Source organism: Heptranchias perlo, chromosome 33 (assembly GCF_035084215.1).
Source record: "Heptranchias perlo isolate sHepPer1 chromosome 33, sHepPer1.hap1, whole genome shotgun sequence".
Classification (NCBI taxonomy): Eukaryota; Metazoa; Chordata; class Chondrichthyes; order Hexanchiformes; family Hexanchidae; genus Heptranchias; species Heptranchias perlo.
Genome location: NC_090357.1, coordinates 12,825,836 through 12,970,014, shown reverse-complemented (window position 1 = coordinate 12,970,014; position 144,179 = coordinate 12,825,836).

Below are 144,179 nucleotides of genomic sequence, written 5' to 3'. Positions count from 1 at the left end.
ATTCTCATGCACCATGGTTGTATTATCCCAGGGGTATATACTTGTTTTGTAATCCATGAATTACTTTCTTGATTAGATTCCACTGTTGGTCTCGCTAATAATTACTACCATTTGGGAAGGTTGCACTGCCCTCCCTACTGTCTAGTTATGGCCTTTCCTCACCCTTCCTTTTGTATGTGCGTATCCTCCTCACATTAGCCCCTCAACCTACTGCAGTCTGCTGTGCAACAGTTCAAGATTTAGACCATAAAACATGGATGTGTGTGCTCAGTAGTTTGCCCTGGAGTTTAATGCAAGATCCATTGTCTGTCAAGCTTTAAGAAGAATGCAGTTTGGAATACACTTTCTTAAACTACAACTGTTTCAAGTGTCCTTTATTTGAAGAAAACCACTAAACATGAGAATGTTAATTCCCTTATTTTATACATCAATAAACATTATAAACAAATTTAAATCTGGGTATTTTCTGATGAAAGATTATCCAGAATGGAAATAGAATAGAAAATACAATTCCTGCAGTGTGGCCTATTACCACAGTTCCATCTGTGATGTATTCACTATCATCAGAAAATATTTTATATAGAAGGTTAGGATTAGGAAATCTGTCACGCATCCTTTGTGATGTCTGATTTGGCTGTTAACTTCAAAGAGTTTATTGACAAATAAAAAGTGAAAGCAGCTCACCCTATTTGAACTTCTTGTTGCGTTGAACTGCACATTCTGGCATATCTCCAGAAGCCTGCAACACCCTTGATTTTTTTTTTAAAGGCAACCTTCCCGGACTACCTCCCACTGCCCTTCCCAAGAAAGCCAATACACGCCACACCCCTCCACAATGCATACAATCCACATCAAGCAGCATAAAAAATCAGATCATTTTTAAATGCCTCTGCGTCCAATCGCCATGGTATTTGAAATGTTTGTGTTCCTTTTTAATGAACCTCAAAATGCAGCATGAGAAATTGTTTTTTGTCTAGACTCGAATCTCTTTTGTTTGCTCATGCATCTGTTGCTGTTCACTGGAAGGTGACGGACAGAGGATATCCTACTGCTGTTGATGTACCCAAGCAAATTTCTTTTCATGAATCTGAAAGATGTATGACAGTTTAACACGAGTAAAAGGAATGCCGGAACCATCCCTCAGTGTATGATCTTATGAGAATTCGATGGGCCAGTAACTCTGGGCAGGTTGTTAAGTGTGGCTTTAAATGAGTCTGGAACGCCATGGCTGCTGTTGACCATCAGAATAAACAGCTGGTTGGGATGAATTACAGATGTGTTTGCGGTTGGGAGTTGGTTTCAGGCCAGCAGCACTTGTACACGTTCCAAAACCTCAAACTAGCAAGAGAACTGATCAAGATCTGTAACTTATCCCTGGCCATCTGTTAATCTATACAATATATACAGGACACTTTGTCCCTTACTTCTGTACAGCAGAACATCAGGTGACACACCAGTAGATTGCTCAAGTCCAGAGTCCCTTCCTCATGCAGAGTATTGAGCAGGAGATGTCAATGGTGCCACATCTGATATCAGAAATGCAAAATTACAGGAAAATAATCTACAAATTTTACTATAAACCTTGCACAACTACAGCAAAATTTCTCCACATCTGTATCATAACCTTTTGCCTATACTGTGCTCATAATTGTGTTGTGTTCAGCAGTTTTTCCAATTGCTTCTGAAAAGGGTATGGACTAACAAATATGCTTATTCTCAGAGAGTAAAATTTACTTTTGATCCACAAAAGAAAATGAGGTTCTACTTGACTTCTTATCTTGCTGTAATTTGAAAGCCCACATAATTAGCAGTGTGCAGGCTCAGTTCAGTATTCACTATAAAGGAACTACAAAATCCAATACAAAAGCCAGCTTTGAAGAATCTAAATATTGATTAAACAAACTGTATTGTACTCATTCTGAACATACTCACAAGTGGCTCAGTTTTGCACACTGATATCAAGCTGAAAGTAGTCCTGAAGTAGTGAGGAGCTGATTTTGATAAAGAGCAAGTTGAGTGCGGTAAAAGGTGCCTGCCCAGAAACAACCAAATATAGAATGCCTTGTCCATAATCATGCTGAATGACTGCTAGTTAAGTTCAATTTGGGTCCAATGTGGGTTTGGCTGTTTGTTTCTTAATGTGTGTGATTACAGCAGTTTTTTTTTATTAATATAAGTACATAAATATAATATAACACAGTGAATGCTATCACTTCTCAGTAAACTTCTAGTGCACACAATCCTATCCAGGTCACGTAAGGCCATCTTATCAGATATTTTACCTTTCATTCTAGTAAATATTCTCTTTCCCCTGGAGGAGAGCATTATTTAAAATATTTAATTGTAGCAGCATTTTATAATGTAGTACTTATGATATGTATCCACGTGAGATCATCTTTTAATATAAGCGAATCTGTCCACAATGAACTTAGCAGAGTGAAGGAAAAATTGTTCCATCCACGTGGTGAAAAATTATATTATGAGCTTCACCTCTGCATAGCACTGCTGGATGCAGTTCAAATCACTGTTTTTATCTACTTTTAAAAAACTTAACAAAAAATACAGAAATAAATCGATCTGTCCATAATCTAATGCCTACCTTTGTCAGATGGTGCTGCCATCCTAGTCTCAGATATGGAGTCAGTTCCCCGGTTAATATCCATTCGACTGTCCCAGATTCAGTGACAGAGCTTGAACCAACTGTTAGTAGAAGATTAAGCCTTTCCCCTCATTGAAATTGGCACTCTGCACGGATGTGATCCTGGTCAACTGGCCAATCTTGTTCTGTGCCCAAAACGAATGAAACTGTCCATCGGTGTTCTTTTGCGCCAGTGAAAAGTTTTAGTGATTTTCCAGTTCTCAGCTATTTAGTGTATTGTCCCAAACTGGTCCTGATACTTTTGGTATTGGAGTCAGTCAAAACGTGGATTTATTCAATCCAGTTGAAAGCTTGGCAATTCAGGTGGAGCCCAGATGCCAGGGAAACGCTCATCCCTAGATATGGGCTGTTTGTAAAATTTGTCAGATTAAGTGAAGCACATGGGCTTTGTCACACCATGATCTGTTTCAGACCTCTAGGTTGGAGGGAGTCCAATTCAAAAGTTTGTTGCTTTGGGTCTTTGATACTAATTTTGAGTAGGATTGATATCTCCCTATTCTATTCCATGTAAGTGGAATAGGGTACATGGCAGCAAATAGTGCCTGAAGCTGGCTACAAGATTGATTATACTGCTGTGAGATCAAACTTCAATCTCCAAAGTGAAAGTCTAAGTTTCAGTTTCTGAGTAGTACAATCACCCACTCCATTTGCTGTCACAACAGATAGAGAGAAATGATCAAGCATTTGAATCATTTAAAATCACTTTTAAAATAACTCTAATTTATTTGTTGGCCAGTTTGTAAACTATGGAAACAGGGCTTTCATCTCCTGACATTTTGATTGACAGTCTCAACCTATTTCAATTGCTATCAGGGACAGGACACTTTATACTATTGCTTTTTTTTTTATTCGTTCATGGGATGTGGGCATCGCTGGCAAGGCCAGCATTTATTACCCATCTCTAATTGCCCCTGAGAAGATGGTGGTGAGCCACCTTCTCAAAACGCTGCAGTCCATGTGGTGAAGGTTTTCCCACAGTGCTGTTAGGAAGGAAGTTCCAGGATTTTAACCCAGCATAAAGACAACTTCACCATATAGCATTTTGAAATGGGCCTTGTCAATTCACGATGTGCATCCAGATGCTTTAAGTTTACAATGAATTGTAAGCTTGCGAAAGAATGTTTTTTCCTCAAAATAAATCATTAAAATGCCAGTCGTGCGATGGTAGCTTGGCAGCACCAGGAGAGTAAACATTATTATTGTAATTTTGTTTTGAATTAGCACAATGGCCCCAGGTCTTGGCTCCCAGTCTTGTTGGAGACTGGTGTACAGTCCAGGTGCAGCGTTGCTTAGTGCCCTGTTTTGTACTTCTTCAGACTAAAAATTCCTCAGTGGAATGGAAGATATTAAAGTGTAATTTCAACAGTGCTGCAGCTGGTGAATTTTCATATTGAATACATTTAAAGGAAAACTCCAAGCACCATTAACAGAGTTTTTATCCTAATGACAAGGAGGAATGTAATAAATCCAGACTTACCTTAGAATGGTAGTTTTAAATCCCACAGAGAAATTTAGTATTCTCCAAAACTAATATGCAAGAGGCAGATGTTTTAATACATTTACAAATCCTTATGGCATTCTGGCCCAGGCATGAACAATATCTAAGGGTGTCAGAATTCACTCCCACCAATATAGAGACACCTAGAACTTATACTCGGAAATCTCCTAGTACCCTGTGGTGAATAGTGGGTTACTAGTTTTCCATTTTAATTTTGTAGTTTTTTTTCATTCTTTTCATTAAATTAAAAATAACCTTACTTTGTCTTCTGTTCACCACCCGAAATTATCTTAACAATGTGAATACTGAAACTGTATTTTATGTAAATAGAAGAAATTATGATATATGTAAACATATAACCCATTAAATCTGTAGGAACTAGCCAGGCTCCTTCTGGTTCCTATGGATTACCCATGAGATCTATCGATAAATCTAACTGGAGTTAGGTCTGAAGTCTATAAACTAGGAGAAGATGTAGGAATTCCATTTCAGGTCAAATGAGGTGGTGAGAATGTAGATAGATGAAGAAGAAATAAACCTCTAATAGCAATAATGGGACGGACTTCTCCATATTGGAAAATGATATTCATAGTTGGAAATAAATCTGATTACTCTCCTGCAAGGAATGTACAGTTAAACATACATAAATGTGCACCAGATTCAAACCCAAAATTCCAATGTACCAAATCACTTCCTATTCACACCCATTATATAGAATTCCCAATCCAGGCATAAAACTTAAATACGTAATCCTGTTCCAAGCAAAAAAAATCCCTCCATCATTCATCATTCATTCAATGTTTCGAACAGTGAATATTTTCCATCCATCAGCTAATTGCACCTAAAGGCATTAGGTCAGGTTCAGAATTGGATGCTTTATACATTAATGCTATTTTTTTAGCAAAGTAGTTTTCATTGGTCTTTGTTCCATTACGGAATGACCTGGTAAATGGGCAAGGGTACAAATATTGATCATTTTTATATGCAGCCCATAAAATCACTCATCCAAGCAGAACATTTCTTGGCAAACTAGTTCCGTATTCACATGGCTGAAAGGGTTGGAGTCCAGTCTGGCTTTTGTATGTTTCTTGCGTATTTCATATCTTGAAGCTAAGCACAATACACTTGAAGAGAAATTTCCTAAGTATCCTGAGTCCTCATTCAGCCTATTCCGAACTCTATTCCCCTCCCCCCTTTTGTAAAATTTCTGAATTGCAAGTGCAGCATTTTGTCCTTTCAAAACAACAGATTAAAATAAAGATCACGGTGACTTCAAAAGACCTACTTATCCCCTGGAAAACTCCCAGAACAAACTATGTTTATTTGCTGACCTGTACAGACTGTACCATTTATTTTTAATGTTGTATGTTAATTGGATAACTGAACAAGAAGTAGAGTTAACCTGACAATGAACTGGGCGCAAAGTAAATCATATTAGTAGATAATTTTCCTATTGCCAATAAGCATTCTTTGAAAACAAAATGCTATTCTGCGAGCTGCAACCTATATGGTCGTGTACTAATCACTCTGTTTAGGAATCACTTCACTGTTGAGGGATTCATTAAGTGATATAGCATCAATTCTGGCAAATCTGTATCTACAGCAGAATACCTGTTCCCCCAAAGAATTTAAGAAAATGCTGAGACGATTATAGAATTTAAAGGTTTATTTGGTAATTGAGGGCATTTTGTTGAGTGTTTTGAAGGCTGGTTTTGTACACATAGAACTGCAGACTCATATCCTCCACAAGCTAGAGTAAATTTTTATATAGATTGTTTTAATATGCAGTTGTTCTTAGTATTCCTGGTTAGGGAAGGAATCAACCAGGGTTCCCATTCATAATTACTAACTGATGTGCTGTAAAGTGCACATGTGCGTGTCAGGTAAGGACACAATAACTTGGCTGTGATTTCCCCCACAACCAGCATAGCCTGTTGACACTCGGGGTGAAATTAGTCTCTGCCAGTAGCGTGAAACGGGCTCATAATTATTCTGCAGCCCATTTTACATCGTTCCCAATCGACTTCAGTGGAAAACAAAATCGGGTACGGTGTACAACGGGCTGCAGATTCACTATGAGCCCATTTTGTACTACTGGCATAGACTAATTTCACCCCCTCACTGTCTATACTCACACGTGACAAATGGCCATCGAAGTATCAGAGAATTGCTAGTTTCTGTGGAATTGTACCATAGCCCGAGTCACCACCTTCAAGAGGGAAGGGGAAAAAACTGGAAAAAAATACGATTTATCTCGGGAAAGAAGTGGCGATTTCAGAATGCAAATGATGCCATAACATCAACAATGTGTAAACTAGTAACTGATATCCAAGGAAAACTGAAATCTTCAAATCAAGTTCAAAACCAATTCACAAATGATTTCAAAATCATTGCAGTCGTGCTTTCTATTAATGGTTTTATCTAATGTTTCTTGATTATACTTTAGAAACATAGAAACATAGAAAATAGGAGCAGGAGTAGGCCATTCGGCCCTTCGAGCTTGCTCTGCCAATAAATATGATCATGGCTGATCCTCTATCTCAATACCATATTCCCGCTCTCTCCCCATGCCCCTTGATGCCTTTTGTATCTAGAAATCTATCTAGCTCCTTCTTAAATATATTCAGTGACAGCCTCCACAGCCTTCAGTGGTAGAGAATTCCACAGGTTCACCACCCTCTGAGTGAAGAAATTTCTTCTCATCTCAGTCCTAAATGTCCTACCCCGTATCCTGAGACTGTGACCCCTTGTTCTGGACCCCCAAGGGGTCTTTGGGGTGATGTACCAGAAATAAAAGCTGTGAAGTATCTTGATTCTACCTTGAATGTAAAGGAAATGTAGAGGAACTAAGTAGGGTAATTTGAGGTTGAGGTATTCCACCCCCTCCCAACCCCCCACCTCTCCCCGGGTCACCTCACCACGAAGATTTGACCACCTGGCCGGCTCAGTTTAGGCGCTGGCTGATTTCCTGCCCTCCCACAATTGGTGTGGTGCAATGGAACTCCCTTTTGGCACCCGCAGCTCGCCGGCAGCATTTAAATGAGGCCTGAATCCGAATTCGGGTTTTGGCTTTACGCCGGTACGAACAAGTGGGTGAAGCTGCCTCCTGTGCCAACTTCACGCCCATTTCCAGCGGAAGTCGAATTTCTCGCTCACTATCTTCCAAATCAATTTATTTCCAGTACACTTGCCCTGCATTATACCATGGAATACAAGAAGGTGTAGCTCCTTTCCCTTCCAGCTTATCACTAATATGACTGTTTGCAATAGCAACATATTTTCCTGATATTTTAACAGGGGTGTGAACCCATTCAAAATAAATAAGTTGTTGCCAGCCATTGAAATAGCAGACAAGGGAAGGTCATATAATCGTTTGTCATTTGTCATTCGTAAATATTTTGAGGCTATGGTTACATTTCCTTACCTCCGCTATCAGAAGAATCAAAACTGTGAGACCAGTTTTTTTTAAACAGGTCAGGAGTGGGGAGATTAATGAGCACTGTATAATCCTTTTATACGGTATGCTTTTGGGGAGTGAGTGGAAGCAAAATAAAACACGACTTTTTAAACTCTTGTGAAGCGACTGAAAATTACTTAAAGCCCATCAACACCTTCTTGAAGCCGCTGGGAACACAGCAACAGTAGGGTTGATCACCACTATATAACAAATCCTAACAATTTAAAAATATGTGTTGTTTGTATCCAGCTAATAAGCACAACGCAATTAGGAAAGCAAGGTTTTTTCCAAATATTTGGCAACAGTTAAACAATTAGGAATATGAACAGTTAAGTCGTTGTTCTGAATGGGGCGTACACATCTGGAGATGTGTTGGGTGTTGCTGCTTTTAATAATAAAGGATGTAAAATTACAGGGGTCTACCTTTAATTTGTTTACCCCTAAGTGAGAACAAGTAATTAATTTTTAACAACCTGAAAAAGCGGATGTTGGCAAAATTAGCAACAGCAGCAGACACATTATTTCCTAACTAGCTAATTCTTTCACTTGTCATTTAGTCCAGTTCCACCATACCCAAGTATTATTTTTAAAAATTAAACAGTTAAAATCTGAATTTAGCATATAGTTCATGATTTCTTTAAATACTCGCTGATCTTTCTCTTCCCCTGTTGCAGTTCCCTGACTGACCAGCAATGTCACTGCTGAGCACAAGTGACAAACCGCATTTTTAAAATTGTAAATGTTGAAAATTGTATACAAAAGACTTAAAAATAAAATAATTGAAATTTTTGAATTAATAAATACAAATCTTTGTTTCTTATAGATTGATTGCCTCTTTAATCTCCACCGGTCCAGCTCCACACTCTTACGTAATCATAGTCAGACTGAAAAGTATCAACATCTGGGTAGTTTCTGCATAGTTTCTCAAAAATTCAAAAGCATTTGTAGAATCATAGAATGATACAGCATAGTAGGAGGCCATTCAGCCCATCATGCCTGTGCTGGCTCATTGAAAGAGCTATCCAATTAGTCCCAACCCCCTGCCCTTTCCTCATAGCCTTGCAATTTTTTCCTCTTCAAGTATTTATCCAATTCCCTTTTTAAACTTATTATTGATTCTGTTTCCGCCACCCATTCAGGCAGTGCATTCCAGATCATAACAACTCACTGCGTAAAAAAAAGTTCTTTCCATCTCGCCTCTGGTTCTTTTGCCAATTACCTTAAATCTGTGTCCTCTGGTTACTGAATTCTGCCACTGGAAACAGTTTCTCCTTATTTACTCTATCAAAACCCTTCATTTGAAATAAAAATGGAAGTGCTAAAGTCATAAAGAGTGGAATGCTAGTGTTACAAAGGTAAGTACAGATAGGAGAGGCCTTTCAGCCTATCTAGCCCATCCCTCCATGAAAACAGTAATGTTTAACAGAACATAAAAGACAGAAGGTTTATATTTACTGATATGAATACTTCAACAATTCAATGGAATAGAAAAAATGTAAAACATATAAAGATTGACAAAGGATTCAGGATATACCTTAAGGAGTAAAGAAAAAATTGCCCTCGTATAATATCTTATCACGGGATGTCTTAAAGTGCTTCTCAACCAATGGATGACTTTTGAAATGGACAGTTGTTATGCAGACTAAAGCAGCAGCCAAATTGCACACAGCAAGGTCCACAAACAGCAAATGAGGTGAATGATCAGTTAATCTTTTTTATTTGGTGCTGTTGATTGGCCAGGATACTGGGAGAATTGCCTGCTCATGTTTGAATAGTGCCATGGGATCTTTTACTGTCATCTGAACAACATATGGGACTTAATGTCTTATCCAAATTCATTTTTAAATACATGCATTGACATCTCCACTGTAGTAGGAGCTTCAGAACTTCAGGCAAACAAGTTAAGCTTTTATACGTTGGTAAGATTTTTGTCCATTAATATCCCATGATGTAATTTCAGGACTGTAAGTGAGATACAAAGGGAATATATAAGAAACTGAAGGAGATTAGATGGTATTATAACCGTTGATGTCTCGGATTCCTCTCAATTACCAAGAGATCTGAAGATTCATACTCCTTCCAAAGTCATCCTCAGAACCTTATCCCAGAAGGAAGATTACATATTGCCTGGAAGTGAAACCTCTGTCCTCACTAAACGCTTGAAGAAATTTAAACAAGCTGAATCAGGGAGGGAAATGAAAATGTCTCCCGATGCTGTTCAAAGTGATCCTGAAGTTGAGATATGTAGTTCTCAGAGAGAGGCAGCAGGCACAAGTGATGCTGAAATTTGTAGTCAACCTCCTCTCCCCCATTGGAATACATCAGAAATCATTTGTACACTTGGGGAAATCCACGTTAGACAGATTTCTTTGCTACCTTGCTAAATGTCTTAAAATATGTTATAGTTACAGTTAGATCTGGAGCGAGTTTCCTGATGAGGATTGAAAGGAGGTCTGATGCCACTAGGGCTGATTGCCAACCACTCCAGTTCCTTAGTTCCAAAGGGAAGGGAAGCCCACAAGGCCAGGGGATGCATCTGGTATGCCACTTAATATAAAAGTAAAATGGTAGAACTCCTGCCAATCTGCTTTCCATTAAATCCTGCCAAGTTATATTCAGGCGTTCTTTATCATCACTGACACCGGGAAAGCATATGCATAATATTAGGAAAAATAAGTGACAGAGATAATCATGGAGCTTATCTAGGGGATTGAGAGAGAGGGCCATTTCAGAAGATTAGTTATTGTTTACAGAAGGAGAGACAAGGCTCCCCTACTCCTCCTCCATGTTCTAGGGATTGGTAATATCCAGATATATCATTCCATTACTTGGCACTATCTGAAAATTGTTGCTATACAACTAAATTGCAAGTCCTGGAAATGGGATGGATGCTCTCTATTCAGTATGTTATAAAAAGCAGGATTCACATAAAAAGAATTATGTGATGCCCATTATTATCCTTTTGACATCCAGATTGCCCGGACAGGGACAGTGAGCTGGTCCAGACTAAACAAAAAGAAAAGGGAGTGTTCCTGGTACTTTCTTCTGTATCTCTCAAAGAATGCCAAGGGGCTAGCTATGGTGGATATGACTTCCCGCAGGGAGAAATTTGGAAAGGTTTTAACCAAAATCCCTAAAATATGAAAAACAAAAATGGTCACACACCATGTGAAAGATCATATCCATGTGAGATAAATGGGTTAGGGTTAGGGTTATTCAACAGATGAATAATCAGACTCCCTACATACCTTTAACAGATCTACCATATGAACCCAAAATGGTCCTAATGGATCGAGAACAGAACGATATCTCCAGCTTCAGTGACAGAACCTTATTATAGATCATGTAACTGCTATTAATGAAGGAGATAGAGCAGTAGCTGTTGAATTCCAATGGGACATTGCCCTTCTTTATGGGTCACTGTAACACAAACTGTAGATAACTTTCTGAAAAGCAGTGGTGCAAGTGTTCTTCTTTAAAATCTTTTTTAAATAATAATGTATCTAGGGAAAGATAACAGTTTCTGCACAGTTACCCGGCCACCCAATGTGAACTTTTGGTCAGTTAGCATTCTTGGAAACACAGTAATTGTAATAGCACCTGGATGTCCTGAGATGATGGATTGCACAGAGGGAGAAAATAATATTCTGAAACAGCCAGTTAATCTTTGGTCGATTCGTTGCTGTTGAAGGAAAGGAAAATAGAGCCTGATCAGCCCAGCCGCCTCTTAGAGGGGGATGGAGAAGGAAAGTGAATTTTCAAATCCCTTGGGATCATTCCAACGTGTAACAGAGCCCATAACACATGTAGAAGAATATACTGGGGTAGAAATTGCTCGGACGGTGAACCAATACTGCTCGCCACTCCATAGAATTATACTAATCCACTAACGTCCTTCAGGCATTTCATCGAATAGGAAGCGGAGAAGAGCCCAGCGTCAGTTCAAGTGAAGCGAGGACCCTAAGAGAAGTGAGAGGATCGATCCCCCCCACCCCGACCGATCAGATCGCAGTGTTTTTGACAAGCTGCGTTCACTGTATCTGTAGGCTTGATATGTTAAACCAGGAAATGAAAGATACAACACTAAAATCAATGTAAAAACAGTTATAGACAGCAAAAAAAGAGAGGGTAAGAAATAATTGAATTAAATAAAAGAGACAGAAGGGAAAAGTAAAACAAAAGTTTAATTTTTTAATTTAAAATTTTTTTAATGACTAAAAACTATTAAAATAACGAGTAATGAAACTCCACATTTTTGAAAATTAATTTTTAGTTGTTTGGCAGTCATTAAGACTTACTGCACTGTTAAAACTTAGTTTGGACCTGGTATTTTTAAGCGTACCTGTTTTGTGGAGAAATTAGTTACTTTCCAGCTGGGGAGATGAGCAAGTCTGCACGTTTTCAATGATTTCTCTGATTGCAGCCGGCGATATACCCTTAATTCGAAGCTGTCACATCGCTGGCGAACCAACAGGAGCAAGTTCCAGATTTCCGCGTTCACTGTGCGTGTGCGAATGTCGGAACTTGCTCCTCGATTTCGCCACTAACAACAGCGAACGCTGTTGAGCTCACCATTATTTTGCGAGCGATTTCTGCCTTATGTACTTTATATATACTAAGGTAAAGCCTCCATTAGAAAGGTTTCCTTTGTCTCACAATGACCAAGATGGCCTAATTTGTACACAAAATTACAGAACTCTTTTGTCAAACAAAAAAGATTAACTGAAAACTCCAAAACGTCGTAAAGTAGCAAAAAGACCTGAATTTCTGATGATGAAATAGGAAATAAAAGCTAAAAAAAACTTTAGAAATGGTGCAGAAATATCTCTACCTTTGATGGTTCTATTAACAAATAAATGTGTAGGTACCTTGGACCACTGAATCTTCATTAGTACCTAAGCAGATCAGAGACGCCCTCCCCAAGAGTAGAGGAGAAATTGGAATTTGAGGAGGGTATGTAGGCATATAGCAGGAAGGAAATTCTCTCAAGATGAATTTACAGTATCATAAACAGTATACATTAAAACAGTATAGGTAGTACACGTATCATTAAATAAACACAAAAAAACCAATTAACTTGTATAAATAATTGGTAATAGGCTGCAGGTTAAGCATTTGGTTAGAGTCCCTTCAATGACTAAATTTCAGTATAAAAATAATCTACACAAACATTGCAATTTGGTACAATTAAAATTAAGGATACCATTAGTATGTTGCTAGTATGAAAACTAACTGACAACTTTATGCTGAGAAAGAACTATTCACAGGTTAAGCATTGAAGTAAAACATTCTCACCAAACTATATCTAACTATATAATGTATTAAAAATCTTATACCTGTCAGTGTTGGAGCCAGTGGGGGTGTCAGGGGATCATGGCCTAACCCCCTCCCGCCCAATCATTTTGAGGTTGGCCAAGTTTCTATGTCAAGACTTGGCCAAAATTGACTGCAAATAATTCACTCACTTAACTTTTAAATTACCGATCGCAATTGCGTTGCTGTTTTGAGCCTGATATCAACAGCAACACGGCAATGGACGATGTCATCGTGGTTGTGCTGTGTCAAGTCGGCCAAATCTTGACCGCCCTCCCACCCCACCCACCCCCCCATCCTTCAACTTTAGCTCCACTTCTCCTTTCTGTTGACCTTTTCCATTATAAATTTCTATGCCCATATTTAAAATGGAAACAATCTATGTAAACTTGTCAGCTGTAATTGCATCCTTTTCCCAGTGGAAGTGCTGCAGTGCTACCACTGGCAAAAGAGTATAATGGCAGCATGACACATTTGCATTGGTAGTTTCCATTTTAAATGTGGACATAGGAATTTATAATGAAGATCTAATAAGAAGGACTAGAATGTATGACTTTAAAATGTTGCAAATAATTCTGCTTCACCTGCAGTCTATACTAGGACTTGACTCTGTGTGTGTGATGCTGTGGTCGATGAAATGGTAGAGGAAAAATGTCTGTAACTTTTAACAGGTTCCAAGATTTGATTATAGTTAGCGGAAGTGACCCAGCACAAGAAGATGAGAAGACTAGCAAGCGCAGTCTAAACCATACCATCAACTGTCATCCATGACCAAAACTTCTGATTATGTAAAGATGAAAGAGCATCTACCTGAAGTGATTTTCAGTAGCTTCTTTCCTTTCTTTCTGTTTTAAGATGGAGCAGGATTATGGTCACCACCCAGTCCACCAATAATATTTTGTACTTTTTTTGGTGCAGTAAAGAATTGAGGTCCATTAGGGCCTGAACTTTGGATTTCTTTCTGTACAGCATAGCACAGCCGCTACCCAGCTGTTGCAGATGTTTCTATATAAACTGATTTTTAGTGCCAAGTCTTCATTGACAAATCTTATAGCAACATTATCTTTTCGTGACTGATGACCCATGGGACCATTTCTTCATCTTGAAAGTAAAAGAATCACATGATTGTAATGTGGGATCATTGGTCAGGCTAGGGTATGGGTTAGTGATCAGTGAATGTGATCAGTTTCATGGTATAGCATCTTCTGTTTCAGTTCAGCCAATTTAATGCAACAGGACTGTTTAATGTGCTGTTTTCTGCTGCATATTTTCCACGTTGCCATATTTCATACTGTGGGCCATTATCAGCTGGTACGAGAAGGTTCTGTTGCATGGGCCAATTTCTCAGATTTGCCTTAATGGACCATCTCATCCTATCTCTTTGATGTTAATGCAATGCCATAATTTCTCCGTGTTTTACTATAAGCCTGCTGTACCATTACTAATGTTCTTCTGTTGGTGTGAGCTGTTGATATGGTGTAATATAAAATAAGAACATAAGAACATAAGAAATAGAAGCAGGAGTCGGCCAATCGGCCCCTCAAGCCTGCTCCGCCATTCAATAAGATCATGGCTGATCTGATCCTAACCTCAAATCTAAATTCATGTCCAATTTCCTGCCCGCTCCCCGTAACCCCTAATTCCCTTTACTTCTAGGAAACTGTCTATTTCTGTTTTAAATTTATTTTTATTTATTTTTGGTGACTTTGGTGACTTTCATCATTTCACTTTCCTGTTTTTAATTTTCTGTGGGTCTGTTGGCAGTATTCAATGCTGCCAAATGACTTCACATTCTCTGCAACCTCAGTGCTTTCGCACATCACTTCTGATCACAATGGTAGCAGATTTGAGTCAAGGGTACAACTGAATTGCAAAAGTTTACAGCCACAAAATTTCTGGCACATGTCTTCTGCAATAACAGGAGGTTACACAACCTCGAGGTATCCATCATGGTATCCATTATTTGTTTATGAAAATTATATAATGAGCACTCAGTACAAAAGGTCACAGTACGTGGTTAATTACGTACAAATAAAATCTAACTGTTACCCTTGTTTAAAGTACTCACATCTGCTAATCCAGTAATGGATCGGTTGCAGCATCCTTGAAGAATCAGGCCTGTTTAGCAGCAATGCAGCAGAATGTATGGAAAGTGAATCAGTGTGTGAGCAAACGTTCCCTTTAATAGTGCATTAACTGGCTCATACTTTATTCTCTAAATGAGATGTTAAAATAGCAAAGAAGAAACAAGCATACTAAAAAAAGAATTGTAAAAGGGTTTCACTTTTTTTTTGTTCAGATAGTTTATTTTCCATTTCTGGGAGCCAAATGTTATACTTACTTAGTGTTTTAAGTAGAAAACAGTAAGAGACCTGGTAAGTGCCAACTCATTCATATACCATCCACAAACTGCTTTGATGTTCATAGCACAGTCATTAGATTTTATGCTACATGTATTTGAAACTGAAGCAATAGATTTTATTTTCTAGAATCATTACAAATAACCACAAATCCCCTAAAAAGTATTCCCTCCTCCTAACTACTGAAATTTTGTCTTTGGATTTCTTTTTTTTTATAAAGGATCATAGTCTTTGGATAAAGTTTTAATTTAGTATTTTGATTAATCATCTTAGACTGTTTACTATGAATAACAAACAGATGTGGACTTTAATCTAGAATCATTAACCCTGTTGTAAAGTAATCCAAAAACTTTCATCCTAATTTCCAGTGCCCGCACAACTCTTAAGAATGTACTGGAGACTATGTACAGGATATTTAGAGATATTTAATGTTTATCTCCTATTCCAATGGATCAGAAGGATTTCACCTAATACACTGTTACTTGTGGAGAGTAGGTTAAATGTAGTTAGTTTCCCAATTAAAGACATGATAAAATTGATAGACTATATTATTATATATTTGCTATGTCATAATTACATAATACTATTATGTTATATTGTGTCTATGATATATGTCATGCAATGCTGATGTTATTATGCAATGTAAATATTATGTCCTAGTGTGTTATGCTTGGATATATTAGGTTATATTAAAATTACATTATACTTTGGTATGTTTATATTAAGTCATGTTATGTAATTCTATACTACATTCTGGTATTCCTAATGTGGTCAATTTTCTTCAGAGAATTAGAAGACACTTACTTGGCTAAATAGGACATATATGATATAATTAATTGATGTGTTTTATAACAGATGTAAAAAATGTGAAAACTATTTCATGATCACATGAGATAACTCTCATAGATACATTGGCTTCTCTGTGGACAACAGTAGGTCGAAATTCTCATCATCTTCAGATGTACTTGTTGTTTTTCTGAACGCCTCAATTACTGTTTTGCTTGATTTGCTCCAAGCCCGGGAATATTTATGTAGAAAACCATTTCTGTTTGCAATTATGTCACATGTGAAGAAGAAAAAGCCAAAGTTATACAACCTAATCTTCAAGCACACTCAGCTTGCACGCAGTTTCTGGCATCAACCACATGACAACAGCAGAACTCCTACAAAACCTTCTATTGTGGCACCAGCCTGTCAACTAATCCATAATTTTAATTATGGTCGAGCTTGCTTTTTATAGTTATTGCAACGGCTGTCATAACTTTGAGATCAACAGCAGTTTCTAATTAATTCCTAAATTGATGGAGCTTCTACTTAATTGTATTTGTTGTAGGACACTGTAACATAGCCCAGGAGGAACTGTTTATAACTGTTTATAATGTTAGCCATGCTGTATTGTGGCTGTCAAAAAATGCCTGTTTGTTACAAAATACATGTGTACCTTGGGCCAATTATTCTGCAACTGAATCTGGTTGAAGTCGATGCAAACATTTTAAGTCAATAAAATTAATGTAACTTCTGTTTTGAAGGACAACTTAATTCAGATGACTCATCATTTGTTGCTGTGTAAATAGTCAACAGATTTCAGGTTGGTGTCAAATAAAAACAAAAATGATTGGGAAATGTTATATTCAGATCAAGATTATGTATTGAAGTGATCCACACCTAGTTTAGAAATGCAGCACTTTTGTCAGTTAACTGGTGTAGATCTCTTATGTTATTGTCTGCAGTACACAGGTGAACATGTTAATCAAGGGTTTGCATGACTCATAGGAAATGACCAATGAAGTATTTCAAATTCAACAAGTTAAAGTCATAATGCTGCAAGTTGCAAATAATAGGGAAGAATGGACCAGATATCATTTTGACCAGTGCATTGTTCCCCAATTTTCTAAGGAAATCAAGTAAGCGCCAGGAGATCGTGGTTACCCACAACTCATCACTGGACATATTTAACTAGCCCCCCTCCCGTCCCTCCATATGTCCCAATGTCCATAGGAACATAACTATATACGACAGGAAATGACCATCACTGTCCATCAGACAGGCCCCAAAGGTACAGACTTCTTCCACCAGTTTACCTGTTGTACTCTGTATCACCATCTTAAAATTCATAACCTTTTCTACTTTTATTGCCTCACTGGGGAGACCATTCCACATATTTGCCTCCTTTTCTGTCTATTCACCTGTATTCATCTGTTTGATTCCATGAGTCCTTGGCTTAGAGCTTCTGCTCATACTGAACTTTAACCTAGGGTCCAGTTTATCTATTCCCTTAAAAGTCTTAAATATCTCAATAAGGTCACCTCCAACTTGACATTTTCTGATATAATAGTGCTCAAGGTGGGAGTAGATCAATGCTTTGTGCAAACTAACTTTCACTTCCTGGGATTTGTGCTCAAGCTATACATCCTATGGACCTACACGTCACATTATGCTGATGGTTTTTAGACTGTTTTGCATTATGGCCCTCAGATCCCTCTTCAGTGTTGATGCCTATTGACGATTTCCATTTATTTTGCATTGTCACTGTTTGTTTCCCTTCTTCAGCTTCATTTTTTTTTTACATTAGGCAATATCTTCCACATTTTGTCTCAATCTGCCAATCTGCCCAAACCGCTCCACAACTGGCACACTGGTTTCCGACTATTTATGACCCCTCTCAATTTTCTATCATCTGCAAACTGATAGAGCTTTGTTATCATCTCTTCTTCCAAATCATTAATGTGCAACCAGAATTAATCCCCACTATTCCTTCTTTTCCATGCCACTTCCATAACGACTATTCTTTACTTCTTATAATTCAAATTTACTCCGACTCAATCAATTAGTTATCCATCCTAACCGTTGCCTTTCTACTTTGTAATTTCCCATGTGCTATTGTATCAGGAACTTTGCTAAAGTCTAGGTATATTAAAACTACTGATTTCCCTTGCCAACTAACTGTTGCATTCCCAAAGAGCTGAAGACCTACCACCTGTAAAACCATGTTGGTTTATCACTATGTGTTTCTCTTGATACTTCACTATATCCTTTGTCGGATGACTTCCTATTATTTTCCCAACTACCAATACCAAGCTCAGAGGTTTCCTTGAGTTATCCTTGCATCCCTTTTTACAAATTGGCACCACAATTTGCCTTTCTCCAGTCTGTCGGTATAACTCACGTATTTAGCAATTATGTTGTCCATCAAGATGAAACAGATTTTATTTGCCATTTAATTTTAATACTTTATCTGACAGGGCTGGGTCCCTTGTTCTCTTTTAATGTAACATAATAATAGTGAAACATAATAAAGTCATAAAAATAAAAATTGCTCAGGAAAATCAAACTTACCTATACAATAGCATTTGCTGTGTTTGAAGTATCTATTTTTTTTCCATTGAAGGTCAGGGTTTACTTGAAAAGCTCAGCCTGCAGTTCATGGGGTTCCTAAACTTGCTACACTTTGCCGGAGATGCAAGCTACAACTCTCAGCCTATATTTGGGCCTACAACGCAGAGATTTTTAAAAGATTGACAATGTGATTGCTTATGCACAAAGTGTGCCAACAATATGTTTTCCTGTATAAGACAACACACTCTAATGTGTTTATCTTAGGGTTTTACCAGCAATTGTGCTGGAACTCAAGCTATGCTCCATGCCAAAACAATACCTTGCACAGTAAACGCTCCAATATCATGTTATTCATTTGTGTTGAAAATTTGCCCCTAAAATTGACTTTTACTTAATTTCTTTTATTGATTCTCTATTACAAATTGTAATGCAGGCAGACTGTAGTGGCCCTGAGTTCAATGGACATTGACGAGTTTGAAAATTGAACGGAAGCAAATCTTCAAACCACAGCTGCTTTGCTAATTTCTAATAGACAGTAACTGTTTCCATTTGTGGAGTCAGAAAACAGACTGAGTGCTGGGAGATTGGGTTCCAACTGTTTATTCACAATTTACATGATAAATACAGAGCAAATACAAATAGTGCCTGCTGACTTTCTGATTAGTATCACACAGCAGAAAAAGGAAAACAGCTCATGAATGCCTCCATTTCCCAGCGTGTCAAAAGTTACAACTGCAGTGCACCACAAAAGCAAACTGCAAAAAAAAATCCTCACCAAATTCAAATGCAATCTTCGAGCCTAACAATTCTAATTACTAAGTTGCTTTTTTTATTTTTCTAGATGCTATTTTCATTTGGATGTCTGGCAGATTACCAGTCTGCCACTTGTTTCTGCGAGAGAAAAAAATCCAAAGAATAACACAGAGATGGAAGGAATAAAAAAATATAAGAAAATGGAAGAATAGATGCATTGAAAGAAGAAAAACAAAATTAGAATTAAAATAAAATAGAAGGAAAATGAATAGAGGAACAATGCCTTGCCTTTGAATTCAGATCATTGTATAAAACCTGATTTGATTTGTTCATACAGTCACAGTGATCCCTGACTCCAGCTGAGGCCCTGTTTCTGTTTAAGTAAATAAGGCATTTTTCAGAACCTTAATTAAATGCAGATGCAAATAAGGAAAATAATATTGAAAATATTTTGTAAAACATACATTGTCTACAAGAAAAAAGGAGCATTTAAGACAGAGGGAAGGACCTCTGGGATGTTGACTGGAAACAGATTAAAACCAGCTGACCAGGAATATATATATATTTTTAAATCTACCATTGCGTAGATCTTGTCTCACTTCAGGTGGGGTTTCAATGCATCAGTCTTGTTCAAGGTTTGACATGCTTGATGTTTTTAAGCTCCATGTATAAATAATTTGTGGCCCATATGACCCTGTTGCAGCCTTTTTCCTTTAAAGGAATGAACAGGCCTTTCAGTGCAACTTTCTTCATCCAACCATCTGTGCAGATTTTCCCTTTAAGTAGAAGCTGAAATTGAAGCAATTAACCCTTTATGCACCATTGTGACATCTTACCACTGTATGAAATTACAAGGTTAGAAACAGCTGGACTAATGCCAATCCTTAATGAAATCTGTCTGGAGGCCCCATTTACACATAAACCCAATAGTTTTATCTAACTCTCTCTATCTGTCTCTTTTTATCTCACACTCTCTCTGTTTCTGTCTCTTTGTCTTTTACCCTATTTCAACACGGCTATTCTTCCCCACTTGTCCATCCTTGTATGGAACTTCATTTGAGCTCCTTTGCCGTCATTCTGCTATACACCGAAAAAAAGAAACATCTTAGGTACAACTAGGTTACTAATATAGGTAGGTAATTATTAACTTAGACTCTGTTGGAATTAGGACATTACCACAGTTGTTGCTGCTCTCATTGTTGTGCAGTATTTTTTTACTTAACATTAAAGCCTTGCTTAGCAGCAGTGCATTAGAAATGAGGCGGGTGCCTGTACCAGCCCAGCAGCTCTGCACTTACGTTGCTTGGCTCCAATTGCCATCGTCACCCTCACCAGAGAGCTGTATACATTGCTCACATACCTGTGAAGAGCTCTGTCCCCATGGTCTAAACTGAGATGTTTTGAAAGCATGAACTCGCTGTACACATTTAAATTAACTCTAGATACATTTAAAAAGTGTTGGGAAGGTCCAAAGAACCTCACAGCACTTTTTTAAAAGCCAAATTTGGAGTTATATGGGCCTCAACTCTCAAGTAATACTGTAACTTTGGCATCACAACAAAGTGGAAATGAATGTTGGAGTATAAAGGCACCCTAACAGCCCCCAAAGTAAATACCAAACTTTGATTTAGGATTATCTTTGATATAAGCTTGTATTAATATAGGAACAAGAAAAGCACATTCATAACACATTTTGTTGATAGATGGATTTGATCAGTCTATTTTCATCTCCTTTTTCCCATCACCAACTGTCAACTGAGAAATCTGTCACTTTTTTGAATATTTCAACCAAGTCTAAATTCACTATTGCAGATGGTAGCCTGTTCTAAAAGTTAATACTTCCAAGTATAAAGTAGTTATTTCCTAAATTAAATCCAACTCAAAGTTTTTTTACCTTAACTCGTGACCCCTAATTTTTTCTCATTAATTTTCCATGCTAATTTTTTCCTCTTCTCCTTTCTTGAAAGTGTTCTCTCCTGATATTTGGTATCCTCCAGGACCTTGTCTAAGTGGTGATTACTCATGAAGGAATCCTGACAGTGAGTGTTTGCAGGCTATTTGACTGTGAGGGGTTCACAGCCAACCCTAATCCTGTCTTCAGCTGATATCCACATGCGTACACTTCTAGCAGGCATCCCTGTACAGCATCAGGAATGCGAACCCTGACTTTCCTTCCCTCCTCTATCGCAATTGTAGTGTCGCTACCACCACTCCAGCTGAGATCAGCTAACTCAGTATCACTGAAAATACAACCTAAGGTCTTGGGCTATAGAGCTCAGCTGATCACCTCCTTGATGAGCTAAACCATCAGGGTGCGCTTTTAGGACACATTTTCATTTAATTTGAGTATTTAACTACTGCAGAAATGATTATAGATCAACGAGAATCACATTGTATTTGTAAGCTTTCTGGTACAGTGAATCCCAAACATTGAAAACTCCTCCACTGGTTTGAGGCCTCCATTTAATTTATTTTGTGCCCAGTTCCTTTTTTGAAAGCCTAGTCTCCCATTAGAATTCACTTTATCCTTTGTTGGTTGGATGGGCTCATCCTACACCTGGCACAATTTCAGCAGCAGTTCAGCTCAGTGCCTAGACATTTATTGCAGGGTGAGACATACATTTACTATTTGAGTTTAATTCAAGGTGAGGCTTCGGCATGCAGGATTTCAAAAGAGAGGTGTGGGAAGCATGCTATACTAATGTGCTATTGCCTGGAATAATGGGGAGCTTGGTTGTGGCAAATTTAACAATGGAATGTGTATTCTCCAAAAATATAGAGTGGCAGTTCCAATTATTTTTATATTTGTTCCAGGGATGTGGGTGTCTGGGCAGAGGTGAGAGGTTCTCTTCCCTGAAGGACACTAGTGAACCAGCTGGGTTCTTATAACAATTTGGTAGTTTTCAAGCTCATTTTTGCTGGTGTCTGCCCACAAGTTAGCAGAGTTATTGAATTAAATTTTGCAACTTCCCACAGTGGGTTTGAACTCACAACATCTGGGTTGCTGGTAATGTGCATAACCACTACCGTACCCTAGCATTTTTGACATGTGCCCTGATGAACAGTTTGGTAGCCCTGTCTTGATTTGTGCCATTAGTTGAGAAACAACAGAACTCACAGTACATGTGGATTATTGATCCAGCTGCCAGTCAGTGAGAAGAAAGCGTTACAAGTGTTACATTACCATGCCATGAACTTCATGTTCCCCCATGAATTAGCCATTAACAACCTCATGTCAACCTGACCACAAACACTGGGACAACCAGACCCCTGTCAGCCTTCAATCAGGGGATTATGAGCTACCTGACACATCTGCACCAAGTTAAAGAGGGAAACTTTTGTTTAGCTCACATAAAGAACACAAACATATTTCTAGGTCAATAAATGACAGGTTCTGCTGTATAACATTCAATGCAGGAAATTCACAACTATCCATTTTCTGGATGCATCAAACTCCATAATTTCATAAGCAAAACAGTTGCTTAGTAATTATAATGGTACCACCTCTTTTTATATCTTTGTACAAATTCACAACTGGTCAAATTATTAAGCAAATACTCTATTTAAGTTAATTATCTAAATACCTGACTTTTCCGATTCATTTCTGTGGATGCCAATTCTGTTGAGCGTATACTGTGATAACATGGCTTCTTTTTATAATTATACATTATTTTGCAGCCCATGTGCCAAGGGCATTCAGAAACTGCTGAGCTGTTATACTTTGACCTTTCTAAATACTAATCTGTTCATTTTCAATCTAAATTGACCATTTTGTTATCTCAATAACTACCAGAATGTAACCAGTGCAAGTATCATGCTTCATGCAGAGTCTGTTTTCTTTCAGTAGAAAGCAGCATCTTCCTAAGTAAATGTATTCTTTACATCACAGCATGCTGTGCACATGCTCCTCTTAAATAAGGAGCCTCACTTCTTTAGAAAACCGTACTGTTAAAAAGAACTATGATTTTTTAACTGAGTTCAATTCTGGGCAACGCACCACAGGAAGGATATTTTGGCCTTGGAGATGGTGCGGCGCAGATTCACCAGAATGATACCTGGGCTAAAAGGGTTAAATTATGAGGACAGGTTGCGTAGACTAGGCTTGTATTCCCTTGAGTGTAGAAGATTAAGGGGTGACCTAATTGAGATGTTTAAGATGATTAAAGGAGTTGATAGGGTAGATAGAGATAAACTATTTCCTCTGGTGAGGGACTTCAGAACAAGGGGGCATAAGCTTCATATTAGAGCTAGGCCATTCAGGGGTGAAATCAGGAACCACTTCTTCACACAAAGGATAGTGAAAATCTGGAACTCTCACCCAAAAAGTTATTGAGGCTAGATCAATTGGAAACTTCAAAACTGAAATTGATAGAATTTTGTTGGGCAAGGGTATTAAGGGTTACAGAACCAATGTGGGTAGATGGAATTAGGTCACAGATCAACCATGATTTAATCCAATGGCGGAACAGGCTCGAGGGGCTGAATGGCCTATTCCTGTTCCTATGCTCTGATGATTTATTTTAAAGAAGCATCAATGGTTCTGAAATGTAATTGGCAAAACTTTCTTTGTGTCCTGTAAAGGCATGGTGATATCATTTGGATTGTGAAATGTTTTTGAAAATGCCATGTTACTTATGGATGAGATCATAGGATATCATATTTCTTGTGGTTGTTGTGTTTATTGTTCCTTTGTTAAACAGCGACAGTACCTCCTTCAGAACCTTTGGTTTATCTTTTGCTGCTTGGACCTGCAAAGTTTTAAAATATAATTTAAGTGCTGGTGATGTAATTGGGAGAACTGACTTGGATAATAGTGTAAAGAAGTAGATTACTTTAAAACGCCAAGATTCACTGGTGCACCCAGAGTTCATGATGATATCTATTGATGATAAATCAGAATCTTCTTACTGTCAGGCTCAGTAACTCCTCCAACTTGGTTCCCCTTGAGCTGTCTTCAGCATGTACGATTCAAACAGAAATATTGGCAAAAAAATTAAAGAAGACATGATGTGAAGGTAATTGTCATTCTTAACTTTGATATGATTTGTAAAGAGACTGCTGTTACCAAAACTCTTTTGTCAAGTGAATAACCCAAGTGAATAAAAATTCTGGAAATCTAATCATATATACTTAAGCTCACTTCATTCGGTGCCCTACAAAGAAACAAACCTTTTGGGTCAATGTCACCTGGTATCCATATTAGCTGCCTATTTATTTAGTCCAGCTCTATTTGTGAGCATGTGCAAACTCACACACACTAGTACATGAGTATGTGCACTGAGATCAGTACCCTCCCACCAAAATATAGATCCACACAGCAAGAACATTGACCTCCGCCATATTACATGCTGCACTCTGCTATATGTACACTGACCACAGTGTTTAATCATAGTCCCTCTCAGAAGGACTTGTTTGTTAACTGTTGAGAAACTGAGGTGAACAGAACAACCTGCAAAAAGCCTCACTAGAACAGTTCCATAGAAGATAAAACAAAGCAAAGTTGGGAGATTTTTTTTCTAAATCCCAAATAATGTGTATTTCCTGAGCTTACAATAAGTGTGAATTTTAAAAACTGCAGGGGGAAAAAAGCAATGAGCCTGTTCTAGGTGTGTAGCAATTACAAAGTTAGCCTGCATTTATTCTATTGTTTTGAACTAAATGCATCCACTTAATCTACAAAAACTTGAGCCAGAGAGAAAATACGTTATTCTAATGTCTGCTCTTCATCCAGCTGTTTATTCAACCAGCTGCAGTGTGATCACTGCAGGCACACAAGAAATCACCTAATGCCATCGGAAGACCATGTGCTGGATGCGTTATGCAGCATCTGTTTCAAATTTATGTGCCAGAAACTCCTTCTAAAAATCTACATATGACACACTCAAACGGCACAAGGCAGTAATATCAGCTAAATCTTGGCCTAGAAATCGGTTCATGCCTGCCTGCCCAAGTAGCTCGTCAACAAATCGGCATTTGATTTTGGGTAGCTGTGTTGCCAGCAGCGGCCCTTGGATAGGCCCTGGGGTGGGGGAGGGAGGAGGCCATCGAGAATTCTGCTCCTCCCGCCACCACATTCAGGTAAGTGCTTTTTAAAAAAATTACCTTTTCGGTGGTGGCCTCCAGTGGTTCTTTTAAGGCCACATGTAGATCACGTTTTCCTTGATGCAACCGGCCCAGCGCTGGCTGCATTCAGGGAAAACCAATTTTGCGAAGGGGGTCTTAAACAGGCATTGGGTCCCTTATTTGCATATGTGAAGGGCCTAATGCTTATTTCAATCATGGGCCCATGACACCTCTTCTTCTGCCTTTACCTATATGATGAGCGATGCACTTCCGGCGCGGAATGCACACCGCCCACCATATTGGATGCTTTGGCACCCATTTAATGCCTGTAGAATGGGCACGGCATCAAGCAATTTGCAGGCCATTGGTTTTGAACAGCATCATTGATAATTTAATGGGCCACTGAATGGCTACAATTAGAACTTGCTTTGTTCTAATTACAGCCCTAATTACAGGTTCTTTGCAGTTTTCATCTGCCTTTCCCCAAAGGTAAATCAAGTGAAATCCAGGATATTTTCCTAACTCTACACATCTTTGACTTGATGCCTTCCTTGACATTGACAGGAGCCATCATGTTGTATAAAGAGTAATATATCTTGCCCTACTGAAATTGCTCTGTACAATATTGGTAACAAATGCATTCATGCATTCAAATTAAATCCTTCTGTCCACTATTGAAAAATAACCTTTGCTAAAATAGTGGACAAAGGAATATCATATGAACACATGCATTCATACCTTGCCCTGCTTAGTATTTTCCCTTGGTAGCATAGTGAGGATTGGGAACTTACTATTATGGTGAAAATGAGCTCAAGTCCTAGCACTCCTAATGCACCTGGTGACTATCTAGGATAGGCTGCCATTTTGTTCTGACATCACAGGTCGGTGGAGAGTCAAAGTATGTATTACCCAATAAAATGGTGATGGGTTTGATTTTCAGGACACTAGTTATCTTGTTCTATTTTTGGGGGAGTTTTGGACCTGGTCATTTGGTGATACACCACATGACATCAGTACACTTCATCTCCTAAGGAAGGGAAAAGTGGCATAATGCACTAACACAAAAGAACTTTCAATTGGAGTGGCCATGTAATTCTCGATAACCTAGAACTCCCCCATGCTCCAAGCTGAAGATTGCTGCAAGAGGTAAAAATAAAATTTGAAGTAAGTACTATAATAATCACTGTAACAAAAACATTGCCCAGAGCAAAACATCCCATCAGATAGTCTCTTCACTAATCTTATAAGATTTTTACATTAGACATGAAGAACAAAATAAAAGATAAAATGGAAAAAATGCACTTGTCCATTAAATCCAGACATCTGGATTAATGATGTAGAAAATAGCCATTATGCTTTCTTTCCATTCTCAGCCCAAAGATCTCTGTTGCTGCAGAACAAAAGTTTTTTTCAAACCCAAATGTACATCTGGCTGTCCTTATTTTCCCTCAGTCTATATGTCTATTCCTTCATGTGTGAAAAATATTTGAACCATTTTTTCCCAGTGATTCTATCCCTTTAGCTCTCACTGCGCTAGTTGCCAATTTATTCCAAATTTTAACTGTCCTTCGTATGAAGCAATACCAACAATTTCAACAAACTGCTGTCTGTTCAGGCAACTTGAAAGATTCAGTGCAGTGAGAAGTGCATTATATCAGCTAGGAAATCACAAACAATGTGTGTTATATCTGAGTGTTGTGGTGAAGGAATATTATGCCCCTCCACAGACTTCTGTTGTCAAAAGAGGTCCGTTGTGTTAGTGGAAAGGACTGGGACTAAGGATCCATCTGGTTGCTCTTCTCAGTATTTCTATGAATTTTGAAGCACCAGTGACCTATTGAAAGTAAGAGCAAAATCAGATGAAATGGTCAGTCACATTGCAACATGTAATGGGGTTCTCCTTGTTAGTGATGGAAAGCAATGTTAGAAGCTAGATTTCTACATAGCAAGTAATACAGAATCTGGCCGGGCGCTCTGTCAGTAAGCTCTTGAACTGCACAATAATATTTTTTTTAAATAACATAAAGTTGAGTCTGCAGTCCTGTTACAATATCCAATAAATTACCGTCTGGCAACTCCCAAGGCTTGAAAACAAATTTATAGGATTCTATAAAACTGGGAAACCCAGAAGATTGCTATTCAGTCATTTTGGCTCCAACAGGAATCTATAGACAACACTGAAATCCCGCAGGCCTTTTGCTGTGGTAGGATTTACTGTGTATGCATTTCAAGGTTTCTGAATGTGTACACATTTAACACTGTCATGTCTGTATTTCACAGATATTAGAAAATCCTTGTCATTTTGTTCCCTTAGGAGCTGCGACTTGTACTTGGGTGCAATTTATACAGAAGCATCTGCAAATAGCAATTCCATCCCCAACAAATTGTACTATTCATCAGTGCAATTTCTGTCATATCCATCATTTGTTTCCCATTATAGTCTCACTGCTTATGGACAATTGCACAAAATAGAACTCTTCACTCCATCCTTTCAGTTGTCTGGATTCACTATAACTTCAGGGAAATCTATTTAAAATCAATGATGGTCCAATCAGATCTCTCTTAAAGACCATTATAAAAAAAAATTTAAAGCCTTCTAATGTTAAATCAGATTTTGATGCTGAATTCAAACTTAAATATCTTATAAACTTATTTTCCAATCATGTCAAATTATATTTACATATTCTCTTAAAATCTTCCATGTTGGACAATGTCATGTTTTAAAAGCTTTTATTGTGAACTTTAGTGGAAGGTCAGAGTCTACCTTAAAATCTCCACTTGTCTTCCTCCTCCTCTTCCACGTAGCAGGAGGGTAGCAGGCCAGAGCTGCTGTGATAATGATGTATATAAAATGCCTCCACTCTCAGTCACTGACACCATTGTTATAAGTGACTGTCCTCTTGGGCATCCTTCAAAGCTTTTTCTGTTGATTCTTCCACCAAAGGCTGTTTAATGGCTGTTGCAGCTTTCCACTCATTCGCATATATTTTAGACTTTATGAGAAAACCAGAAACAATCTCCTTTAATTTTTAAATGTTACTGCTCATATCCGATACTTTCGTAATAAATCACCGTTCCTCGTGCGGTTTGGGAGATCGAAGGGAACGTTGGTAAATGTAATATTTTAATAAGACCCTGTAGGAAACCCCAGCTAGCTGCATAAAAAATTGTTGTAACAGTAAAGATGAAAGAAGGCTTATCATTCCACTGAACGCACCCGTCTAGTTTTATATACATTCTCTTCCTAGAGCGGTCAGGTTGAGGTCCTGTCAACCGTAAACATATCTCTTTAATCCACCTATTTAAAGAAAGTAAATATATATAATACCAGAGCTAGAAATGGCAAGTGACAAATAAGCACAAACATTATTTATTTTAATTGGAAATATTGGGGGCTATTTTGACTTTTGGGCAGCTGCCCATTCCAGCAGTGACATGCTCCCTCCCCCGATCCCTACGCCTGTCCCCTGTGATTTTGAGAGCGGAGGAACCCAAGGAAATTAAACTAAGTCTTTCATTTACTATACACGTTCAATCTTTAACTATAAACTATAAATAAATAGTTAAATAAATCCATATTCAGAATAATTAACTACTAATTAATTCAAAATGAAGCTAAAATCCATCTACTAAATATAATCTAGATCTTAAGTGTTTCTATTAGTTCTAGAATGAAATTAATACTAACAAATAAATAAATAAATAAAACTAGAAATGACCGGGCAGGCTGTGTGTCGAGTCTGTGGACAGCCAGACTGTCCCGGATTGCCTATTATTGGAAGGGAAGTGGAGGACGAAATATGTAGACAGATCTATGAAATGAGTAAAAAACATCAAATAATAATCTTGGGAGATTGGAACTGCCCCCAAATAAACTAGCAAGAAAAGGTAGGAAAAGGAGAAAAGGAATGGAGTTTTTACTGTGTGTACATTACTCCTTTCTTACCCAGTATATGAGAAGCCCATCAAGAGAGGAATCACTGCTGGATCTAGCAAGGAGAAATGAAACAGAACAAATAAGAGAAGTAAGCATAGGGGAACATCTAGGCAACAGCGATCATAACATAATGTTTAAAATAATGATTGAGAAAGACTGTAAACATATCTCTTTAATCCACATATTTAAAGAAAGCAAACATATACAATACCAGAGCTAGAAATGGCAAGTAACAAATAAGCACAAACATTATTTATTTTAATTGGAAATATTGAGGGCTATTTTGACTTTTGGTCAGCCGCCCATTCCAGCGGTGAAATGCCCCCTCCCCCCCCACCACGCCCACCCCCTGACAAAGGGGGCCGGCATGGAGGGGGGTAAGACAATGACCAAAGTAATAGATTGGAAAAAATCTAATTTTGAGGGGATGAGAGTGGAACTAGGGCAGGTAAACTAGAAAAATCATAAACGAAGAAATAGAACAGCAGTGGATAATAGTCAAAACGGTGATCAATAGAGTTCAGGATAAATATTTTCCTCTAAAACGCAAGAACAAACTAGCCAATAATGAAACATCATGGATGAATAAAGAGATGAGGGTAAAATTGAAACTAAAGAAAAAGGCATACTCTAAGTACATAGACAATAAAGGAAAGGATGACAAAAGGGAATATGAAGAGTTTAGGAAAGAAGTCAAAAAAATAATTAGGAAAGCAAAGAGATTAAATTATCAAGGAATATAAAAATAAATAGTAAAGTATTCTACAGAAACATAAATAACATAAGAAAAATCAGAATAGGGATAAGGCCACTAAGGGATGCGCAAGATATAATCACAGGTAACAACAGCGAAATGACAGAAATAGTTAATAGTTACTTTGCCTCCGTACACCAGGGAGGCTAACAAGGTGGGCAGGATGTTAGAAGAAGAGGTTGAAAAAAATATGAAACATTTAAGATAGAAAGGGGGGAGATCATTGATAAGCTAATCCAACTAAGGGAGGTCCAGATGGATTGCATTCGTAACTATTAAAAGAAGTTAGGGAGGAGATAGCAGAGGCACAATTACATATATATAATAATTCACTAGAAAAGGGAAAAGTGCCAGAGGACTGGTGGACAGCTAATGTTATTCCTATATTTAAAAAGGGAGATAGAACAAGTTCAGGGAACTATAGACCAGTTAGCTTAATGTCAGTGATAGGAAAGATAATGGAATCTTTCCTCAAAGATGTAATAGAAAGACATCTAGGGAACACAAATATAATAAAGAATAGTCAGCACAGATTTCAGAAGAGAAAGTCATGCTTGACCAACCTTATTGAATTCTTTGAAGAAGTAACAGAAAAAAGAGACAAGGGTAATGTAGTAGATGTAATATATTTGGATTTTCAAAAGGCCTTCAACAACATCCCACATTGTAGCCTCATGGTTAAGGTAGCAGAATGGATAGCAAGTTAGCTACAAAACAGAAAACAGAGAGTAGGGGGTTAAGGGTAATTACTCAGACTGGCGAAAGGTGGGAAGTGGTGCACTACAATGATCGCTGAGACCATTGTTCTTCACAATTTACATTAACAATTTGGATTCGGGAATCGGAAGTACAATTTCAAAATTTGAGGATGGCACCAAATTGTGGGTGTAGTTAATACAAAGGAAGAATGTGTCAAAATGCAAGAGGACATTAACAAACTTGCAGAATGGGCACGTAATTGGCAAATGAATTTCGATATAGATAAGTGTGAGGTGTTGCATTTTGGTAGGAAGAATATACTGTTTGGATAATAAGAGTCTAAATGGGATAGAGGAACCAAGGGATCTAGGAGTACAGATACATAAATCACTAAAAGTAGCGACATAGGTTAATAAGGCCATAAAAAAGGCAAATCAAGCTCTAGGGTTCATTTCTAAAAGGATAGAATTGAAAAGCAAAGAAGTTATGTTAAACTTGTAGAGAACTTTGGTTAGACCACACTTGGAGTGTTGTGCACAGTTCTGCTCTCCATATTAAAGAAAGGATATAGAAGCATTGGAAAGGTTGCAAAAAAGATTCACAAGGATGATACTGGAACTGAGAGGATATCCTTATCAGGAAAGGCTGAACAGGCTGGGACTCTTTTCTCTGGAAAAGAGAAGGCTGAGGGGCGACCTCATAGAGGTCTTTGAGATAATGATGGGGTAGACATAGAGAAATTGTTTCTACTTGTGGGGGGAGTCCAAAACAAGAGGTCATGAATATAAAACAGTCACTAATAAATCCAATAGGTAATTCAGGAAAAACTCTTTACACAAAGGGTGGTAAGAGTGTGGAACATGCTACCATAAGGAGTACTTGAGGCAAATAGCATAGATGCATTTAAGGAAAAGCTAGATAAATACATGAGGGAGAGAGTAACAGAAGGGTATTCTGATAGGGTTAGATGAAGTAGGGCGGGAGGAGGCTCGTGTGCAGCATAAAAGCTGGCATAGACCAGTTGAGGCAGCTCACCACCACCTTCTCAAGGGCAATTAGGGATGGGCAATAAATGCCGGCCTCGCCAGTGACGCCCACATCCCATGAACGAATAAAAAAAAATTGAGCCAAATGGCCTGTTTCTGTGCTGTAATTTTGATGTAACTCAATGTATTTAGATTTGCCAGGCAAGCTGCAGGGCACCAAACAGGTGTCCCGATACAGCTTGCTGGATTCAGCACGGGAAAACGGGCCACAGCTGCTTCCACGAAGATAAGTCGCGGAGGGGGAGGGTCACGATCAAGGAGGGTGGGAATCCCGGAGTGGCAGTGGCTCGGATTATTTTTGTGGGCCCCGGAGTTGAACTCCGTTGAGACGCCTGTTTGGTGCCCTGCAGCTCGCCTGGCAAATCTAAATACATCGAGTTACATCGAAACTACAGCACCGAAACAGGCCATTCGGCCCAACTGGTCTATGCCGGCTTTTATGCTCCACATGAGCCTCCCCCAAAAATAATTCAAGACCTACTTTTAGACGGCCTCTTCTCTTCCATCACCCATGGAATTGATCGGAGCCCGGACTGCACAGGCTCCGACCTGTCTTACCTAAAATGGCAATGGCAATTTATGTTATAGGACCTGATGTTGATGGGATGGTAAGGCTACTGACCCCATTTTGAGGCTGTTACTGTCCAGTTAATGCCAGCCTAATGCAATGAATGTCGACCCCATTTGGTATTATTTACAGACAATATTCAGTACTTCATCATTATAATTTATAGAAGTGTTTTGTGGAACAATATTGGAAAGGTGATAAGTATGTGTAAATTTAAAAAAGAATTGAAACAGCGAATTTGAGTTGAGGAGTAGGTTAGTACAGTCAAACCCACTTAAATGAATAACTGTTTAAGAGAATAAAATCTCCATGCACATATCCTTTTTCTATCTTTTCCATTGATAGATGTCCCTATTAAATAAATATTGTAAACAATTTTACAACACCAAGTTATAGTCCAGCAATTTTATTTTAAATTCACAAGCTTTCGGAGGCTTCCTCCTTCATCAGGTGAACGATGTGAAAATGAAATCCTCGAAATGAAATCGCATTTATAATTCACAGAACAATGCTTGTTGATTACAGACAGTTTTTTCAACTGCCCGTTGCCAAGGCAATCAGTGTGCAGACAGACAGGTGTTACCTGCCAGGTCTCAGAATATACAAATCACCAAAAAAAACAACAAACAAAAAAAAACAGAGATCGAGAGGTAGAAACATAGAAAAGACAGCAACTGACCCGTTATATTAAAAACAGATAACATTTGTTCGCTGGTGGGGTAACGTGTAGCGTGACATGAACCCAAGATCCCGGTTGAGGCCGTCCTCATGGGTGCGGAACTTGGCTATCAATTTCTGCTCGACGATTTTGCGTTGTCGTGTGTCTCGAAGGCCGCCTTGGAGTACGCTTACCCGAAGGTCGGTGGATGAATGTCCATGACTGCTGAAGTGTTCCCCGACTGGGAGGGAACCCTCCTGTTTGGCGATCGTTCGCAGCAAATTACCTAGCTTTCAAGAGAACAGCGTGCACGACACCACACAACCCTGCCACGGTAACCTCTGCAAGACGTGCCAGATCATCGACACAGATACCACCATCACACGAGAGGACACCACCCACCAGGTGCATGGTTCATACTCCTGTGACTCGGCCAACGTTGTCTACCTCATACGTTGCAGGAAAGGATGCCCCAGAGCATGGTACATTGGCGAGACCATGCAGACGCTGCGACAACGGATGAACGGACACCGCGCAAAAATCGCCAAACAGGAGGGTTCCCTCCCAGTCGGGGAACACTTCAGCAGTCATGGACATTCATCCAACGACCTTCGGGTAAGCGTACTCCAAGGCGGCCTTCGAGACACACGACAACGCAAAATCGTCGAGCAGAAATTGATAGCCAAGTTCCGCACCCATGAGGACGGCCTCAACCGGGATCTTGGGTTCATGTCACGCTACACGTTACCCCACCAGCGAACAAATGTTATCTGTTTTTAATATAACGGGTCAGTTGCTGTCTTTTCTATGTTTCTACCTCTCGATCTCTGTTTTTTTTTGTTTGTTGTTTTTTTTGGTGATTTGTATATTCTGAGACCTGGCAGGTAACACCTGTCTGTCTGCACACTGATTGCCTTGGCAACGGGCAGTTGAAAAAACTGTCTGTAATCAACAAGCATTGTTCTGTGAATTATAAATGCGATTTCATTTCGAGGATTTCATTTTCACATCGTTCACCTGACGAAGGAGGAAGCCTCCGAAAGCTTGTGAATTTAAAATAAAATTGCTGGACTATAACTTGGTGTTGTAAAATTGTTTACAATTGTCAACCCCAGTCCATCACCGGCATCTCCACATCTTAAATAAATATGTTTTATATGAATTTTTTAAATAAATGGCAAAAATCTGGTTTGATTTATGTAAGTGTTCTGTTGACTTACTAAAGCCAATGTGTTAATAACTTTTTGCCAATCAATCTGTTTTTACAAGTGTTTTTGTCAAGGTGTGAAAATCGCCTAGTAACCAATTCAGTGATGATTCAATCTTTCTCACCTGCTAAGCTCAAGCACTTTTGGCAATCAATGTGACAAACCTTTTTTCTTAGGTGTGAAAACCTCCTCATCAGGTGCTAATGCTCGAGCTTTGTGATGTTCACAATTTAGCCATGTTTTAATGTGATGTGGAGTTTAATGTGTTTTTATAACTTAACCATGTTTCAGGTGTCAACTGTGCATCAGTGGTAGCACTCTTGCCTCTGATTGAGAAGGGTTCAAGTTCCACTCCAGAGAATTAAGCACATAATCTAGGCCGACACTTCAGTGCTCCACTGTTGGAGGTGCCGTCTTTTAGCATCATCTGCCCTCTCAGGTGGATGTAAAAGATCCCTTGGAACTATTTTGAAGAGGAGCAGGGGAGTTCTCCCTGGTGTCCTGGCCAATATTTATCCCTCAACCAACACCATTAAAAAAGATATCTAGTTTTATCTCACTGCTGTTTGTCATTATCACATTGCTGTTCATGGGACCTTGTTGTGTGCAAATTGGCTGCCTACATTACAACAGTGACTACACTTTAAAAGTACTTCATTGGCTGTAAAGCACTTTGGGACATCCTGAGGTCATGGAAGGCGCTATATAAATGCAATCTTTCTTTCTTTTAATATGTGGTATTTTCAGATGTGATTAACTTGTTTCTAAGTCCTTTTTTTTAAAGATTTGTTGTGCTCCACTGTATTGTATATATTGTATTGAGGCAAATGACATAAATACACTTTCAGTTAGCCGTAACAACTGTGTGACCATTTTTACAGTAATTGCAATCTAGTTTGCATTCCATTGTAGCTTCCTGCCAAACTTGATATAACTGTTAAAATGGATAAAAGAATAGAATGGTTAAGTGAATAAAGTTACTTGGCAAAATCAGTGTTCATTTAATCATTTTTGCATTGTATGGGCTAATTTTGACTTTGGGTGATAGTGTAAAACATGTGATATCAATTTGACTTCCTGTTATAGATCTCTCCTGATTTTCATTTCCAATGAAGTTAAGAAATAGTTTTGACAAGTGGCTTTCAGCTCTTATGAACTGAAACATATCCTTATTGAGTATAGTGAATGGGATGTCGTATGCCTTGAGATGAGCAATCTACTCGTTTACTGTTGGTTATACCAGATATAGTGCAGATTGGCTGTTATATACTCCTGATCTCATGCCCGGTATTTCATGGGGAGGCGGGGAGGGTGCGGGGGAGGCTATAATCGGTCGAAGAACCCGGCAAGACCTGGGACGTGGAGGTCCTGCTGCATGACCTCCCCTGCTGATCTTAATGGTGGGGCTTCATTTAAATAAAAGTCACAGTTCCAGCCCGACAGCCAGCCAGATTGACAGCCTGGTCAGTGGGGGGGGAACACATACGCGCATTGGGAGGTCGCTGCCAGGGGAGATGGCCCTTGACAGTTAGTGGGGTTCGGGGTCGCGTTCTGGAGGGGAGTGGGGTGCTGAGAGGTCGGGGCTGTGATTGGGGCCGGGGGGAGGTCATGCAGCAATGTGAGTCGGGGGGTAGGGGGCAAGGTGGCCCGGTTTAAGGGAGGTCCAAGGCTTCCTCGTGGGCCCCTCCTGGCCAGGTTGGGTCCTAAAACAGGACCCTGCTTCCTTCCTGCAGGCATCCTGCTTGCCTGCTCAAAAGGGCAGGTTAATATGGAGACATGCCAGGAAAGAAGTGGGATCAGTGGGAGTAACTGACACCCGTTATTTTAACTGCCCCCACCGGTTTCCGCCAGGTGGGGGCAGTTAAAATCAGGGCCTATATCTCAGGCTAAATTACAAATTGTTTATTATAAAGAAGAACCATGCACAGAAGCAAGTTAAATTGCAGATAAAAATACCAATACAGAGCTTAACTTTTGCTGCTATATTAAACTTTCCAAAAATCCTAGCCGTTCTCCAGTAACTTTTGAACATGAATCCATTGATGAAATAACTTCACATGAAAAATTAATCCTCAGAGTCTTTATTAGCCCCTGGCCCAGTGCAGCAAAATAGGAAACTGATCAACATGGGTCACCAGCCTGGGTATAGGCCTTTCATTCATTTGATGTCCCAGTTGGCATAATGGTGGATTAAAAAGATGTTGTTCAGAATTAATCAAAACTATCCCACTTTGAAATACTTCCTGCAGTAACAAACCAGAAACAAAAAAGAACTCACAGATGTAAACAAATTCACCAAAGAAGAGTTAACTTAATTACATTTGGATTTGAGTCACTTTACTTTGCATTTTTAAAACAGAAATAATAGGACACAGTGAATGGAAACCAATTTAAATTTGTCTGCATTTGAATAAAAATGGACATTTTCATTATTTAAAATTGGACAGATCCTTGTTTCCATCAAAATTACTTATGTTGAAAAAGTATTTCAAATATCAGGTGATTTTCTTTTGTCTTATCTGGTCCTTTATCAATATCAACATCTCCATGCATCTTGGTCTGAATCTGTGCAGGGAGGATCAGAGCTGGGAATCTGCACAAGGTCACAGGGAAGAGCGGAAAACTATTACCAGGCTGTGAAAATAGGAATCATGGACATGAACTTCCACAGGGAACATTGGATACAAACCTTAACTGTCACATCATGCAATCACCTCAAACAGAAAGATCACTTCAGTGACAGCTTTCCAACGACTTTGCAGCATTACCTACAGAGAATCACAGCTCATTATAGGTAAAATGTGGGCTGATATGAATTGGATATATACTTGGAAAAGGGAAAATTTGCAGGGATATGGACAAAGGGCAGCGGAGTGGGACTAATTGGATAGCTCTTTCAAAAAGCCAGCACAGGCACGATGGGCCGAATGGCCTCCTTCTGTGCTGTAAGATTCTGTCATATCCAGAATGTTTTGGCCAACCGTCTGAAAAATCTACGCACAATTATAAATACTAGTCGGGCACAAGTAGCAAAGCAGCCTTACCTTTTAGTGGAGTAAACATATACACCACAGTAGATGAATACTTCCTGTGCATATCTCCTGTACAAAAAACCTACAGTTTCCATGTGCTACATGTGCCATACATACATGTGATATTCTATTTCATGGACTGTTTATGTTGCTTAAAAGTTTTATTAATTATTGATTTTAGAACAGGCATGGAGCTATTTATTGCATTGTTCAATTGAACCATTCTCACTGGGTGATTGTTTGATTCAATCCAGGTACTGTGATGTTATGTTACAAAGTATTGAATAACAGCAAAGTATTGATTTTCTCTCCAAATAAACCAGACTGGTCTGGATACTTCCATGTTATAACTGAGAGCCCCTGTTATTTTGCCTGAAAATATGCCGTGGATTTGCACTGTTATTGTATGGCTGAATTAGCAAATGTGGACAAATAAACATTATTTCAGAATCAGTAGAAAAGGAGCCAGGCCATAAACAATAAAGATTTTGTCATCTTCAAATCAGCGTGCATCATCTAAGTGATACTTTCTACAACAAAGCTCTTGGTTTGCCTGTCAGGGAATTGAACAAAACTGGTTTATATTATTTAATGATGTGATTTTATACAGACATGCAGGCGAGCTGCCAGGAAGATCAGCATCGAGCAATCCAAAGGAGGCCTTTGAGGCTTCGATTGAGTGTCATGTTTTAAATGTGTGGTTTAAATTATGTCTAAAAATCTGTACAGTGTTTTTTTCATTTTCCACTTCCCTTTAATCACTGTTACCTCAGCAGTGCAAAACATTTTTGAAGACCACTTCTAAGTATTTTTATTAGTGATAGATTTAATTTTCGGAGGACTGTCTCCTCAGGAACTGCATCAAGGTCAGCAGTGTTCCAGTGCTTATACGTTCATGCAGGCAGGCGATGCTGCAGAGTCGAAAGGTTTCACTGAGGCGTTGTGCTGGCTCAGTCATTTTACTTCTGAAAGAGAAATAACTATGTGACAATATTGCCTTTATTTGGAAATGGAATCAGGTTTCTGATTTGCTTCATGGAATGCGCTGGCAATGATTTTCACTGGAGTGCTTTCCTTCTTTAAGGGGATAGTAGGGTCAGGTGGGGTTTATGTCGATCAAGATGATGATAATGGGAACTGTTTACAGTTTTTTGACAAGACGAGCCCCAACTTTAACTTGGGGCAAGCGTCAGACTCACCCTGGCTCGTCCAAAGTGAGGCCCAGGCTATTTTAACTCCTGGGCCTCATTTAAATAGACCAGGCCTGACACCTGCCCGAACCCGGCATCTATGACATGGGGCCGACGGTCCATGGCAAGGTAAGCGAAGAAGAGTGGGGGGGGTGCAAGGCGATTGCAAGAAGCCTGGGGCAAAGGAGACCCAAGGATTCTTTGTGGGGTCCGGAGGAGTACTCCTGGTCCTACTGGTCCACAAGGAGACCTTTAAAAAATAAAATTAACTCACCTTCTTGGCCCTCTTCTGCTGCTTCTCGGTGCCAAGTTTCCCTGGTGAGACGGGCACCGAGTGCCGACCTCACTGCTGCAGGTTAAAATGTTGTCTGGGTCTAAATGACAATGGGGCGAGGGCCTCACATTGTCCAAAATGCAGCTATTAAAATAGCGCAGGGCGCGTTTGCAGCATTGTATCTGATGAATGCCATACTGCCTATATTTTAACCCTGGGGTACCTCATTCTCATCAGGCATGGTGGGGGGCTGGTGGGGGGTAAGAACAGGGTTAGAGACTTCCAGGTCAGATATAGCACAGATTAGAATCAAGGTTTACTCCTTTTATACTGTCACAATAATGTACCTGTATAGAATCATAGAATCATCGAACCATAGAAAAGTTACAGCACGGAAGGAGGCCATTTGACCCATTGAATCCGTGCCAGCTCTATGCAGGAGCAATCCAGCTAGTCCCACTCCCCCACCCTATCCCTGTAGCCCTGCAAACTTTTTTCTTTCACATACTTATCCAGTTCCCTTTTGAAGGCCGTGATTGAATCTGCCTCCACCACAGGCAGTGCATTCCAGATCCTAACCACTTGCTGTGTAAAAAGGTTTTTCCTCATGTCACCTTTGGTTCTTTTACCAATCACCTTAAATTTATATCCTCTGGTTCTTGACCCTTTCGCCAATGGGAACAGTTTCCATCTACTCTGCCTAGATCCTTCATGATTTTGAATACCTCTATCAAATCTCCTCTCAACCTTCTCTGTTCCAAGGAGAACAACCCCAGCTTCTCCAATCTATCCCTGTAACTAAAGTTCCTCATCCCTGGAATCATTCTAGTAAATCTCTTCTGTACCTTTTCTAAGGCCCTCACATCTTTCCTAAAGTGCAGTGTCCAGAACTGGACACAATTCTCCAGTTGTGGCTGAACCATTATTTTATAAAGGTTCATCATGACTTCCTTGCTTTTATACTTCCTAATCCTCGCAAGAACACCAACCATTAAAGGATGCTTCAGCTGAACAGTCCCTGCTGCACTGCATTAACAGTCATGTTCAACCTCTCACCCAGTCCTTCCACCCGCGAATAAACTACATCCGCCCAAAGATCAACATTGATATTCATGTTATCTGACATTGGAGGGTCACCAGCTACTGCAGGAACACTCTTGCACGCAAAGATTTCAATGAGGTTTATCAATATTTATACAAACACTTACACGTTAATTATCACCCAGGTGTGAGCCCAGATTGCATGTCTTAAATGCTCTCTTACCTACTCTAGTGGTCCTGCAGTGGCTTCAAAATAGGAGGTGAAAAATTGTTGTGGCTCAATCAAGACTCTTGAGATGATCATGGAGGCAACCTATAGGACCTCAGTGCTAGCTGCAAACTGCAGCAGCTTGGCAGCTGCTGAAGTAGTCTGGCCCAGCTGGATTTCTGGCACCAGGGCAGTAATTGGTTGAGGATGCAGATGTGCTGTCATCCTTAAAGCGAGCAATATGTTCCACTCCAATTGCATAACCGCCCTTCTATCGAACAGCAGCTCAGCACTTTGTCGAAACTTAACACTATACCAATGCATTAACACCCAAACCAGTAGTACAAAGAGAAACTTTATTGAGCCCAACTTGTATACAAGTGGAAGACACCTCAACAATGGTTGAAGGTACAACTTCCTTGAGTCAGTGAAACAGCTCATGTTTATACAATTCAGTAAAGAATGCCCATCTGTTACAGAACATGGGCGTACACATACATTCTTTATTGGCTCAGGTAGTTGGTCAATCAAGTAGTGAGCCAGCCCCCTGAACATCCATAGCCATCTTATTACTTTTGCATGTAGGCCTGAGCATTCCCTTCCTCCCTACATTCCTGTCTCTTGTTATCAATAGGGCTGAAGCCAGTCTCAAGACCACATGGCCGTTCAAGAAACTATATTCTTATTATATTCCGTAGTCAGCTACACCCTTATCTTAAGAGAGGCCAGGCTGTACTAATCACCTTATTCAACTAACTTAATTATCAACATACCAAGGCTTAAACGTAATTACACAATTGTGCTTCTATGTGTGCTGTACCTAAACCTATTATGTGAGTTAAGTGAGTTAATAAAGAGTTAATATGGTCAAGTATCCCTTCATGCACTTCCACATTAATATGGTCAAGTATCCCTTCATGCACTTCCACAACTTCCACTGATCTGTAGGGCATCTGTGATCTAACTGAAGTCCCTATTCATTTGGTATCTCAGCCTGCCCAAGGTGGAAGAGATGGTGGAGACCAGAGCCTGAATGGCGCCAGTATGAGCATCCCTGAGAGATTCTACTACTGGTACCAGAGACTCCTGCAAAGAGGGTCCAGTGTCCCATGAGGTGACTGCATACTCCATGGTTGACTGCAAACTGTCAATGCCGTGAGCCAGAACACCACACAAGTTGGTGGTGGATTCTCTGACATGTTATGGAAGCAATCTGGCAGGCAGTCCAATACATTCAGCAATTGTAGAAGCATTTTTCTTTTAATGCCTGGGTCCCTACAATCTGCATCTCAGTCCTCTCCAGCAGTGTTGGGACACAAACTGTCCCTCCAGTGAATTGTTCCCTGGTCTGTCCTCTGCACCCGTATCTGCCCCAGCTCACTTGTGCTTTGTGAGTCACCTAGTGCAGATCCCTCTAACTCAATATCTATACTACGTGGGATGCCAATTTCTGAGCTGGTGATTAGAAAGTTAAGAGCAAGCATCTTTGGGAGGCTTTGCTGCCTCAGTTTGTGTGGAAATTATTCTGAAATAAGAAAGGTGGCACCAGTCAAAGTGACCACGAAGCTGTTGGAATGTTGTAAAAACCTACTGTAGTATTTCCTAGTTTCTACCCAACAGGTTCACTAATGACCTTTAGGGAAGGAAACCTGTTATCCTTACCTGGTCTGGCCTATATGTGACTCTTAACTGCCCTCTGAAGCGGCCTTAGGGATGGGCAATAACACCAGCTTTGCCAGCGATGCCCACATCCCAAGAATGTAAAGAATATAACATCCTGGAGCTACCTAACATTACAACCAACAGGGTTAACTGTATTAATAGAGCAGTTCCGGAATAAGGAGCCTGGGTCATGAACCCAAATAAGTAAGATGGTTCAGAAACTAGGACGTAATTCAGGTCCCACGATATATGCATTGTCCTCAAAGTGTTGTACAGAGCATCCATTACACATCCTGTTTTACGTGGGAGATGATGACTTTTGGTATAAAATTAATATACTCCATGTCCAAAAATAAGCAGAACTCTCTTGTGTGTTTGGTGAAGTGTTAGTGAAGGAGGTTGACTTCTGCACTTGATTCTCCCATTGAAAGCAACTAGAGCATGAGTGCGTGTGGGGGATCATTCTGTCTGGAGGCAACATTTTTTTTCTATCCTTTTGTGCCCTGGTTGTCTATATAACAGGAGAATGTATTATAAGTTGCATTTTTAAACTGGTTTCAGGCTGATTTTGTTTTTTTTGTAACAGACTCGTAATTTGAAGAAAAGTTAGGAAGAGTTTTGCAGCTGAGAGGTAACTCAGTGCAGTGGAGTTTAAAAGCTCTGTAGAATGGCAGTGCTGCAGTCTGCAGCTTCAGGTAATGAGTTACAAAGTGGGTCTGGAAACTGGATGGCAAAAAGCAGACAAATGTAAAAATAACTTGCTGCAAATGTTTTTTTTAATATGTATTTGTATTTTGGCGGCATTGTGTCATCTATTACTTCCAAACTGAAGTTCTCTGGAAGTTGTAGTGAAGCAGAACTAGAACAAACTAATTAATCTCCTATGGCTTGAACACGGGGTGGTGAGACCAAGTGTAGTCTTAAAGTGAAGCAGTGTTAGAAGTGGGGATGGGGGGCTAATTGGACCAGAGTGCCTCCACTGACAGGTAGCCGTAGTTACAATGTGACAAGTTTACATACGCAGTTTCCAATATGAATGTGGGCATAGGAATTTATAATGTTGGCAGGAAGTGTGGGGAGATGTAAGATTTTTGTTTTATTTTAGGTGTGTTACAGGAAAATGCAGTTCAAAAGCAGAAAGAAGTCTGATTACAATTACACTTAGCAAACAATTCCCACTTTTAGAGCAATCAAATTGAAAATTTTAGAAGCATAATTTTTAGGCTCATGGTTCTATTTTAGAATGTCCATAATAACTTGTGCTTTCCAGGGGTGTCTCGGGCTAAGATGTTATAAACAAGCCCCATTTTAATAATAAATGAATACAATAAACATACTTTATTGGTTCCTGGAAGATTCCCATCCCACTCACTCTACCCAATTTCATGAAAAACATTTCTTCAACAATTCCTAAAGAAAATATTTATGGATAGTGAGCCCTCATACAATCAGTCATTTGCCTTGAGAGGGCGTCACGCTCCAGGATCACATTCAGCCTCAAACACTACAGGCATGAAGAATTATCGTCAAGTATATGAGGTAACTGTAAAACAATGACCATCAGTGCATGCTCCAATACAGCAGAACCTTTTAAAACATAGAGCTGATTTATCTTTTAAGGAAGTGGAGCACATCACAGTATTCATTCAGGTGACGCTTGCAATCAATCTTGTGTGGAATAATTTTGAAAGCTGTAAACGATCCTCTTTTTCATCTTGTAACAATCCAGGTGAAGTCTTGGATTCCTTTCTAGCAGAGTGGTTCTGAGGCGATGAACGCAGTCACTTTCCCTGCAGGCGCACTTAATCCTTTCTCTGTACTAAGACGCAACAGCATCACAGAGCCCATCTTCAGTCTCTGCATCATTGTCAGATGGCTGAGTGAAGTTCCATAGACAAGGAGGTCATGATGATGCAGCTAATGATACATTTCAACTGCTTTTAGTATTATACTTTGAGAAGAGATTTATTTATTTGTTCCGAAATTGTTTTGCTGATTAAACCCAACATTTTCCTGAGTTTGAACGCTTATGTTTTATTTGTGACCTGAATAAAGCAGGGATTTGTTGGCAACTGATTTCTCCTGACTTTTAATGACCCAAATTCAAGGAAAATTAAAACCTAAAAATCAGAAAGCCTAGTTATACACTACTCATTACATAATTACTGATAAGTGGGAACTCAAAAAGACAAGAATGTAAAAAGTCAAATATCCAGCACGTTTTGCCTTTTTTGTTTCTATTCTGTCTTTTTTTACTTTTCAGCAATTCCAACTAACCCTTTTATGATATTTTTTGTGAGCATGATCATTCCTGTCCACCAGACTAGCTCAAATCTACTTTGGTTTTGAATGCTTAAAGATTTCAGAGGAATTCTTTGTTCCTTCGAGTGTTTCTCTATCTGAGATCCATCAGTATAAATTTCTCCCATTAAAAGTAATGGCAGTGTAACTTGATATTTAAAATGCACAATGACAATCGGTCAGGTATTAAGTGGTGAACCATTCCATTTCATCATGTTTGACGCTTACACAAAGAGACAGATTCAGATAAATATATTGATAGAAATACCACATCAATTAAAGCAACTCAATAAAATGAACAGAAAGATTATTCTGTCACCCGCCCAGGCATGTGTAATAAGGGCATTACATACTGATAGGACCAGCATGTTATTTATATGTGTATTATATTCTGTTCTATTGAAAATCAGTTACTTCACAATGAACTGATGTTATCCCAGCCAATGATTTATTTGCATGTTCATTTCTAGGGTATCTCCAGTGGGAGAGTACTGCCTGTGTATGTTATTGACAATAGGAAAATGTGAATTTATGCAATTGCAAGACTAAACATTAGGAGAATCCATTTTTCCCAGATTAGTCAATATGTGGGACACACCCCCAACAAAAATACTTGAGACTGAGTTGATTAACTCTTTCAAAAAGGAGGTGGATAAATACTTGATTAGTGTTGGTGGTTATGGAGATAGATTACATTGGAATGATCAAATATTCCATGGGATTAGTTGCCTTTTACAATAATTTTGAAACTTTTATGGTTATTTTTCCAGTGCTAGCCAGATTAGTTGAATTAATTTTCACAATTTGCCATGGTGGAATTTTGAACTCAGGACCTCTGGGCTGCTGGTCCATTGGGCTACTGTACAGTGGGCAGCAGCAACCCAGGATTTGCATTAGCGTTGTCAGGATGGAGCTTTGCATGATTGCTTGATTGCCATTAGGGTATAAGAGAATATTTATGCAGAACTTTTCCTCGTGGGTGAGTTAGATTCCAGAATAGGATAGGTTGAACATGGTTTGTGGAAGGAATTGGTTTAATGGGCTCAATGCCTTTCTCTCACTACATGCCATACATGTTTTGACCAACATACAGCTATGAGGAAAAGAGATGTCGAAAGCTGTGAAATGCTTTTTTTTGTTATAAACCTGTTTTGAATCAAAGGTCAAAGATGTCTCTGGTGATCTGTCTGGATTTGATCTGCATAGAAGAACTTGTAAAGCTTAAGGTTTACAAAATAAAGAACAAACTTAACTGGGAGAGATTATTGGTGCCTTGCACGCTTTAAAGCTCTGTCTGATATTTCGGTACTCTTAAAAAAAAATCTAACTGAAAATGATTGGACATAACACCCAAGTTCTGGGAAGAAAAACTTGTTTCAGCCAACATGTTTTCCAGAACAATGGAGATTCCTGTGCTTAACCTACATTCAAAGCCAAAAATGGCCAGGAAACTCTTGATAATTTGCAAGGTTTTACATTATGTTTCCTACCTCCTTTCAAATTGACTGTCATGTTGTCAGGAAAACATCAGCATAGAATAACAGCAGAACATGCCAGCAAATAATAATAGCAAAATATGACCACAAAGGAAAAAGGCAGAGAGAAAACTGCTCAGAAACAGAGAGGAAAATGGGAATATTGAAGAGTGAGATTCAGAGATTTTAAAACATCAGTGAAGTTTTACATTTATATAGTGTCCTTTTCTAGTTTCTCCTATTTTGGTGGTGATTTTTTTTTCTGCATACCTCTCGGTTTCGATGCACATGACTAAAATGTACTTCTACTTGGTGCATTTCACTTGTGTGTGTGAACAGAAAACTACTGAAAAACACCCTCACAAATACAGGAAAAAGGCAGGTGTGCCAAAGAGTAGTTATGTATGTGGTCCAATAAAAGCCAATCACAAGATCTGTTATAAGAACAGGCTGTTTGTAAGGACCTTCTTTCAAAGTCCCAGACAAAGCATTCTACTTGGGAAAAAAATAAACTAGTCTCATAATAGCAATTCACTGTATCAGGATCTCAGAATATTTCAGGGGAACAATGTGCTTTTGGCCTCCAATTGCATGCTGCCAGCACCACAGGCAATCATTACTGCTAAACAAATACTAATATGGAAAAAATATCCTGCATCATGTGTCACTAATGTGCCCTAAGAGCACAGTTTCACTATTACATAGAATTACATACAACTTACAGCACAGAAACAGGCCATTCAGCCCAACTAGTTTGTGCTGGTGTCTATGCTCCACACGAGCCTCTTCCCACCCTATTTCATCTAACCCTATCAGCATACCCTTCTATTACTTTCTCGCTCATGCATTTATCTAGCGTCCACTTAAAGGCATCTATGGTATACTAGAATAATTGCCTTTATATAATTGTTATTGGTCTTATATGAAGATCTTGATAACAGAGCCTGCTAAAAGTTCAATGAAACAGATTACTAAGTGGTGTAAGCGACTGCCAGAGTCCTGTGCTGCAACTTTAGGACTGATAAACAGTTGGATTTGTCTACATTAAAACCACGTAGAGTGAATTATACATGTGTTCTACATGCTACCAATTAATTTTTTAACCCATCTCCCTGATTTCAGTGCTGGGCTGGGTGTTCTCCTCTGAAGGTGTGCCCTGTAGCCTCAAAGCTCTATGTAAAGGACTGGGAGATTTATAAGCATTTGATACACACACCTTCCCATTTATTTTGATGCTAACTCTATAAAGTTACTGGCTTCAGACACCTCAGCAAAAGGCTTGAAAAACTTTAGCCAAGTACCCTATCCTGGTTTTAAAATTACCAGGAGCTTTATCAGTTATAGGCTTCCCTTCGTCTACAGGTCCATATGAATTATTTAGTGTCACAAAACATATAACACTGCAAATCCTGCGACTCCTTCAGCGCCATTCTTTAACGGTCTAAGTGGCAGCACTGATCGCAGTGGCGTTAGCTCAGGAAACTCGCGACCGCCATTGATTTTAAAGGGGGAGGGCGGAACCATGAAAATTAGCTGTTCAACTTTTTTGTCGAGGGAAACGGCAGAGCAAAAGTCCTAGGAAATTATGGCGTGGCGTATGTAGTGATGTGAATCCCTTACGCCATAATTGCCTGAGATCTTTGTGCCAAAAAACAATGTTGAAAGGCCATTACAATGGCGCGAGTCTCTGTCAAACTCTGAGCCAAGGTCACACTTGAAAAATCACACCTCCGACAATGTAGTGCTCCCTCAGTACTGCACTGAAGTGTATATTTAGAGTTAGCTGAAGTCTTGCAATACCCACAACCTTCGGACTGAGAGGCAAATGTGCTACCAGTGAAGCTGGCACTTCATCAAACGTGTTTCACAGTAAATAATAGGTTGATATATGAATACGTGAAATTGAAATTTCCTTTTAAATTCTATCGCCTCAAATGTGCATAATATTTATTTAAGAATGCTTTGAGGAATGAATCAAGATAAACGTAATCTCCTGCAATGTAATGTAATCAGGTGAAAATCATTTGTATCATTTATGAAACGCAATGAAATATAATGCAATTATGTGCGTTTGTGTGTCAATTACAAACATGTGTGAATGGTAGATTTGAGGTTGTGCTAGTTGAAAAATCGTCTGAACATTCGGATTATGTTCTGCATAGATTTCACAGCTACTAGTTGTAAAATACCGTGCTTGTAGACTAAACTAGAATTTATTATGTTATTTTTTTTTAAAACGGCAGGCAGTATTTTTCTGTTAAATAGATGTTGCAGACCAAATGTGAAAAGATAATTAATTTCTTTACATGCTAGTGATAAAGTGTGAAAAATATTGAATTTTAACAAGCTTGTCCTGAAAAACCAAACTGACTTCAGCATATTTGCGCTAACTTATTGTTCAACCAAATTTGGAACAAAATTGGTCAATAATTTACATGAATTGGCCTTAGGCTTTCCACCTCCACCCCACTATGGTTCAGACTAGCCATTCAACTGCTTACCCCTTTCCCCTTTCCCACCAAGCCAAACCTCCCCCAGGCTTCCTCCTGCCCTAGACCTGAATCTGTATCTCTCTCTCTCTGTAGCTTCTCCCCTATCAATCCTCATTCCCTCTCTGGGCTCTTCTCATCCATGAGACCCACCTACTGTTCCCATAACCTACTGACAACCCAACTTTCCTTTCTGGACCTATGTTGGCTGACAATGTAAATTGTTTGCTCTCTTCAGGTATTGGCCCCCTCCCTTTCAAAATAGCCGTCATCACACCCCTCCTCAAAAAACCCATCCTCGACCCTCAGTCCTTGAAAACTACTGCCCCATCTCTAATATGCATTTCCTCTCCAAAGTCCCTCTCTTTAAATCTGCCCCTGCCAGAGTAATGCCTCAACCAAAGTCATAAATGTCATTGTCTGCAAACTGTGACCGTGATGCTTTATCACTCATTATCCTCCTCTCTGCAGCTTTTGACCACACCATCCTCCTCCAATGCTCTCTTCCATTGTCCAGGTCAGTGAGACTACCTTCACTTGGTTCCACTGTTACCTGTCTGATCATAGCCAGAGCATCTCCAGCAATGGCTTCTATTCTAGATCCCGGTCTATTACCTCTAGAGTCCCTCAAGGATCGAACCTAGTTCACCTTCCTCTTCATCATTTAAAATTTTCATCCTTGTGTTTCAATCCCTCATGGCGTCGTCCCTCCCTGTCTCTGTAACTTTCTCCAGCTTTCCAAACCACCTTCCCCTAAGCTCCCTGTTCCTCTGACTCTGGCCTCTTCTGCGTCATGCTCCATTCGTCCCACTAATGGCGGCTGTGCCTTCAGCCGCCGAGGCCCAATGTTGTGGAAATCTCTTCCTAAACCTCTCTGTCTGTCCACCTCCCTCTCCACCTTTAAGACCTTCCTTAAAACCCACCTCTTCAATCAAACTTTTGGTCACCTCTCTTAATATCTCCTTATTTGGCTCCACATTCAGTTTTTATGCTTCTATGAAGTGCCTTGGGATCTTTTTTTATGTTAAAGGAGTTATTTAAATGCAAGTTGTTGTTGGTTCTTCTATCAGTTCTTTTCAATTGGTAAGTACTGACACGACAGAAGCAGCTCTCTTTGTATGCGAGTGGAACTCTGCCTTCCCCTATCTGTGAAGAGGTTGTGAAACCAAAAAATCCCCATTGACACCACTACTGAGAACTTATCAGTACTGCATAGATAATGATTCCAGTTTTGGCAGCCAGCGTAAAAGTGATGGGTGAGAGTTTTGACTCCACAGTGACGATAACATTGGATTTTTGCCATTTTTATTTGCTCACTCTTTCAAACATGCTATGAATGAGAATTTGGAGATTTCATTCATACCAATCAAAAGGTTCTGCATCGTTTAAAATAATTAACCTGCACGTCTCTGCCTGAGTGGCTCAGCTCAAAAGCTCCACATGTTGCAGTCACCCTTAGAGTCAGTTATAAGGTCATGAAAACAGAATGGTTAATATTGTAAATGATTGCCAATTTCTATTTCGTGCAAAGGGCAGTAGTTGATGCTTTGAGAACATCTGCAGAATGAATTAACCAAAAACAGAAAACAGTGAGGGAATATTGCCTATAATGACTGAATTGGAGAGCTTTCTTTATAAAAAAAAAAGAAATGAATGAAGATGCTAGTATTCGACTGGTGAAAATTAATAGCCATGATATGTGGCAACTTGTACAATCATTTTCTTATCTAAAGAGCCATGGGGTAAGAATTCCTCTGGTCACCATGTTTGGTGACATTGTTAGCTTCTTTTTGAAGATTTCCCTTGTTCAGTGTTTCGCACGGTATATTCTAACAAATTTCATTTACGAAACACAGAATGGAGGAAATCTTCACATGGGCATTTACGATGTTGCTACACTTAGCAGAGGGAGAAGACCTTACTCCTACCTGTTATAGGTATATTCACAGCTGCTTCAGTGTGCTTCAACCTGATGCAAAATTGGCAGTGTAAATCTAGTCGGGGTCAGACTTTACTCAGGAGCAAAGTGAACTGAGCCTGGCTGGAAGGTGGTGGGAGAGGGGGTTATTCTCACATTGCTTTGGTTTGACACCACATGGACCATAAATCCAATGTGATGAACGCCAAACCTGGTTTTGCAAGTGTTTTGGGGGTTGGTTGGACCCCCCTGTACACACCGTGAACCTAACTGACCTGAATTGAATTGTTTAGAAAGCAGGAATTCTCCACTCCCCGCTCTCTAAACATTTCAGTTTCCAGCTTTTGGGAATTCTGTGCATGCATGTATTCAGGAATGTGTAGAGCTCCCTTCTAAACAGGACAGTTAAAGTTACACTGCAGTTTGCGGTCTCACAGCAGTAGCTGGAGTTTGGGTTGCAGCCAGGCAGAACCCTGCTTACATTGCTTTGCTCCTGCCTGGCTGGAACCCCAAGTCCAGTTACTGTTGTGAGACCGCTAACTGCATTGTAAATTCATCCTTGGATTTATCCAAACAAAGGCTATGTTTGACTGATCACTGCATCCCTTTGCATTTTCCAGCAGCATCTTACTTTTTTGAAACTTCATCAATCATGATTTTCTTTTTAAGTTTACGTTGCCATGGTGCTGTACAAAATGCATGATGGGATTATCTGGCTATCTGGATTCCCGATTTCAAAATGGTGGTCTTGACAGTGTTAGGAAGAAAACAGGCCAATAAAATCAACTAAAAGAAAACTTGTTAAATAAAAACATAACCCAAGATTAACAGAAAATGAAAGAAATCTGAAATAAAAACAGAGAATGCTGGAAACACTCAGCAGGTCAGGCAGCATCTGTGGAGAGAGGAAGGTAGGGTTAATGTTTTAGGTCATCGACCTTTCATCAGGTTCTGACAAAAGGTCTTCGACCTGAAACTTTAACCCTACCTTTCTCTCTCCACAGATACTGCCTGACCTGCTGAGTGTTTCCAGCATTCTCTGTTTTTATTACAAGTTAAGCAAAGTCTGCCCATATGGGGGTGCGTATTCACAAATCTTTGAAGGTGACAGGGCAAGTTGAGAAGGCGGTTAAGAAAGCGTATGGGATGCTTGGCTTTGTAAATGGGGGCATTGAATACAAAAACAAGAAAGTCATGCTAAACCTTTACAAATCACTGGTTAGACCTCAGCTGGAGTATTGTGTACAATTTTGGGCACCACACTTTAGGAAGGATGTCAAGGCATTGGAAAGGGTACAGAGGAGGTTTACCAGGGTGATACGAGGGATGATGATACCAGGATTGGACATGTACTTGAAGAGACTAATTTTCAGGATTATGTGGAAAAAATTGGGATGTGGGACTAAATTGGACAGCTCTTTCAAAGAGCCGGCACAGGCACGATGGACCAAATGGCCTCCTACCGTGCTGTAAGATTCTATGATTCTATGATTGGGAGGAAGATTCTGCTGCATATCAAAATCCTAAACTAGCTCTTTTTTTTATTCATTCCTGGGATGTGGGCGTCGCTGGTAAGGCCGGCATTTATTGCCCATCCTTAATTGCCCTTGAGAAGGTGGTGGTGAGCCGCCTTCTTGAACCGCTGCAGTCCGTATGGTGAAGGTTCTCCCACAGTGCTGTTAGGAAGGGAGTTCCAGGATTTTGACCCAGCGACGATGAAGGAATGGCGATATATTTCCAAGTCGGGATGGTGTGTGACTTGGAGGGGAATGTGCAGGTGGTGTTGTTCCCATGTGCCTGCTGCCCTTGTCCTTCTAGAGTCATAGAGTCATAGAAGTTTACAAAATGGAAACAGGCCCTTCGGCCCAACATGTCCATGTCGCCCAGTTTATACCACTAATCTAGTCCCAGTTGCCTGCATTTGGCCCATATCCCTCTATACCCATCTTACCCATGTAACTGTCCAAATGCTTTTTAAAAGACAAAATTGTACCCGCCTCTACTACTGCCTCTGGCAGCTCGTTCCAGACACTCACCACCCTTTGAGTGAAAAAATTGCCCCTCTGGACCCTTTTGTATCTCTCCCCTCTCACCTTAAATCTATGCCCCCTCGTTATAGACTCCCCTACCTTTGGGAAAAGATTTTGACTATCTACCTTATCTATGCCCCTCATTATTTTATAGACTTCTATAAGATCACCCCTAAACCTCCTACTCTCCAGGGAAAAAAGTCTCAGTCTATCTAGGTGGTAGAGGTCGCGGGTTTGGAAGGTGCTGTCGAAGAAGCCCTGGCAAGTTGCTGCAGTGCATCCTGTGGATGGTACACACTTCAGCTACAGTGCGCTGGTGGTGAAGGGAGTGAATGTTTAGGGTGGTTGGTGGGGTGCCAATCAAGCAGGCTGCTTTGTCCTGGATGGTGTCGAGCTTCTTGAGTTTTGTTGGAGCTGCACTCATCCCGGCATGTGGAGAGTATTCCATCACACTCGTGCCTTGTGCCTTGTAGATGGTGAAAAGGCTTTGGGGAGTCAGGAGGTGAGTCACTCGCTGCAGAATACCCAGCCTCTGACCTGCTCTTGTAGCCACAGTATTTATGTGGCTGATCCAGTTAAGTTTCTGGTCAATGGTGACCCCCAGGATATTGATGGTGGGGGATTCGGCAATGGTAATGCCATTGAATGTCAAGGGGAGGTGGTTAGACTCTCTTGTTGAAGATTGTCATTGCCTGGCACTTGTCTGACTCTGTATAAACATGGAGGAAATCTTCCACTTCAGTCAGTTTCTGCTTAATGTTGCGTGTAGCTTTTTTGACAAATATTATGGTGATCTAAAACAATTAAAATTTGAAACATAAATATATGTCTGATTTTAATCATCAAATGACCTAATAAAAATCAATAAATGTTACTAAGGGACCCTCCAGTGCAAATCACCAAACTACACTCAATTCTTGTTATTGAGGGTAAAGTACGTTATTTTCTGCAAGCAAAGGAGTTGAAAGGTTAAATATGTGAAGCATTGTAAAGTAACATCATTTGCTAATTGAAACAGTCTGCTCTGCCTCCCGAGTCCCTGACACTCTCTGATCAGCTGTACTTGATGTATCATTTCCTGCCGCCTCTTATTATTTACTTTTCTAAAAAATCATTTAAGCTCTGTTTTGAGTTCCAGAATATTTACACAAGTGATAAAATGTCACTGCTATGTCCAAACGATGAGCTCAGTAATGATGCAAGTAATTGGAGAGTAGTTTGGGGAAAAGATGCACAGTTTTCCCCAATTTGAAATTAAGCGTTTTTAACTCTTGCAGTACAGACAAATTAAAATTTTTGATTAAAGAATAGAGGATGAAGAAGCAAAACTGCTTATGTTGCGGCAATTGGATTTGTGCTGTACATTAACAGAAGGCACAATTAGATGTGAGTACTGGGATCTTCAACATGACACTATCAAAGTGACGATGGATCATTATGTTGCTGTTGATATGAATTTTAATATTACAGGCCCAGCTGCTAATGTTTGACTTCAGGGCAAACACATCTCATTGAAGATGAAGTGATTTTGTGAATGCTCTTCTAAAGTCATCACATCCATACTTTTAAGAAGTCGATTATTCTCTCATTGTTTTCCTCAACTTTCTCAATTCTATCTCCTGCTTCCAAGCATCATCCTTCAGTTAGAAGAACACGCCTGACCGTCGCGTGGGTTTCCCCATATACACTGACCAAACTGCCCTGTGTTCCTGCCCACAGATGATACCATTCTCTGGGGTTAGACTAGTTGATCAACTTTCATCTTCTACACACTAATGAAACTGGGGATCTTTTCATTAGATCAGTGATGGCTAAGAGGAGATCTGTTAGACATGTTCAAATTATGAAGTGCTTTGATAAGCTAAATAGAGAAGAGATAGTTTTACTGGTAAGTGAGTCAGTAACTAAAGGGCATAAGTTTAAGATCATTACTAAAGGAACAAGAGGAGAGGTTAGGAAACATAGGTATGACACAACACATGGTATGATGGCCTAAAAGACCTCTTTCTGTTCTTTAAAATTCTACGATTTTATGATTATAAAATTTCTATGAAGAATGGATGCAAAGCAATAACTGTTGGTAAACTGTTTTAGATTATTAATTGACCAATTTAATTGCTTGTTCTATGCCAGTTACTGTCAGGTTGCCAAATTGCTGTAGATCTATTTAAATATGCATTTCACTTACTGTATCATCATGACCAGAACTACATAAGTTTTTTTGTAAATGCTATCTGTGGGCTAAGCTCCAGTAGCTTCTGATCTTCTGAACTCCAGTAATACAAGAACAGCATCCTTGAGTATGAATTGTAAAGAGTTTGAAATGTACATTTAAGGAGCCAGCAGTTGAAAATCCGTGAAATAAACCAAATAATATTCTTCAAAGAATGGTCAAGGTAAAACAGACTTTAGCTAAAGTAAAGCAAATTTAAAACAGATTCAAAACATGGTTGATGGATATCAAAGAACCCATTTGAGAAAAAAATAAATGGTAACAGCTGAATGAAAAATCACAATGGAATGCTAAAACTTATTACCCACTTCCTTTTTAATTCATTAATGTATTAAGTAAATATAGTGACAGCACTCCAGTTTCTTTTTGTGCTAGCATTCTAAAACATTTTTTGATTTTATCCTCCAAAATGATTTTACTGGCTTAATTTAAAAATAATTTTCATTTTCCAAAATGTTCCTTTTTCCAACAGTACCCCCAAAAATACACTTAAAGGAAAATGATGAGCTTTTCAAAAAAAGCTAATCAAATTTCATTGCCACAAAGTGTGAATTGACTTAAAGATCAGACTATGCCTTTTGAACAGAAGATTAAAGTGGCATGCTCCACTGACATAATCAACAGAGACTTTCTGCAGTCAAAAGTCCTGGTATGTATTTGTAAACAAATTTAATCCACTTAAGTAATAAACCCAGATGTGTGAGCTGTCTCTGCAGACTGGTTTGTGTAAGTTTTTCTGGTATGGTACAAATTCTAACTATTGCCTATATAATGCACAATATGGGCAATTATACCTACATATGAAGCATGTTTGGCTGGCATTAATACAACCAACACATAAAATGCACCTAATAAACCTGATAGGGGGTTAAAATGGTTAACCGCCGAAACCGCGATTAACCTACGCCTGGTGCTCCCGTCGCAGGTGGGACGAATCAGCACTTACCTCAGCCAAGCATTAAAAACCTGCGTTGACATGAGGATTCAAGGACCTTTGCACTTTTCACCAGCAGGGGGAACCCAAATCTCTTAAAGGCAGACTGTCTCTCTGCCAGCCAGCCAAAATCTCTTAAAGGTAGCCGGTACCTGTTATTTGCTAAAAAAAATGGTACAGACTTCGCACACGTAAAACACAGGTTCCGTCCCTAAGTTTACAAACTGTTGAATTATTTTAAAGCATTGAATAAAGGTTGCGCACTACTAAATCCCACATCTTCCAATCTGCATGCCAGACCTCGGCAGTCTGCTGGTCTGAGTTGGTACCAAGCCTGCGAGAGTGCATACACCAAGTTTCTCAGCTAATGAACCAGAGGCCTTGGTGCAAGAGGCGGACAGAAGGAGGGACATGCTATATCCACGGGGGTGGGGGTGGGGGGGTGCGGCAAGAGGCCCTTCAGACATATGCTCAAAAGGCAGTGGGAGGCAGCAGGGGACAAAGTCAATGCCAGGTGCATAGCACCACGAACATGGATGCAGTGCAGGAAAAAGTTCAATGCTTTGACACGAGTGGTCAAGCTAAGTGAGGTCAACTGTCAAGTGGCAATATCTTCTAAATGCACCACTAGCCGCATCCACTGCTCCACGCACCACGCCCCCATCACCCACATACCAAAAAACTTTTTCCATCAATACGCATCTCTTCCAATCAGATGCTTCCTCTCACCCTTACACATTACCACTGTTGCAAGCTGAACAACCACAACTCATGGGCCACACACCGGCAGCTATTCAACCATGACAGGCACATCACCCAGACACACATCCCGCTTTCTTGCAGGAGAAGGTGGCGCATAACAGGAGGCAGCAAATGGCAGTGGCATTTAGCCCCTCGAGCCTGTTCTGCCGTTCAATGCGATCATGGTTGACCTGTGACCTAACTCCATATACCCGCCTTAGCCCCGTATCCCTTAATACCCTTGGTTCACAGAAATCTATCAATCTCAGATCACAAATTCACAATTGAGCTAGCATCAACTTCCATCTGCAGGAGAGCGTTCCAAACTTTTCCCACCCTTTGCATGTAGAAACATTTCCTAACTTCACTCCTGCACGTCCTGGTTCTAAATGTTAGGCTATGTCCCCTCGTCCTAGTATTCAAGTCTAGGAGACCTCCAAAAACAGGTATCAGCAGCTAGAAGCGATAATCCAGCAACTAACCTGTAAATCCTGCATGGTCCCTTTAATTAGTGCTGGTGGGGGAGGGGGGGGGAGTGTCCTCCAGACACTCTAAGACATGTTTACATGGTCACGGTTAAGACAGTGCGTTGAGTGGAGCGTTGAGTGCCAAAATGGCGTGTATCACTTTAAATCAGCATTGCACACTGATCAAACGCATTTTCTCCCTATTTTACGTGCTGCCAGCATTTGTTATTTGCGCATGTGTTAATCCTTTACCAAGATAGCATCCATCTTAGATCTCTGGGAGGCCGTGTAGTGCTGAAACAACAGGCCCTACATGTCCCAATATAGCGCCCAATGAGTTACAACAGGAGATGGAACTCTTCCAAATTCTGGTACTTGATAAGAGAAAGAGTTCTATTTTTCTCCCTGATTGAGGGTGACAATATAATATAATACACTGATACAGAAAGTTCTGTAAGGCCAGACAAGTCGGTTTTTCTATATCAGAAAACAGACCATTATTTATTGAAACTACAGGAATTTTTACATTTCCACCAAAGATGTTCTTACAAAGGGCAATGATCCGTTGTGGACCTTTTCATTATATATATGTTAATATTTTTTAATATTTTCCCATTTTTGTTCCTCATAATTATAAGTAAAGATATTCGCCCTTGAATCTCCATGAAGTTGCCCCAATCTCTTGCTATAACTTCAGTGGAAGATAATGGGAAACTTTGGAGAAACGGAATAAATGGCCATTTTTAGTCATTCCACTGATCTTTCACTGCAGAATCCCTGTGATAATTCCAGGTGATTAGTTTCTTTAGTCTTTAAACCTTTGGTCTATGTGGTGATATCTGTCATTTTAAAGAGAGTTTTGTAGCATAGACAAGTTTAAGTCAAAAAGCAGTGGAGCAATTATCAATCCTTCAAGTATATAAGAGTTCAGAAAAGGTACAGCTTTGGGACCACTTACAGGAATTGCTCTTGGACCATTCAAAGAGAAAAAGCTTCTATAATAAATGTAATCATTATTGCAAACTCTTACTACAAATCCCTCTTTATTATAATAATCATTTTTTCCCCGGGTCCCAGTAGAAGTTCCATAAAATAAGACTGCAAACCTCCCTAAGAATCTCTATTCCATTGGTTCACATAAGTCAGTAATTAAGAAGCGTTGCCTGTAAACTTATTCACAGAATATTCCTCAAGAATGTAACTGCTCACATCAACTTGTTTTCATCATATTCCCTACACAACAGAAACAAGTTTTCAATTGGATATTTCCTATCTGTCTAGTGGTATACACTAACTGCATTGGTGCTGGGCAGTCTACTTTTGGCATTAGATGGTCATGTCACACTGCAGTTTTTGCTGATGTTACAAACGCTTGAGAGTTTATAAGCTTTAGATTCAAGATTTTTCTTTCAGTTGAATCCATTGCAGCTGTTAACACAGAGAAAATTAGAAGACCACTAGCAAAATTTTATTTTTCTACAATCTCCTTATATTTATACTTAATACGATAAAAATTGTACAATAGCTGTTATTTCCTGTCCACTAGATCACACTTCCTGTGTCACATTTCAGCTGTGACACGTTGGTTACTCAAGTTCAGACTCATAAAACAGTAACAGATTAGATCTCAATAGTAAAGAATCTCAAAAGATTTTTATTTGGTCACCAATCTTCCTCTACAGCCAGCCAACTACAAATAATAAGATTTGCACTATAGTAAAGGCATAAAAAATACATTTTTCACAGTAATCGGATTAAAAGCCTCTCACAAAAGCTTAGAACTGAAGGTAATATTCATCCCAGACCTATCACTCTATAAGCTGAAGGGAGGTAACAAATATATCTGTACCTGGTTAGACCGCACCTGGAGTACTGTGAGCAGTTCTGGGCACCGCACCTTCGGAAGGACATATTGGCCTTGGAGGGAGTGCAGCGTAGGTTTACTAGAATGATATCCGGACTTCAAGGGTTAAGTTACGAGGAGAGATTACACAAATTGGGGTTGTATTCTCTAGAGTTTAGAAGGTTAATAGGTGATCTGATCGAAGTTTATAAGATATTAAGGGGAATAGATAGGGTGGATAGAGAGAAACTATTTCCACTGGTTGGGGATTTTAGGAGTAGGGGGCACAGTCTAAAAATTAGAGCCAGACCTTTCAGGAGCGAGATTAGAAAACATTTCTACACACAAAGGGTGGTAGAAGTTTGGAACTCTCTTCCGCAAACGGCAATTGATACTAGCTCAATTGCTAAATTTAAATCTGAGATAGATAGCTTTTTGGCAACCAAAGGTATTAAGGGATATGGGCCAAAGGCAGGTATATGGAGTTAGATCACAGATCAGCCATGATCTTATCAAATGGCGGAGCAGGCACGAGGGGCTGAATGGCCTACTCCTGTTCCTATGTTCCTATGTATCTCCAGTGCCTAGGATGTTGCACTCTAAGCATCTGCAGCATAGAGAATCTTGCAGCATGCAATAATATGATTTTCTTAGTGTAACAACTCAAAGCATGTCATTCTGCAAGCTTTGCAAGTAATCACACATTTGTTTTTCCAAATGATTTCAAAACAAGCTAGAGCATAAATTTTAGAAACTTTTTTATGTAAGGTTTAAGGTTGGCAAAAAAAACAATTTCAACTGTTTTTTTTAACATCACAGAGGATGAAATAAATATAATTACAGCACCTGCCTTTTTTATTTATATAGAGAAATCAAAAGTAACTATGATTCACATAGAGGTTTATTTGCCACAACTACATCAGTAAATCTTTATGTAAATAATGGATGTTTTTGAATTCTTAACATAAAAAGCCAGATGCTGTAAGCATTGAAAGGAAGAACACAAGTTCCAACAAACAGCAATGAGATGAATGAGCAGATAATCTGTTTTAGTGATGTTGGTTGAGGGATAAATATTGGCCAGCACAATGGGAGAACTCCCCCGCTCTTCTTTAAATCAAGGAGCAGTGCTTGGGCCTCAGCTGTTCACAATATATATTAATGATTTAGATTAGTATGATGTATCCAAGTTTGCTGACGATACAAAGCTAGCTGGGAATGTAAGCTGTGAGCAGGACACAAAGGGCAGGATTTTAATATGTCGGCGGGAAGAGTCTGGGGGGTGTGATTTGCAGGTGCGAAACCTGGAAGGGAAGTAGGCGGGTCGCGATCACAGATCGGTGACCCTAATGAAGCCAACTAAAGCCTCTTCTGGATTTCATGTTCATCAGCTAGCCTGATTGACAGGCTGGCTGCTTACAGGAACTGCACATCCGGAGGGGGTGGGTGGGGGGGGAGAAAGAGAGAGAGAGAGTGAGAGAGACCTCAACGGCAGTTAGTTGGGGTGGGGTACAAAGTTTAGAGTGGAGACATCGGACAATGGGATCAGAGTGGAGTCATCGGACAATGGGATCAAAGTGGAGACATCGGACAATGGGATCAGAGTGGAGTCATCGGACAATGGGATCAGAGTGGAGACATCGGACAATGGGATCAGAGTGGAGACATCGGACACGGGATCAGAGTGGAGTCATCGGACACGGGATCAAAGTGGAGACATCGGACAATGGGATCAGAGTGGAGTCATCGGACAATGGGATCAGAGTGGAGACATCGGACAATGGGATCAGAGTGGAGACATCGGACAATGGGATCAGAGTGGAGTCATCGGACACGGGATCAAAGTGGAGACATCGGACACGGGATCAGAGTGGAGTCATCGGACACGGGATCAGAGTGGAGACATCGGACAATGGGATCAAAGTGGAGACATCGGACACGGGATCAGAGTGGAGTCATCGGACACGGGATCAGAGTGGAGACATCGGACAATGGGATCAAAGTGGAGACATCGGACACGGGATCAGAGTGGAGTCATCGGACACGGGATCAGAGTGGAGACATCGGACACGGGATCAAAGTGGAGACATCGGACACGGGATCAGAGTGGAGTCATCGGACACGGGATCAGAGTGGAGACATCGGACACGGGATCAAAGTGGAGACATCGGACACGGGATCAAAGTGGAGACATCGGACACGGGATCAGAGTGGAGACATCGGACACGGGATCAGAGTGGAGACATCGGACACGGGATCAGAGTGGAGACATCGGACAATGGGATCAGAGTGGAGACATCGGACACGGGATCAGAGTGGAGACATCGGACAATGGGATCAGAGTGGAGACATCGGACAATGGGATCAGAGTGGAGACATCGGACAATGGGATCAGAGTGGAGACATCGGACAATGGGATCAGAGTGGAGACATCGGACACCGGAGATCGGTGGGGGGTGGGTGTTGGTGGGAGGGTGGTGCAGGCAACATCGTTTTTAAGGTATGTTTATTTACTTTTTTTACAATGGGAAATGTAATTTTAATTTATTTAGTCTATTTTTCATTAATCCAGCCCTTTGCCCCTTTAATTATCGGCCCGCCGGATTTAAGTGGGGGTGGGACTTCCTGGTGACTGCACACAGATTTGCCTGAGTCTCATTCAAAAATGTGTGGGTTCCAGCCAGGATGTCTGCCCGCTCCCAAAAACAGTAATTTTGATTGTTCCTCCGCCCCCAACCCACCCGTTTTTCCCTTTTAAAATCCTGCCCAGAGTCTGCAAAGAGATATGGACAGGTTAAGTGAAGGTGGCAGATGGAGTATAATGTGGGGAAATGTGAAATTATCCACTTTGGTAGGAAGAATAGAAAGGCAGAATACTTTTTAAAAGGTGAGAGACTAAGGAATGTCGGTAGTCAAAGGGATTTGGATGTCCTTGTACACAAATCACAGAAACTTATCATGCAGGTACAGCAAGCAATTAGGAAGGCAAATGGTATGTTAGCCTCTATTGCAAGGGGTTTGAAGTATAAGAGTAAGGAGGTCTTGCTGTATTGTATAGGGCTCTGGTGAGACCACACCTGCAGTACTGTGTACAGTTTTGGTCTCCTTACCTAAGGAAGGATATATCTGCCTTATAGGGGCTGCAACAAAAGTTCACTAGATTGATTCCTGGGATGAGAGGGTTGTCCTATGAGGTGAGATTGAGTAGAATGGGCCTATATTCTCTGGAGTTTAGAAGAATGACCGGTGATCTCATTGAAAGGTATAAAATTCTTAAAGGGCTTGACAGGGTAGATACTGAGAGGCTGTTTCCCCTTGCTGGAGAATCTAGAACTCGGGGTCATAATCTCAAGATAAGGGGTCGGCCATTTAAGACCGAGATGAGGAAAAATTTCTTCACTCAGAGGGTTGTGAATCTTTGGAATTCTCTACCCCAGAGGGCTGTGGATGCTCAGTCGTTGAGTATATTCAAGACTGAGATCGATAGGTTTTTGGACACTAAGGGAATCAAGGGATATGGGGATAGAGTGGGAAAGTGGAGTTGAGGTTGAAGATCAGCCAAGATCTTATTGAATGATGGAGCAGGTTCGAGGGGCTGTATGGCCTACTCCTGCTCCTATTTCATATATTCTTATGTTCTTATGTAAATAGTGCCATGGGATCATTTATGTTCCACCTGGGAGGGCAGACAGGGTCTCGGATAATGTCTTATCCAAAAGACGGTACCTCCGACAGAGCAACATCCTTCAGTACTACATTGAAGTGTCAGCCTAGATTATGTGGTCAATTGCTGCAGTATGCAAAAGAACACTACTTATTTTCCAAGAACCAATCAAAAACACTTGATTCGCTGTCTCTGGCAGAAATGTGACAAACATCTTTCCAAATTCTTTCACTGGGGATGTACAGCTCTCCTCAATTCCAGACACCAACATCCATCCCTTTTCTTTAGAGACAGGAGTTGAGACAGGCTGTCTGAGAGGGAGACAAGGAGTTTTTTTTGTATTCTTATAAGTTTTATCTCTGCTTTTTGTCTCTTTCAAATTAGGGAGAAAGAGTCCATAACGGCATTCATTGTATATGGTCCTTTGGGAACCTAGAGTTTTGCCTTTAATATTTCTTGAATTCTGAATGAATCCCTTTGATGGAACACAACTAAACATTATGTGCATTACTTACTGTCCATGTAAGGAATAAGCCACATGATGAGATATTAGGACAGGTGACCAAAAGGTAGGTTTTAAGAAGTATTAACTTATAATGTCATGCAGTCCTGAAACCTGACATCATCAGGCATGTGCACATTAAGCATTATAGGGCCATAAATATTACTTAAGGACCTTCCACAGAAACCTAACATAGTTACAAATTATTTTCTGAACACTAACAATTTATTTTCCAAACTCTTTGATGATCTTTAGAAAAATTTATAAATTGCTAGCATGAAGCACTGATCCCTTCAACGGTCTGAGAGTTATGTGTCGCCAATATATGCAGAGAATTCTTTTTAACTCGGCGTAAGCTTGTAGAATTCAAACACCCATAAGAAGTAAAGGTGCGATGAGGAGCCTTAACTTCTTTTAATGTAATGTTCAGTTTCACATGGATTAAAATTTTTGATTCAAGTAAAATGGGAGGTAAAGTGAGTTTCTCAATTCTTCAAATTGCTACAAGTCTGAACTGATGAAGACCAGCCCAATTCTATACTGAGAAGGGTTAACAGTGTTGAGAAAACACCATTCAGTTGTTCTGCATAACTATTAATTCAGAGTTGGAGCCATCAAAAATCACTGCAAGAAAATACATTTTTGCTATAGAATCTTACTAACATGAGACACTTTAAACTGTATGTGACTTGCAAATTGTCATTCAGAATTCCTCAAACTGCTTAGGAGTTTGTGGGATTTTTCAACATGATATCTTACACAGCAATTTGGTTTGCGATACTGCTTAGAGTTTACTAAAGTATCTTGATTTTGGCAATGTCTTGTAGCATGTTAGGGTCCTCCTGTCATGGACCTCACATTAATTAAGGTTTCTGGGAAGAGCCCTTTAGTTTTGCTGAAACCTAAAATCTGCAGGGATTTAAAAGTAAATGTAACTATCACACTATCAATCAAATTGGTTCAGCAGCATAGTGGTCATAAGGAAACTAAACCCAGGTGGAGAAGCTATTGCTTTTATACCATTGCTCACTCTCCCTCGCTTCAAACATTTAGAATGTTTTCTTCTGCTTTTTCTCTCCCATTCAGGGCACCCTATGCTGACTTATTTCAGCCATCTTGTTTGCTGAGGTTATCCTTTTCCTAACATTTGTGAGGGAAAACAATGTTATCATAAATGTTCCATTCCTCCCATACATAATAATTATTTAAATAACCATTGCTTATGAGGGAAAAGGTGGGCTCTAGAAAGGAACTATGAAGCCTCGTTGACATCATTCATGCTTAATTCTTGGCAGGGATAGGATGTCTTGTGTAGACAAGTGCTTTGATCAGAAAACAAATAGTGGGGAAACATTTTATTAATTAAGTGAAAATTAGAATGAATAATATAATAGAACTAATGGCAATTGGATTTGGCTCCAATGATTAAGAAATTTCCTTGAGGGTTAGGGTGCTGAGAGGGAAGAGGCTCCAGGCTTCACCACAGCCACTGTTGCATGACAACTCTATATTAGACCAGCAGATGTGTTTGCTACAGAGTGATATAAGTTTTCTGTCATTCAACCGTGGCAATAGTGGGGAGGAAATTTTTGCAGGTGAATCATGCATAACTCTAGATGTATCTGGGTCATGGACTTTGAGGGGAATTTCAACTTCGATGCCTGGCAGTAGGCGGTAACCTGGCAACGCAGATTGCCCACCCATTGTAGAACCCACTCGATTTCATTCCATTGTGTTTTCTAGGGTTTTGTTCAACAAATCTACCATGCCGATGCTAGACCAGTGTTTTTCATAGGGGAATCGAAGAGGCAATGGGCACAAAATAATAAAATACTTTTAAAAAGAATTCCAGGCAGGATTAAATGGATGGGGAATCCCCATTGTCCGATGGCTGTGAGGATTCATAAATTAAGTGAAATTTGGGTGATCACAATTTGATTCCGTATAGTCATGAGCCTACAACATAAAACTGCACAAATTGGTACTAAAATGGCAATCTCACTCAACATGGTTGATGTGCAAAATGAAAAAAATGTCTCATTGGTGCAGTAGGGGCTGTTTATTCTGAGGTTGGGGCACATCATTGAGACAGAAAAGAGGGAGTTTGTCTCTGCTTTACCTGCCCTATGAAGTGCGTGATGCTGACACTGGGTGGCCAAAATGGAAAATGTCAGTCCCTGGCACTAATACCCCTCAGCTTGATGAAGCAAAGTTCACAAAATGGTAAAAAAGAAAACAGTTTTGTGGATTATTTACAGGATTTTTGTTTTAATTATTTAAAATTGTTAAAATGTTAGCTGTCTTACAAACATTTCTTTTGGAAAAGCTCTGACACTTTTTGAATTGCGGAATGGAATGATTAACAATTAAATCATCGTCTTTTTATAGTTTACAACTTTTACCACAGTCACACAATTACAGACAAAATTACAGCAGTGAATGAATGGCCTTTTATGGTTATCAAAATAGACTCATATGCTGTCTTACCGAACAGTGTGCGGAATGTTTAGATTGCCTACAGTAAGGCATGTAGTTAGTTGATTTTATGTCAATAGAGTGCAATTGTTATATCCGACTCAATCCTACAGTCATTTTGAAGTGTACGCATATTTATTTCTATATTTTATTTTCGTAGAAGGAACTAATGGCTCTCAACAGAGTGGAGTATCACAACACAATCTTTATTCACAAGTACTAATGACTACTGAACAAATATTTGCAATTTACTGTTAATCCATTCACTAGCTGCAGAGTTTCTGCTGCTGCTAATTGTTGAAATAGTGTTTGCCCTCAACATATGTATTAGATGTTATTCCAATCTACATACACTGTATGTCTGCAAAAGTGAAGTGGTTAGCAGGAGTTGTTGCCAATAAAAGTGATGAGCAAACACTCTATAATTTATTGAACTGAAAAAGGATGGAGACAGGACAATATTTTTGTAAAGGGTGTTACAGTTTCGGGTTTCTTAGAGTCATTTATTCATTCAATAGTCTAACAATGGCTCCCATAAGTAAACCTTGTTCATTATATCCAGATGCTATATCTTTTCTGTAATCTGTCTTGCAAAGCTGCACACCAAGGGGATTAATAATTACCATATTTGGAGTAATTTGTTTATTGAATGTAGTCTTGTGCTAGCTTATGAAGCTCTCTTCAAATCAATCTATGACAATCAGGTCTGATGGTTTACAGGCAGAAGCAACTATTATATTTACTTACAATTAAATGAGGAATGAAGTGCAAAGCTTTGGTAAATACAAGAAGTACGAAGTGCTTCTGCATACAACAAAAATGCCTGTAAGGGGTCAGCTGCCCCATATAAGAATGACCTCAGAAAATTCTGTTTAAATGGCAAGTTCAGTAGATCTGGCCACCTTCACATAGTAGTTCCTATAATTGCATATTGTATAGGAAGAACTTGCATTTATATAGTGCCTTTTACATGTTCAAAATGTCCTAAAAGGTGAATCGGACATGGTGTAAAATGGGCGTCCAATTTGCTATCACCCAGTTTGTGCTTTCGCTGAAGACCAGTTTCAACCCTTATTTTTTTTGAGGTTTGTTGAGGGATAAATCTTGGCCAGGACACCACGAGAACTCTCTTGCCCTTCTTTGAATAGTGCCATGGATCCTTTACGTATATCTAAAGAGGTAGACAGGGCCTTGGTTTAACATCTCATCCAAAAGATAGCACCTCTGACAGTGCAGCACTCCCTTGTTACTGCACTGAAGTGTCAGCCTAGATTATGTCCTTAAATCCCTGGCCTGGGATTGGAACGCAGGACCTTCTGACTCAGGGGTGAAAGTGCTACCAGTGGGCTAAAACTGATGCTTAGTAATAACATCTCACTGAGGCTAGGAGTGAAGTGAAGGGGTCTCATTTTCAACTTTTCTGCCTGGACGGTAATCTGGCAGAGCAGATCACTCATCCCTTGTAGAAATCAAAGGAAATAAAATCAGTGGTTTCTATAACGGGTGGACGATTCACTCCACCAGGTTACTGCCCAGGCAGTGAAGTTGAAAATTATCCCCAAAGACTTTTGGCTGATTATGTACCCATCATTTTGGAAAGAACTGCTGAACTGATACAGTTTTTAACCTAGCAAATGTCAAAGGCATCCAATCTGGGAAATCTCAATTCCTGCCTTTCCTGGGCCAAATCAAATATTGACTCAAGCTTTTCAATTAGCACAGGAAATAGCTTGGTGTCCCAACCAAACAATGATTCTGACTTAAATTCTGTTGCAGATCACACTATATACTCAAGGAAAATATATTTCTATCTGCAGAGATCCACACAATTCACATGTTTCTAAACACACTACACTGTTCATACTATTTACAATAGACAATGGGTGAACGGATTACATACATTATCAATTCATGTGATTGCATCACATATAAAGCCCAAACAAAGAACAGAGGTGCCTGATGTTGATTCCCACTAGCCCCGCCAACTGACACATCAGTACTCCACCATGTTGAATGTCATATGGAGACATTACTGAGGGAAGCAAGGGCACACAATGTACACTGGGGACTTCAATGTCCACCGCCAAGAATGGCTTGGTAATACTACAACTAACTGAGCAGGCCAAGTTCTGAAGGACATAGCTGCCATATTGGGTCTGTGTCAGTTGTTGAGGTTGCCAACATGAGAGACTAACCTATTTGACCTCACTCTCACCTACCTATTGCAGAGAGGTCTGCCCATGATAGCACTGGTAGGACTGATTGCCGCATAGTCCTAGTGAAGACAGTCTCCATCGTGTGGCGTGGTACTACCACTGTGTTAAGTGGAGCAGATTAAGAACAAATCTATCAGCCCTAAAGTGGGCATCCATGAGGTGCTGTGGGCCATCATCATTAGTGGAACTCTATAATTGTGTACCTCATGGTCCAACACATCCCTCACTCCTCCATCACCAGCAAACCGGGGCAACAATCTGTTTCAATAGGGAGTGCAGAAGGCATGCAAGGAGAAGCACCAAGCACACCTTACAATGAGGCACCAATCTGGTGAAAATACAACACAGAGACCCCTGCAAGCTAAACACCAAAAGCAGTAGGCTATAAATAGAGCTAAGTGGCCCCACAACTAACTGATTGGAGCAAACTATATCTAGTCGAAAACGGTGGTGGAAAATTAAGCAACTAACGGGAGGACGATGTCCCAATCCTCAACCATGGCAGAGCTCAGCTAATTATTGGAAGAGACAAGGTTGAAGTGCTTGCAAGTATTTTCAGCCAAAAGTGCTAAGTGGATAATCCCACTCAGCTTTCTGCTGAAGTTCCCACCATCATAGACTCCGATGTCCAAACAATTTGCTCAGTCCATATGACATTAAGAAACAGCTGGATTCAGTAAAGGTTACAGGCCTTGACAATATCCCTTCTGTAGTGCTGAAGACCTGCGCATCAGAACTAGCTGGCCCCTAGCCAAGCGATTCAAGTGCAGCTATGACACTAGCATTCAGTCAACAATGTGGAAAATTGCCCAGTTATGTCCTATTTAGAAAAACAGAACAAATCTGTTTGTAAAGCCACCAATTACCACCCTATCAGTCTCCTTCCAATTATCAGCAAAGTGATGGAAGAAGTCACCAATAGCTAGCGTAATGGTTATGTTACTGGGCTAGTAATCCAGAGAATGGTTTGAGAATTTGAAATCAATTTTAAAAATCTGCAAATAAGATGCTATCAGTAAAAGTGTCCATGAAGTTATCAGATTGTCATAAAAACCCAACTGGTTTACCAATGATGCCCTTTAGGAAAGGAAACCTCCTGTCCTTACTGGTCTGGCCTATATGTGACTCCAATGCCACAACAATGTGGTTGACTCTTAATGCCCACTGAATGGCCTAGCAATTGTATCAAACCGCTGGGCATCTTCACCACATGGACTGCAAGGCTCAAGAAGAAGGCCTATCACCACCTTGTCAGGGTAACTAGAGATGGGCAATAAATGCCAGCCTTGCCAGCAATGCGCAAATCCTGAGAATGAAAAAAAACACACACCAATAACCTTTTCATTGACACTCAGTTTGAGTTCCACCAGAACCACTCGGCTCCAAACCTCATCACAACCTTGATCCAGACATCAACACACTAGCTGAATTCAAAGAAGAGGTGAGAGTTATTGCCCTTAACATCAGTACAGCTTTCGCCCAAGTATGGCATCAAGGAGCCCCAGCAAAACTGAAATCAATGGCAGTCAATGGGAGAACTCTCCAATGGCTGGAGTCATATCTGCCACAATGGAAGATGATTGTGGCTGTTGTGGCCAATCATCATGTCGCAGCGGAGTTCCTCAGGGCAGTGTCCACGCCCAACCATCATAAGTTGCTTCATCTATGACCTTCCTTCTATCATAAGGTCAGAAGTGGGACTGTTTGCTCATCATTCTACTGTATTCAGCTCCATTCACAATTCCTTTGATAGTGAAGCAGCCCATGCCAGCCTACAGTAGGACATGGGCAACATCCAGACTTGGACTGACAAATAGCAGTTAACAATCATGCCACATAAGTGCCAAGCAATGATTATCTCCAACAACAAAAAAGCCCAAGCACCTTCTCCTGACCTTGAATGCCACCACCATCACTGAGACTTCACAATCAAATTCCAGGAGGGTGGTTACCATTGACCATGAGCTTAATTAAATTAGCCATATCAACACTGTGGCTACAATTCGAAGGCAAGGGCTAGCTACATTGCAATGAATGGTTCACCTCCTGACCCTCAATGCCTCTCTACCACCTACAAGACTCAACGAAATACTCACCACATGCCTGGATTGGTGCAACCACAACAACACTCAAGCTCAATGCCATTCCCTACCTAATAATATCATGGGAGCTCCATCACCACAAGGAATGCAATGGTTCAATGAGAAGGTCCATCAATACGTTCTCGAGGCACAAGGAAAGGGCAATGAATCCCCAGAACAAAAAATTATAAAAAAGCAAAGAACATTGTTTCTTTAATTAAAATGGAGAAAGCATTTCAAAATTCATCAGAAAGGTTCGCTCTATTCATTAAAAATTGTTTGTCAAGCATTTTAGAATGAAGGCAAAAAAATCTGGACTATTCCTCATTTTAGTTATGTTGATGTCATGAGTGCGATGCAATGATGTGTTTAAATGTGATTTATGCAATTGCAATGTGTTTGTAAACAATTAAAACAAAAAGGGGATCAACATGAACAGGCAATTCATGGATTAAGCTTGGAACAAGATAATTATTTAGCTGTCCATATCTCTTTCGTGATAGCCGTTTGGTGCCTCCCTTATCCCTTAGACTTAGAGTGGCCAGCCCAAAATTGGGGAGGAAGGATACATCCATCATGACCCTCTATAGCATCTTTCCCCTGCCCCATACCAATTTAACATAGGACCACCCACACACTAGAAGAAAAATAGATCTCACCTCCAGGAGAGCCTCCATCACCATTGCTTTGTGTTCATTGCATGGACTTTCTTAATTACATAAGACTGTAGGATTCTGCTTCTTCAACTGAGAAACTTAAGGGTTCACCCGTAAGAAAGACACAACAACAGGTTGTCTTAGTTCAAACATTTTACTTGATTAGTCAACAGTAAGCAAACAATACACACACTTCCTTGGTACAAGTCCAAATGATTGATTAGTTCAGTTGAGTTCTTGTTGATCTTTGTGTGGGGAATCAACCCACCCAACTGCAGTTCAGCTGCTTAGTCTCACAGTCCCTTATATCCCCTGGGTTAGTCATATGACCCGGCTGATATCCATCTGTCTTTTACATGATGTCTTCCTATTCGTCCACCCTTGGTGCGTCATGCCGTTCCGGCCGTCTCACCCCCCTGGGTTCCTTGCAAGTACAGTTTTGACCAAGTCTCAACATGATATTCCACTCTTATCTCAAGGTCCAGCACATACCCATGGGATTCAGTGTTAACAAACTCAATCAATGGCAGTGATTAAATGTAAGAGACATAATCAAGGATATTTTGGAGTTCCACAGCTTTCTTATTGAAGAGTCTATGAATTGAATAGGTCTTTGTGGTTCCTAGGCACTCATCACAAAGAGGGGTATGAGATACAATCATCTGCTAAAGCCTTCAAGGACAAGCGTTTCTCTTTGTTAGCTGCAATAGTTCCACTGTCTATCCACAAGGCTTAGAGTCATAGAGTCATAGAGTCACAGAGTTATACAGCACGGATAGAGGCCCTTCGGCCCATCGTGTCCGCGCCGGCCATCAAGCCCTGTCTAATCTAATCCCATATTCCAGCATTTGGTCCGTAGCCTTGTATGCTATGGCATTTCAAGTGCTCATCCAAATGCTTCTTGAATGTTGTGAGGGTTCCTGCCTCCACAACCCTTTTTCAGGCAGTGAGTTCCAGACTCCAACCACCCTCTGGGTGAAAAAGTTCTTTCTCAAATCCCCTCTAAACCTCCCGCCTTTTACCTTGAATCTATGCCCCCTTGTTATAGAACCCTCAACGAAGGGAAAAAGCTCCTTAGTATCCATCCTATCTGTGCCCCTCATAATTTTGTACACCTCAATCATGTCCCCCCTCAGCCTCCTCTGCTCCAAGGAAAACAAACCCAATCTTCCCAGTCTCTCTTCATAGCTGAAGCCCTCCAGCCCTGGTAACATCCTGGTGAATCTCCTCTGCACCCTCTCCAAAGCGATCACATCCTTCCTGTAGTGTGACGACCAGAACTGCACACAGTACTCCAGCTGTGGCCTAACCAGTGTTTTATACAGCTCCATCATAACCTCCTTGCTCTTATATTCTATGCCTCGGCTAATAAAGGCAAGTATCCCATATGCCTTCTTTACCACCTTATCTACCTGTTCCGCCGCCTTCAGGGATCTGTGAACTTGCACACCAAGATCTCTCTGACCCTCTGTCTTGCCTAGGGTCCTCCCATTCATTGTGTATTCCCTTGCCTTGTTAGTCCCTCCAAAGTGCATCACCTCGCACTTTTCCGGGTTAAATTCCATTTGCCACTGTTCCGCCCATCTGACCAACCCATCTATATCGTCCTGCAGACTGAGGCTATCCTCCTCGCTATTTACCACCCTACCAATTTTTGTATCATCAGCGAACTTACTGATCATACCTTTTACATTCATATCCAAGTCGTTAATGTAGACCACAAACAGCAAGGGACCCAGCACCGATCCCTGTGGTACCCCACTTGCCACAGGCTTCCAGTCACAAAAACAACCTTCGACCATCACTTCTGCCACTAAGCCAGTTTTGTATCCAAAGTGCCAAGGCACCCTGGATTCCATGGGCTCGTACCTTCTTGACCAGTCTCCTGTGCGGGACTTTATCGAAGGCCTTACTGAAATCCATGTATACCACATCCACTGCATTACCCTCATCCACACGCCTAGTCACCCCCTCAAAAAATTCAATCAAATTAGTCAGACATGATCTTCCCTTGACAAAGCCATGTTGACTATCCCTGATTAATCCTTGTTTCTCCAAGTGGAGACTAATTTTGTCCTTCAGAATTTTTTCCAATAATTTTCCTACCACTGATGTTAGGCTCACTGGCCTATAGTTCCCCGGTTTTTCCCTACTCCCCTTCTTGAATAATGGTACTACATTAGCGGTTCTCCAGTCCTCTGGCACATCCCCTGTGGCCAGAGAGGTTCTGAATATATGTGTTAGAGCCCCCACAATCTCCTCCTTTGCCTCACACAGTAGCCTGGGATACATTTCGTCCGGGCCTGGGGATTTATCCATTTTTAGGCCTGCTAAAACCGCCAATACCTCCTCCCGCTCGATGTTAATATGTTCGAGTATATCACAGTCCCCCTGCCGTATTTCTATGTCTACATCGTCCTTCTCCACAGTGAAAACAGATGCAAATAATTCATTTAGAACCCCTCCTACATCTGCTCCACACACAGATTGCCATTTTTGTCCCTAATGGGCCCTATTTTTCCCCTAGTTATCCTCTTACCCTTAATATACTTATAAAACATCTTAGGATTTTCCTTTATTTTGCTCGCCAGTGTTATTTCATGGCCCCTCCTTGATCTCCTAATTTATTTTTTAAGTATCCCCCTGCACTTTTTCTACTCCTCTAGGGCTTCCTCCGTCTTTAGCCTTTTGTATCTGCCAAAAGCCCTCCTTTTTTTCCTAATCCATTCTCGTATATCCCCTGACATCCAAGGTTCCCTGGAGTTCTTGGAACCACCCTTGACCTTTACGGGAACATGTTGCCATTGTATGGTCTCAATCTTCCTTCTGAAAGACTCCCATTGCTCCAATGCGGATTTTCCTACAAGCAGCTGATCCCAGTCCATTTTGGCCAGATCCTGCCTTATCCTATTAAAATCGGCCTTCCCCCAATTTAGAACCTTTATTTCCGGCCCCTCCCTGTCCTTTTCCATGACCACCTTAAATTTCACCGAATTATGGTCACTGTCACCAAAGTGCTCACCTACTAGCACTTCTTCCACTTGGCCGGCCACATTCCCTAGAATTAGGTCCAGTACCGCCCCCTCTCTTGTAGGACTTTCTACATGCTGGCTTACTGGGCAGTTTTTGGTCAGGTAACCATACATTTAAATGGAGTCCACATCCTTATTACAAATACATGATTGTATACGGTTTCTTCACTCACTGCACCTCCAGAAAACAGTACAAGTTATACATACAATCCTTCAAGACCTTTAACTACCGACATCACTCCTGGCCCAGCACACTTCTGCAGCAACAGCTGGAACAGATTCCCAGGCAGGATGGTAGAGATCAGGACACTTGACTCCTTTAAGAAACAGAAGGACAAGGTCAAATGTACAATTGGCCAACGCTTTGGCGGGCAGGCACCCTAGAAGCGCGCCTAGTGATGCACGTGCCTACCATTGACATGGCAGTCAAGAGACCTTCCTGTGATCCCACAACCTTTGGTGGAGTCAGCAGCGGAGATCCTGGGGCGAGCACACCTCTGCACTTTTGCTGAGATGTATCCTTCCCTGGATTTTCTGGCACCAGTGCCTAACATAGATCCTTAGGCGCAGAAAAGAATGCGAAGAAACACATTTCAAGCATTGTAAGAGTGTTTATGTTGCCTTTTTGTCAATAATATACATCATTCTGAACTATGGGAGATGTTATTTTCAATGTGGATTTGATTAATTTATTGGTATCATGGCCAATATAAACAAAATGACCATGACAGCATAAATTGAAGGCCTTTAGTTCATATTTATATCCAATAAAAATGAACACATGCAGCTGTTCAGCCGCACTGTACGTTGAAAAAATCCAAAATTTGTAATTACTCATACACATTTGATATATTCTATCCACAAGCATATCTCATGTGGTTCATTGATTGTTACAGTTCAGTATGTAAAGCATTATAGGAGAAATGTTTTGTTATTATATTACAATCATTTGTTATATAATTATATTTCCTTGCTCTGACAGTGGTCCTAATAGTAGTTTAAATTCTTTATTATGAGAAACATATTTGATTTGATGTTTATTTATGTGGATTAAATTCTCCATGTCCTTTTCAGTTAATTTTTATTCATAGAGGATACATAGAAATATATAGAAGTTACTACACGGAAATTGGCTATTCGGTGCAACTAGCCCTTGTCGATGTTTACCCTCCACACAAGCCAATAGTTTTAATTATATTTACCTACCCTGTTCCCATACCCCTTTATCCTTTTACCTCTCTTCCACTGAGCTCGGGGACTTTCAGATAGACCAGGGCAGCAGAGTAAGAGGGCACAGTTTCAGACTTGTGCTGGGCAAATTGAGGACAGACATCAAGGAAATATTTCTTGATACAGAGGGTGATTGACATTGCCAGGAAGGGTGGTTGAGACCAGAAGGCCGGGCTCGTTCAAAAATCAGTTAGATAGGGTTTATCTTCTGGAAGGATGGGGCCAAATAGGCTGGAGGATCTTTTTCATCCCAACCTGTCTTGGGATCTTGTGAATGGAAACCTGGCAGAAACACTGTAAAGAATGGACTGATTAGAACTAGATTGAGGTCAAAATTAGTATGCATTGCGCCTGATTTTCCAGTGTAAAACAGACACAACAATGACAAATTTAGCGGTGGGATGGCTTGCACCCAAACCGCACGTGCGTTCGGGCCACTTCTAAATTAGTCGGTGTTATTTTTTCAGGCATTCTTGGCAGCTGCCTAAAATTAGCATTAGCCCTCCCACATGTATAAATGAGGGGCCTAAGGCCTGTTTTAGGTTCCCTTGCTGAAATTGGTTGGCAATGAGTGGAGCAGGAGCCGGGCCTGCTCCTGCTCGGGATTCTTCAGCAGTTCCTACGGTCGCCAATGCAAGGTAAGTTTATTTTTTTAAATTCAGAAATCGTTGCTGTGGAGCTTGGAGGAGATGGAATGCTCCCTCGACTCCACAACACTCGTAATCACCTCCCGCCATTGCCGGTCTACCCCAACCCCCCACCTTTCCAGGTACCTACCTTAGGGCTGCTGCTGGCGAGGCAAACAGCTCATCGTTCATCTTTAAGAAAGGGGCTAGCTTGAGGAACAATTTCAGGCCGGCCTTTGCCCTCCTAGTTGGGGTGTGTGCCATAACCAATTTTTCGGCCATATTGTTTTTCACTGGTACCCGTGCAAAGCATGTTGTATTCTGAACTTGTGTTGCCAGCCTCAAACCATATTGACCTCATATGGCCTACTATATTGTCTGAAACTGGTAGAATTCAAGAACAGATCTATTATTATTGAGGAACCCAAGTAAAAGGCCAAGGCTCAAAGACAGGACAACACCAAGGTTCAAACGGCTAGGAGAGAAGATGGGACAAATCGAGAGTATTGGTTAGATGAAGCCAAACTTGGGAACATTCTACATAACTATTGGTCACAATACTATACTCTGAACTACTCACTATTTATACTTATACATTTTTGAATCAGCCTATCCAGATTCAAGGTTGCAGGCTGTCAATTTACAAGTCATAAATACTTCAATGTATTGGGCCGGAAATTGCTTTCAAAATAATGGTGAGTCCAACAGTGCTCACCGTTATTAGTGACAAAATCGAAGAGCACATGCGCAGTCAAATCCGGAACTTGCTCTTTCTAGTTCGCCGGCAATTTTACAGGTGTGTCTTAAAGGGACATCGCCGGATGCAATCAATAGAATCAATGGACCAGCACCAACTTGCTCTCCTGCCCAGCTGGAAACTAACTAATATCGCCACAAAAGAGATACACTCAGTTTTTGAAGTCTTAACTAAGTTTTAACAATGGGGTAAGTCTTAATGACTGCCAAACAACTTCTTTGGCACTAAAAATTAACTTTTGAAAATATAGAGTCTCGTTACTCCTGATTTTAATAGTTTTTGGACATTAAAAAAAATGTAAATTAAAAAATGTAAATTTTAAAAAACTTTTTCCTTCTGTCACTTTTATCTGAGTCTTTTAATCTTATCGTCTCTTTATTTCGCTTTCTCTATGTCATTTTATAATACCTTTTCAGGCACATCCAGGTTTTTAGTCTGCGATGTTTGTCAATGAACTACACTTCCTGGTTCTTACAGCGTGGCTTGCTTCAAGCTGATTGGTTGTGGGGCCTTAGCGATCCTTTCACCACTCACTCAGCCTGGGAAAGAACGCTGATGTTTTTTGAATTCGCAGTTCAAGGAAGTTGCCGCCAAAAAGTTAGTGGGTGAATTTAAATCTAATGAGCGGTGACCGCTGCTGGTTTGCCACTCAGAGCAATTTATGGGCCATTATATTTCTGTTAGTTACATAACTGCACTACCGACACACAGACTGCAGCGGTTCAAGAAGGCGGCTCACTACCGCCTTCTCAAGTGCAAGTAGGGATGAGCAATAAATGCTGGCCTTGCTAGCGACACCCACATCCCATAAATGAATTTTAAAAATGTTAACATATTCAAACTCATAGGCAGGTCAAAGTTGGGAGCAGCTCTGAAAGAAATGGGATTATGCAATGGGTACAGAAATCGGTATATCTTGTCAGTATGAGATTTCCTAGGCAGTCTGCAATATTGCTTTTTAAAACTGGTATTTTTCTTTAATCATTATTTTCCAGACCAAAGAAAACACAAGAAGTGTTCACATTGTCACGTGTTGTCAGCTTACACTGTGTTCACTTGGTATATCTCACACAAACACATTGAATGTGCTGGAAAGTCTGCCTGGATGGCATTGACTGTAGAAGGGTTGGGGGAAATTGTTGTCCGTAGCCCTGTCTCTGTGGGGAGGGGAGCTTTTTCTATCTTTCAGTACTCTGGTTGCATAAATTACACGTGGGAACAGCAGTCCAAGTGGGTGTTGTATAAACTTCACTTCAAACTCAGGAAATAGAATGCAATCTGATCCACCTTCTTAGGGGCCCATACTGCATGGTTACCCGTAGAAACGCACCCCACCCCAATAAAAGGGGGGCCAGCCAGTGCAACTGTACAATCTTCTGGAAAAGAGTTAAACGTCAAACTTTGCTGAGTGCGCCTGTTGGGTGTGACTGTACTGTAATGAGAAACAGTGTATGTTTCTTGGCTCAATAACCTATAGCCTGTAAAATAGAAAAACAAACCAGCAAACATTGCTCCAAAATGTCACTGATATGTTCAGAAAAATGTTCAAGTAGGTCAAACGGCTGCAATATGATATACTTTCAGTAACAAATGTCAAATGCTGTATTAAACACTGGAGTTCAACAAGAATAAATCTGTATGTTTTTTTAATTTTTCTTTTTTGGACCCCACCAGAAACTCCATGTCCTGGACCCTGATCCCATTCCCCTTCCTGAGTGTCCAATCAAGTCCAACCTGAAGATGTGTAACTTTGGTGTGAGGTGAGCTTCAAACGGGCGCATCTCCAAGACAACCTACTTTTGCCTTTGAAATACTGCCTGTCTCTGTCCCTACTTCATCTCCACTGCCGTTGAAACCATCATTTATGCCTTTCTTATCTCCAGACCCAATTTCTACAAAACCTTCCTCACCAGCCTTCCTAACTCTACCCTATGTAAACTCCAACTCATCCAGAAATATACTGCCTGCGTCCTATCCAGCACAAAGTCCTACTTACCTAGCATCTCTGTCCTTGCCGATCTCCACTGGGTCCACACCGTTCAATGCACTGACTTTAAAATCCTCATCGTCATCGACAAATCATTTCATGGCCTTACTTCACTCTACATTCATGTTCACACCCTCCTCTCATCTAACTATCGATGACAAAATCTTCATCCATCTTGCCTTCACATTCTGGAACTCTCTTCCCAAACCCCTATGCCTTGCTTCATCCCTAGCCATCTTCAAAAATCTCTTTATAACCAATTTTTATGACTGCACCATCTGTCACCTTGCCACATTTCCCTGCTACTCCTACTTAGGTTTGAGCCTATTCTAGGAAGTATAACTTGTTGTTTAAGTACAGTAAGCTTAAGTGCATCTACAGGTAAAGTTCATAAGTTTGATTCTACCCTGGATATTGGAGCAGGATACTCCAGTAGAGACCAAATCAAGCAAGTGGAAAGAAATTAAACTGCAAATATGGGACTCTTGAGTTCTGTTTATTGTATCTCCATTTCCCTTTAGGATTTTTACTCTGCACCATTTATACATCTTTATTATTTGAAATGATTATAAATTCAGTTCAATACATATTAACAACCATAGTGCAACTGAGACTACGGCTGATACACATATGGTGCATACAACAGCACTTCAAGTCGTATACGTATTCATCTCTGCTCAATGAAGTTGCAAACATACACTTCCTGAGCTTAGCAATCACTAGGGTGGATTATACTGTTCCTGCATCTAGTTGTATTTGGTCAACTGGGCACAGTGTATAGAGGAAAACCATAAGATGGGGTGGTTCCTTTGGAAGGAACCTGGCAAGGCTAACATGCATATGGGCAACTCTGACCCTCTCGTCCTAAAAGACTTTCCTTAAAACCCACCTCTTTCATCAAGCTTTTGGTCATCTCTCCTCATACAACCTTCTCTGGTTCTGTGTCCATTTTTGATAATGCCTCTGTGAAATACTTTGGAACATTTTTAAAGGTGCTATATAAAAGCAAGTTGTTATTTTATAACAAGAAGTATACAGTCATTAAAACTCAACATATCAGGTGGTGATCAGTCATGACTGACAATGACTGTCAGGCATGGGTAGCCATTTATTTTTTGGATTTTTGATTCTGAGGTACGCAAGTCAATATGAAATAGGTAGCTTCTGTCACGGAATGCATGCTTAAAACCTGCTCCTAAGTGTGCCGCTTGAAATGCTCCTTCCCTCTCATGTTATTTTCTGTGCCATCGATTCTCGTAATATTGTGGTCTTTGAAGTGTTGCGATATACCGTCTATTTTAATCAAGTGCCAATTCATATCACCATCAGTTCCGATATTGTACTTCTAGGGTTTGCTTTTCTAACACATTGAATGATGAACTAATGGCAGGTATATAATAATGAGGAAAATAAACTTTTCAAGAAATGAGGTATGAAGAAAATGGAAGAAGTACCCTTAAATGGAACCTGTATTAGAGTTGTTCTTAAACAAAGTAGCTTTTGTTATTGGCAAGTAGATGTGCATAGATATTCTTGACATGAATTCCTCCTTTTGAAATGGATTAATAAACCCAAAACTGATAACTGGGTATTAAATGCTACAAAACCATACCTTTTCATGGAGAAACCTCTAAAACACAGCACAATAACTTTGTAAATACAAAATGTATTTGATAGTTTAGCACTCAGACCAAACATCTTTACCACCACAAATATTAGAAATGAAGAGAAAAACTGCTCACAGGTGTAACAGCTCATTCCGATCAGGAATTTGATCACATTTAAATGAATTATTCATTGTTAGGATGTGAGCGTTTTATTGCTCTGAGAAGGTAGTGGTGGCTTTCTTCTTGAACCACAGCAATCTATGAGGTGAAGATCCTCCCAAGATACTGTTAGGAAGGGAGCTGCAGGATTTTTGATCCAGTGATGATGAAGGAATGGCGATATATGTCCAAGTCAGGATGGTGTATGAGTTGGAGGGGAATTTGCTTTAATAGCCACGGCACTTTTGTGGCTGGTCCACTTGAGTTTCTAGTCAATGGTAACCCCCAGGATGTTGATGGTGGGGGACTTGGCAATGGTGATGCCATTGAATGTCAAGGGGAGGTGGTTAGACTCTCTCTTGTTGGTGAGGTCATTGCCCGCCACTTGCATGGTGCAAATGTTACTTTTCACTTATCAGCCCAAGCCTGGATGTTGTCCAGGTCTTGCTGCATGCAAGCATGGACTACTTTATTATCTGAAGAATTGTGAATGGAGCTGAACATTGTGCAATTATCAATGAACAGTCCCACTTCTTATGGTGGAGGGAAGGTCATTGACGAAGCAGCTGAAAATAGTTGGGCCTAGGATGCTGCCATGAGGAACTCCTGCGCCGATGTCATGGGGCTGAGATGATTGGCCTCCGACAAATACAACCATCTTCCTTTGTGCCAGGTATGACTCCAGCCACTGGAGAGTTTTGCCCCTGATCCCCATTGACTTCTGTTTTACTGGGACTCCTTGGTGTCACACTCTGTCGAATGCTGCCTTGATGTCAAGGGCAGCCACTTTCACCTCACCTCTGGGGGTAGAAATCCATACATGAAGTAAACTTATTCTGAAATTCTTGAGTGAAGTTGTTTATGTTTTCAAACTGTTTTACAAGAACAATTTACCTTGAAATGAAACGATGTACACAATTTCAGAACATGAATAAACGCAGCTAATGCTAACCCTGTAAAGAATATTCTACCAAGTTGACCATCTCAGATTTAACTTCTTGCAAGGTACAAGCAAAGGATTGACATTTTCCCATTTTGAATATGAGTATCAGCTTGAAGCACTCCCATTCAAGTATAGCATTGCTGGCTTTAGATTAAATCTCCCTCTATCAGCCAACAATATGTCTTGGTCCCAGTTTCAGAGAAGCAACCCTTCCTGTACCAGTATGACATTCCTAATTTCCACAGTAACCATCCTTATGGCCTATCTAATTAAGACTGAAGACTTAGTGTCAAGTAATTCCAAATTAGGGCAATTTTTTTCTGTACGCCCATGCCACTAGGAACTAATTGAGATTGCCAATCTCATTTCACATTGACCCATAGCTTGCAACTTTCATCCTTGAGGCTAGATTTGAAACTAGGTCCAAGACATGAAAGGAGAGTGTGCTAACCCACTATGCCACCCAGCCTCTTAACGGTGTTGCCTTAAAGGATTTAATAATTTTCTTATAAAGAAACAACTGGTGCGGTATAAACTTGGCATGACTGAACCTCTTCAAATTAAATCCACACCATTTATTACAGTAATCACAGACTTCCACTTTCCGCTATGATTCCTTTGTTAGTGACTAAACTTATTAAAACATGATTAAATAAGGATAAAGTCTAGATGGAAGTAAAAAGCCTTATAATGAACCAATGACTGTAACTTCTACAATACATTTGTAGAATGAAATTGACAACAAGAATACGAATATTATTAGATAGCAGAATTCCACCTCAGCATCTATAATGCGTGGATCAACCCTTTGACACCTTGCCAGTGCAGTCAGTCGCATGTCAATGCATATCCAATACAAGTGCAGTTCTTATTTAAGCAAAGAATTACAATTTGCTGAGCCTTCCTATTCATTCCTGTTGTACAGAACTCCTGATCCAGGCAGAATTTAAATATAAGATCTTGATCCAAGAATGAACTCCCCAGCAACAATTATGTCTCAGCTCACAAAGTACAGTTGACCTCCTGCACTCCTGCTCCTCCTTAAAATGTTTAAATTTACCTTTTGGGTGGCAGTCTCCAGCGGTTCCTTTAAGGACGCTCGCACGCCATATTGGGCCCTGCAAATCTCGTTTCTCACCTGAAAAACAGGTGCTGCACAATTGAATTTCTAGGCCATTATTCCTCAGTGTCCTTTCAATTAATACAATGTGACAACACAACAATCATTATCAATTATAATAGCTTAAATTAGGCAGAATAGCACACATTCAAAAAAATTCTCATGAATTTTTAAAATTCATTCTCAGGATGTGAGCATCACTAACAAGGCCGGCATTTACTGTCCATCCCTAATTGGCCTGAGAAATTGATAGTGGATCTTCTCCTTGAACCATTGCAGTCCATATGGTGAAGGTGCTCCTACAAGAATTAATATTCTATAGTAATCATTTTTTAAGGATCAAAAAGTTATCAAAACACTCTCAGTCACCTTACATTGCAAGTTCAGAACTGACAAGGATCATATCTTCTCAAGTCTCTCAACATAAAACCATCATTCGAAATATTCTGCTGTAATTTTTCATTGGCATGCCTCATTAGCTAAACTGAATTAAAATAGCTTGGGCATTATGACAAGTCTGGCTATGTCTGGGATACTTAATCTACACTATAATAAAGTTTACTGTATCATAAACTAACATGAAAGCAATGTCAAAAAAATTGACTTTTATGTTTTATGAATTCTAATGCAATTACAGAGAGATTGCTTTTTATTATGATGTAGTATAATGCCCCGTTTCCTGTCATAAATCTATTTATGGGTTTCAGCACAATATCTCCAGGCTTGAATAAAACTATTGTACAGTAGTGCCTTTTAACAATGACATCTTGTTTGTTATGACACACTTTTACTTTTATCAGGAGCTGGCTGACAGAGTTACATGTGATGTCGGAAGCATACATTAATTTAGAGACAGAAACAGAGCATGGAACCAGAGACCACGCAGAGACCAAAGACAATCTGTTATTCACGACCATTGAAGCTGCAATGTCCACACATTTTATTAATTAATTCTAAAGCACTTCAAAAATCATCCAACAATGGCTCACCGTTGTTAGTGGTGAAATCAAGGAGGAAGTTCTGGTGTTTGCACGTGCGCAGTGTACTGCAGAAATCCAGAACTTGCTCCTTCTGGTTCGCCGGCAATATGACAGCTTCGAATTAAAGGCATGTCTCCGGCTGGAATCACTGGAATCAACAGACCAACTGCAACTTGCTCATCTGCCCAGCTGGAAAGTAACTAATATAGCCACAAAACAGGTACGCTTAAAAATACCAGGTCTAAACTAAGTTTTGACAGCACAGTACGTCTTAATGACTGTCAAACAACTAAAAATTAACTTTAAAAAATGTGGAGTCCCATTACTCATGTGTCATTAACAAATTGATTGTACAAGACAATATTTTTTTGTGTGTGGAAAATAAATATCCAGCTTTAAACAAGATGGGAAATCTAAGGTACAGTGGACCTACACAGCCTTGTATCGCAAACTCTACTGAGATCAACTTTTACCACTAGAGCTAAATCAAACATGGAAATATACATTTAAAGGGAAGCTAGATAAATACACGAGGGAGAAAGTACATGATGTACAATTTGTGCTGTCATGGACTCAACCCAATCCAGTTAATCTTTCTACTACCACAGAGGAGTTTACTTGTACAGCCTTTTTTAAGAGGCATTAGCCCACTTATTTTAAATAGGTTATTAATCCCGTGCCTCTATTAAAATAACGGAGAAGGGAATTTTATATAATTACGTTAAGCTGATAGGGTTAGAAGAAGTAGGATGGGAGGAGGCTCATGTGGAGTATAAACACTGGCATAGTCCAATTGGGCCGAATGGCCATTTCTATGCTGTAATTTCTATGTAATTCAATGTATAAACAGTATTAAAAATGACAAAGAGCATATTGATTTGAGATGATTTGAATTATTTTAATTAAAAGAAAAAACAATGTTTAAACCCTTTCAGCACAGCACATGTGTACCACACAACAACCAGGAAATGAGTGATGTGGTGATGAAGTAATAATGGACCTATTGAATACTGGTAGATTCCCAACTCCCTTAAGTTTCCAACCTCAGCTATCCTTACAGAGAGCACCAGGAAGGGGAGAGGAAACAGGGGGTGGTCACCAGATCAGTACTGATGATATCCTGGAAGCAGATCCACCTTCAACCGGCAAATAGGAGAGAATCAGAGGACATAAAAAATGCAACATCGTCATCAAACCAGCGGACAAAGGAGGAGCCATCGTCATACAGAACAGAACGGACTATTGCAAAGAAGCATACCGACAACTGGACAACCAGGAACACTACAGATGGTTACCCGCAGACCCGACCAAAGAACACACCCATCAGCTCAACAAACTGATCAAGACCTTCGATCCAGACCTTCAAAACATCCTACGCACTCTCATCCAACGTACTCCCCGCGTGGGAGACTTCTACTGCCTCCCAAAGATACACAAAGCCAACACACCCGGACGTCCTATCGTATCAGGCAATGGAACCCTGTGTGAGAACCTCCCTGGATACATCGAGGGCATCCTGAAACCCATCGTGCAGGGAACCCCCAGCTTCTGTCGCGACACTACAGACTTTGTACAAAAACTCAGTACCCACGGACCTGTTGAACCAGGAACACTTCTCACCACGATGGACGTTTCGGCACTATACACCAGTATCCCCCACGATGACGGCATCGCTGCGACAGCATCAATACTCAACACCAACAACAGCCAATCTCCAGACGCCATCCTACAACTCATCTGCTTCATCCTGGATCACAATGTCTTCACCTTCAATAACCAGTTCTTTACCCAAACACACGGAACAGCCATGGGGACCAAATTCGCACCCCAATACGCCAACATTTTCATGCACAAGTTCGAGCAGGACTTCTTCACTGCACAGGACCTCCAACCAACACTATACACCAGATATATCGACGACATTTTCTTTCTATGGACCCACGGTGAGGAATCACTAAAGAGACTACACGATAACATCAACAAGTTCCATCCCACCAAAAAGCTCACCATGGACACACGAATCTCCATCAAAGACGGGCACCTCAGCACCTCACTCTACCGCAAGCCCACGGACAATCTCACAATGCTCCACTTTTCCAGCTTCCACCCGAACCACGTCAAAGAGGCCATCCCCTATGGACAGGCCCTGCGAATACACAGGGTCTGCTCAGACGAGGAGGAACGCGATGGACACCTACAGACGCTGAAAGACGCCCTAGTAAGAACGGGATATGATGCTCGACTCATCGATCGACAGTTCCGACGGGCCACAGCGAAAAATCGCATAGACCTCCTCAGAAGACTAACACGGGACGCAACCAACAGAGTACCCTTCGTCGTCCAGTACTTCCCCGGAGCGGAGAAACTACGCCATGTTCTCCGCAGCCTTCAACATGTCATCAATGATGACGAACACCTCGCTATGGCCATCCCCACACCTCCACTACTCGCCTTTAAACAGCCACCCAACCTCAAACAAACCATCGTTCGCAGAAAATTACCCAGCCTTCAGGAGAACAGCGTCCACGACACCACACAACCCTGCCACGGTAACCTCTGCAAGACATGCCAGATCATCGACACAGATACCACCATCACACGAGAGGACACCACCCACCAGGTGCACGGTTCATACTCCTGTGACTCGGCCAACGTTGTCTACCTCATACGTTGCAGGAAAGGATGCCCCAGAGCATGGTACATTGGCGAGACCATGCAGACGCTGCGACAACGGATGAACGGACACCGCGCAACAATCTCCAAACAGGAGGGTTCTCTCCCTGTCGGGGAACACTTCAGCAGTCATGGACATTCAGCCACCGACCTTCGGGTAAGCATACTCCAAGGCGGCCTTCGAGACACACGACAACGCAAAATCGTCGAGCAGAAATTAATAGCCAAGTTCCGCACCCATGAGGACGGCCTCAACCGGGATCTTGGGTTCATGTCACACTACACGTAACCCCACCAGCGAACAAATGTTATCTGTTTTTAATATAACGGGTCATTGACTGTCTCTCTCTCTCTCTCTTTTTTTTGGGGGGTTGCATATTCAGTGGCCTTTTAGATGACACCTTTCTGTCTGCTCACTGTGATTGCCTTGGCAACGGGCAGTAATCACCAGGCATTGTTATGTGATCTTAAAATGCGAAGGATTCGAAATTGTCATTTCCACACCGCCTGAGGAAGGGGAAAGCCCCCGAAAGCTTGTGGGATTAAAAATAAAATCGTTGGACTATAACTTGGTGTTGTAAAATTGTTTACAATTGTTAACCCCAGTCCATCACCGGCATCTCCACATCATAAAAAATGGAGTCATAGGAAGCTCCTTCAAAAAATATTCCAGTTTCAGTAATTGCTCTGTTTATATTCTTCAGAGACCACTGGAAGTGCAGATATATTTATGGTTCTATTCGCTTCCAGACTTCTATCTATGCCTGCTGACACAATATTCCACGTGTGTATTCAATTTTCTGTCTGTAATTGAATTCCTGCATGGGAATCGCTTTTATTTCCCATTCCTGCAAAAATATGGGAAGGGAGGTAACTGCAATTCATGAGAATGGAATGGGATGGAAATATTATTTGGTGTTAGCTGGTAAGAAAGGAAAGGATGGGGAAATTATTCCCAAGCAGACTATTAAGCACTGTATAATCTTATCTACATGGATTAAGCGTAGTAAAGTGTTGGATCCTGGACGCGAGATAAATCTGACTCCAGGAACAGTCAAATCATTAACAACTTTTTATCGAAAGCTCACAGACAACCTGATTATTATGACATCATGGTTATAGCAGACAGATAAAATCCAGAGTAGGAGCCTCTGTAATATTGCTGTCTTAGCAAAGAATAAGGTTTATGATGTTATTGTCAGTTTATTAACCTTACTCTACTAGCTTGGTTCCAGGCCAAACTAGTAGAGGTATAAGGCTTGGTTTCTGAAAATTTTAATATGTTTAATGTCAGACTCTACAATATAGAAATTTGTTTTTTTTAAAGTCAATTTTTCCATACCAGCGTCTGGTATTAGAAAATAACTGAAACCAATAGAGGCAGGAAATGGGTTAATTATGAGTTCAACCTAAGCTCACAGTGAATTTTCCTTAAAACATTCAAGGAAGCTAGTTAGGGTAAGTTCATCAATCCAATGCTCGGTGAGTTTCACTCTAAGGGAGCATGGTTCAGATAATCAACACAACAGATGGTAAGTTCATTTTCTGGAAACCATTGATTGAGACACAAATCAATTTTTAATGTTTATTCACCGCACATTACTTTGTTTTCCTCACATTGTGTAATTTTTTTGCCCTGGTTGTTCAGATTGAAGATCAGTACGCAACATCACTGGGGCAGAATTGCTCTGGCTGCTAGGAGTACCTACAATGTGGGGTAGAAATTGGTCATTGTTGCGCTCATTTGCTGGATGGAAAAGAGGGGCAAAAATGATCAATTTCGCAGGGCTTTGCACTGCATATCAAGGAGGCCTGAAAAATATCCCACGCTATATTGGCCTCGGATGATTTATCGGCGGCTGCCAACAAGTGATATGCCCCTTGTCAGTGAGAGGCCTAACGCCTGTTTTAGGTCCTCTTCAAGAAATTGGGTTGCTCTGAGTGGAGCAGGTATTGGACCTGGTCCGCTCAGGGTTCTGGACCTGGATGAAGCCTAGGAACCAGCCACCACCAAAAAGATAAGTTTAAATTTTTAAAAAAATAATTCATGTGGATCTAGGAGAAGCAGAAATGCATGTAAAGGCATTCTTTTTGAACCTTGCCAAAACCAAACTAGTGGAAATCGAATTTTCCTTCCACTGGAGGTATACCTCAAGTGCTTGCTTTCTGCCTATATCCTTCACTGTTTTCCTTCAGACTTTGTTATTTACAGATCTTGCAAAAAAACAGTTGAGCTTATTAATTTGCACGGAGTAAACTAAGCAATGAAAGAAATCACTGAATTTCAGACTTGCTTGTGTTTCTGACTCTCCCCCTGACAGAAAATTCACATTCTGGACTTTCCTCCCCATGTCCAAAGCACCAAGGCAGGCCTGCGTGAGGGGAGCGTTTCATCCATTTAAATAACCTAAACTTGTAAATACAGGTAGGTTCAGATCATTGCAGGTGGAGTGCACTTTGGGTGTGCCCAATCAGCCTAGTGCCCAGGTGCCCTAGAAAATTGGCCCAATTTAGGGGATCCAAACTTAAATGCCAATCTTGACTGCTACATGATCTTAGTTAGTCTGTTCTTGCAAGTTATACTGCTACTCTCGCAGCAGGAGTATCTCACAGCAGCAAAATGTATAGCCTCAGGGAAAGCAAAAATCATAATGGAGGTTTATATTGACCCAGAAAAGCATGTTTGCTTACAGGAAGCATCATTAAAATCATGCTGAGTTAATCAATGTCAGTCAAGTGGATTGGGTTGCAGGGAGGGAGACTACAGTGGGTCTCAGCACACCTGGGTTAGGGAGAAGAAAATCATCCAGGGTTCTTGCATTGTGGAGATATCAGATGAAGACAGGATTGGGCTTGGCTATGATGTATCCCCTGGTTGAATATCTTGGCAGTCCTAGTCAAGGCTCATACATGAATAAAGTTCAGGTAATGGAGGGTGACTGGTGCCAGTACTTTTGTAGAAGAGCTATGAACTGTGGACTACATCTAAATAAGCAGAAAACTGGGCCTGAATGGAAAGTGAAGGTAATAATTATGGGGGCTTTTGGTTACCTTGTATTAAAATGGAATGGAGGGAGGCTCTTATCAAAGAGAGGCGTCAGGTGGTTAATAATGCAGGACTGCTTCTTGACATGTTTAAAAGAAACTATATTTGATCTAATATTTAACAGTAGTAAGAGGAACCTGAGATGATGGAAAATATAAAGGTAAATGAACTGTTGAGCACCAGTGATCAGAATGTCTTCAGACACATGCCAGCTGGAACTGAAATTTTTCACAGCTCATTAAGTGCACGAGTACCAGAAAGCTGGAAAATAATTGATGTTACAATATTTAAAAAATGGTCAGAAGTACGATCCTGGGAATTATGGTTCTGTTAGCTCGACATCTATGGCAGGAAAAGCTTTGGAGTTCATTAAAAAGGAAGCAATTCAAGCATACTTAACAAGAGCAAAGGCAATAATTCCAAACCAACATGGGTTTATGAAAATCAGGTTAAGCCTAACTCATTTAGAAGAGTTCTTTGAGGACACAACAGAACTGGAGGTTGAGGGTAATGTAACGGATGTTACGTATCTTATCTTTCAGAAGGCACTTGATAAAAAATGTCATACAATAGACTTGCAGCTGAATTGAAAGCTCCTGGGAGAAATGAGGATGTAGTAAATTGAATTTTAAATTGGCTATATAATGAGAAACAATGGGTAGTAATCAATGGTGGCAGTTCTGGCTGGACAGCTGTGACCAACAAAATACACTGCCAACCAGTTCTGGGATCTCGGCTATATTCATAAATGATCTCACTGAAGCTATAAAAAGTAGAATGTCTAAAATTGTAGACTGTACCAAGTTGTGTGGGAGTACAGGATGCATTAGAATCATAGAAAGATTACAGATCGGAAGGAGGCCATTCGGCCCATTGAGTCCGTGCCGGCTCGATGCAAGAACAATCCAGCTAGTCTCACTCCCCCGCCCTTTCCCTGTAGTCTTGCAAATTTTTTACTTTCACGTACTTAGTCAATTCCCTTTTGACGGCCATGATTGAATCTGCCTCCACCACCCCTTCGGGCAGTGCATTCCAGATCCTAACCACTCGGGAGGGAAACAATAAAATTAGTAGCAGACTACAGAAACGTAACAAGTGGACGGATAAATCACAAATGTTTATTAAATTCTAATATATATTGGTACTAAAATAATTCTATGATTCAATGAAAATTGTATATTGTTGCCTAAGATCAGTCAATTGTAATAGTTGGCAAACATTTATACCTAGAAATCACAGTTTGCAATATTAACTTATGAACTATTTTAATGGAGGTGAAAACCCCTTTATTTTAAATGGGTTAATATAGTGGACAGAGGGACCTTCCTATGGTAATATCTCAAACAATAATTTCTTGGTTGAAAAGTCTCACCACAGTGGAGGACAATGGTAGTAAAGGCAAATAAAATGTTAGGTTATTTAGAATAGATCACTAGAATATAACCAAGGGAGTGACACGAACACTTTATAAAGCTAAAGGGGGACCCGTTCATGGTGTGCAATGTCCGGTTGTGGTCACTGTACTTGTATAAAGATATAGAGATAGTGGACAGTATTCAGAAAGATGATTCTAGATTTTGGAATATTAAAATATGAAGGTAAGAAAGTTAAATCTGTTCTCATTGGAACAGAGAAGGCGAAGGGGATCATGAACATAAATGCTTAAAAAATGAAGGGAAATGATGAAACAGATGTGGAGCAACATTTGGTACAAAGTAAGTTCAGGAGACATAGAAGTGATCAGGTAGTAAGGAAGACACAAGCTAAACTTAACTTTAGAAATAACTTGCTTGTGCTTAGTTATTGACTTTTGGAATAAAGTGACAACAATGCAACATTTGAATGGGCAATAGATTGGTTCTTGATTCAATAGTAAAGAGATCACTAGGTAAGTTTGGAGGAAGAAGCCTTGTTAGCACATTTGGTATGGGTTTGAGAGAGGAAAAAGATGAGAAATGACCGGATAGAGTTCCAAAACAATCCCTGGATGTTGGGAGTGAGCCAGATGCACTGAACTGGCTTGTCTGCATTCCTATGATTTGTGTTCTTATAAAAATAGAAATGCTGGAAATACTCAGCAAGTCAGGCAGCATCTGTGGAGAAAGAAACAGAGTTAACGTTTCAGGTTGATGACCCTTCATCAGAACTGGAAGAAGTTGAAGATTAAACAGTTTTTAAGCAAGTACAGAGCCAGGGATAGGGAGGAGAAAGGGCAGGGAAGGAAAGAACAAAAGGGAAGGCCTCTGATAGGGTGGAGGGCAGGAGTGATTAAATGACAAAAGGGATGATGGTGCAAGTCAAGGAAGGTGGTAATGGGACAAGTAAAGAATCAAAAGATGGGTCTAGAGGAGCTGTAAATAGCAACATCAGAACCATTACCAGCACTTGCTGTCTGAAAAAATGGGCAAATGTAAGGAATCTTACAACACCAGGTTATAGTCCAACAAATTTATTTTAAAATCACAAGCTTTCGGAGATTATCTCCTTCGTCAGATCACACATCATGAAAAAATGGGAGCAGTGGTTATGATCTCCACATCATGAAAAAATGGGAGCAGTGGTTATGATCTGAAGTTATTGAAATCAATGTTGAGTCCAGAAGATTGTAATGTGCCTAATCAAAAGATGAGGTACAAAAGTTGAGATTCACACTCAACGTCATGCATCGGCTCATGCATGCTCTTGACCTCTCTCTCTTCAGCAGCACCGACGCACTTTATTTCAAAGCTGTCCTGTCCACAGTTCCATTTCATCCTTCACCTCATCTGGCGCTTTAACAAAAAACTTTATTTCTTCATTTCAGGTGCCAAGGACCGCAAGCTTCACCAACTCTTAGATACCAACGCCTCTCCTGATCCTTCTTCCCCATCACTTTCCTCTGAACCCATCCCACCTTCCAATCTCACCCGTTGTCGTGTTTTCACTATCTCCTCTGATCTCCCCCTCTCTGACCATGAATGATCAGTCCTCAGCAAAGGCCTTAGCCCTTAGCTTCATCCCCTTACGCCCCCACCTCAATGAATTTCGAGCTCGACACGATGCTAAGCTCTTCTTCCGTCGCCTTTGCCTCCGTGCCCACTTCATTGGCCAGGAGTCTTCCCCCCGCACATTGGACTCTTTCTCTCGCCTTCAGAATTCTCGTTCCACCTGGACCCCTCCCTTTGGCCTCTTACCCTCTCTTGATCTTTTCATTGCGAACTGCCAGCGTGACATCGGCCGTCTCAATTTCTCTACTCCCCTCACTCACTCTAACTTACGTCCCTCTGAACTTGCAGCACTCCGTTCTCTCAGGACCAACCCTGACATTGTCATTAAACCTGCTGACAAGGGCGGCACTGTTTTTGTGTGGCAAACAAACCTCTATCTTCCAGAGACTGAACGCCAACTCTCCAACACCTCCTCCTACCTCCCCTTGGACCGTGACCCCACCACTGAACATCAAGCCATAGTTTCCCAGACCATCACTGACCTCTTCTCCTCTTCCCCCCACAGCCTCCCACCTCATAGTCCCCCTACCCCGCACAGCCCGCTTCCACCTCCTTCCCAAGATCCACAAACTGGACTGCCCCAGTAGACTCATTGTTTCAGCCTGTTCTTGCTCCACGGAACTTATTTCTCCCTATCACAACTCTATTTTTTGTCCCCTTGTCCAGTCTCTTGCGACCTACTTCCGCGATTCGTCCGACACCTTCTGCCACTTTAACAGTTTCCATTTCCCCGGACCTAACTGTCTCCTTTTCACCATGTTCATCTAGTCCATCTACACTTCCATCCCCCACCAGGACAGCCTGTGTGCCCTCCGCTTCTTCCTTGAACAGAGGCACAACCAGTCCCCATCCACCACCACCCTCCTCCGCCTGGCTGAACTTGTTCTTACGTTGAACAACTTCTCCTTTGACTCCTCTCACTTCCTCCAAATAAAAGATATCGCTATGGGAACCCACATGGGTCCTCGCTATGCCTGCCTTTTTGTGGGATACGTGGAACATTCCTTGTTCCAGTCCTACTCTGGTCCCCTCCCTCACCTCTTTTTCTGGTACATTGAAGACTGTATCGATGCCGTTTCCTGCTCCCACCTCGAACTGGAAAATTTAATCAACTTTGCTTCCAATTTCCACCCTTCCGTCGCCTTCACATGGTCCATCTTCCCTTCCCTTCCCTTCCTCGACTTCTCTATCTCCATTTTTGGGGATAGGCTGTCAACCAATATCTATTATAAGCCCAACAACTCCCACAGCTACATTGATTATGCTTCCTCCCATCCCCCGTCCTGTAAGGACTCTATTCCTTTCTCCCAGTTTCTCTGTCTCCGTTGCATCTGTTCTGATGATGCCACCTTCCACACCAATGCTTCCGATATGTCTTCCTTTTTCCTCAACCGAGGATTCCCCTCCACTGTAGCTGACAGGGCTCTCGACCGTGTCCGTCCCATTTCCCGCACTTCTGCACTCACCCCTTCCGCCCTCTCCCAGGACCATGATAGGGTCCCCCTTGTCCTCACCTTCCACCGCACCAGCTTTCACATTCAACGTATCATCCTTCACCATTTCCGCCACCTCCAGCACGGTACCACCACCAAACACATCTTCCCCTCCCCTCCCCTTTCAGCATTCCGAAGAGACCATTCACTCCACAACATCCTGGTCCACTCTTCCATCACCCCCAACACCCGCTCTCCTCCCCATGGCACCTTTCCGTCCGAGCACAGGAGATGCAACACCTACCCTGTTACCTTCTCCCTTCCCACCTCCTACCAGGTGAAACAGTGATTTGCTTTTACTTCTTTCAATTTAGTATACTGCATTCGCTGCTCACAATGTGGTCTCCTCCTCATTGGGGAGACCAAATGCAGATTGGGTGATCGCTTTGCTGAACACCTCTGTTCAGTCCGCAAGCTTGACCCAGTCCTGCCAGTCGCTCTGACCTCTGTCATCGACCTCTTACACTGTTCCAATGAAGCTCAACAGCAGCTCGAGGAACAGGATCTCATCTTTTGATTAGGCACTTTACAACCTTCTGGACTCAACATTGATTTCAATAACTTCAGGTCATAACTACTGCTCCTATTCTTTCAGACAGCAAGTGCTGATAATGGTTCTGATGTTGCCATTTACAGCTCCTCTAGACCTATCTTTTGATTCTTTACTTGTCCCATTACCACCCTCCTTGCCTTGCACCATCATCCCTTTTGTCATTTAATCAGTCCTGCCCTCCACCCTATCAGAGACCTTTCCTTTTGTTCTTTCCACTCCTCCCCTTCCTCCCCCACCCAACTTTCCCTGGCTCTGTACTTGCTTAAAAACTGTTCAATCTTCAACTTCATCTAGTTCTGACGAAGGGTCATCGTCCTGAAACGTTAACTCTGTTTCTTTCTCCACAGATGCCGCCTGACTTGCTGAATCTTTCCAGCATTTTCAATCATTATTTCAGATTTCCAGCATCTGTAGTATTTTGCTTTTGATTTGTGTACTTATATCTACACCAGTCTATCAGGAATCCACGTAAGGGTGCTCCTGACAAGGAACTGAACTCACAGGGAGAGTTGGTTGGGATATTGCAGGTCTATAGCCCCTGATATTTCATTCATTCATTTAATGAATGGAAAACGAGGCCTACCGGCCTGCAAGAACCATTGATTGCTGGGAGCACCCAAATCGGGAGTGAGCCATACAATTTTTAAAAATAGTTAAATGAGAATCAGAAATATACTCCACTCAACAACCAGGAAGCATTTATTCTACAGGCAATACATCAAATCAACCTGAACTGGCCCAATGCTCTTAGCTCTCTGAAGAATTACATTTCAGGTTCAGTGGTTATTTCTACTGACTCTGACTTCTAGTTGAAGGACAATAGCAAGGAAATGAGAAGACAGGGAAAGGGAATAAAACAAGATAAATTATGTACACACAATGGGAAAATAAGAATGTAGCCTAAAAGACGTTGCTATGGTATCCAATAACTACAGTTTCTCAGCCTCTGTCAATAAAATGTCACTGCAATATGGCGAAAGCTTTGATGTAAACTTAGATTAATTCATATAGTGTTTTAACTGTATCAAGGAGCTCTGTTGAATCCTTTGTAAATTGTAAACAATTTTACAACACCAAGTTATAGTCCAGCAATTTTATTTTAAATTCACAAGCTTTCGGAGGCTTTCTCCTTCCTCAGGTGAACGATGTGGAAATGAAATCCTCGAAATGAAATCGCATTTATAATTCACAGAACAATGCTTGGTGATTACAGACAGTTTTTTCAACTGCCCGTTGCCAAGGCAATCAGTGTGCAGACAGACAGGTGTTACCTGCAAGGTCTCAGAATATACAAATCACCAAGAAAAAAACAACAAACAAAAAAAACAGAGATAGAGAGGTAGAAACATAGAAAAGACAGCAACTGACCCGTTATATTAAAAACAGATCACATTTGTTCGCTGGTGGGGTAACATGTAGCGTGACATGAACCCAAGATCCCGGTTGAGGCCGTCCTCATGGGTGCGGAACTTGGCTATCAATTTCTGCTCGACGATTTTGCGTTGTCGTGTGTCTCGAAGGCCGCCTTGGAGTACGCTTACCCGAAGGTCGGTGGATGAATGTCCATGACTGCTGAAGTGTTCCCCGACTGGGAGGGAACCCTCCTGTCTGGCGATTGTTGCGCGGTGTCCGTTCATCCGTTGTCGCAGCGTCTGCATGGTCTCGCCAATGTACCATGCTCTGGGGCATCCTTTCCTGCAACGTATGAGGTAGACAACATTGGCCGAGTCACAGGAGTATGAACCATGCGCCTGGTGGGTGGTGTCCTCTCGTGTGATGGTGGTATCTGTGTCGATGATCTGGCAGAGGTTACCGTGCCAGGGATGTGTGGTGTCGTGGACGCTGTTCTCTTGAAAACTGGGTAATTTGCTGCGAACGATGGTCTGTTTGAGGTTGGGTGGCTGTTTAAAGGCGAGTAGTGGAGGTGTGGGGATGGCCATAGCGAGGTGTTCGTCGTCATTGATGACATGTTGAAGGCTGCGGAGAACATGGCGTAGTTTCTCCGCTCCGGGGAAGTACTGGACGACAAACGGTACTCTGTTGGTTGCGTCCCGTGTTAGTCTCCTGAGGAGGTCTATGCGATTTTTTGCTGTGGCCCGTCGGAACTGTCGATCGATGAGTCGAGCGTCATATCCCGGATGAACGGACACCGCGCAACAATCGCCAGACAGGAGGGTTCCCTCCCAGTCAGGGAACACTTCAGCAGTCATGGACATTCATCCACCGACCTTCGGGTAAGCGTACTCCAAGGCGGCCTTCGAGACACACGACAACTCAAAATCGTCGAGCAGAAATTGATAGCCAAGTTCCGCACCCATGAGGACGGCCTCAACCGGGATCTTGGGTTCATGTCACGCTACACGTTACCCCACCAGCGAATAAATGTTATCTGTTTTTAGTATAATGGGTCAGTTGCTGTCTTTTCTATGTTTCTACCTCTCTATCTCTGTTTTTTTTGTTTGTTGTTTTTTTTTTGGTGATTTGTATATTCTGAGACCTTGCAGGTAACACCTGTCTGTCTGCACACTGATTGCCTTGGCAACGGGCAGTTGAAAAAACTGCCTGTAATCACCAAGCATTGTTCTGTGAATTATAAATGTGATTTCATTTTGAGGATTTCATTTCCACATCGTTCACCTGAGGAAGGAGGAAGCCTCCGAAAGCTTGTGAATTTAAAATAAAATTGCTGGACTATAACTTGGTGTTGTAAAATTGTTTACAATTGTCAACCCCAGTCCATCACCGGCATCTCCACATCATGGCTACCATCGAATCCTTTGTACACTAAGCACTGTTTCAAAGAATGGCTTTTACGATCATTTACAAATAAAAGAGAGACAAAGTTGTCTTTCTGAATTAATATTGATTTATTGAGTGAGTATTGTTTTATACATTGGAGATTGCGCCCAAAAAGAACTGTATTGAGATGTTAACTGTCGCTCAAACCATTAAGTGTTTGCAGTATTTAGTCAACATGATCAGATTTGTGTTTTGGCACCAATAGCTCACCCAACAGCTTCTGGCCAGATACGTGGGCAGCTTCCTATAAACGGACTGCAGGTTTAATACTGTCAAACATTGCACTTTTCAAACTCTGTTTAACTTAGAAGACTGAAGTCATTGATGGTTTTAGAAGGCTCAATGAAAAGAGAGATCATAAAGGTACCTCGTCAGTTAAACTGAAACATTACAGTTTTCAAAGAAAAGCAATTTATAAATTTCAGATCTGATAGTAAATGCTTTCCACCTGTGAAAGTATTTCTCCAGAGAGAATTCATTGGGTCAGTCCTCGAACCCGGCCTAGAAGGCTCAGTTAAGGGGCCAATGCTCATAAACCTGTTTTACATTTACTATTCTTCAAAATCATGCTTTCTTCCTCTCTCTAACTGCCATTTCCTGTGAAACTTTGTGTGGTTTAAATTACTGCCATCCCTTAGAAAAAAATTGCTACAGTCCCCAAGGGACAGTAAAATCTTTACTGTCTGATTCTTACTAATGTTTCCTTCTTCACCAGTAACATACACTGTTCTTTTCTTGTAGGGTTATTCTGTATTGGTTTGATTGCCATGGTCACTCACATCAATCCAGAGTGTTGCTAGATTTCTAACACACGATTGTGGATTCAAGATAATGGCCCTAATATTACTGTATGAGAAACTTGTGTATAAACCCATAACTATTTTAGTGGAGTAGTAAACCCACTTATTTCAAATGAGTTATCCTCTAAAGTAGGAGAGGAAATTCAAACACATTAAGCATTTTAATGCTAGTATTCTATTAGGACCTTTTTTTATTTTAGCCATTATACAAGAATAAATATTGTTTATTCGTAAAACCTTTCTTCTGTTGTATTGTAAAATTTTAAGTCAAAACTTCTTGATAACTTAAACTTGGACACTTCTGACATACAATATGAACCTTAACAAGCAGATTTCTTATTGCCCCAAAGCCTCAATTTTGTCCAATTGGATCTATTTGCAATGCATCCAACTGTCAGGTAAGTCTAAGTAATTTAGACTGAACCCCTGAATCTAAGTAATGATCTGATCTATGATGTCTTCAACATAATTTGACATTTTCAGCTCCTTCCCAATGTGTTTTCTGATTAATGATTCTTCAGTTGGTTACCAGGCCTACAACTGTAGTATATTTATTAGAAACTCCACAGGCTCGTTCAACTCCCTCTAACCTTTTCTATGTTTTTTCCTGTTCTTTTCTCCAATTGCACCATGATTCTATGAGCTCAATCCTATTGTACACATTTGTAGTTCTGACGACATGTGCATACGAAGTCTTTGAAATATTCTCTCTCTTGCAAGAATAATTTCAGGAATGGACATCTCTAGTTATTTTCCCCAGTTTAGTACTTGATTTCAGCCTAATGTGCTATAAGAAACATCAATGCCAAACCCATTCCTTGCCTTGCCCAATGTCCACAAACTTGCAATTTCCAGCAAGGGGCCCTGGTTAGCAATCAAGAGCAGGAGCCCTGACTGATTTTTGCCCCTTTTGTAGTCGAAGCGCACTGAGGCCAATTATAGAGCTCTACTATTTCCTTAGCACAGCTTAGCTATTTAAAACATATTTTAATAATAAGTATTTTTCTGCATTATTCTTTCCAAGGACCTGTCCCCTAACACTTTTACTGACTAAATTATATGGAGTTAACGGGAGGTAATTGACAGAAGGCAGCAGGGTTGCTCTTCCTGTTTTGGAAAAGTTTCTCAGAGGAGATTTACAAAGAGCCTGTTTTTAAAATCATAGTGGACTCTACACTGTAGAAAATGTAATCATTACCAAATATATTTTGTTTACAAAAACACAGTTTTATTTTAGGGATGAAACTCCTTTAAAAAAATTAAATTGCTTGAGGGTTTTAAAATCATTAATCCCTGAAAACACTGAGCATATCAATGTTCAGAAATGTTACTCTTTATAAAACCTACAGTGCTCGGAGTCCTCGTTGTCTGATACTGAGCTTCGTTACCACTGGCAGTTATAGTAGGTTTAGGGCCTGTGTGATGTTAAACATGATGTCACCTACATAATGGATTCCACATTGACCTTCTTTTACATCCTGCCATTAATGAAGCTGAGTTAATGCTGTCCCTTTTGGTTAGTTTCCATGTCTAAAATCATGTTTCAAAAAGGACTTTTCAGCCTCACATAGACACTACAAAAATGGAAATGAGATTAACCCAATTATATCAATCCTGTCTCTCTGAATCTTGCTGAACTTTCTCTGTCCTTTCGTCTAAACTATCCAAAGGTCTCTTCATGTACGTTGCTTTCTCCTTTCTCTGCTCGGTGGAGATACTTTTAGGATGAGAGCTGGGAGACTCATTTAACAAGTGTAGGAATGGGGAGGTCAGGCCATGGCTGGATTACCATCAAGAAGGTCAGCTGTGCGTTGGAGGAAAACTGTAATAATTCATTTAGGATTAGAAGACTAGCTACCGTGGTGACAAACTTAGTAGGGCAAGGATCAGTTCCATTAATACAACTTCCTGGAGCTCTGCTACAATTTGAAGGCTTCAACATTTAGCTGGTGAATTCCTTTCTTTATTACGATCTAAACCCGTAGTGAATTTTGTGCAGCTCAACTCTAGATGAGAGAAGGCGGTACTGGATACAGATGTTTAACTCTGCTTTTATGGTTACAGTTCGGTAATCTTAGGTTGTACAATTCAGATGCAGCACAGAGCTTCCTTACGCTGTTTTCACTGTACATCTCAAACCAAACCTCAGCGTGATATTGTTCTTTCTGTATGCAACTTAGCAATTAGTCTCAAATTATAATCACTTTTGTGTTACTGATTGAGCACCACTAGAAACTAAGTTGAAACTGGCCCTTAGCAATAGTCATCAGAGAGAAAACCTTTATTATGAAGAGGTTTAATAAGCTTCCATTAAAATAACAGAAAAAGAAATTTCATATGCATGCATATGCTAATATCACCCAGCATGATTTCACCTCAAATAACTGTTATGTTACAAAGTCGTGCTTGTGGTGAAATAAAGTACTGACTGTAAAGGGCTGCTTTCCATGTTCACGCCTATTGTGTGGTAAGATACTCCAGTAGAGGTAATGTACTTCTCCTGTACAAATGGCATATAGCTCTCATGTAACGAATTCTTGCTTTACATGCAGTGTATACTGTAGTATCACCAAGAATAATGTAGAATGGGATCCATACCATGTAAACATGGCATATTTGTGGCATGAAAGTATTCAAGAAATTCAACCCAGGGTAATATAATAGCTTTTGGAACAATTGCCGTAAACCCAAGGTTCAGATTATGTAGTGTCAAAAACAGTAATATACAATCATAGTAATTCTATGGTCTTTTAAAAAAACAATCTTCCCTTCATCTGCAGAATGAGCTATGCTGGGCACAGTTCCACTTATGCCAGTTGCCCATTAATGGCCACTCTTCAGATATGAGTTTAGGCCATGAAAGTCAGCAGATTATTCATCCATAAGGGTATCATAATCTTTTCTTCATCCAATGTCCACACATCCAAACTTCCGAGCAGGAGACACTGTTTAGCAATCAAGTGTGGGAGCTGTTTTCTAGTTTTCCCTTCATCCACCATGTTACCTATTGCACTGCTCCTACTGTTACCCTGGCTCAGATTATCTCATTTACCATCAATTGAAGATTGAATTTGTTTAAGCTGTATGGCTCAGTACCACACTGGGCAGTACAGTTACTGACTAATAAAATATGGGAATTGCTATCATCTGGTCTGTTTTTAATGAGTAGAGTAAGTAACCAATCAAGTCTATTAAAAAAATCATAGACGATTAAAACAAAATAAAATTCTTGCTGCAATTGAGTGTTTATTCGTTTTTGTTACTTTTTTTTGAAGTGCCTGACTATATCATTGCTGATACTTGTGAAGAGGTGTCTGGTATCAACAGTAATCATGTTTGTAATGACTGTTCTTCACAGCTGTACTGTCTAAAAATCTATTTAAACCAACTCAAGTGAAAGAGTTAAAAAATCTGTTCATTCTCATGCCACCTATGCCTTAGAAGAAAGTAATATCAAGTCTTTTTGATATTGCTTCCTAAAGGAGAATATCTCTGAAATCCAACTATTCCCATTACTTTTCTGTTGACATAACATTTTTCCAAATGTTGTCTGTGATTACTGTGTTGTCATCTAATTCCAGCAATAAATACATATACACTCACGCATACACAGTAGTAGTGAATGCATTCTCAACATCACTATTAAAAGGGAAGAATTTCATTTTCACAGACCCTTGTAATCCCTCAGATTCCATTCCAATTTTTTACAGTATCGTTTTCCTGAAAGCAGCTGTGGAATGAGCCATTGTGTAGTAATCTTTCATATCCTACATGCAAATGGTGCCAAGGATGAGGTGCAAATCAGAATGTCAGTGAAGCTTCCTCAACATTGGGGAGGGAGGATTGTTGGAAAAAAATCAGGACATTTTTGTTCTGAAATGTAACGGTTCATGTCCCAAACCCAAAATTAATGAACTAAGTGTACTGTGCCTGAACTGATTTATCTTTTAATTCATGCCTGACAGTACATTCTGACCATTAGGCAGCAATGACTCTGGCTGGGCAAAGCACTAATTACAAGCAGGAAATCCAAGTTGTACCATAACCAAACATGCATGCACCAACTCCTGGGCCTGCTTATTAAGATCACAAAACTCATTGAGCTAAACAGTATTAAAGTCCAAGGCTCCAGTAATAATGCTTATCTCTTCCATTGGCAAAATGGTCCATGGCTGCAGTACATTTGATGTAATTTGGCATAAATAAACTACACAATTAAACCAGAATGACAAAACTGGTATTTGTGACAGTCTTCAGTATGTAATAAACAATTATTTGTCTGTGCAATGCCAAAAGGACCCTTGATAACAACAAAAACCTGGACCTATATAGTGCCTTTAACATAGTAAAACATCCCAAGGCTCTTTACAGGAGCGCAATCAGGTAAAGATTGATAGTACCAATATGTGTGAATGTGATGGTCACCTACTCCACTATATTCAGCAGTAAGGTCCAGTAATGAGAATTTTAAATATATCAAATGAGAAACAAAACATGCCTGTGATGATTTGGTTAAAAATAGCCATTTGTTTAAAGGGCCATGCAAGGGCCCACTTGATTGATACCCCATCCACCACCCTAAACATTCACTCCCTTCACCACCGTCGCACCGTGGCTGCAGTGTGTACCATCCACAGGATGCACTGCAGCAACTCGCCAAGGCTTCTTCGACAGCACCTCTCAAACCCGTGACCTCTACCACCTAGAAGGACAAGAGCAGCAGGCACATGGAAACAACACCACCTGCACGTTCCCCTCCAAGTCACACACCATCCCGACTTGGAAATATATCGCCGTTCCTTCATCATCGTTGGGTCAAAATCCTGGAACTCCCTTCCTAACTGCACTGTGGGAGAACCTTCACCACACGGACTGCAGCGGTTCAAGAAGACGGCTCACCACCACTTTCTCGAGGGCAATTAGGGATGGGCAATAAATGCTGGCCTCACCAGCAACGCCCACATCCCATGAACGAATAAAAAAAAAAGCCCATTGCCAGACAGATGGTGGTTGGAAACAGAAAGGCTATTTGATTGCAATAGAAGAGGACAAATCACCCGAAGCAATCAGTGTTTTTGTGGAAGCAAGAGTTCAAATCTTGCTTTGAAGGACAGAAATTAAAGGTCACTTCTCTTAGATGAATTTTGAAAGGTCAGAAGTCATGCTAATTTAGTGCTATTCTCTACTGCATAGTAAGTGTGATTATTAACATGAAAACTGTCCTGTTTCATTAATCTGACAGGAAAATGTCGCTATGACCTCAGGAGCTTCATGTAGCATTTGGCAGGAAACAAAAAGGAGCTATGCCAATCACTGTTCACAGGACGTCACTGAGACTAAGGCTGGAACTTGCTTTTGGCTTTTAGCATCCGATTTGTTGAGATGCAAATGGCAATTGTCAAGATTTTTATCCATCCACCCTTGGCCACTCACCGTTCAGATCATTGCTTGTATAAACAAACAGATTTATTTATTTATTCATGGTTCGGAAATTTGACCAAAAATGTCATATACAGTATATGCTTACAAAAAACACGCTGGGAGTCTGTTGTCAACTGAACTGAAAACAGGGCACCCTGGATAGACAATAAACTAACAGAATCTTGTTTGAATCAAACGAGAAGAATGATCTACTCAGCCTGCTGAGCAAGGCAACTTCTTGTTAGTAATTATTTAAATTAGCTTTAAGAGACAACAAAAACAACAAGAATATAACAAACCTGAAACGAAAATATAACATGCCAGAAAGACACAGCAGGTCCATTAATAGCTACAAAGGGATAAAGAGCTAATGTTTTGGATGGCGACCCTTCATCAGAACACTTGAAATGCAAATTTTTCTTTTTTCCTGTCAGACGTTGATGAACTTGCTGCATATTTCCTCCATTTTTTAAAGCCATTCCCATGCAGAATTTTAAAAAATCTTCTGTTATTTTCAGGCAGAATAGACAACAGTTTTTGATTTCCTGGAAACCTAACAGACGTAAACTGTGTGGACCTTATGTTTATTACTGTCATTTTTTTGGAGAACTACTTTCTTCCCTTGCCTGTTTTCCTTGCTGAAAACTGTTCCCCAGGTGAAAAAGCAAGCCGATGATAGGTTGCCTGGTGGTCTTCTCTGATAGCCCGTTAGGAAGTTCATGCCAATGACCCTGACAATTCATCCTCTGATTTTCCATCTCTCCCCATGGAGATGTGCCTGGTTTCCACTTGATATTTCCTACAGTGACTCAATGAACTTCCACTCCACAGAGTCTTCCCTTGGAACATACTTCATTACCTCACTGCTTTCTTCTTTAATCATTTTTGCCCTTCTGCAGTTCTCCACACTATTTAGGTGAGCTATCGAAAGTAAATAACCATTTGTAATCAAGGCACTAGTTTACTAAAACTTTTAATTTTCTGTTTATTTCTCCAGTGACTGAAAGCTATGGAAGAAAAAGTAAGACAGACCCCAGCAGACATTAAAGTGACACAAAATCCAAAGGACTCCTCCTGCATTTTCAAAATGCTGTTACACAATTAGAAAACTGGAGATCCAGATTACATCTTTATTCAAAAACAGCTGTTTCCCATTTTTGCAGTCTTAGTCTCTCCAGAATATATGACTGAGCCACATAATTCACTGCAGCAGATAAAAGAATAACTCAGTTAAGATTTCAAAGCCTGAAACCATTTCCCCTCTACAATTTGTATTCGGTCCTGCTGATTGTTTACTTACCTATGACTGAGCACTAAGCCAAGTGTCTGCTTTGACATATAACTCTTATTTCAATTTCCCTTTTTCCTTGTAAATCCCATCTTTGCTGCTATTCCGCCTCCACATTATGGGATGTGGTTTCCTTTGGGGTTTCTACCATCAATGCCAACAGGATGTGCAGTTTGATTGTGCAGGATAGGTCACTTTGTATATTTTATTTTCAGTGTTTTCCCCTCTTCTGAAGGTACTGACTAATGCTGAGATATTAGGGCCAATTTTGCGAGGCTCCATTTCGTATGTGGTGCAATAGCCCTACCTCTAGGCCTTACTCCCATTCGTTGAAATGTCACGTTGGGATTAGAGCCTTGCACAATTACCCTTATAATTCTACCAATGTTCCTCAATACCTCACGCTAGAAGTTATTCTTCAGATGCTGGGCTTTGATAGTAAATTCCAACTGGCTGTTGCACTGTAGGGGCTTCACAGTTGAGCTCAGATGTACCCTCATCCAAAAACCACAGGCTGGGTGATTTTCCCTTATCCTTAATACAGAGGCACTGAGGCACTGTCCCCAGCTGAGATCAGCTAACTTGGCCAATGAACCTCCCCAGTTGTCTTCATCTGCTTTGGGTGAAAAGGGGTTAATAGGGTCTCCCAGTTTCCCGCCCTCAAATCAAAACATTGTCCATAAAAACATTTAGATCTGATGATATTTCAACTGGCTTCACATCATACAGCATTTCTCTTTGTATGTGTTCTCAGACAGTACTTAGGCCTCACGCACAACACATTAATTCCAGGTTATGCTGTAAAACAAGCGTAAACATTTCATGTTCACATCCGCATGAATTCATTTTCCGATTAATCCTGATTCTGCTTATTAGAAAAAGAAATACAGTGCAATTTCATTAATGCAAATGTATCCCAAACCTCACATTATATTAATATTTCCCCAGTTCCTGTGGAAGGACCATTATATTGAACACTGAACACAATTCTTAATAGATTTAATCTCTGACAAAAAAAACAATACTTTAGCAGTCAACATGAATATTTAATAACAATGTTTGGCTGTATTAGCAACAAATAAAAAGTCATTATTACAAATTGCAAGAAGCCTTTTTTATTGCTGAAATACTTTTCATTCTATATCTACAATTTTATCCCTTTTGCATTCCACCTTTCAGCATAAACCAGCTGTCAAAACCAATTTGCTGAAGCGTGATCAGGGATAACTTTTGATTTCTTTTGTGGATAACATGCTTAATTGCTCACAACAGGGCACTTCAGCCCCAATTTTAACTTGGGACAGGATTTGACCGGGCAGGGGGCGTGGCGCGTGCCAAACCTCCCTCGACTTCGGTAGCAAGAGGTCCGGGCAATTTTAACCCCTGGACCTCATCTGCACGCCACCAGTCAGCTGCCCCCGGCTGAGACAGGTGGGAAGTGGCAGCTGCCTGGCGGGCAGGAGTGGAAGTTGGGCAGCAGATGACCGCCAGCTGGCATCAATGAAAGGCTCACTGGCAAGATGTTAAGTCACAGGAAGGGGGTTTCGGGAGGGTCTCGTTGGAGGGACGGGGAGAATGAGGCATTTGTAATCTCTGTTATTTATTTTGCCACACTGATTTACGCCCATTTTAAGTTTGGGCGTATTCTAATGAACTTGGGCGTAACATAACATCGGCAAAATGGGCACAACATCAGATGTCTTTCGGATCTAACCTCCAGGTTGTACCCATGTACGAAACTCCAGGCCTCAATGTTTAAGTTTAAGTACTACCAAGTATGATTTTAAGGTTAGTGAACAATCATTAGTTCGTGACTTTGTTGTCTGCTTTCTTTGATAATTGGCAAGAAAGGGTAGTTCATTCATCCAAGATGAAAAGGTTAAAATAATCTAATCTGGTTGATGTAAAATAGTTTAGCAAGTCACATTTAGGAATCATTAACTCCTAGGCATAGACTGGATGGTAAATCCCAGACAGTTGCTTTATGAAGAGTTTAGGTGATAGGCTTGAGGATTCGTCTGGTGCCCTTGATGAATATTCCTCTCAGACTATCAATTCCACTGTTCTTACAATTGACTGTTAGGGCCCGATATTACCATGGCGGCTGGTTCGCGGCGGGGAGTTGATTGGGTGTGTGGGTAACGCGCCCGGTGAAATCAGTCTGCCCCACGAGCAATCGCAGGCTGATTGGATCCACTTACCTGTTGTTCCGGGTTCCCCGCTGCTAAGCTGCGCGGCGGGCAGACTGCGCATGCACAGTAAGGTCTGTCAGCTGGAGGAGCTCTATTTAAAGGGGGCAGTCCTCCACAGTCCTCCGCTGCAAGAAATAGGAAAAATTACAGCATGGAGCAGTCCAGGGGGAAGGCTGCTCCCAGGTTTAATGATGCCTCACTCCAGTTCTTATTGGATGGGGTGAGGAGGAGGAGGAGGACAGAGATCTTCCCCCCCCGGCGAACGGGAGGAAGCGGCCTGCCTCTGCCACCAGGAAGGCCTGGCTCGAGGTGGCAGAGGAGGTCACCAGCACCACCAACATATCGCGCACCTGCATACAGTGCAGGAGGTGCTGCAATGACCTCAGTAGGTCAGCCAAAGTGAGTACACTTACTCATTCCCCTACACTCCGTCTGCCACGTCACCGCCCCCACCCCACATCTCCTTCTGCACTACCAACACTACTCTATCACATCACACCTCACACCCACTCAAGCCTCATCCTCATCTTACTTGCACTTACTCACCTCGCCAGTACTCATCCCGCCACTACCACTCAACCCAATCCTCATACAATCTCATGGCTCTATCTCATACTCACCCTCTCATGCATCTCTTTCACAGTCAGCCTCACTCAACCTTCCACTACCTGTGCTGCAGCCACAGGGCATGCATCACATATGTGCAGTAGGCAGCGTAAGGCAAACGTGTCATGAGCATGAAGGGGATGCACAAGGGTGTTTGAGGGTTTGTCATGGTTTTTACTTATATTGAGTTTCTGACCAACTCACATTACATATTATATTGGCACCACTACTGTCACGTCTTTGCGAATCTTGTCTGGTTTGTGCAATAATGCCCTTTCCTGAGGATCACAATGAAGACCCACAACTGATGCCACCCATTGTGTCACTGCAGAGTGGGTGTAGGTGTATTTGCAGGGGTCTTTTGTGCAGACGACTGAGAGACGTTGGCGATGTCCCCGGTTACACCCTGGAAGGATGCGGAGGAGAAGTTGTTGAGGGCAGTGGTGACTTTGACAGCGACAGGTAAGAAGATGGTGCTCGGGCCAACCAGGAGCAGCTCAGCCTGAAGGAGGCTGCAGGTGTACACGACTACATGTCGAGTGACTCTGAGCCTCCATGTGCACTGCTGCTCAGAGAGGTCCAGGAAGCTGAGCCTCAGTCTGTGGACCCTGTGGCGAGGGTAGTTCCCTCTGCGACGCATCTATCTTTGCAGTTGCCCTCCCTCCTGATGTGCAGGTGGATGTGTCACAGAACTGTGTTGTGGAGCTCCACGTGTCAGAGGTAGATGGCGTGGCCGGCGAGGCTGGTGATGCTGTTCGCCCTCCGAGGAGGTCATGACTGCAGCTACGGCGGCCCCCACCCTGAAGATGTACATCTGAGGGGGTCCGCAAGGTAGGTACATGTGTCTGGACACCAGGGTAAGTGTGCAAGTTGGTGAATTTTGTTGTTAGGAGGAGGGTGGTGGAGGCCAAACTTTGTCCAAAGTGACAGAGTGGCCTCTTGCAATGAGTGAGGGTCTCCCCCCACCTCCACCTGTCAAATGGACCTTTGCAGCTGCCACAGGCTGATGGCTGCAACACGTCCATTTGAACTGGGAGTGTTACCCCCAGTACGGGAGACAGTCCCAGTTGTTTGCGAAATCCCAACCCTCCTAAAATATCACATTAATCAGGTCTCTAAACGACCTGAAATACCTAGATAAATACCTTAAGTGGCATCCCGCAGGCTTTAATTGCCGGCAGGAGTCCCACATGCGGGGGCTGCGCGCGCATGTCAGCGCGTCAGTGGGGAACCCGGAAATGGGGCGGGTTGGAGCCGGGCTCCCGACCCGGCCCGGGAATCCCCGATTTTCGTAGCCCCCCCCCGCCAGGAACACACCCGATTGCGGGTGCTAAAATCGAGCCCTTAGTGTTTATCTTCATCCCAAGTGGGGAAATTATCTCAGATTACCTGATTCCTGCCAATTGTATATTTGATAATTAAGTATGTGGCTACTATCAGCCAGTGGGAAAAAGGATAGCCTGGGTAGAGAGCCTGGCTAATTTACACTTGAGCTAAGGCCTTTCAACTACACAGCAGAAGATAGGCCCAATGCAGACTGAATGCCTTACATCTGACTAATAAGCCCTATTTCTTAAATTATTTTCTTATCCTTTTCCTCACAGACAGCTCAGCTTTCTGGGGCTTCTTTTAGGTCAGCGAACAATCCAGCCCACAGCTGGCACCAATAGATACAAACCTATTATGGCCTATCTTCTGCTGAGTGGATGCCTGCCTATTCTTTTCCACAATGACTGGTAGTAACCATGTGCAAGAATCAAGTATCGTCTGCCTGAAATTATTTTTTTCTCTCTGATGAAGATGAACAGTAACCACTGGTCAGCATAATAACTTTGGGGCAGATATTTTTCTAAAACAAATAATGTCATTTATTACAAGGAGAGCATGTGTCTTGAGTCCTAAACCACTGAAGATAAAACATCGACCAGTTCATTTTGTTTTTAAAAAAAATTGAATATTTGGAACCATGTTCATGTTGCTTTAAATTAGCCTTAATCCTGCTTCTGAAGCTACAGTGAGAAATTGAGAGTGGGTGGTGATTTCTGCCATTCTACCTTTCATAAGCCTTTTGGATGTCAAGTAGGAGCTGGCATGTGGGTGGTGATTGATTATCACTTGCCGTTAATAGGATTGTAAGCTCACTAATCTCTGCCCACATGAAGGTGGGCTTCAGTAATAAATTTTAAGACGTCATAGTATTGCCAACAAGACAAGGATGCCACGTATGGAAAATAGAGTCCCATTCACTTTAAATGGAGGAGAAGTGATGGAGGAAATGTTCGAAAGTTTGTGCCATTCAAAACAAGTAACATTTCAGTAATTCTTTAATTGCAATTTTAAATATTTCCATCATTTACAGCTTCATTTATTTTTAAATATTCTGACTGCTTCTCACTCTATTAAAATGGATAAAAGCTTGCTTTAAAATGTTGTCTGTTTTAGTCATACATCATGTTTGTGTCAATATTACTCAGTGATTGTGTCTTAAGAGATGCTGCTGTTATTGCAAAACTTGTTTTTTGAATGAAGGAACATAGGTTAATTAACTTTGATAAACTGCATGGGGAAATCCAGTCAACCACTTAAAGCAATTTTCACTGGACCAGTAGATTGGAGAGGCCCAGCATGTCCCAAACATTCCTTCTGGTCACTCTCCTGCATTATTCACTGGATTAATGCCCCTGTGTCACTGAAGCAGTACATCTGTGTTTGGGATCTCTTTGTGTTTTAGAATTCAAAAGTTACATTACACAAGTAACTGGCAATGAATCTTACCACACACGCTGATGAGTACTATTATTTAATCCATTTTAAAGCAATGTGAAGTCTGCAGGAAACTGTTTTAAGGACATTGCTGTCTATCAATATCATGAACTTTAATGGCTAACCACAGTTTAAATGAGCAATTCTGAGTTGTTGGCTAAACTGCACTATGACTAATTTAGCACAGCATTGGTCTGAATTAACAAAAGCAGAATTATATAGTTGCAGCCTAATGCAGAAAGTCTCCCAAGGATTTCTTAATCTGACCATCTTTATCTTCATTTTTAAAAGATTAAAATGTACTTACATCCTGAACTTCGGAGCTTTCAACATTTTTGACTTAAGTTTGTATTGTGAAATGGTTTGAGCATGTTTAGATGATAGACCATGGGCTGGACTTTAGTTCCAATGTTGCTGCTGCTAATGTCAAAATCGAGCAGCACAAGTTTTATTAAACAGATATTTCTTATGTTACTATTTCCAACACAAATGCAAGGAGTTCCAACACAACCTTAATACAGTCACAGAAACAGAATGCTACTCAATTCTACATGAATGTGTAAGTTTAAACCTTGTTCTTTCATGTTTCACTCCATTACTATAGAACTTTCCTAGAGCAATGGCTCTGAAAATTAAAGGGGGAAAAATGTGTCTTATATTTTCAAATATGTGCAAAAATACAATAAACAATATCTTGGGATAAAGGCTTGGAATTGACTAACAACTATTGATCTGGAGGATCCAAGATTTTATTGAAAATGTTGAGCACAGCTTTTGTTATATAAGCAGATCATTCATATGGCAATATGTTCTTAATGTTCCCAGTTCAGTGATGCAAAATTGAATTGCATTCCATTATCTGCTGTTTCAAAAGTTCTTGAAGTGCTGTAGCTATGCAAAGTATGATCATTTGAGTTTTATTTGTTTAGCCCTGTGGTAGGACATTCAGTTAATCCATGTCCTACTACTTTGGGGAGTTAGGTTTGGCTTCAGGATTTCTTATGAGATGGATGAAACTATAATCCAAAGATATTTAGTTTTTGAATTCCCACATGTAGGCATGAACTTGTGTCCTACTACTCTTTAACAGCCTATTGGTCAACAAATAAACTCTGTGGATGTACCGTGTACAAAGTTCTTGAATTGACTTAGCAGGTGATGGTTTATATGCCCAAAGTGTAGGAATGGGCAAAAAGTTTGGATTACATTGGTTCCTTCAATGATCATTTGCAGTCAGTGATACTTTTCCTATCATTTGTTTTCTGTCTATCATTGGAGCACCTTGAAATAACTATTCTTACTTTTTTTTGTGGGGAAACGTTGATGAAGGGCTAAAGCCATTGCCAAAATCGAAAAGAATAGGGGAAAAGATTCAAAAATCATGCAGTTGAAGTAAGATGACATCAAGTTTGGGTTTTAAAACCTGTAGGAAGGGAATATTAAGGAGTTCCACAATTTTGGCGTCCTGGGAGAGTAAAGCTACAGGTCTTGATTTCAACTCAATATAATAAATTTTGCTCCTCTTCAGTAGCTTCCTAAAGGTTTTGATAAGTTCCTTTAGTTTATGAAGTTAGTTTATAAAGTGGTATGGGGAGAGAGCGGGAATATGGTATTGAGATAGAGGATCAGCCATGATCATATTGAATGGCGGAGCAGGCTCGAAGGGTCGAATGGCCTACTCCTGCTCCTAGTTTCTATGTTTCTATCTTTCCATGATATGATCTTTCATATCTGAAAATTCACAAGCATTAATAAATCAGTTTTTTCTGAAGGATTGATATATTTCATAAAAGAACTAAAGTCAAACAATTCAAGAACACTTCACGGTAAAACTTATTGTGACAGACATTGAGATTGGAAGCTGTTGAACGTTGGGACTAAGAATTAATAGTTAGAGATTTTCCATCAGGTTTCATGTTTTTTTGTTTAGTATTAGGAAAGTCAGAACATAAAGTTTATATATATATATTTTTTAAACTTGGGATGAAACAAAACAGCTGTAAACTTGCCAATTTAGTCAATTTGGACCAGAAGCTCAAAAGTTTAGTTCTTGCCTAAATTCAGAAAAAAATAGTTTTCCACTGATAATAAAAAGGAATTCTGTCAGTGATGAGGCAGCTTTCTCTGAGGTGGAATGCTGGAAGTGTTCGAGGAACGATGCTTTAGACCCATTATTATGTGTACCTATGCACACTTGTAACTTGTAAGTATTTTTTCATTATCTTGCAGCCTGTTTCAGGCACTGCATTTGTTAGGTTCACTCCAATCTGAATTAAAGCCATCCTTTTAATCAACTTTCATTTGATCTGCACATCATTTGATACTGCATCTTCACGGTGGTTAAGAATTGGGTCACTATGTTGCATAGACAGGCTCCAAAAGTGACAACCAGTCTAGACCTGAGAAGTTTCCAATTGAGAACAACAGTAGACTGAAAGGGTTTAACAGTTTATTACAGTTGTGGTTAATTATTATTGGAATTTTGAAATAATCAACACACTCCAGTGAACATTGACAATAATTTGAAGAATGCATACTGTGTGGTTGGCAATGGTTTTTGCAGTTGGCCACATTAGGAACCACAGAGCATGTTGACCAATTCCAGTACCTATTAGCAGTGCCTGGTATTACCAGTCTGCAAGACAAATGACCACTAGTCTGCGTGAAAGCCAGAAAATGCACAGACAAGAAAAGTTGATCCCTACACAGAATGTTTTTCTTCTTTTCTATAAGACGGCTGCTCAATGCAGGGCTCTGTTTAGCTCTGACCCCACACATACCATAGTTTATTCTCCAACAGTGAGTTTACAATCATCAGCAGGCTTCAGCAGATAACTATGTGTCCTCTGATCCAGTAAATATTTCCTCATTCAACATTACCACAAATGACTCATAATCCATGCCAGTCATTTTATCTGTTCATTTAGCTCAACAACATTGCTGCTGTCTTTCAACATATTGAAGGGCTATTTAAGGTCCAATAAATTTATATTATTGCTTAAAATAATCTTCAAATATCTAAAGTTTTCTATAGTCCTTTAACTCCTTTCATTAAATCATTTTGATTATTTTATCTACACAGTAAAAATATGTTTTAAAGTCAACATCTTGCACATATCTAATACTGCCAACTATTCTGGAGTGATTGGTGACAATTTTTGTTACCAGACAATGATGGCATTTGATGATCTGCTGGCTGCAATAAACAGATCATATGCTTCTTGTGTGATTTTTAAATGCTTTTTAAATTCTTCGTTGTCTCTCAAGAATGCAGGATTACAACAAAGAAAACTTCTATTTAATCACTGACATGGTTTTAAATGAGGTCTCCAAATAAACAGCAATCTCAAGTTGAATTTCCTAGTTTTCTGTGTATTTTAGCCAATAGTATCAAGCCATCACCCTCATTTGGTCAGAATAGATTGCTAGAGATCTCTCAAAACAGATAAGAGGTATTACCAGATCACCTTGATGGTTCTTTTGGAAAAGCATGTCATTAAGCCATTTAGATCAGAGATCTCAAGATTCATAGCTGGGCTGTGCTGATGGTATGTTCAATGCATTAAAACCAGAGTCACATTCATGGCAATGTGTTGTGGCTTTTAATTCACAAGTATGAAAAGTAAATAACTTATGAGTGGTACCATGTTCTCCTTAATTGCCTGTATGGTATGTCCTTACAAAGGCGCATCAATGTTTCTCATTGCTTTCAGCTTCTAAAATTCCGCAGAACTTAAGTTGTTACCATCCAGCCAATGTGAAAATGGGACTGATCAGCTCTAGCATGTGTCACATGATGCCTCCAGTTATGCAGCAACTGCCTGCACCAGAAATTGTTTTTATCAGTGCAGTGAGTAACTAGCAAAATACCGAGGAATGAAAATTACACTTGAATCCTTAAACCCGACCTCGTTGACCGAGCTTTTGGTCACCTGTCCTACTATCTATTTATGTGGCTCGGGGTCAAATTTTATTTGATAACGCTCCTGTGAAGTGCCTTGGGTCGTTTTACAATGATAAAGGCGCTATATAAATAGGCGCAAGTTGTTATTGTTGTATTCAATGAACAATAGATATTGGGGGTCTTAAGTGTTGCTTTAAGTGCAATTCTGAAGGAGCAAACAATTATTTCTAGCCGTGTAGAGTTAAAGACTGAGAGAAAAGGAGAATCAAAAATAAGAATGTCCGTGTTTAGCGAATAGTTAAGCAATAATACACCTAATACTGGACCTCTCATGAGCACTGCAACAGTACAAAAGCCAAGAAAACCAATTATTTGGATAAATAAAGAGTTACTCAACCCTATAATCTACTGATGGGAGTCATTAGATAGTGATCACACTACATTTCTAAACACAGGAAAGAGTGCCGTACTTTTACAGCAGACAAAACACCAATAGTGAAGAGCTACCATTCGATGGAATGTAAAACCTTCCTCTCAGCTCCCCCGATGGCCCAATGGGTACTGAGGAAGGAGGTAGCCTCCGAAAGCTTGTGAATTTAAAATAAAATTGCTGGACTATAACTTGGTGTTGTAAAATTGTTTCCAATGGGTAAAGGCATCATTCGGTGAACCTCTAAGACATACAGGATGGAAGGTCCCAAATTCGATTCACATACTGTGTTGGTTTGGCTGATTTCAGCAGGGGGAGCACTTTGTGGCTGGGCTGTTATATTGTTACTTATCTTCCTTAGGCTAAGGGGAGGGCAAAATGAGCCAAGGATCCCATTCCAGATTACTTCAGCTGTGAGTAGGATCAGCACAAGGATCAGTTGTAATATATCATCACTGCAGGAATTCCTCAGGGCAGTGTCCTAGACCCAACGATCTTCAGCTGCTTCATCAATGACCTTCCCTCCATCATAAGGTCAGAAGTGGGGATGTTCACTGATGATTGCACAGTATTCAGTTCCATTCGCAACCCCTCAGATAATGAATCAGTCCGTGCCCACATGCAGCAAGACCTGGACAACATTCAGACTTGGGCTGATAAGTGGCAAGTAATATTTGAGCCAGACAAGTGCCAGGCAATGACCATCTCCAACAAGAAAGACTCTAACCACCTCCCTTTGAAATTCAATGGCATTAACGTCGCCAAATCTCCCACCATCAACATCCTGGGGGTCATCATTGTCCAGAAACTTAACTGGACCAGCCACATAAATACTGCGGCTACAAGAACAGGTCAGAGGCTGGGTATTCTGCAGCGTGTGACTCACCTCCTGACTCCCTAAAGCCTTTCCACCATCTATAAGACACAAATCAGGGGCCCGATTTTAGCACCCGCTACCGGGCGCGTTCTCGGCGGGGGGGCCCCGAAAATCCCGAAATCCAGGTGCGGGACCGGATCGCGCCTCGATCCCGCCCACTTCCGGGTTCCGCGCTGACGTGCTGGGGTGCGTGCGCAGCCCCCGCTGGTGGGAATCCCGCAGGCAATTAAAGCCAGCGGGATGCCACTTGAGTGTATTTACTTTGCTTGTTCAGGTCATTAACTGACCTGACTAAGGGACTGTGTGTGAGTTTGGATAAACATGGGACTGATTCACACACTGGGGGAAACAGTCCCAGTTGAAATGGACGTGTTGCAGCCGTCAGCCTGTGGCAGCTGCAAAGGTCCATTTGACAGGGGGGGCGGAGACCCCCAGCCAGTGCAGGAGGCCGCTCTGTCACTTGGGACAAAGTTTGGCCTCCACCACCCTCCTCCTGATGGTCGAAGTCACCAACCTGCACACTTACCCCGGGGTCAGGAGACATGTACATACCTTGCAGACCCCCTCAGATGTACATCTTGCGGATGGGGGCCGCCGTAGCTGCAGTCATGACCTCCTCGGAGGGCGAACAGCATCACCAGCCTCACCAGCCTCACCATCCACGCCGTCCACCTCTGACACGTGGAGCTCCACAACAGAGTGCTGTGACACATCCACCTGTACAGCAGGAGGGAGGGCTACCGCAGAGAGAGATGCGTCGCAGAGGGCACTACCCTCGCCACACGTTCCACAGACCGAGGCTCAGCCTCCTGGACCTCTCTGAGCAGCAGTGCACACGGAGGCTCAGAGTCAGTCGACATGTAGCCGTGGACATCTACAGCCTCTCTCATGCCGAGCTGCTCCTGGCTGGCCCGTGCACCATCTTCCTACCTGTCGCTGTCAAAGTCACCACTGCCCTCCCGAACTTCTGCTCCACAGCCTTCCAGGCTGCAGCCGGGGACATACCCGATGTCTCTCAGTCGTCTGCGCAGAAGAGCCCTGCAAATACACCTACACCCACTCTGCAGTGACACACTGGGTGGCATCAGTGGTGGGTCCTCATAGGGATACCCAGGAGCGGGCATTATTGCACAAACCGGACAGGATTCGCGAAGACATGGCAGTAGTGGTGCCAATATAATGTGTGATGTGAGTTGTTCTTTAATTCAATAGAAGTAAGAACCATGACAAACCCTCAAACACCCTTGTGCATCCCCTTCATGCACACGACACGTTTGCCTTACGCTTCCTACTGCACATATGTGATGCATGCCCTGTGGCTGCAGCACAGGTGGTGGCAGGTTGAATGAGGCTGGCCGTGAGAGAGATGCACGAGAGGGTGAGTATGTGATAGAGCCATGAGATTGTATGAGGATTGGGTTGCGTGGTAGTGGCGGGGTGATTACTGGCGAGGTGAGTAGGTGCAGGTAAGATGAGGATGAGGTTTGAGTGGATATGAGGGGTGATGTGACAGAGTAGTGTTGGCAGTGCCGAAGGAGATGTGGGGTGGGGGCAGTGTTGTGGCAGACGGAGTGTAGGGGAAAGACTACGTGTTCTCACTGTGGCTGACCTACTGAGGTCATTGGAGCGCCTCCTGCACTGTATGCAGGTGGGCGATATGTTGGTGGCGCAGGTGACCCCCTCTGCCACTTCGAGCCAGGCCTTCTTGGTGGCAGAGGCAGGCCGCTTCCTCCCCCCCGCCGGGGGGAAGATCTCTGTCTGCCCCCTCCTCACCCCATCTAATGATACCTGGAGTGAGGCATCATTAAACTGGGAGCAGCCTTCCCCCTGGGCTGCTCCATGCTGTAATTTTTGCTGTTTGTGGCAGCATCTGTCAGTGGAGGACTGCCCCTTTAAATAGAGCGCCTCCAGCTGACAGATCTTTCTGCTGACGTGCAGATCAGCATCGGGGAACCCGGAGGAGCAGGTAAGTGGATCCAATTAGTGTGTTGCCTGCTACGATCGCGCGGGCAACCCACTAATTTCACCAGGCGCGTTTTCAACGCGCCCGCTGGCCTACCCGCCGACAACCCGCACCCCTGGTAAAATCGGGCCCCAGGAGTGTGATGGAATACTCTCCACTTGCCTGGATGAGTGCAGCTCCAACAACACTCAAGAATCTCAACACTATCCAGGACAAAGCAGCCCGCTTGATTGGCACCCTATCCACCACCTTAAATATTCACTCCCTTCACCACCGGTGCACCTTGGCTGCAGTGTGTACCATCTATATGATGCACTGCAGCAACTCGCCAAGGCTTCTTCGACAGCATCTCCCAAACCCACGACTTCTACCACCTAGAAGGACAAGGGCAGCAGGCGCACAGGAACACCACCACCTGCATGTTCCCCTCCAAGTCACACACCAACCTGATTTGGAAATATATTGCCGTTCCTTCATTGTCATAGAGTCATAGAGTCATACAGCACGGATAGAGGCCCTTCGGCCCATCGTGTCCGCGCCGGCCATCAGCCCTGTCTACTCTAATCCCATATTCCAGCATTTGGTCCGTAGCCTTGTATGCTATGGCATTTCAAGTGCTCATCCAAATGCTTCTTGAATGTTGTGAGGGTTCCTGCCTCCACAACCCTTTCAGGCAGTGAGTTCCAGACTCCAACCACCCTCTGGGTGAAAAAGTTCTTTCTCAAATCCCCTCTAAACCTCCCGCCTTTTACCTTGAATCTATGTCCCCTTGTTATAGAACCCTCAACATTGTCGCTGGGACTCCCTACCTAACAGCACTGTGGGAGCATCTTCACAACTTGGACCGCAGCGGTTCAAGGCGGCGGCTCACCACCACCTTCTCAAGGACAATTAGGGATGGACAATAAATGCTGGCCTTGCCAGCGACGCCCATATTCAATGAATGAATTTTTTAAAATCCCACTATCTAGACCCACACAAGGAAAGTGACTACTTGAATGAGGTATTGGAGGATTAAAACTATACTACGTCATGAGTCACTTTTTCCAGAGGGAAAGGGAAAAAACTGGGGGGAGGGAGAATCCCTTCCTCTTTCAGCACAGTTCTGACCATTCCTTTAAGCAGCTCACTGGGATTTTTGATCAGAAATTGTTAAGAAGAAAGAAAGGAGGAACTTGCATTTATATAGCAGCATACACAAGTCATCCCAAAGCAATTTACAGCCAATGAAATACTTTTGAAGTGCAGTCATTGTTGTTATCTTTGCAAATGGGATTTCAGCTATTTGAAAGATCTCTAACTGATTTCTATCGTTTGCACCATGTGAAAGAAATGATCTCTCCAGGAATCTATTCATTTGAAACTCCCCAACAACACTAGTTCACTCTACTAATACTCACTTTCTCATTTTAATGGTACTTGAGATAAAATTCAACATCAGCCTTCTGCTTTTGTGACTATAACTGGCCTTTCATCAGTACAGAAGTGAAAAGGAGTGTGGTTACAGTTTAAACTGAGGTGGGTGATGCCAGAACATTCCATCACTATGGTTTCAGTCATTGTTTAACTTTCTGTTTGTGCCAGTCAGGAATTGGATCTGGAATGCTGAAAGTGGGAAACCTAATCTGAGCATCTGTGAAGTAGTTAAAGTACCAGTGAGTGTTACATAGCAACATAGCCAGACAAGTCAGAGCGAGGAGCTGCTCCAACAAACAATTATTTGAAATACCATACTCCACTTAAAGAACCATTTTTTCCTGGATCTGCTAAAAATACAATAGAATTATAAAAAAAATTGTACAATATTTCCTATTAAATAATGAACACTGCATGATTTTCCCCATTTACCACGTTCTTTGAAGGCTCTTGAATGAAGAGCTACACTAATAAAATTTAGTGCAGTCCTCTCTAATATGTGAATTGATAATCCCACAGTTTTGTAGAATGTCATAGTGAAAACCATTTCCATGTGGCTATTATGTATTTCCTAGTGCTGGTGAGGAATATTACTGGCAGAAGCCTGGAATCATTCCCTACTGTATTAATGTGATATTGTTATAGTCCACTACTAATAGTTCACTGAATTGATCGAATTTTTACTGTCGCTAGTATCTGTAAGTACTGTGTCTTTCTGATTGACTAAGTATTTGAAGCGTCTGTGTTTTTCAGCTTTCTGGTTGGTTATTTTCACACCAATCACATCCCAAAAAAATGACCAATTGTGTTCTAGCCAAAAAAAAAGTTCTTCAAAATGCAGTCATCGTTGATAGTTCGACACATTCGTAGCCTGAGAGCGAGGTACCAAATTGGCAGCACTGTGTTTATTTATTCCCCACTGGAAGATTAACCGTTGAGGTGAGCTTTATGTAGGCTGGAGGAGAGACGAATGTTGCTGGGAGTGAGCGATGCCTGCTTGAGAATTGTGCAGGGTACTGAACAGATGACTGAGGAGAATATCAAGGCTGTGACTCCAACACAATGGGCAGCATCCCTGGAGACTGCGGCAGTGAGAAGATAAAAGTTTGTGCCAGACAGAATTTATTGGTGAATTTTGTTATCCTTAAGGCGATTTGTTGCATTTTTTTCTTGTGCAGTTGAGATCGATGGAAAATCAGCCTCCTCTTTTTACATTTTCTGTCTAATACCCTATCAGGTATGCTCAGGAAGATGGAGTCATTGTAAGTAACAACTTTAGATTAGTTTTAGCTGTCACCATAATTACTTGAGTAAAAGCAGAAAATGCTAGCCCTCCAGCACCTATAAAGAAAAAAAGACAAGTTAATGTTTTGGGTGTAGATCCTTTTCCTGATGAAGGGATAGTATCTAAAACGGATGTTCTTGCTGTGTTTCCAGCATTTTCTAATTTTATATCAGATTTCCAGCATTTGCATTTTTTTTTATTTGCCCCAATTACTCGTCCCTTTAGTTTTCCCAGAAAAAGAACACAGTCCCTTTTAATCCATGACTAGTGCAAATTAGTGTGTGGTATATATATTTTTTAATTGTATGTGATAAATCAGTTATTGTTTAGTGATACAAATCTTTCAATGATGGTGGGACTCCTTGTTAGAGTGACCACTAAATAAACCCGTGGACAAGATGAAAGTCTCTTGCTCTGTTAAATTTGGCTAAGGCTAAGTGTGGAGCATGTTGTGGCTGCATTACACTGTATGATCCTGAGCTGTTCTTGTACCACTTTCTGGTGAATGATAAACAGCAGCATTGACAGAGACCTGGAATTGGTTACCTCCCACTGGGAGTGGCACAACACCCTGGAAGTGAAGAAAAGGGGAAAAACAGGTTAAAACAAACATATGTACAAGCATCACTAGGCCTAGATCTTGATGTAATGTGCATTCTTTGAACAAACATGTAGCACAACAATCCTCATTCATAGTGTTTGAGCTGTGCAGTTGGGGAAGGAGAAGTTGCCATGTGCATTGTGTGGAATCAATTTTCTTTCTCGTTTCAATAGTCTAATCTTATTTCATTTTGGACTGTGGTGATCATTTTTTTCTGTTCTGTATCTTATCTGGGAATGGGACTTTCAACACTGTCAGTGCCCACAGTGGAAAACATTCCAATAACCAGTATTGTAATCCTTTACAAAATGAAAAACAAAAGCATTCTGAATGAATGCCACGTTATTGTCCAAGTGCAAGTGCTGTCTGACTTTAACTTCAAAATGTGACCATCTGCTCAAAGAAACAGCAGCAACAATTTGTATTTATATTGTGCCTTTAAAGTAAAAAATGATCCAAGGCACTTTACATAATAGCTAGGCTTCCTTAACTCCTAATGATATATTTGATATTATTTCTTTATTTTGTGAATATTAGGAAGCAATACACCTTTAATCCTCAATGGAAAATTGAATGTTTTGATCTTGATCTGACTGTTCAACATTTCATTTTTAACAGTTCTGAATTACATGCAAATTAAGTCATAACTGGGAAAATGTCTCTTTGATACAGCAGCCTTCACATACATTATTGACTCATGAAAGAGGACACATGTTTCTGTATTACTTATCTTCCTTGTTGAGCTATGTCGAAAGTTTATATATATTTCATTCGGTGATTCAGTCTTGTCCATGTTAGAGTTCTAGCACAGATAAGTGAAGTGAATTTATGATATCCATCTGTTCTCATCCGAGATCTAATGAGCACTCTCAGTTTTCTAAAACTGTCAGTGTTGATCCCAATACTACACTCCAATGACATGTGAATGTGGTGGGATCACTGGAGAAGGAAGAAAAATATTAGGCCTGAGCTGTTGGTGAGTGGGAGTAACTGCCATCTGTGAGGTAGGATTTGGAAACATGCATGAATGCTGAAAAAAAGTAAAGTTGACAAAGACTGGCTACCGTCAAAAGACGCAGTAAGAAACCGAGAAATTCAATGATTAATATTGATCTGTGGAAATAACAGGGTAGATGTGGTATTTTAACTTATGAATTGTTTGTTTTGCATGATGTAGGATATCAAGCGCTGGTAAATGGAACATTTGCATACAGTGACAGAAGCAAACACGCCTTAATTAAGTAATCCTAGCTTAAAATATGGGGTCAAGATCCCTCTTCACTGACCCATCAACATTCCTTCAGGGAGAATTTCATTCCAGGGAAAGTGCTGCCAAATATAACTCATTTGTTTCAACAATGGATTGGCATTCAGGAGTGGAAAGAATACTGATTCAGACTCCCTTCAATGGTGTTTAGCTGGAGGGGAACTTTCTGTATGCAAAATCCAAGCAAGCCTCTTCAAATCCAAAGACCCACAACAAGGGGTTTTATCAGCAGGACAAAGACAATAAATTTCTGTCTCTTATCTTCACCAATGGACAAAAGCAAAAAACAGGCAATCGAGCGGTGACTTGAGAATACCTTTACCTGTATTGTCAAACTGTTTCATTCCTACCTCTGGCATTCACCAATAATAGGGAAAATTTGGAAGCCCAATTGTTCTAATAATTTCAAATATTGCATAGCGTTACCACTGGGGATACCAATCTGTGCTTTGCACCACTAATCACATCATGCAATATGCTAATGTGCCTTGAAAACATAACAGTTTAGCTGGTAGAGAACATCGCTTTAAACAATAAATGAAGATAATTTCCTTCGGCTTGAAAACTAAATCTCATAGCTAACAAAAGAAAATCAAGATGCGAAACTCTAAATGCTTATTTCCTATAGTCATTTTGCAATTATTTTCATTATGGCTTTCAACTACACAAACTGAATTGGAAGAGTCTCATTATTGTTCAATATCAGTAATCAACTCAATTTACTAGAAATGGAAAATTGTTATATTAAGAACAAGCACTTAAAGAACAGATTTTAGAATGAGCTCCAAACCAAAATTGCTGTTGTTAAACTGGAATATGTTATTAATAAGAGTAAAATGATTGCAGAAGGATTTCTGGATCTAGCCCACAGTTTGACTTTCACTCTTCTGGGACCAGTCTTAAAGGAGAACTCAATCCCAGCTAACAGCACTGCTCAACTCAAAGACCATTTATCATCACAATCAGTTTTTGTTTGCTGGGCAAATATATTCACGCATGGGGTCAAATAACCTGATTGAGTTTCACATACGCCTGCAGTTTGGAAAGCTGGAGTGGAATCCGAGTAAATTAAACTCTCTGCCGCAATATCAGAATTACTGTTTACTCTGCAATGTTAATTGCGTTTGCCATGGCCTTATTGATATTTATGAAACTGACCTGAAATTAACTAAATAATATTGGAAAATAACTAGTTCAGCCATAAGCAGAATTAATTTTATTTTGCTGGAGATATTTCTGGATGAATAAATCAATGCAAATCAAGCTCGATTGAGACAAATTCTGAGTACGCTGCCACCTGATTATGTAAAATTTCCTGCATGAATACCACATGAAGTCATTACGCAAAGAAAGTCACTTGCAATCAGACAGACATACCTGCTCTTATGTATTCTCCATACTCAGGAAACCTAGTTTTTTAATCGGACTTTTAGGGATAAATTGGCCATTATTTGATAAATTAGTTGTCTTAGTTATAAAAAATGATCTTTCAAATTAACTGAAGAACATATTTCATATTAATTCTAATAGTATTTCTTAATTCATTTATGGCAGGAATCACTTTCACATTTTTACTGCATTTGAATGTTAATAGAATATTCAAATCACTTTTTTGAGGATTATGTCATCTGGTGGCAATGAGATTCTGTCATCAGGAGACTTTGCAAAGTACTTCTGTATAAATAAAAAAGACATGACTAAACACTGGTGTAACCAACTGGCACTCAGTTGCACCCATTTGCAAAACATTTTTTATTACTGTCATATTGTGCAGCACAACGTTAGTATTTTAATTATATATAAATTAGTGCATCCACATAGGGGGTGGCCTTGGCAGCTAGTTGTAGACTGGACGCAGGGAAGAATGCTTGCATGGAGAGCAAAGACTTAGTGCCTCTTCTTCCTTTCATTTATGTTTCTTAAGAAACAAAAGCAGAAAATGCTGGAAACACTCATCAGGACAGCTGAAATCGTTGGAGACCAGTCAACGTTTCAGGTGTGGGCCCTTCTTTAGAAGCTGATGTTATGGTGAAGGGTCCACATCTGAAATATCAACTTGTCTTTTTCTCTCTCCACAGATACAACCTGGCCTGTTGAGTGTTTGCAGCATTTTCTTTTTTTGTTTCAGATTTCCAGCATTTGCGGTTTTTTGCTTTATGTTATTTTTTTCTCTAAACTATTGTCCATTCACGACTGTACTACCGACTTGGCAATAATCCGAAAATAGGCCTTGAGAGATCCTACCAACACCAGGAAGGTTCTGTTATTTACACCCTGATTTTTTAATGTGTTGACTATGGTTCTCAAATGGTAGATTATTCACACTGCATGCTTTCTCAATTATGTCAGCCTTAAAACCCTGATGTGACTAAAGTGTAAAACTCATGCATTCTTTAAAAAGAATGCTGAGTACATCAATTAAGTAATAGTAGATGTGAGAAGTACAGTAGGTTGTAATTGAGATCAGGTCAAGACCACAGGTTTAGTGTTTCAATCAAACATATCTCAACTGCTCAGCACTGGTTTGCAAATTCACCATTACAACTTGAAGCTGGTTAGTGTAAAAGATAGATATATTTTTCTTTCCTTCCTTTCATATCAGTGGGTAGCTTGGAGGGAACTATTGGAGACAGCTAAGAAACATTAGTGAGTCTGAGGACAGGTTGATGGGGTTGAAGCTAGCTCTGTGGTCTTGAAGGCACTTCTTTGTATGTTGCAATTGGAGGGAATGATGGGGTCAGAGACAGCTTTGTGGAGTCGGATGCAATGCTGTGGGGTCAGAAGCAGATTGGCTGGCACAGTGGCAGCTCGCTGGAATCATATAGCCCACAGCTCAGTAGGGTCAGAAGCAGAGGTATGAAATGAATACTCTAATAATGTTGCCTTTAACTCTGCTGAGAGATTTTAACAGTTTACAGAAATAAATCAGGGTAGAATTTCCAATCATTGAAGTTCACAAAGTAAATGGGTTAATACCTGCATAAAAATAGTGCAATAGTGCATGTAATACAAGTGCATTAAGCATCCATACATAAACTTTACCAGTCAGAATACCTACCCTCAGATGTCAGTGTTAGCTGCAGCAGTGATAAAGTGTAAAGCAGATTATTTAATGTCTATGACTTATGGTTTAAAGAAAGAACTTGCATTTATATAGTGCATTTCACGACCTCAGGAGGTCCCAAAGCACTTTACAGGCAATGAGATACTTTTGAAATGTAGTCACTGATGTAATGTAGGTAACACAGCAGCCAATTTATACACAGCAAGGTCCCACAAACAGCAATGAGACAACGACCAGATAATCTGTTTTTTAGTGATGTTGATTGAGGGATCAATATTGACCAGAACACCGAGGAGAACTGCCCTGCTTTTCTTTGAATAGTGCCTTGGGATCTTTTATGTCCAACTGACAGATCCTCGGTTTAACCTTGCATCTGAAAGATGGCAACTCCAACAGTGCAGCACTCCCTCAGTACTGCACTGAGAACGGCAGCCTAGATTTTGTGCTCAAGTCTCTGAAGTGGGACTTGAACCCATAACCTTCTGACTCAGATGTGAGAGTGCTACCACTGAGCCAAGTCTGACACTTCTCAATAGGCATATGTTAGAAATGCTTATTTTGTAATTGTCTGCAGTTGACCAACTCGATGAAATGACTTCAGTGGCAAAACGTTGTTTCTAATCATATCGAGCTCACTCTTGTGAGAGCGAGAGAGACCAAATAGGAAGGAAGGGAAGTGAATGCAGAGCACTACCCAGATTATCCATTAGAACCAGCCAGATTCTTAGTGGAACGCAGATGTGCCCTTTCCTGCCTGTGACACTGCTTAAACATTAATAAAGCTCAGCAATCTAAAACACAACCATTATTACAAAGAAGAAGTTCCATTTTTAGCACAAGTTCTGCTAATAAATTAAAAAAGTACGGGTAAACTCAGTTATCCTGTGCTTCCATTGGGCAGCCTTACTTGAAGAGAGTGCAGATCAGACTTGAGGTATGGCAACGTAGCCCCAGGTCCCTGACTTGTGCTCCCTTCGAGCACGGTTCCCGCTGGGAATGCAGGATAGCCGAATTTACCCTGCAATCGTGACTTCATATATTGGTTTGTGCAACAAAATATCAAGACCGTTTAAAAAATTGATTTGTTTGCTTCTTTGCAGTTTTGTGCATTTTAATGATTCAAATTAGAATTTAAAAGCAGGACATTTTTAAAGCAGAACAGAGTGACAAAGCAACAGCTACAGATCTGCAACTTGTCCTTTTTGAATTTGATAGTCCATTTGTTTTTCACACAAATCTTTGTAAAATAAATAATAAGCTTTTGTGACAATATTACAACCTAACCCAACCACTGCATATAAAGAATCGGGAACAGGAATCAATGCTTCACAGATGTTAAGTTTCGAACACCCACCGGATATTTAACTTTTGAGGTTAAAATCTTCAGCTGAGTCAGTAAACCATTAATTAAAGCAGCTAATCACCAATTATTGATTTATCCTTTTTCAGTTAATCAGATACACTTTTTCTACTTTAGTTATAATATGGTCTGTAAGGGGACTGAAGGGGGGTTGATGGCAGCTGTATGTGGTGTAAGAGATTCACGCTCAGTTCTGATGTTCAGTTCAATTCAAAACATCTATATTTTGAATTTTCCCAAACTGAGAAGACTACAGTTGAAAATATTTGAAGGAGCCCCAGGGCAGCAGATGCACAGCTACAATTCAGAGATTTTTCTAGGTTTGGAATTTATTTATGATATAATGTTTTTCAGGGGGAAGGGGCTGAAAAAATTTGTATGTTCAGTTGGATCAAATATGAAAAATATTTGTTACTTAAGGCATCTTGTTTCATTAAGAACTTTAGACGTAGATAAAGATGCATATAAACCATAAAATAACATTATGCATTATTTGTTATGGAACAAAACCCTTCTTAATAATTACTGACTTCCTGAGCCACCACAATGCTTGGCAATAGTTTGCCAGAAAAGCATTGTATTACATGTCTTGCAAAAGTTTGGCCGCCTCTCAATCCGCACATTTGTTTCAGTGGGGAACGGCCAATGCCTTGATTCTGCAGCGGGACCTGTCAATCAGCCAGACTTTCTCTCCCTCTAAAGGTAGATCTAAAAGTCTCCGCTCTCCACTTGCAAATCCTAAAAGCCATCCACCAACCACCTGAGCATTTGTCTTCAATAATGAGGGATTATATTATACTCATGTTTCTCATATCTCGAACGTCTCAATATTTTTGGAATCACTCAGATCTGATAATCTTCTGTGGAGTTATATTTCTATGAAGTTTATCACTCGTGACAAGGAATTAGAGAAAATCATATTTCCCTTTCAACTGTGAAAGGTTCTAAACCCTATAGATAAAATATTTGATGCAAGCTCAAAACATAGATTCTAACTGAATATTATGTCAATACATGTTCAAATATGAAAGCTGATTCTCTGATCCCATACTCCCAGGGAGCACATTGTGGGTGCACAGCCTGTCATTTTCTCATTGTTAATCTTAAAATATGGAAAATTGCAGTCTGTGCTCCACCAGTTCCCATGAAGCTGTTACTGCGAGCACAGGATCGCAACATTGGTCTTGTAGTGATTATTTTAGTATTTTAAGGTTTCACTTCATGTTTATCTAATTTGCATGGCAGTAATCTCCCTGGACTATTTGGGTTGGAAACAGTTACATCCACAATCAGTGTGGACTTTGTTGGTTTAGCTTTCAGATTCACAGCTTCACAATTCCAATTTTTGGGTGATTGGTGAACCCAACTGGTCATGTGCAGCACTCCATGCATGTTAAGTTATGATTATTATTTTTTAAAAGCCTAATTAAATTAAATCTATGTAAATGGCTTGGATTCAGAAACACAATGCAAGTTGATCAAATTTGCAAATGTTGTTAAATTACAGAGGTAGCTAAGTGTGATGTAGCAGCCAAGGAAGTACATAAGGGCCTAAACAAAATGTACAAGTGTGAAGAGTTATGGCAGATGAAATTCAACATTGATAAGGGCAAGGTATCACACACTGCAAGAAAAAATGGGGGATATACTTATTGAAAGAATGCCGCTGTACTGACTAGTAAAGAGGCTGAAAGAGATCTAAAAGTGACTATACTCTCAACACTGCCCATGTCCAATTATTGCAGAGAAGCATTCAACAAAGTGAAAGGAATTGGAATACTCAGCTGTATCATCAGATCATTACAGTATAAGTCTGAGGCTGCCATGCTGAAACTGTATAATCCTTTGGTCAAGGCATACCTCGAGTACTGCATTCAGTTTGTGTCATTGAAGCACAAGCAAAACATCCAAACCCTTGAAGTGGTGCAGAGGAGGGGCACAAGATTGATCCTTAGGGATAGATTTTTATCTTCATCGACTGGACAGTAATCTGGTGGAGTGAATCACCCGTCCAGTGCTGAATCCATCCGAGTTTCAATCAATGATTTATGTTTCAAAGTAGGCGAAAAGGGGATACAAACTGAAAGGGCTGTCTTATCTTGTACAATCGGGCAATTGATTTAAAATAATTATTTTTTTCTTCAACCCAGGTGGTGAAGATACCCCCTCATATCAGAAGACAGGAGTTATGAAAAAAAGCCTAGAAAATCTCAGACCCATCAGCCTTGAAAGAAAGACGATAAAAAATATTAAAATGTATAAGTTACTGAGTGGGATAGAAAAAGATAATTCAAAGCATTATTTCTAGTTAAACCATGATTGAAAGACAATGGGACACAGATGCAAATGAGTAATTTTGGACTGATGTCAGGAAGCAAGTAGTCACACAAAGAGTGATTAATATTTTGTAATGATCTTCTGGATAGGGTAGTATGGATTGATCGTCTGGATAGGGTAGTAGAAGCAAAAACTTTAGAATCATTCAAGAGACAGTTGAATGCTATCGTGGTGAGTTATGGTGCATTCACACAATAACAGCAGTACTGATGCAGCGCAGTTTTGCTTCATGCCGACTGTGCAGTTATAGTGTAAATGCAAGCTGAATCCAGAGTCAGGATGTGACACCCAATTTACCTTCCACAAGTTTTGTGTTAGTGTGAAGCTGAAACAGTTAAAAGTTTTGTGTTGCTGCACCATCAGGTGCATCAAACGGCTTCCTTCAGCTATACTTATCTTTATGATCTGTATAAACCAACAAAGACCCAGCTTTGAACAGGCTCATTCCAATGAACTAATTTGGTGTAGTTTATCTAAGATACTACTGCTCAAGATGGATGGGATCAGTTAGTATTATATACCTGATTTTCAGAAAGCTTTTGACAAGATTTCATGTTGGCAATTGATGACTAAGGAAAGGAGTTAAAGACCAAGAAGTAAAGTATGGACTTGGATAAAAATTGCTTAAAAACAGAGAATAGCCATAAATTGAAACTTTTCAGACTGTGTAGTGTCAGTCTTGAGACCATTGCTATTTTCCACTATAATTAATTATAACATTGAATAAGCTTACCCATATTTGGGTCAGAATATACAAATTATAAAATAGTGGCAGGAAAATATCCAATTTATTTCCTCTCTTTAATGCCTTAGCAATGTTGGGAGTCAGGAATGCTGTTATATTTCTGGTATCCAGCGTTGATAAATAGGCAGAGAGGGGCTACAAAATGTAAGGGCTGTCTTGTCTTGTACAATCAGGCAATTGATTGAAAATAAATTAATTTTCTTTTCTTCAGTGAACACTGCTGGACACGCTGCTATTTTCCTCCCCTCTCCAGAGGGGAACTCCCAAAAGAGAGTGCTAATAACATTGTGAGCCTGCCAGAAATATTTTAATTAACCTGACCCTGAGAATTTCACCAGGGTCAGAGCAGGGTCACCCACTGGCGGGTGGGAGTCTTGCCTCTATGCATTTCCAGTGGAAACTTTAGTGGAAAAAGTGGAGAATTTAGGTCAGTATGTGTTAAATAGAACAGGAGTGTAATGTGCAGATTGCAAAAGAGATCTTGGGGTTGATAACATGTTAATTGAGGCAACGGGATAGAGTATAAATCTAAAGAAGTTGTATCGTTGTTATACAAAGTGTTGACCAGAGCCTTCCTAGAGTACTGCGTGCATTCACGGTCATCTTATCATAGAAAGGATATTATTGCCATTTAGGGGTACAGAGGGAAACAAACATGATTTCAGGTATCAGGAATTCAAGTTATGAGGAAAAATTAAGGAATTTGGGCTTCTTTACTTTGGAAAAGAAGAGACTTTGAGGGCTGTCACTTTAGCTCAGTTTCCTCATACTCTTGTCTCTGGGTCAAAAGATTGTGAATTTGATCGATACCCTAATAATCTAGGCTGATGTTCAAATGCAGTACTAAGAATGTCCTGCATGTCCTACCCTTTAGGTGAAATATTAGACCAAGATTCCATCTTCCTGTTGTGGTGGTTGATTTTTAAGATTCTGGGACACTATTAGAAGGAAGTGCAGGAAGTTCTGCAGGTATCCTGACTCCCCAACCAATGCCAAAAAAACAACAAAGTGGTCATTCAGGTCAATGCTGTTTGTGGGACATTGTGCAGAATAGCTGCCATGTGTGCCTGATTCACTCTACTTCAGAGAACAATTCATTATGTAAAGTACTTTTAGATGCCTGGACATGTGCTATATAAATGCATTTTTTTTATTCATCCAATTGATGGTTTTAAGATAATGGAGAGAAAATTGATCCAATAAAATTGTTTATTATGCTAAAAGTTTAAATACCTTGCCGCAAGTAAACGATTAAGACGTAATAGGGGAAATCAAACAGGATGTTTTCATCTAAAGTATAGTCGAGTTCTGGAGTAAATTATCAGAGAAGGACACCAAAGAAGGAATATAAATGGGTTCAAGAAACAACTAGATGTGTTTCTGGACTGAAAAGGTTTATGGAGAGAAGATAGATAAGTGGGATTGATCAATGAAAAGTATACTGGCTTGTTTGGGCCAAATAGTCTTTCCTTCAAAAAAAAGATATGTCCTTATATGTTCTAGTTCCCTCCAGTACCACTCGCTGCCACCAAATGATGAGCTTGGATTTCAGGTTTGGTCTGATGCTTATCTGCAGTTACTGTTTATCCCCACCCCATAGCTGAGAAAATATCTTTACCTTTTCATTTATCTCAAATTCCCATTGTTGACATCCAGTGCTTAAGCATGAATGAGCTTAATTTGAGTTTAGAGGGGAGAAAAAGTTTCAATGACGGCCTTTAACCAGAAAACCCGATCGGGTAAGCAGAAAAATAGAATTGTGTATTCTAGGTTTTTTTTGGCCAGGGGGGCTGTACATGTTCAAAAATCAACGGCATCTATGTAGAATTTTCTGTGTTTTAGGATAACTAACTCCTAATACATTGACCCTCATCCTAATGCAGCACCAATTATGGCCTTAGCACTGATCCTAACTCTGAACCTTTTACCTGCTGTATTTCTGGATGAGCGTAGCAACAGTCTTAAAGCATGGAATGGCTTGTAACCTTGAAGAGATAAATAGCATTTTAGAGACAGGATTAAAATGAGAGACTACCTCAGTAGATACTATTGTCTGGTCATGTCAAGAACTATTGCTTTTCTTGCTTTCAGTGGCATATCTGAAATAGGGAATTAAATAGATACCTTTGAATGAACTTTGTGCCTTAGATAATGCTGTTAGCACCAAGTCACTGATATTGCAACTCTAATACCATTAGCATTGCCTTTTAAAAAAATCTCTCCTACTGCCCTGTCAGGGCTGCCATTTTAAATGTGGACAACTGAGCAGAACAGAGCTGCATGTTGCTACCCACTTGCAGTGAGGCAGTGACATGATAGGCTCACTATTGGCTGCCATTCTAGTTGATCTGGAGGAAGTAGAACAAGCTGGGCTTGAGTATACAAGAGCAAATATTAAATGTAACATTGAACAAAAAATCACGTTGACAAAGCACCCTCACATATCATGAAATTACATTTTCTTTACATTTAAAAAAATTACACATTTTATTTATTGCTCATATTTTATTTCAATAGTAATATGCTGCATATTGTGAATGGAATGTGGAATTTAAATAAAATGTCTATGCAACCTGTTGGATTGGACATCTTACCAATTGGAACATCATGCCACCTTTTGTGTTACCGATTTGCAGGTTGTTTGTCTATAGAATCAAAATTAGATTCAGCAAAGACATTGCTACTTCGATTATATGCAACTTTGCAATGCTTACATAGTCCACAAACAATTCTCTGATGCTTGAAGTGAGATCCTCTGAACTATTTCTTTTCCCTTTAGTAATAAAAAAACAATCAAACCATCTGGTTTAGTTTGTCCAAAATCTCTCAGGTAAACCTGCAGAGAACAAAGAAACACACATCGTTATTGATAGGTGTTTTGACAGATGGCTTTTTTTAATCTATTGTCAATAAATAAATCAGTTTGCAGCAAATGTTACTTGAGATTGTTTTAACAGTCATAAATCTATATATTCTTTTTGCATGGCCCTCTATAATATTGCTTACATATCCTGCATGAGTATTGACCATGGGCTGGTAGTTGCTGAATGGACAGAATGCTTGAATCCTGACCAGTAAGGTCCTCTATTGGCAATTTTGTTCTCCATTATTTACATTCCTGTATCTATGGAATATATTGCCACAGAGTGCAGTCAATGTTGACACAGTCAAACTGTTCAAAAAAGAATTGGACAAATTCCTAATTCAACAGGGAATAGAGGAATACAGACTTGGCAGTGAGACAGGAGGGAGATATATCTTTGTTAGGGCCAGAACATCAATCTGAAGAATGGGGTAAGCTAGATGTGCCAAAGGGCATTATCTCATTCGTAGTTTTACATGTTCTTAAGTTCAAGGAACAAGAAGGAAAACTGTATACAGTAAGAGTGTTCCATCCTCAGGAGAGAGTTGGAGAAAACTCAATGTCATCCAACTTCCCTTACTTGAGTCGTATTTCCTGTTGGCTGAATGTAGACACTTCAATCATGGAGGCACCTGTGACTCAGACAGCCTTGCCTGCAGCTGGAGGAGTATGTGAAATGCTGGTTAACATACAACGAGAGACTAATGCCGATAGATTTTCCCACAGGTTTGGTGTGCTCGCTACAATGGGCTGCCGTTCTGTATGCAGCCTCCCTCAACTGGAAATATAAGGCATTAGTTTATGAATTTGCATCCCTGAGAGGTGACGCTTTGCAGTGGGAGCAAAATTCATGAAATTATCACTAAGAGGTTCCTGCTAACCTAGGAAAATAGCATCAAATGTGTCAGCTCTCACTCAATGCCAATAATCAGCACTGTTTTTGTGAAAAATGGAGCATCTTTTGTCTGTCTGTCTCAACATTAGAAGGGTGCCCTCTACTGCACGAAAGTGACATTTTTAATTGTCCACTCTAATTATCCTTGAGTTCTAACCTGAATGCCATTTTGATAACAATCAATGGAGGATTGTAGATTATTTTGTCCCGTGGACCGATGCCTGTTCTGAACTGGATTGAGATTATCCAAAATCATTTCATATAGGACTCTTCCAGGTGAGAGAGAGAGAGAGAGAGAAGAATATAATTCAATTAGTCAGGGTTGGATTTAAACCACATACAGGGACTGAAAAGACAGTGTGCTAACACACTGTGCTGTAGTCATCCAAATAACTACAGATCTATTCATTTCAATAGGTTTCAGACATTGTTTTTCTCAGTCTTGCTGTATCCAATGCTCTGACCTAGGCAGTACAACGGCAATAGAAGTGTGCTGGGGAAATAGGGGAATGTTAACCCAAAAATGAAGGGAAAAAAGTAATCAGGATAAAAAGTTACAGAAATTCAGTCAAGGCAATGACTTGTCATTTCGTATAGCTTGGAATGATATTGGAAGTGATAAGTGAAATCAGCCCAACTTGCAGTCAGAGGTTCTAAATTGACATGAACTGTGGAGCTGCAGATGTCACAAATGAAGCTATGGAAAGTAAAAATGACAAACCTCATGTGATCATTTTTTTCTCTCCTCCTTAAGGTGGTGACTCATGATGTACAATTCCACACAGACCTCCAGCCCTGAACCTAAATGACCATACTTCATTGGGAGCCTAGGCCGTTAATATTGGGAAATCAGAGTTGAGCCCAAACCTGTCCTCATCTTGCATCCATAGATGTGAACTTTCCAGCAGGGGTCTCTGAACAGCAATGAGGAGTAGAAACCCTGCCTGTTTCTTTCCTTCCCTAGCCTGGGAACACTGAAACCAACTGTAGCACTCCACCAACTTCCAGTTGAGGCTGGCCAATTCAGCACAGTCCATGGATTGAACCTGGGCCTTTTCTGGTCTCCATGGCTCAGTACCACAGTTCACTTACTCATGGGGCGATCAGTAAAGCCCCTTAAAGGCCTTTCTGACAGGAAACAAGCCCCTGCTGAAGGTTGTGGTGAAAACAGTTCATTTGAATCCAAATCTGTTATTTGCTTTTTTTTTTAACCCATTTATAAATGAGAATTGACTAATTTATAATTAATTCCATTTCTGTGGGGGAGTCTTTCAACTGCTGGCTGCCCGTTTCTCGTCTGCAGTTGAAAGTCTGGTCGGGATTTGTGCGCCCTTTTACTTGCCTGAATCAACTTTCAGGCAGGCATTTAAATGGGCGCCCAGCATTCCCACCTAAAATAGATGTGAGGGGCAGAGGGGTGGGGAACTCAGTTATGCAAATCGAGGTCCAATTCCTGCTGTAACACCCCGATTGTAACTTTCAAAGAGAAATGGATGGACCATGCATGGCACACATTGGTCCCATTTTTCCAGGCATTGAAGGACCTAACTGGTGATCTTTAAAGGGACCGTTGAAGGACTCGCTAAAAAGGTACATTTTATGGGTTCTTTTTTGGATTCATGTGGGGCCAGGAGGAGTAGGAGAACATTTTAATATCAGCAGTAACCCATTTATTTTATTTTAAATATGGTTACTGCCAGTATCAAATTAACACTGGTCAGAAAATCCAACACTGTGTGCGTATTTGGATGTCAGATGAGGATACGACCAAACTCCACAGTTGAATAATCTGCTGACACTCACTGTCTAGACATGCACATGAAGAATGGCCACTTAGGGAAGCCACCAGAGGTCCGTTGGTGCCTGTGGAACCAAACCCCAGCAGGAATATTTTCAGAAGGGGATGAAAATAGAAACCTAAAAAAAAATCCCCAGCTTTGAATCATTCATACCAATGAGACCAGCAGATGAGCAGTAGTTAAACCTCTGCTGTGAATTCCTATCACTGCCAAGAGGAACTGTGCTGGAGGGGTGGCTTTGAAATGCAATTACGTGACAGCTCTCTCCAGGTGTCAGAAATAACAGCGGGATGAGTGGACAAAGATTAAGAGGCTATGCACATTATTTGGCACTCACCTCAACCACCTCACATGTGGCATAGTTTTGTTAAAGTTTGATATCGTTCCTCTGAACTGATGGTTGGAAATGAGCCCCCTTGTTCAACCCCTGTACATCATTCAAGCACCACACCTGCAACCTGGTATCTGTCTCCCGGGAACGTTCTAAAAATTTATACCGTCTTTGTTCTACTTTCTCAGCTGGATGCAACTTCAACATGTGCAGTGCATCATGGTCCAAATAACTAAAGCCAACAATGTGAATAATTATTTGCATTCATTCGAACAGGAATTTGAAGGTTGAATTTCACTATATTCTGTGGGATTTAAAGGTCAAGTGACAGGGTTTTCCATTTTCCTGATAAATGTGTTTCTTATATAAATTCCCATCTGCACCTCATACTGTTGCCATAACATTTACAAATCAGAATACTGCTGCCAGCCAATCAGACATCTGCATTTGCTGTTGGATAGCACCTTAGATGCATACCAGCCATCACTCATTTGGAAGAGAGTCACTCAAATCAACCCCTTGTCGTTCAATTGGTATCAACTGTGCTTCACTCTACAGCTGTGCCAGTACAGACTGAGTGTGAACTCTGACCTTGTTTTATTATCATGCAGTTACCTAAGAATCCACATAGCTGCTGAGAGACTTATTTGGGCAAAATGCTGCAGATCAGCTAAGCACAGCGTAGCGGATGGTCAGAAATAAGTTTTATTCAGATTACTGATTCGTCATCTAACTAGACTGCAAAATAACTCACCGTGATCTCAAATGTTCCTCAGTTGGATGTTAGGTTTCTTTTCATTAAGTGCTAGCATTTATATTCCAAATTATCCTTTTTATCTGGCTCAGTGGAAGATACAATAGCTTGGCTCAGTTGGTAGCATTCTTGCCTCTGAGTTAGAAGTTGTGGCTTCAAAACCAACTCTAAAACTTTAACACATAATCTAGACTGACATGTCAGTGCAGTACTGCAAGAACGCTGCATTGTCAGAGTTGCTATTTTTTGGATGAGCTAATCCAGGGTCTTGTCTGCTTGTTCATTGGATGTAAAAGATCCCATGGCACTATTTGTAGAAAGGCAGGGAGTTCACCAACATTCCTTCCTCAACCAACCACCAAAACAAATTAACTGGTCTTTCATCTCATTGCAGTTTGCAGCATCTTGCCGTGTACAAATTGACTGCCTTGTTTACTTATATGGCACCATGATTGTACTTCAAGAAGTAATTCATTGGTTCTGAGGATGTCAGAAAGCTCTGTATAAATTCAAGTTTCTTCTTTCTTTACAATAGGAAGAATTAGGACATTTAAAACTCTGTGATGATCGAGTATACAGAAAATGGGTTAACAAATTACAAACATATTGGACTCGATTTTCAAATCAAAGTGGGGTGCGTTGAGGGCGGGGGGGTGCTGGGAAAATCCCGAGCGGGTAAGGAACTTGGCTCCAACCCGTCGACTTCCGCGTCTCACACAGACCCATCTGTGTGCGTGTGCGGTTCTGGGATACGGAAGTCCCGCCGGCAATTAAAAATAAACTAAACAAATTAAATAAAATAACATTTCACAAAGTTAAAAAAATAAATAAACCTGCCTTTCAAACAATGTCACCTGCACCCCCCTGCTTCGATGGCCAATGTCTCACTCCCCGATGTATCTTCTCCGATGTCTCACCTCCCGATGCCTACCCCCCACCCCCCGACGATGTCCGGTGCCCCACATCTTTGTGGCCCCCCCCCCCACTCTAAATTCCAGTGCCCGATGAGGTCTTTCCCTCTCTCTTTCTCCCCCACCTCCATCAATCAGGCTGGCTGCCGGGCGCGAAACCCGGAAACAAGATTAATGAGGATCAATTACCTTGCGATCGCGTGGGGTACGGTAAGATTGTGTTATCCGGGTTTGCCGCGCACCCATTGACGCCCCCCATCTGCCATCACGCTGCCATTTGAAAATTGAGCCCATTTTCTTAGTACTCAGCCAACAATTTGTAGGCACCCACATACTCTGAAGCCTAGTGGTCTGTGAAGTGTTGGTGAATCAGACAGTGATCTCAGGTTATAGTAACATAGTGGTTATGTTACTGAACTAGTAATCTCGGAGTCATGAGTTCAAATCCCGCCACGGCACTTGGGGAATTTAAATTCAATTAATTAAATAAAATCTAGAATAAAAAAAAACTAATTTCAGTAATGGTGGCCCTGAAACTATTGGATTGTCATAAAAACCCATCTGGTTCACTAATGTCCTTTAGGGAAAGAAACCTGCTGTCCTTATCCTGGCAAATATGTGACTCCAGACCCACAGAAATGTGGTTGATTCTTAATCTGAAATTGTCCAGCAAGCCACTCATTTGTACAATCTCGCTACAAAAAGTCACAATAAGAATAAAACTGGACGGACCACCTGGCATCGATCGGACACGACAAAGGCAAACCAAGCCCAGTCGACCCTGCAAAGTCCTCCTCACTAACATCTGGGGACTTGTGCCAAAATTGGGAGAGCTATCAAGACCAGTCAAGCAACAGTCTGACATAGTCATACTCATAGAATCATACCTTTCAGCCAACGTCCCAGACTCTTCCATTACCATCCCTGAGTATGGCCTGTCTCACCGGCAGGACAGACCGACCAGAGGTGGCGGTACAGTGGTATACAATCAGGAGGGAGTGGCCCTGGGAGTCTTCAACATTGACTCCGGACCCCATGGGCATCAGGCCAAACATGGTCAAGGAAACCTCCTGCTGATGACCACCTACTGCCCTCCCTCAGTTGATGAATTAGTCCTCCGCCATGTTGAGCACCCCTGGAGGAAGCACTGAGGGTAGCAAGGGCACAGAATGTACTCTGCGTGGGGGACTTCGAAGTCCATCACCAAGAGTGGCACGGTAGCACCACTATTGGCCGAGCCCTGAAGGACATAACTGCCAGACTGGGCCTGCGACAGGTGGTGAGCGAACCAACACGAGGGAAAAACCTACTCGTCCTCACCAATCTATCTGTCGCAGATGCATCTGTCCATGACAGTATTCATAGGAGTGACTACCGCACAGTCCTTGTGGAGACGCAGTCCCGACTTTGCAATGAGGACACCATCCAACGTGTTGTGTGGCACTACCACCGTGCTAAATGGGATAGCTTCAGAACAGATCTAGCAGCTCAAAACTGGGCATCCACGAGGCGCTGTGGGCCATCAGCAGCAGCAAAATTGTATTCCAGCACAATCTGTAACCTCATAGCCCGGCATATTCCTCACTCTACCAACAAGCCAGGGGATCAACCCTGGTTCAATGAGGAGTGTAGAAGAGCATGCCAGGAGCAGCACCAGGTATATCTAAAAATGAGGTGCCAAACTGCTGAAGCCACAACACAGGACTTCATGCATGATAAACAGCAGAAGCAACATCCTATAGACAGAGCTAAGTGATTCCACAACCAACGGCTCAGATCAGAGCTCTGCAGTCCTGCCACATCGAGTCGTGAATGGTGGTGGACAATTAAACAACTAACGGGAGGAGGAGGCTCTGTAAACATCCCCATCCTCAATGATGGCAGAGTCCAGTACATGAATGCAAAAGACAGGGCTGAAATGTTTGCAACCGTCTTCAGCCAGAAGGGCCGAGTGGATGATCCATCTCGGCACTCCTCCTGATATTCCCACCATCACAGAAGCCAGTCTTCAGCCAATTCAATTCACTCCACGTGATATCAATAAACAGCTGAGTTCACTGGATACAGCAAATATTATGGGCCCCGACCACATCCCATCTGCAGTGCTGAAGTCTTGTGCTCCAGAACTAGCTGCGCCTCAAGCTGTCGAAGTACAGCTACAACTCTGGCATCTACCAAACAATGTGGAAAATTGCCCAGGTATGTCCTGTCCACAAAAAGCAGGACAAATCCAATCCAGCCAGTTACCGCCCAGTGTACTCTCAATCATCAGCAAAGTGATGGAAGGAGTCGTCAACAGTGCTATCAAGCAGTACTTACTCACCAATAACCTGCTCACCGATGCTCTGTTTCGGTTCCACCAGGACCACTCGGCTCCAGACCTCATTACAACCTTGGTCCAAACATGGACAAAACAGCTGAATTCCAGAGATGATGTGAGAGTGACTGCCCTTGACATCAAGGCAGCATTTGACCGAGTGTGGCACCAAGGAGCCCAAGTAAAATTGAAGTCAATGAGAATCAGGGGGAAAACTCTCCAGTGACTGGAGGCATACCTAGCACAAAGGAAGATGGTAGTGGTTGTTGGGGGCCAATCATCTCAGCCCCAGGACATTGCTGCAGGAGTTCCTCAGGGCAGTGTCCTAGGCCCAACCATCTTAAGCTGCTTCAACAATAACCTTCCCTCCATCATAAGGTCAGAAATGGGGATGTTCGCTGATGATTGCACAGTGTTCAGTTCCATTCCCAACCCCTCAGATAATGAAGCAGTCCTTACCCGCAAGCAACAAGACCTGTACAACATCCAGGCTTGGGCTGATAAGTGACAAGTAACTTTCGTGCCAGACAAGTGCCAGGCAATGACCATCTCCAACAAGAGAGAGTCTAACCACCTCCCTTTCAATGGCATTACCATCGCTGATTCCCCCACCATCAACATCCTGGGGGTCACCATTGACCAGAAACTTAAGTGGACCAGTCACATAAATACTGTGGCTACAAGAGCAGGTCAGAGGCTGGGTATTCTGCGGCAAGTGACTCACCTCCTAACTCTCCAAAGCCTTTCCACCATCTACAAGGCACAAGTCAGGAGTGTGATGGAATACTCTCCACTTGCCTGGATAAGTGCAGCTCCAACAACACTCAAGAAGCTCAACACATCCAGGACAAAGCAGCCCGCTTGATTGGCACCCCATCCATCACCCTAAACATTCATTCTCTTCACCACTGGCGCACCGTGGCTGCAGTGTGTACCATCTACAGGATGCACTGCAGCAACTCGCCAAGGCTTCTTCGACAGCACCTCCCAAACCCGCGACCTCCACCACCTACAAGGAAAAGGGCAGCAGGCACATGGGAACAATACCACCTGCATGTTCCCCTCCAAGTCACACACCATCCCGACTTTGAAATAAATTGCCGTTCCTTCATCGTCACTGGGTCAAAATCCTGGAACTCCCTTCCTAACAGCACTGTGGGAGAACTTTCACCACACGGACTGCAGCGGTTCAAGAAGGCAGCTCACCACCACCTTCTCAAGGGCAATTAGGGATGGACAATAAATGCTTGCCTTGCCAGCGACGCCCACAGCCCATGAACGAATACAAAAAAATGTGCTACTATCCATTGCCTGGCTACTCCACTGTTGTGGGAGTTCCACCTCACACAAGCAAAGCTCCCCATAATCACAGATCACCAGTAACAGTTGTGGAGCAGTCTATGGCCCAGCCTTCCCTACCATCTCATTGAGGAGCAAAGGCTTGAGGTGGGGGGGGGGGCGCGGGCCGGGGGGGAGGGGAGAAGCAATAGTAGGGGGGGGAATAACTTATTAACAGAGCAAAGTAGATATATTATAATGAAGATCTTTAGGCTGGAATATTGGATCTACAGGGGCACATTTATTGAGTTGAATAAAAGTCCTGTCAATCAGTGATTGATGCATCAGCCTTCCTGGTTGTGCACAACTTCAACCATTTCTTCTTCCTCTTCATCCTCCTCCTCCTCTGCCAAGGCTTCAGACGGGCCATTGTTGTTTCCTGGTTCCCCCTCTTTGATTGCAAATTTAATCAATGTACAGCAGATGCAGATAATTCTTGAACCCTTGTCAGGGCTGTAGGGCAGCACCCGTCTGATCTGTCCAAACATCAGAATCACTGCTTGAACATGCCAATTGTACATTCTACCAGAATTTGGTTGGATGCATTGAATTGACTGTGTCTGAATTCTGCATCTGTTCAGGTTTCCCAATGGAGTCATTAGCCAAGTAACCTTGGTCACTAGCAGCCAGTTTTGTGGTGGACTACAATAAAATGAAGGAATTGTGCTGCCAAAGGGTATTGTGCTTTCACTTTCATTATATTGTTTCTCTAGTCTGACTTTATTTTACTTCATAGAGTGAAGGCTTTTCCTATTCATATATGTCACTGGGGCAAGGGGTCCTGATGGCCACATGGATGCCATGACTGTGGCCTTGCACTTTTGAAATAACCTGCTATCTGATAAAGTGCCCTGCTCTCTGTGCTGTTGTCTTCTTTCCATGGTGAAAATGATGAAAGGTTTTCTGTTCGCAAATAAAGTTTTCTCCAGTTGTTTCATACATCAATGGACTGACGACTGACTAATGTGGCAAATAACATTACTGGTGCCTTGGAAGGATCAGGTTGCATAAACATTTAATATTGTGGCAATCATCACAGATACAGGTAGGGCTGTCCCTGAGGTAGATCTTTTCTGTAGATAGTACTTGAGCAGATGGCATAACTTCATGACAGCTTTGCTCGTGAAGCATGGGTGGTAATGGCAGATCTCACACATCCTCAAGTATGTGTGCCTAGGTCTTGGGGCAAGCTGAGTGGTAGCCAGACATCTGAGGTGCAATCACACCTTTCTTTATTTTCTCTGCCTGAACTCCTCTTCCTCCTCCAAATCCATCACTCCTATTGGAGGACTTACTGGATTCCTCATGCTGAATGCTATGGTCACTGCAAATGAAACAGCAACAGTGCCGTGGGAAAAAATATCCGCAAAAAGGAATCTAGCAACACAAAATTGCAGTGGCAACCAACAGTAGCAGGTAACATTGCAAAGGCAACGCAACAGCTTGATGAAAATTAAAGAAAAAGAGAACTTTTAATGCAACAATAAACGATCACTCACACCTTTAAAAATAAAACTCCTAATGGCCACAGAAGGAAATCCCAGAAACATCTGTTTCAAATGAACAAGCAGTGCTGAAAGAGTGGTGAAAAAGATCACTGATTTTGGCTTGGGGCCATTTTGCATACGATTGACTACAATTAAAAAGGACTAATAAGGATCGAGCATGCTCCGCGTGGGCAAATTCAGCACCTTGTGAACTGGGAACTCAGACCTACTTGCCAGACTCGGTAAGTCGTGATCTCAGAATGCATGAATGGGGTTCACCGTCGTGGAATCTGGTCTAAAGAAGAAACTTTAATATAAACTTTATTTTAATTAACACTAAAGCTCAGCATTTTTCCAAATAATCTGTCTCAAGGCCAGAGAGTGAAGGTGGAAGAAAAGTTAGACTTAGTTACTTTACAAGGAGGCTAAAAGGCAGTGGAGCAGTTAGTGTTTGGAAATTCAATAGGGAATTAAATAGATACTTGGAAGAGAACTCAGTTCAGAGGTATGGTAGAACATCGTATGGTATTTTTCAAACTTTGGAACCAGTCATATCGACCACAGTGGTCTCTGACAGTTCATATCGACCACAGTGGTCTCTGACAGTTCATATCGACCACAGTGGTCTCTGACAGTTCATTGCGACCACAGTGGTCTCTGACAGTTCATATCGACCACCGTGGTCTCTGACAGTTCATAGTGACCACAGTGGTCTCTGACAGTTCATATCGACCACCGTGGTCTCTGACAGTTCATATCGACCACAGTGGTCTCTGACAGTTCATATCGACCACCGTGGTCTCTGACAGTTCATAGTGACCACCGTGGTCTCTGACAGTTCATAGTGACCACCGTGGTCTCTGACAGTTCATAGTGACCACAGTGGTCTCTGACAGTTCATATTGACCACCGTGGTCTCTGACAGTTCATATCGACCACAGTGGTCTCTGACAGTTCATAGTGACCACAGTGGTCTCTGACAGTTCTCTACATTCCTATGTTCAAAATCTTCTCACTTCCAAATAATTCCTTCTAACTGTCATGGTCATGCATGCCAATGTTTCTCTATGACTACTGTCAATGATTATTTTTTTAAAAGATGCATTAGATATCAGTTTCTGCATACCCTCATTGCTCCCATTCTCAGTTCACAATTGTAGCCAGTGAGATATCAGTCAGAACTAAAATTTGAAACCTTGACAACATGGCACCCCCATTTTACAATCAACATCTAAAGATGTTTATTTTAAACTTGCTCATTTTTAAATTAATCAAAAAGGCAGACAGTAGCGGTACTTTTTGGCAACATTAATCCTGTTGAGAAATATTTTAACATCAGTCCTTCCAGCTTTCCACAGAACATTCATTTAAAAGTCAACATGCACAATGCACCTCGTTCCAATGAAGCATTCTTAACCTTGAGCAGACACCAGCATATCAGTCATTAAATTAATGGAGCATATGAGCCAGAACCAAATCTGTGTGACTCTGACCCAATAAAAATTCCTTTTTATTTCCACCTGCACCTTGCCAAAACAGTATTCTGAATGTGGAATTATAGGACACAAAGGTGAAAAATTGGCCCAAAGAAGCATTTTTACAATCCACCGAGAGGCCATCTGTGTTCAGATAGAACGAATAGAAAGAACAATATAAAATTCATTTGATAAGCAAGAGTTAATTAGTAAAATAGCAAGCTGTCCTACGCACAGAAGACTGAAAGGACTTATTTTTGCAAGTGAACAGAGCTGCTATTTTGCTTACACTGCCCATTTCTGTAAATGGTTGAACCTGTTTGCTGCTCAATATGGTAAATTACTGGTGGAATTTAACAGGAAATCCCAATAGAACATGAGTCTGTTCTATAACAAATGGCCAGGTAGACTACTGAATGCAATGCATACATTTATGGCATATTGATTAGGTACTTCAAACCTGGTAGATTTTAAACAAGTTAAAAGCAACATCGCTGCCCATTATACAGAGAGTTGTTGTAGCTAACCGTTTAAAATTGTGAAAAGCAAATTCTGAGTTAATCATGGCAGCTCATGTAAATCTCTAATTTCTATTTCACACATTTGCAAGTAGTCATTTGGCAGTTTTCCCCAAGAAAGCTAACTAATAAGCATTATCTTTTATATCACTCAAGTTTTATAGAGTGATGCAGTTTAATCTCCTCTACGGTCTAAGCTGTTTGTATAGGGTTGGTTTGTACAGGGGTGTTTTATCCATTGTGAACATCTGTCTGATTTATTCGAATAAACCTAGAAACTTAAACTTGAGTACTGGGTTCGGCTACAGTGCGCTGGCACCATGCTACAGTGACAGTTGATACTCCAGCTGATCCTAGCACTCTAGTTTAAGTTTCTATGTTAACAGTGATTATAGGAGTTGATAATGTCGTAATACTAGTAACCTTAGATTGTACGCCAGTGGGATCAGCTGAAGCTGTAGTCATGCTGAGAGGTGGGGATTAGCTGTAGCATGCTGTATGGGTGAATGGCTGAGTGTATTTGGGATCAGCTCTCATGTTGCTGACCAGTATAGGGCCAGCTGTAGCATGTTAACTAGGTGAGTAGCTGAGTGTCCTTGGGACCAGCTGTATCATGCTGAGTGGGTGAGTGGTTGAGTGGGTTTGAGATCAGCTGAGCAGGCCATATATTAGGATTTGGGGTCAGCTGATATAGGATGTTACAATGGATATGAGTGGCATTAATGTCTGTTGTAAGCAATAGATTTAATATTGATTTCTAAGCATTTGGTTTGGAATTTTGTCTTGTATATTATCAATCAGATGTCAAGGCCCAAACTGATTCCAAAGCAAACAGAAGTGAGAGACCCTCCTGCAGGGGGGTCTCACTTGGCTTTGGCCCAGTATCTGATTAGGCTGCAGGCTGCATTTTCACTATAACAGCAGTACTACACTTGTAGTGTGAATGGATCCTGTATTAGTGGATATATCAGCTCAAGTTGGAATGTGTTGTGAAGTAGATTTTTAGGATGAGTGTGCGCACAGGCTGGTCAGCAGATACTGCATACTGACCTGACCAGGATCCATTTTTTGTTGTTCAATTGGCACAAAGCTTGTGGTAGACAAAAAATTGAACAACTCTAATTCAGAGATTCTTGGCAACCAACCACACACATAGAATGACGACATTACAATCAAGCCTGGGATAAAGAAGGGTTCTTATTGACTAATAACTGTTGACGTATTAGCCAAAAGGTATATTATTTGACTCAAACTCACTCTGCTCTTTATCACAGTTGCTGCTAGTAAAGTGAAAAGAATCATCATCAAAAAATTGAAACAATTAAGCACTTAATCCACACAGTGGGAGTGAAATTCGTCTTTGATGGTCATGCAAAACGGGCAATATAACATTGACGGCCCGTTATACACTCTGTCCGATTGTCTTTTCCATTGACTTC